This window comes from Oncorhynchus mykiss, chromosome 14 (assembly GCF_057628025.1).
Source record: "Oncorhynchus mykiss isolate SJ-2025 chromosome 14, ASM5762802v1, whole genome shotgun sequence".
Classification (NCBI taxonomy): Eukaryota; Metazoa; Chordata; class Actinopteri; order Salmoniformes; family Salmonidae; genus Oncorhynchus; species Oncorhynchus mykiss.
In genome coordinates this window covers 9,575,066-9,718,743 of record NC_143035.1, presented here as the reverse complement: position 1 = coordinate 9,718,743, position 143,678 = coordinate 9,575,066, and the positions used below count along the sequence as shown (strand labels likewise).

Here is a 143,678-nt window from a genome sequence, read left to right as displayed (position 1 = left end):
AGATAGCTGTTCCTCTATCTGCAGCAGACAATGGTGCCTATAGTGAGGGGTAGACCTCAACATGCTTGGCAATCTGATTAGGAAAGGGGTGGGGGGGTGTAGGGAGAGGGCACCAGTATACCACCAATCTATTACCATGTTACTGCAATCTCATAACTGCAATCTCATATCTAGTAAATGCAGCAAAGAATGCAGCGGGGAAATTGTTCCTAGGTGAAGGTAGAAGTGAGAGTTTTGGTGTATTGTTGTTCACAGTGCCATACATTTATTTTTCATTTTTATGAAAGGATGCAACAGGGCTAAAGAATCACAAGAGCTCATCCAGATGTGTTTACTTCGGTTTGAATGAGGTAAACAAACATACTCATTGTTCTCCTTCAGACGAATAAATCTAAATTGAAAGTACTCTCGCCAGGCCGGTAACATTTATAGACGGGGGAGGGTTTAAGTCTACAAAAAGTAGAAAACTCAAAGTTTAAGTAAAAGTAAAGGCTTTAAAAATATATATATATATATTTCATCTTTATTTAACCAGGTAAGCAAGTTGAGAACAAGTTCTCATTTACAATTGCGACATGGCCAAGATAAAGCAAAGCAGTTCGACACATACAACGACACAGAGTTACACATGGAGTAAAACAAACATACAGTCAATAATACAGTATAAACAAGTCTATATACGATGTGAGCAAATGAGGTGAGATAAGGGAGGTTAAGGCAAAAAAAGGCCATGGTGGCAAAGTAAATACAATATAGCAAGTAAAACACTGAAATGGTAGATTTGCAATGGAAGAATGTGCAAAGTAGAAATAAAAATAATGGGGTGCAAAGGAGCAAAATAAATAACTAAATTAAATATAGTAGGGAAAGAGGTAGTTGTTTGGGCTAAATTATAGGTGGGCTATGTACAGGTGCAGTAATCTGTGAGCTGCTCTGACAGTTGGTGCTTAAAGCTAGTGAGGGAGATAAGTGTTTCCAGTTTCAGAGATTTTTGTAGTTCATTCCAGTCATTGGCAGCAGAGAACTGGAAGGAGAGGCGGCCAAAGAAAGAATTGGTTTTGGGGGTGACTAGAGAGATATACCTGCTGGAGCGTGTGCTACAGGTGGGAGATGCTATGGTGACCAGCGAGCTGAGATAAGGGGGGACTTTACCTAGCAGAGGCTTGTAGATGACATGGAGCCAGTGGATTTGGCGACGAGTATGAAGCGAGAGCCAGCCAACGAGCGCGTACAGGTTGCAATGGTGGGTAGTATATGGGGCTTTGGTGACAAAACGGATTGCACTGTGATAGACTGCATCCAATTTGTTGAGTAGGGTATTGGAGGCTATTTTGTAAATGACATGGCCAAAGTCGAGGATTGGTAGGATGGTCAGTTTTACAAGGGTATGTTTGGCAGCATGAGTGAAGGATGCTTTGTTGCGAAATAGGAAGCCAATTCTAGATTTAACTTTGGATTGGAGATGTTTGATATGGGTCTGGAAGGAGAGTTTACAGTCTAACCAGACACTTAAGTATTTGTAGTTGTCCACGTATTCTAAGTCAGAGCCGTCCAGAGTAGTGATGTTGGACAGGCGGGCAGTTGCGGGCAGCGATCGGTTGAAGAGCATGCATTTAGTTTTGCTTGTATTTAAGAGCAATTGGAGGCCACGGAAGGAGAGTTGTATGGCATTGAAGCTTGCCTGGAGGGTTGTTAACACAGTGTCCAAAGAAGGGCCAGAAGTATACAGAATGGTGTTGTCTGCGTAGAGGTGGATCAGAGACTCACCAGCAACAAGAGCGACCTCATTGATGTATACATAGAAGAGAGTCGGTCCAATAATTGAACCCTATGGCACCCCCATAGAGACTGCCAGAGGTCCGGACAGCAGACCCTCCGATTTGACACACTGAACTCTATCAGAGAAGTAGTTGGTGAACCAGGCGAGGCAATCATTTGAGAAACCAAGGCTGTCGAGTCTGCCGATGAGGATGTGGTGATTGACAGAGTCGAAAGCCTTGGCCAGATCAATGAATACGGCTGCACAGTAATGTTTCTTATCGATGGCGGTTAAGATATCGTTTAGGTCCTTGAGCGTGGCTGAGGTGCACCCATGACCAGCTCTGAAACCAGATTGCATAGCAGAGAAGGTATGGTGAGATTCAAAATGGTCGGTAATCTGTATGTTGACTTGGCTTTCGAAGACCTTAGAAAGGCATGGTAGGATAGATATAGGTCTGTAGCAGTTTGGGTCAAGAGTGTCCCCCCCTTTGAAGAGGGGGATGACCGCAGCTGCTTTCCAATCTTTGGGAATCTCAGACGACACGAAAGAGAGGTTGAACAGGCTAGTAATAGGGGTGGCAACAATTTCGGCAGATAATTTTAGAAAGAAAGGGTCCAGATTGTCTAGCCCGGCTGATTTGTAGGGGTCCAGATTTCAGAACATCAGCTGAACGGATTTGGGAGAAGGAGAAATGGGGAAGGCTTGGGCGAGTTGCTGTGGGGGGTGCAGTGCTGTTGACCGGGGTAGGAGTAGCCAGGTGGAAAGCATGGCCAGCCGTAGAAAAATGCTTATTGAAATTCTCAATTATGGTGGATTTATCAGTGGTGACAGTGTTTCCTATCTTCAGTGCAGTGGGCAGCTGGGAGGAGGTGTTCTTATTCTCCATGGACTTTACAGTGTCCCAGAACTTTTTTGAGTTAGTGTTGCAGGAAGCAAATTTCTGCTTGAAAAAGCTAGCCTTGGCTTTTCTAACTGCCTGTGTATAATGGTTTCTAGCTTCCCTGAACAGCTGCATATCACGGGGGCTGTTCGATGCTAATGCAGAACGCCATAGGATGTTTTTGTGTTGGTTAAGGGCAGTCAGGTCTGGGGAGAACCAAGGGCTATATCTGTTCCAGGTTCTAAATTTCTTGAATGGGGCATGTTTATTTAAGATGGTTAGCACTTTAAGTAGCCTACATCAAAAAACAGAGTTCAAATTTGATTGAGGATGTTTTTTCTTGGTCTAGTTTTTTGGAAAACAGAACAAAGCCAACATTTCATCTTCATTTTATAACATCCTCAAGGTTAGAGTGGTCAAATCCCGGAGCCAACCAGGTGAAAAATATGTCGCTGTGCCCTTGAGCAAGGTACTTAACCCCAATAGCTCCAGAGTCCTGGACAATGGTGACCCTAGCCATAATCCCAATCCCTGCACGTGTTTTAGGGGGAGTTTTTAATCACCTCATTCTTCCTGCTTTTCTTCTTTGCCTTTTCTTCTGATTTTCAGACTCTTTTCAGTCCAGTTATTCAACATAAGTTGCAAATTAGTGTTATAATGTAGGACGGGGCAGAGAAGAAAGGAACAGCCATTAGGCATGGCACAGTATGCTTTCAAATAGTACCACTGAGAAAGGACGTATGAGCTCAGCGGAAAGCTGAAATGGGCAACTCACAGAATAAGTGACACGCTAGAGTAGCTTTAACCCCCTATTAGCCTTCTCCCATATCTGTCTGCACTCTACCTATGCTACTGCAGAAACACAACGCAAACTCAACAGCTCTTAAGTTTTCGTTGCTCTCTTTTTAGTGGCACTGAACAAGGAATATGGCAGTGAGGTTTGAGACCTCTTAGCAGAGTGCTTTTAATTGTATTTGGTCATGTATAGGATGGTCATTGTCACTATTAACCAAACATTCTACATAAATTATCAGCCCCAAATTCTAAAAGAAAAAACGATTCTATTTGTATTATTGAAGATAATCCACTATACCCCCATGTTGAATTCCCCGGGTCACTTGCAGCATTTGGAACTGCCGATCTGTGGTCAAGAACGCAGAGTTCATCTCAGCCTATGTTGCCTTTCATACCCTTTACTTTTTGGCCCTGACGGAAACATGGATCACCCCAGAGAACACTGGTACTCCAGCTGCTCTCTCTTCATCTGACTACGTTTTCTCTCGTAGTCCAAGATCATCTGGTTATCGCGGTGGTGGCACAGGGCTACTAATTTATCCTAACTGGAGATTTTCTCTTTTCTCCCTCTCTCATCTCCTCACTTGAATTCCTTTATGTCACTGTCACTTGTACACTCAAGCTTAACGTTGTTGTCATGTATCACCCACCAGGTGCCCTTGGGCCAATGAGCTTAACACCTTGATAAGCTCATTTCCACTTTTTCCCCGCTCCTTAATCCTCCCCCCCCTCACTCCTCCCTCTCTGCCTTTGTCAACCACTTTGAAAAGAAGGTTGACGACATCCGCTCCTCATTCACTCAGCCTATTGAGTCCACTGGTCCCACTCACACAGAACTACCCTACTCCTTGACCGCTTGACCCCATCCTCTAATCCCTTCTCCAGACCATCTCTGGAGATCTTCTCCCAATCCACATTTCCCCGATCAACTCATCCTTGACCACTGGCTGCGTCCCCTCTTGACTTTAAAATGGCCCGAGTCGCTCCCCTCCTCAAGAAACTAACACTCAACTAACTGACGTCAAAAACTATAAACCTGTATCCTTTCTTTCTTTTCTTTCCAAAACACTTGAGTGTGCTGTCTCTGACCAACTCTCTCGCTATCTCTTTCAGAACGATTTTCTTGACCCTAACCAATCAGGCTTCAAGACATATCACTCAACCGAGACTGCTCTTCTCGGTGTCACGGAGGCTCTCTGCACTGCCAAAGCTGACTCTCTCTCATCCTCCTAGATCTATCCTCTGCCTTTGACACCATGAACCATCAGATCCTCCTCTCCACCCTACAGGGCTGGGTGTCTCAGGCTTCGCACACTCTTTGATTGCATCATACCTGGCAAGCCGCTCCTACCAGGTGACGTGGAGAGGATCAGTGTCTGCACCACGTACCCAAGCTCTTCTCTGTCCTGTCACCCCAATGGTGGAACCAGCTTCCCCCTGAAGCTAGGACAGCAGAGTCCTTGCCCATCTTCCAAAAGCACCTGAAAGAGGTAGGGACCTCTTCAAAGAGTATCTTAAATAATCCCCCTCCTCACCTCGACCCCCCCCCCCCTTTCTAGTTCTGACTTTGCTGTTAGCTACTTTATTGAGGAAAAGTGTACTTACTATGCCTGTGATATGTGGTTGTCCCACCCATCTATCTTAAGATGAATGCATTAACTGTATGTTGTTCTGGATAAGAGCATCTGCTAAATTACTGAAGTGTAAATGTAAATACACATAATGAACATAAAAAAATGAATGCAAAAACATGACCATATTTAGTAGTCTAGTATTTATTTCAGTTTGAAAATGAAATACATTTGGCACCTTTTTCCTCTTCTTATTTTCAGCCACAGGATGGCAGTATTGTCACACTTGTTCTAAATGGCTTGAGGTCTGTTCCTGTGAAAGTAATGTAAACTATGTGCACTTGCCAGGCGAGAGATATCTCAACTGATCCAGTTCATCATGTATTTCCACTTCATTAAAGGTAGACTCAGCGATATGACGTAGATGCAGAAAGTAAACAGCAAGGCTCAACTTCTCCCGTTTTGGTCCTGTGGCTACCACGCTCTAACAGGGTGAAGTGAACCCATGCAGAGATACTGTGTGTGACTGTGTGGGAGCAAAGTCTTGCATCTTGCTCATCTCAAAATATGCGATGCTGCTCGTGGCAATGTAATTTCACTGAGTCTACTTTTAAGATGGAACAGATTAATTTTTTAATGTTTAATCACGAATCACAACTCAATTATTACAGTAAAAGAGGTTTGTGTCAATTCCTACAGATCGTCTACTTGGTATTCTCATCAGAAATCTCTGAATAACAAAAACCTCTTCATAAACATCTTTCATTTTCATGGTTACTTTGGCAATCATTTATTAGGATATCAACTGCATTTCATTAATTTGCTACGTGCAAAAAAATGAAAACAGTTTCTGTTTCCATATCACAACTGCAAATCACATCAAAACCCCCTCCTTTAGAAGTCCACACATCAGAGGAAACAGATATTCCTAAACACCAACATTTCAATAAAATAATCTTAAAAAACATTGTAAATTTTCTCCACAGTCGATACAGGCTACTTTTGACATAACACGGTTTTTCTTACACATGCAAAACACTCCCCTTCTCCCTCTCCCTCCCTCTCTCGCTGTCCTTGTGTATAAAAGTTATTGAGTTGTAGGCAGCATACTGGCGACTAGCAGTGGTTGTCACCTTGGTCTTTGATGTGAATTATGATCCGGTTTGCAAACTGGTTAGTCAGTAAGTGATTTGTTTCTAAGAGGCAGTTCCAGCTGTTGCATTGCGAGGAACTGAAGTCATCCTTTGAAGAGGAACAGAGCGGAGAGTTACCGGCAGTTCCTTCTTCTAGTGGCTGTGGAGGAGGCCTGTCTGATAACCAGAGGAGTGAACACAGCATGCACATGTTGCAGACTCCTCTCTTCCCTGCGCGGTCATGCTTCATTTAATACCAATAGAGTTCCCTTTTCTGCAGACCTATTCCCAAAAGAGGGTAGAATAGGTGTTGACTAACTCAAAAGAGACCTTTGGAAAACCAAGCAAACCACCAAAATAAATTAAGTTTAAAAAAAAAACACTGGAGCATAGATACTATAAAACCTCCCTAATCTTTACAAAATCCAAAGGATATGGAATTACAGAGTTATTTGTCAGTTCACTATCTAATCTATGTGAAAGAAAGAAGTCTCCCTCTCCCTGCACATGCATAGTGATAAAGGATCTGGGTAGAGGCAGCCATACCTGAGTCAGGGTTCATGGGGTCTCTGAAGCCAGGTTGACCCATCCAGCTAGGGAGGAGCTCTGGTTTGGAGCCCGAGGCCACGCCTGCAGCCACCTCTGACCGGTCACTATGGAGGAGATTGAGCAGGGAGTTGGTGTAAGGCTGTCCAGTGACCCCCAGGCCCTCATGGGACATGGAGTGAGGATAGGCCATGGCAGGCAGGCCCAGACCACCATGTTGCCTAGGAGCGAAGGCCAATGGGTTGGTGCTCTCATCTGGGGAGCTGAGAGCCAGGCGGTGGCTGGAAAGAGACTCATTGGTGCTGCTCAGATGAAGTCGACCAGACACAGGGGGAAAATGGTCTTCAGACCAAGATGGGGTTGGAACAACCCACTGGCAAGATGTTGAGTCAGACTCTGAAACAGATGTGGATAGAGAAAAATACATCCACAAAGAGTCTAGAAATGTGTTCATCTTGTACATTTCACATGTCAGTGAACACACGTTTTCTTGTTTGGTGCACACAGCATCATGATGATAGCATACAAAGTTCATTGCAAAAAATGAAATGACTTTTTTAATATATTTTTTGGGGGGATAGACAAGCTGAAATTAGCAGATAAAATCTAAGTCTATAAAATAACATTACCTGCATCATTTCAACATATCAACAATATACAATATATATATATATATATATATAGTGCATTATGTGGTATTGTGTGTAGATTGATGAGGGAAAAAAACAATGTAATCAATTTTACAACAAAATGTGGAAAAAGTCAAAGGGTCTGAATACTTTCCGAATGCACTGTATACTGGCTCTGGCAGCCAAAACAGCCAATTACTCCATCTAAACCTGAATCGATTCTCAATTGCGATATGGTTCTAGAAACATGAAGCCCTTAGCCTTCATATCACATCAAAATCATTGTCAGACTGATAGTACCTGCATTCATAATTCAAGCCTGATTTAGATCAATGTACACTATATGGCCAAAAGTATGTGGACACCTGCTTGTCAAACATCTCATTACAAAATCATGGGCATTAATATGAAGTTGGTTCCACCTTTGCTGCTATAACAGCCTCCACTCTTCTGGGAAGGCTTTCCACTAGACGCTGGAACATTGCTGCGGGGAATTGCTTCCATTCAGCCACAATAATATATATATATATATATATATATTATGTATATGTACATAATTATATATATAAAATGTATATATTATATAAAGTTTATTTCCTAATTGCACTGGACTCCAAGTGTATTGGCCAATCACTCAATCAATCACTCCAATCTTAATTCCAACCTTCATTGCATAGTTAGGTATCAGTCTGCTCACCAGATTTGACAGCCTTGCGGCTCTTTTTGCCCTTCCCGCTGGGGGCCTTGGTCTTACTGGCCTTGCTGAGGGCACGGTTGAAGTGTTGGTCCACCATGCTACCGATGTCACCCTGGAAGTAGGTGAAGATGACTCTATTGGACTGTTCCTCTGTCTTTAGAACTACCTGGGGGCTACCTGAATGTCCTGCCATCGCTGACTCAACTTAGATCCTGTGGGAACATAGTAGAGTACAATGGTTGGAAGGTAGAGAACATTCATATTTTGCCTTACAAGTCCATGCATCATCTGTAGGCTAGGCTACCCATACAGTATGTGATTGCTGAGTTATGGCTTGTGTACGTCCATAATTAAGGGATATGGATATAACATTATAATGCACAGTTCAGACACTGAACTTATGGTGAGTCAAACTGAATAGAAATTAAAAGTCGTCTGGCATGGACGTCTTGCTTGGCATACCGATTGTTTTCATTCAACCGCTCTCAACACTGCAGCAGACTTCCTCGTTGGTTTTGGGTTCAATTCAGGCATAACAGTAGCCGACTAAACAACTCCATGACATTGTTCTTTGTAAACGCGGCTTATTCTTTGGGTGTGGAAATCCATCGATTTTGATTTTAAAAGCTTTATTTTATGTGACGTTCGAACTCCAGTCGCCCACACTAGTCACCGCTCAACTCCATCGTGAATCGTGGAGTTGAGTTTAGTCGGCTGGCATAACAGTGACCTCTCACAGAAGTCCACCTAAGAATCCGAGCCCATGATTGTGCTTCCCGCGGTGGGTGTGGCCAAGCAACCTTTACAATTAACATATTTTAACATACATTACCATTTCTCCCGACAGTGGAAGAACTGCTCTGGCGCGCTGCCTGAAACAGAGGCCTGTTTCACTTGCATAGCACCGAAAGAGGCTGCCGAACTATTGTCAAAAGTTTGATGAGTTGCATTGCGTGGTTTCAGAAGGCACTCTATCCCCACTCTTCCAAAGACAAAGATACGTGTTTTTAAGTTTGATACGGCGATAGAGAGGTTTTTGAACTAGGGCTTACTCTCTCCATTTTTGTTTTATTTACTGACTTGAGTGGCTATTGTAGCATCCATAGGAATTCACAGATCATCTCACCGTGAAGTAGTAAAAGGGTTATAACCTAACATTCATTTGTCATTTTGTTTTCCACTCTGCCGGGATGATAATTCAATAATAATTCAATAAGTATCAAGGTGATCTTATTTGATTCATCGAACACATGTTGAGAAATCGCCTTCATCTGTGCATGTATCAACATAAAATAATGGGCAGGATAAGCTATTCAAAACCTGACTGGAATGTCATCTTTTATTGGTCTTTATCTGTTATTTGCAAACAATGTCTGCTTGTCATTACACAAAGGTTCAAAGTAAATCAATGCTTATTAATGTCAGCACATTACAGGCTGTTCACTACATCCTTTTTATGCAGTTTGGCATTTATTGAGATGACTCATGTACTGGAGGCAGCTCTGCAAAGCGGTCACTGCGCTCTAAAAATGAGGGTTCCTCAAGGGTTCTTTGGGAAGGGTAATGGCTCTATGTGGAACCATAATGGCTCAAAAAACCCTTTGAATTCTTCAATGGCTCTTTACAGTTCACAAAAAGGTTCTTTGCTCTTTTAGTGATAATTAATATGTTGGGGACCGGCTCATTAGAATATTTTGGGGTGTGGTTTGCGCACAGCTCTTTTTGTACAACCGTGAGTGAGAATGTTTATCATTCCAGTTTATCTAATGTGTTGTGTTATGCCATTGCATGTTATTTATGGCCAGTGATGGTGTCTTGTGAATGAGTCATGTATGGCCTGTCAATTGAAAATGGTTGACTAAATCAGTCAGTGGGTCTCAATTCTCTCCTCAGGGACCCCCCAGCTGTTCCAGAGGTAGCTCACTTGATTCAACTTGTCAATTAACTCATTAATAACACCTATAGCATTTTAACAGTATAATGTGGCTGACCAGAATTAAGAACCCTGTATGGTTCTTCAAAAGGATCTACAAAGAACCTTTTAGATTGAAAAATGTTATTTATGGAACCGTTCTCCATAAAGCATCTAGAAAGAAACATTAAAAAGGGTTCTAATAGCCCCAATTAGGGTTGTAACCACAGCTGGAGCCTTTTTTCCCGGTGCTATATAGATCCTTTTTTAACGGTTCTTTATAGAACCATTCTCCATAAAGGTTCTGTAAAGAACCATTAAAAGGGGTCCTATATAAAAGGGGTCCAAATAGGGTTGTAACTACAGCACCAAAAAGGGTTCCGTTATGGTTACAAGTCAAATAACCCTTATCTGGGTCTATTTAGAACCATTATATTTTAGTGTGTCGCTGGAGCAGACACAAAGTCATGAAATCTGATTTTAAACCTAACCTTAAACTTAACCACAGTGCTAACCCTAATGCCTAACCCTAACCTCAATTTAAGACCAAAAAGTTAATGTTTTTACAATATAGACAATGTTGGCCAATCTAGAGGAAACGCTAAGTTTTGCCTCCAGGGCAAGATTCATAACAATAAAGGTCAACCTGCCTTTTGCATCACAACCTTTATCTCTGTATATAAATCGGCCTACCTTTTTTTCAGTTAAATTATGTCAACAACCATGTAATATTGAATAAAAAAGTTCCCAAGTGACATTGGTCAGAAAAAAAGAAATACACCATAAAGTGGGGAATTATAATAATCAGACATGTATCTGCAAATATTGATAAAACTATACATTACGTATGCAGTCTTGTAAGATTATATTACAAAGAAATGCATGCCATGTACTCTCTCTTACCTGAGCAGGTGAGCTCCTCTGATCAAGGACCAAGTCCCAGGTTTGATTGATTGAAGTAACCCTTGATGCTGCCTATATGCAATTGCGCACAATTACTCAAAATAACGTTATTTTGACAACAGCACTGGCATTCCTCAAATGCTGCTGATAAAACACAACCTGTTAAGATTACTGTGCTCTCAAATTTCCAGATTGATGGAGAAAACATCGATCTCTTCGCTTATTGGAGTTTGTTCGTCAGAAACCCGCCTTCGTTCAACACATCCTGCGCTCGAGCTGCCTGCGGTGTGGAGATATCGCGAGGGAGGGTGTGATGCGCTACGACAGTATGATGAGAATGTAACTTAACAACTTCCTCCACACACCGGCAGCACCTTATCAAAACATTCCTTAGTGAACTACACTGTCAAGAACTCGTATTCACGTTTAGAAAATGGCTTATGGGAACACATGCTATATGGAAAGAGTTTAATTATAAAGTGTAATTATAAAGTGTGGAAATATCTACTGTGTGATACTGAAAGGATTCAAATTAATACCATCGTTATAGAATGGCTGTTACGCCGAGATTACACCATTCTCATACTTTTTTTTGTGCACTGTGCAAGTAATAATTATATTGTTAAACTAAGACAAGCTTTGTATGCTTGGTATAGATGTTTTCCTTTAGGCAGAATGCACAGCTGAGCATTTCACACAGTAATGTCAGACAATAATGTATTGCAATAATGTAATAAAAGGTTGTTTTTTTTAATTTTGGGGTGTAATAACATGTTAATATTATATTTGAAATTCTTCTTTTAAATAGCTCTCTTACAAAAACGGGAGCCGTATTCGTGATTGATATTATGATAAATGATGGCAGATTTCAGAAAGTACACTGACAATAACAAAAGTCACCACTGAGGTTTTCCAGTTACACATGCAGAGAACCACAATGATAGTTACAGCCACCAATGGAGATGTGGTGGGACATCTTTTCACTAGTCAATATAAGAACACAATGAGAAACGTGACGTTATGCTATCATGTACTTGACAAATAGCCTTATTGTCAGATGTGTTGAGAATGGACATTTTGAATGGACTACACTGTTGAACATGCTCACAATGTGTCCTCCACAAACTGTGTATACTGTCTGGGAGACACATGAGCCAAACAAATGATATGTATTTTCCAAAATAAGACTCAGCTTTGACTTGGTTTATTCAATGTCATTTAAAGAGAATAAATACTCCCATCATACAACAAAGTGAGCAAAGTGATAACATACCAGAACAGGCACATAAATTGGAGTACACTGTATACCAGGGCAGGGCCTGTATTCATGCAATATAGTAGTGCTGATCTAGGATCCGTTTAGCCTTTTCATAATCATTTATATGGTTACATGGACAGAGGGTACCTGGTCTTAGAACAGCACTCCTACCTGAGCCACTTTAGGAAATGGGACTTATGACTGCAAAGAAGTGCATTAGTCCACATTTCAGCCCTAGGCCTCACCCTGCAGTAATCCTACAAGACCAGGAGTATTAGAGTATTAGACCCCAGAGGTCTGTCACATACAGTATATGAAGCTCTTCTTACAGACAAGATATTGGAAGCACCCCAACTTAATAGTTTTTTTACCCTGTAGTGTAGAACATATACAGTGGGGAGAACAAGTATTTGATACACTGTTGATTTAGCAGGTTTTCCCACTTGCAAAGCATGTAGAGGTCTGTAATTTTTTATCATAGGTACACTTCAACTGTGAGAGACGGAATCTAAAACAAAATCCAGAAAATCACATTGTATGATTTTTAAGTAATTCATTTGAATTTTATTGCATCCCCCCCCAATTTGTTCTCCAACTCATAAAACATTTTAGAAAAAGGCTCAGTGCCGTTATCCTTGCAAGGTGAAGTATTGAAAGGTATTGAAAACAGGGTTGTCAATCATTTTGATCATACCTTTAAAAAAAATAAGTATTACTTGTTAAACAAAATCTCTCCCACTGGGCACAGACGTCAATTAAATGTCTAGTTTGGATTTACATTTGCTTGAGTTGTCAACTAACTTGAATTCAATGTGAAATCAACCAACAATGTCACCCTGGATTTAGGTTAAACGTTGGGTGAAAAAAATACGAACTTTCCCTTACATATATGACTTTTTGCAAATCCAATTTGTTTTCCAAGTTGATTCAACATCATCACATAGATATCTATTTTTTTAATGACGTGGAAACAGCATTGATTCCACCGGTTTTTGCCATGGATTTTCTCTGAGCAATTGTATTAGAATAAAATAGTATAATTTCCCAATTTGTTTGAGCATACAATATAGCACAGTATTTTTATTATTTATTTTATACAGTAATCTTTATCAAGGCTGTCAATAATTTCGGACCCCACTGTATATACAGAATGTTATTGTGACTTAGTAGTCCTATCTTTGTGTCAAAAGGCGAGCGTGGGAAGAGCGCCATTCATACAGTAAGCGGCATTTGAGATGGAGAAATGGAGAAAAGACTGAACATAATATATCTCTACTGCATTATCCCCTATGCTAAACAACCCACATTCATCAACCTTCAAGTCTTTTAGAGATGGCGGTGAACATAATGTGTGTCATGAAATGTCCTGGATTTTTTCTCAGTTAAAATGGTGACAGATCCACAGATCAATGGTAGGCCTACAGTACATTGAATAACAGCAAGGAGGCTTTGTACATTTGTTTGAAAAGATCTGTTCTTTCTATGAAGTCAAACAAAGTCATTAAGTGTCCTTGACTCTTTAAACTTCACTATGTGTATGTTTTATTTATTTAACATCATGAAAAGAAGAACATAAACAGATTTTGAGAAAGAGAAATGTCATTTAACAAAGACAATGCATAAAGTACCAAAATATTGATCATACTCTACAACAATAGTCTGACATGAAGTCAACTTTTTTTTGTCATTCAGCAGATGCTCTTATCCAGATCGACTTACAGTAGCAATTAGGGTTACGTGCCTTGCTCAAAGGTACATAAAACAGATTTTCCACCTGGTTGGCTTGGGGATTCGAACCAGCGACCTTTCGGTTACTGGAACCAAAACGCTTAACCACTAGGCTACTTGCCTCCCTGTCCTATAATAATAGAGCTTATGTCCTTTAAAGCACAGAACAGGCTAATACTTGCACATAGAGTATGAATGAATATCTCCCGAGGATGATGAGACTGCACTGCAGAGAGACATACAGCAGTTCGTGGGAAGGATACTGGTCATTTAGATAGAATCAGCAGAGTGTCTGGACTTTTCAGTGTAATTCAGAATGGACTGAACTTAGGTGTCTGCTATGGTGTCATGAGCTCAAGTGTTTCTCATTGTTCCAGGTGAGTGGTATTATGGCACTATGTTGTGAGCCCGGCTAGGCCCCCTGGTGGAGCCAAGTTAATACCCTTTGTGGAACTAGACTAGGCCCACTGGTGGAGCGACAGTAGACTATGCCCCCTGGTGGAGCTACAGTAGACTATGCCCCCTGGTGGAGCTACAGTAGACTAGGCCCCCTGGTGGAGCTACAGTAGACTAGGCCCACTGGTGGTAGGGTGGGGAAGAGCTACCGCTAGCTGTAGTGGAGTCATCAGAGATCTTCCTAGATGAGGTGTTGACAGACTTGACAGACGGAAAGCGGTGCACCAGATGGTTTTGCTTGGTCCTGCCGCCCATTGTCACGGAGCGGCTCCAATCTAAACAGGGTCAAAGGTAAAAATGAAGCAACCTCAGGAACACTCTCTATGAACCACCTGGGGCTTATGCAATATCAGATAGACTGCTTGGAGGTCCCTCGACTGTACCTGAGTAGTCATTGAGCCTGAATCGGCCACAGCACAGGTGGATCCTCCACTGCTTCCTCACATTATCTTTCATCAGGCAGTGGAACACAAAGATAAAGAACCCTGAAACACAGCCGGAGAGAAGATAATGGGTTCTCTCTCTCTCTCTCTCTCTATTGTACAGTAGACAACGTATATTGGTCCCCTTACCTTGCAGACTGTTGAGGACTGAGAAGAGGTGGAGCATAGGTACCCTGGCCGGTCCCCAGGTAAAAAAGGCTATTGGCCAGGTGAGACCCAATAGGAAGGTGAGACTGGCCACCGCCCTCAGATCATGCATGACACTGCGCTTGATTACTGTAGCTGCAGGATTATTGGTCTGCATGTGTCGGATCTGGATCAGAACCATGATGAACACGACCATGTTAAAGACCAGGACCAGTAGCACGAATGCCACGATGGTGATGTAGAAGAAAACGTTACTCTGCATCCAACAGCTGAGAACAGGAGGAAGAAGGAGGCAGAGAAAGAGTGAAATAGAGAGAGAGAAAGAGAAATGTGATTAATCACATGTATCCGTAACAGTGGTCAACTGGCCATGCTGCATACTCACAATGGCTCAGAGCCCTGTAGAGAGTCAAGGGAGTCCCCAGATAGAACATTGCCATAGGCATCCTTCTCTATGGCCAGGACCAGGCTGACAACCACCAGAGGAATGCCTGTGTGGAGACAGAGATCTTTACTTCTTCATTCTATTCCCTTGGTCAAACAGGATCCGTGTGAAGGATTCAATCGCTGACTACAATATAAAAACACTCAAAAGGAAATTAAATAACTTTAATTTACCTTGATTTGATTGATAGACTGATGTTCAGTTTTTTTTACAATATGATTGACAATATGGGTTGCACCATTCAATTGGTCTATTTCTTCTACATCCATTAATGAGATAGAGTGGTGTTTTTAAGAGCGGATCCCCAAATGGACTGGGGCCGGGTCTTTTTACAAAAACATCTGTAGAGTCCGAATCGTTTGAGATACAAACTATTAAACGATATCTATGAAAAGCTGAGACTCTCATGAACATGCCCAAATTCTGTGACGCTCACAAGCTACACAAGAGTCGTAAGAAGGTAAGGTACATAGAAGATCATAGTAAATCTCAGGACATAGTGTCTATAACACTGCAATAAGCTCACATAGTTGCTGTCACAAACTCCAAACAGTTGTCACTGACTAGTTGGATATTCATTTCCCAATGAGCAAACAATTTCTGTCCTCTATATATATATATATATATATATATATATATATATATATATATATATATATATATATATATACAGTGGGGAGAACAAGTATTTGATACACTGCCGATTTTGCAGGTTTTCCTACTTACAAAGCATGTAGAGGTCTGTAATTTTTATCATAGGTACACTTTATCATAGGTACAACTGTGAGAGACGGAATCTAAAACAATAATCCAGAAAATCACATTGTATGATTTTTAAGTAATTAATTTGCATTTATTGCATGACATAAGTATTTGATACATCAGAAAAGCAGAACTTAATATTTGGTACAGAAACCTTTGTTTGCAATTACAGAGATCATACATTTCCTGTAGTTCTTGACCAGGTTTGCACACACTGTAGCAGGGATTTTGGCCCACTCCTCCATACAGACCTTCTCCAGATCCTTCAGGTTGCGGGGCTGTCGCTGGGCAATACAGACTTTCAGCTCCCTCCAAAGATTTTCTATTAGATTCAGGTCTGGAGACTGGCTAGGCCACTCCAGGACCTAGAGATGCTTCTTACGGAGCCACTCCTTAGTTGCCCTGGCTGTGTGTTTCAGGTCGTTGTCATGCTGGAAGACCCAGCCACAACCCATCTTCAATGCTCTTACTGAGGGAAGGAGGTTGTTGGCCAAGATCTCGCGATACATGGCCCCATCCATCCTCCCCTCAATACGGTGCAGTCGTCCTGTCCCCTTTGCAGAAAAGCATCCCCATAGAATGATATTTCCACCTCCATGCTTCACGGTTGGGATGGTGATCTTGGGGTTGTACTAAACCTTCTTCTTCTTCCAAACACGGCGAGTGGAGTTCAGACCAAAAAGCTCTATTTTTGTCTCATCAGACCACATGACCTTCTCCCATTCCTCCTCTGGATCATCCAGATGATCATTGGTAAACTTCAGACGGGGCCTGGACAATGCGCTGGCTTGAGCAGGGGGACCTTGCGTGCGCTGCAGGATTTTAATCCATGACGGCGTAGTGTGTTACTAATGGTTTTCATTGAGACTGTGGTCCCAGATCTCCTCAGGTCATTGACCAGGTCCTGCCGTGTAGTTCTGGGCTGATCCCTCACCTTCCTCATGATCATTGATGCCCCACGAGGTGAGATCTTGCATGGAGCCCCAGACCGAGGGTGATTGACCGTCATCTTGAACTTCTTCCATTTTCTAATAATTGCGCCAACAGTTGTTGCCTTCTCACCAAGCTGCTTGCCTATTGTCCTGTAGCCCATCCCAGCCTTGTGCAGGTCTACAATTTTATCCCTGATGTCTGGGCTTCTTAAAGAAAAACTAACAGGTCTGTGAGAGCCGGAATTCTTACTGGTTGGTAAATGATCAAATACTTATGTCATGCAATAAAATGCAAATGAATTACTTAAAAATCATACAATGTGATTTTCTGGATTTTTGTTTTAGATTCCGTCTCTCACAGTTGAAGTGTACCTATGATAAAAAATTATAGACCTTTACATGCTTTGTAAGTAGGAAAACCTGCAAAATCGGCAGTGTATCAAATACTTGTTCTCCCCACTGTATACATATTTATAAATATACAGCATACCAACAATGAAGACACAGAGAGGCAGTCAATAGCGATTTAATGTGCAAACATTGCTATTGAGAGGCAGAGTTATTTTTTCAGCAACTATGGCTTTATGGCAGCATAACTATAACGATTGCATCATCACACAAAACTCTGATAGTTTTCCCCAATGCAATGTGTAGATGGCGTCTTGCTTGTGCTACGGCAATATCCCTAACAACAGACAGATAGCCTTTAGAAGTAATTCATAACCCTTGACTTATTACACATTTTGTTGTTACAGCCTGAATTCAAAATGGCAAAATAAACAAAAAAATCTCACCCATCTACACACAATACCCCATAATGACAAAGTGAAAACCTGTTTTTAGAAATGTTTGCAAACTTATTGACAACGAAATACAGAAATATCTTATTTACATATGTTGACTCAGGGTTGTGAATACTTATGTTAGAATCACTTTTGTCAGCGATTACAGCTGCAAATCTTTCTGGGTTAAGAGCTTTGCACACCAGCATTGTACAATATTTGCACATTATTCTTTTTTTAATTCTTCAAGCTCTGTCAAGTTGGTTGTTGATCATTGCTAGACAGCCATTTTCCAGTCTTGCCATAGATTTTCAAGCCAATTTATGTCAAAACTGTAACTCGGCCACTCAGGAACATTCAATGTTGTCTTCGTAAGCAACTTCAGAGTATATTTGGCCTTGTGTTTTAGGTTATTGTTCTGCTGATATGTGAATTTGTCTCCCAATGTCTGTTGGAAAGCAGACTGAACCAGGTTTTCCTTTAGGATTTTGCCTTTGCTTACCTCTATTCCGTTTATTTTTATCCCAAAAAACTCCTTTGTTCTTGCTGATGACAAGCATACCCCTAACACGGGGTATGCTATAAAGAGTGGTACTCAGTGATGTGTTGTGTTGGATTGGCCCCAAACCTAACACGTTTACTTTAGCCTTATTTTAGCCTTATTGCAAACAGGATGCATGTTTTGGAATATTTTTATTCTGTAAAGGCTTCCTACTTTTCACTCTGTCATTTAGGTTAGTATTGTGGAGTAACTACAATGTTGTTCATCCATCTTCAATTTTCTCCTATCACAGCCATTAAACTCTGTAACTGTTTTAAAGTCACCATTGGCCTCATGGTAAAATCCCTGAGCAGTTTCTTTCCTCTCCGGCAACTGAGTTAGGTATGAAGCTTGTATCTTTGTAGTGACTGGGTGTATTGATACACCATCCAAAGTGTAATTAATACCTTCACCATGCTCAAAGGGATATTCAATGTCTGCTTTTTTATTTTTTAGCCATCTACCAATAGATACCCTTATTTACAAGTTACTGGAAAACCTCCCTGGTCTTTGTGGTTGAATCTGTGTTTGAAATCACTGCTCGACTGAGATAATTGAGCAGTGATTCGACCTTACAGATAATTTGTATGTGTGGGGTACAGAGATGAGGAAGTCATAAAAAATCCTGTTAAACACTATTATTGCACACAAGAGTCCATGAACTTATTATGTTAGTTGTTAAGCAAATGGTTTCTCCTAAACTTATTTAGGCTTGCCATAACAAAGGGTTTGAATACTTATTGACTGAAGACATTTCAGCTTTTCATTTTTTATTAATTTGTAACCATTTCTAAAAACATAATTCCACTTTGACATTATGGGGTATTGTGTGTAGGCCAGTGACAAAAAAATATAAATTGAATCCATTTTAAATTCAAGCTGTAACACAACAGAATGCGAAAAAAGTCAAGGGGTATGAATACTTTCTGAAGGTAACGTATATATTTTCGGAACGTTCGTTCAAATCATCACCAAGTTGTTGTTTCAGCTGTTCAGAAATATGAGGCTTCATTATCATGTCGCTCAAATTGGTTGACGGTTCAGAAGAGGCTGAGTAAAGCATAGTGTAAATAGAGAAACTTGAATGTGTGTGTAAAATCCCACATGCGCTGAATGTTATTCGGATCCTTAGTTTTGAGAAAGACGTTTCCAGAGTTGCGGGGGCGAAAACTCTGTGTTCGTAGCCTCAACCATAAAAATATAAACAGCTGATTGGCCAGCTCAGCTAATGAGCCAATGAGACCTCTCAGCCAAAAACATGACGTCATCCTCTATGAGGAAATAGCAAGCATTTTTTAAACGGTTTGAGTTGTTTAAAAACAAAAAAAAATCTCTAATTTATGACTTGGCCACAAATACAAGTATAGGATGAGTCAACGACATTATTTGGGTATAAGTTAACAGCTTTTAAAATATTTTCATTGGACAGTTACTTTAAAGATGTTTTTACAAGTATCCTTATTTTGCCACAGACTGCCTTGGCTTACCCCAGCCGAGGGTGCAGAACTTGAGGATGTAGGAGGGGATGTAAACGTTGAAGACCTTGACCAGAGAGAAGTACATGTGGACAGCCTCCAGGCCCATCCAGGTGAATGAGGCTAACAGGAAGTAGTGCAGCGTGGCTGCCGTGGTGATGCAGAGGCTGTAGAAGCCGAAGGAGGACAGCCAAGAGTCCATCAGGAAAACCAGGTTGAGGCCCAACAGAGCCACAGAGAGGTTGATGAGTATCTTAGACGGATAGTCTCGACGCAGCTTCCTGTGACAGAGTGGAAAGGAGTGTGTGAGAGATAGAGAGAGAGGCACAGGGTGAGAAATTGGGAGATGAGTGGAAAGAGATTGAGAATGAGAGGAATAGTGAGAGTGGCAGATGAAGTACAGGAGGAGATTAGATAATACAGAGAGAAAAGGGGGAGAGATGCCAAAGGATACAGAAAAATAGAGAACAATATTCTATCTGTCTGGATGCTGACTTACTCAAAGACCATGTAGGTGAGCAGGCTGATGCTCAGGAAGATGGAGGACACACCACAGCCCAAGTAGGAGATGACCATCAGTGTCTCCTGGTCAGCCTCACTGATAGGAGTCCTGGACACATCCTGTAGGACACCACAATAGGAGCTTAATATATCAGTCCAGATGCACTGCACTAATGCAGTAGTGTGATTTGAAAAAGGTGACTCACCAGGAGCACGCCAAAATGGGTCAGGTGGTAACAGTGGCAGGTGGTCTGATAAGCGTAGATGCTCGGGAGTGTCTCACAGCCGTTGCTGTCCCACCCACCACTCCCATTGTTCTTCTGGAAGTCCCAATACACACACTCCACCATGTCGTTTTTCTGTTGGGGATGAAAAGGATTTAGCTCGTCATCGCTACGCTCAGTGGTAAGATAAAGCTATTTTTTTATTCCTCACCTCTTTGGGCTTGAGGTGAGTAAGTGTCACCACCACGGGATTCCTGAGGTTGCTGACATTGCTGTTATTGACACTGGCAGACACCACGTAACTATTCAGCGTCCAGTTGGTCTCTGGATCCTGTGAATGATCATAAAACTTTAACACTGAATTACTGTACATTTGCTGGAAGCTTTCATTTGAAATAAGAAAACCATGAAACACCCCGAGTAGCCTTCCTTATTAATGAATAATTGACCCAAAATAATTAGACACCTCATACGTTGTTGATGGCATCACCTTGAAGAGCTCCTGTGTGCCATAGAAGTGGAACTGAACTCGCTTTTTTTTGTTTCCCTCGGGGAAGAAGTTCTGAAGGGCACGGGGCAGAGAGATGGACGCCACTGTGCCGTCGCAAGGCTGACTCAGGAATGTCTGGTTGACAAAGATCTACAACAGAAAGAGGTGTACATATACTTACCAGGTGATGCACACTCACACACACACACCTCATACTCACAAACACACTCACAGACTCACACACACACACACACACACACACAAAGCCAACACTGCTGTCTCATGCTATAGAGACATTGAACCACTGGTCACTTCCTGCTTCACATTGTGTACTTAAATACTGTATCCCCGACGTAGCTCATCATAATATTTCTACTACTGTACATTGTATTTTAGTTACACTATTTATCCACACCACATATGTATATATACACTGTATTCTTGACATAACTTACTCTAATATATCTACTGCTGTACATATCTTTTTAAGCTGATCTTGTGTAAATTCTCCAGGTGTATATACAGTATGTATAGATTACATTTGGCTACTGTTACAGCACTATTTGGATTTTTAATCAGATTTATCACACCGTTCTTGATTTCTTGTCTTTTTTCCCCCTTACATTTGAATTGTCCAACATTTTACCGCATTGTTAAGCGGTAGTAACATAAGCATTTCACTGCACCCACTATAACCTCTGCTAAACTGTCAACTTTGATTTGATGTTTTATTCAAGTCGTCCTATATAACTCCATTCCGTCATGGAATTAAATGTAATAGGTCATTACACCACAGTGACAACACTGGACAAGTGTTGGAATACACACTGTAATTGTAAAGCAATGTTCTTGTTCCTTTAAATCGTTGTAGTTTCATTGACATTCAGTGTTTCGGTGTAGTTTAAATCATGTGCTGTTTTTCCACATTGAAGGTTAACTAGAAATGAATGCTAGAGGCTAGAGTCAGTTCGGAGAAACCTTTAGCTGTTTCACAATAACCTCTGCATGTGTCCTACATTTTCTCTGTTCATTCAAGGGCATGCCCTCATTTGAATGGAGTAAAAACAGTCTAGGGTTTCATGCTATTGATTTTCAGTAAGGAAGGACTCGAGCAAAAAAGGATTGGTCATTTATATTGACAGGACAGGTATTTGACTGCTGGAGCATAGACAGTGTATCTCTGTCAGCTGTGATAGCCACTGCTTGTCAAATCCAGTACGTGCCTGACGAGAAAATAGAGTGCTATTGCTGACTTACCTCTGGAGCAAGGCCAGTTGAAAAGGAGGACACGCCAAACGTGAGGCCCTGGAACTGCTCTGGATCTACGTTGATCATGGAGAGAGCCAGGGAGGGGACGGTCACATTTTGTGACTCCTCAGGGAAATCCATCTGGTCCCCAACGCTGCCTGTGATACCCAGTATGCTGTTGGCAACATGAACGACAGCAGTGAAGGCAAAAAATTAGACGAGGCTAGATTCAAATGTACTCTTGTAATCCAACCATTTTCCCTCTCCCCGTTGACCCTTTCCCTTACTCGTTGGCGACCGCTGATAGGTTAGAACTGGACCCCAGGATGTCAGCGATTATGCTGACAATGTCCTCGCCGAGGGCAGGGGTCACTGTGCTGACCACCAGAACCTCATCCAGCTTCTGGACCACGGTGGCCAGCTGGGAGTCACTCAGGTCCCCCTCGACACCCATGAGGTCCTCAATCATGTCCACCACATCTGCTGAGTTGTCTGGGAGGAAAAGACACAAAGTCCAAAGTTGTGTAATTCATCATTGTAATATTTGAATATACTACTACAGACAAACAAAGGGAAAGAGATAGGGAAGCGCATGCATGCCATTGGTACAGTATAATACATGACAAATTACTGTTATTTCACCAGAACCTAGTCACTGGTATTTAGACTGCACAAGGGACTTACTTGCTGTGACGGTGACATTGTCCAGATCAGAGATGGTGATCATTGGCTTGCATGCCTTCAGGTTTGGCTCAGCCCATTTGGCCTTCTCAGTCACTCCATCCAACTCACTAATGTGAAGAAGGGGACCAAGAGAAAAGGAGATTAAGATGAAATGAGCAGAAGACGAGAGGACCAGTCTTGTCTTGTTCTGATCTGTAGTCATTAAGCAATATGTTGCTATTTTGCATAATTGTACATCTATTTTTACAATGATAAAAAACTATTATTTCAAGGACTGTGGGCTAAGGAGTCATCATGGAGAACATAAGTAACATACAAATGTTGTATTCGGCGAATGTGACAAATACAATTTGATTTGTTATGTTCCTGAATGGCTGAGTTACAGTTTTGACTTAAATCTACTTGAAAATCGATGGCAAGAGCTGAAAATGGTTGTCTAGCAATGATGAACAACCAATTTGACTGAGCTTGAAGAATTTTTCAAATAATGGGAAAATGTTGCACAATCCAGGTGTGGAAAGCTCTTAGATCCTTCCTGTTTGGCCCTGTCCGGGGGTGTCCTCGGAGTGGGCCACAGTGTCTCCTGACCCCTCCTGTCTCAGCCTCCAGTATTTATGCTGCAGTAGTTTATGTGTCGGGGGGCTAGGGTCAGTTTGTTATATCTGGAGTACTTCTCCTGTCCTATTCGGTGTCCTGTGTGAATCTAAGTGTGCGTTCTCTAATTCTCTCCTTCTCTCTTTCTCTCTCTCGGAGGACCTGAGCCCTAGGACCATGCCCCAGGACTACCTGACATGATGACTCCTTGCTGTCCCCAGTCCACCTGGCTGTGCTGCTGCTCCAGTTTCAACTGTTCTGCCTTATTATTATTCGACCATGCTGATCATTTATGAACATTTGAACATCTTGGCCATGTTCTGTTATAATCTCCACCCGGCACAGCCAGAAGAGGACTGGCCATCCCACATATGCTCTCTCTAATTCTCTCTTTCTTTCTCTCTCTCGGAGGACCTGAGCCCTAGGACCATGCCCCAGGAATACCTGACATGATGACTCCTTGCTGTCCCCAGTCCACCTGACTGTGCTGCTGCTCCAGTTTCAACTATTCTGCCTTATTATTATTCGACCATGCTGGTCATTTATGAACATTTGAACATCTTGACCATGTTTTGTTATAATCTCCACCCGGCACAGCCAGAAGAGGACTGGCCACCCCACATAGCCTGGTTCCTCTCTAGGTTTCTTCCTAGGTTTTGGCCTTTCTAGGGAGTTTTTCCTAGCCACCGTGCTTCTTCACCTGCATTGCTTGCTGTTTGGGGTTTTAGGCTGGGTTTCTGTACAGCACTTTGAGATATCAGCTGATGTACGAAGGGCTATATAAAATAAATTTGATTTGATTTGATTTGATTTAGAGACTTACCCAGAAAGACGCACAGCTGTAAACACTGCCAAAGGTGCTTCTACAAAGTATTGCCAGAATACTTATGTAAATTAGATATTTCTGTATTTAATTTTCAATACATTTGCAAACATTTTTAAAGATGTGTTTTCACTTTGTCATTATGGGTTGTTGTATGTAGATTGGTGAGAAAATTCAGACTGTAACACAACAAAATGTAGAATTTGTCAAGACATATGAATCCCTTCTGAAGGCACTGGAGCTACGTTGTTGCTTGCTTGCAATTGGCTGTGGTCTTGGGGTGTGCCACACAGCCTGGGAGACAGGCTGCCTGTCAAGCATATTCAGGTCTTAAATGCCCCATGAGGGCTGAGATGCCCCAAGAGGTCGTAGCTGATGGTAAGGACATTTAGCTTGGTAGTAACATTCTAACTTCTAAACTGAAAATGAGCTCCAAACACAAACGAAGGCATAATATTAGCATGAAATGTACCATCCCTTAGTGCAGTAATCAATAAAAACATATGCGTTGATACAACGTGGGCTCTGCCGCCCCAGCCATACTGTCAATCTATGTGTCCACTCCTATTCATAGAGTTTATCTTGTGATCTCAACAAAACAACTTATGTTATGTCATAATCATGAGAAAATTATATTGTGATCTTGACTAAACAACTTTTGTTATGTCCTGATAATGAGATAAATAAGTTGTGATCTCGACATAATGAGGGCATTTTTTATTTATTCATAATGATGTACCCTCTGGACTTCCATAATGCCCTTAGCTCGTTGTGAAGTCGTCAAGTTCGCGGCCCCCACCCAACGTGTCAGGGTTCAGGTCTAAAAACAGCTGTTTCGAGTAGTCATAGTATTGCTTCGGTACTGCAGTTTAACTGACACCTGGCCCAGAAATACAATTTCCCAAAACGGCCACATACAAAACTCAGATTAGAAAATTCCTAATAAGACACTTTAGTCACCAATTTTGTGCACAAAACATCCATTGAATTATTCAAATAATTGTTGCTGATTTTATTTTCCGTCACTCACAGGAGTGAAGTTGAGGGTGGTGCATCTGCCACACGTGAAAGTCAGACTCTAATGTGATTTTCCAACAGCAAAGCACATATCAACATGGCAGTGTTGTCACTCTTTATAAAACATATATAATGTCGAAGTAAACATGCACTGCTTCCTGTGTGCACTGAGGGCTAGTGTACATGTGATGTTGGTCCGTGTAAACCGGATGCAACCAACATACAGATGGTCCATGAATTGGTGTATGCGAACATGAGTAAATTACCTTGAACACAATGTTCAGACATCTTGGACGCAGTCTCCAGGGGACTCATTTATAAATCGTGTGTCCATACAAAATATACCCCAAAATGTGAATGCGCCAGTTGGCATTTATTTTAAAAAAAGTACAATATGCCCACCTCCTGGCAAACGTTAGACCACGTGTATGCACATCTGCTAGTGGTGGAAATATTGTATTGCAAGCTGGCGAGTAGGCCTAAGTATTTTGTGCAAATGGAGGATATGATGAAAAGCATTTTTATGAATAAAACAACTGGAAAGCATATTAACAAGAATGTAGCCAGTTGCCTTGAGAAAAATAATTTGTTTTATATGATTACTTTATCATCTAAAATAAATAGACATAAAACTTGATAATTTTTATTTTATTTTCACAACCAATGCAGAACAAATTCCTTACCTTGTCTAGCCGTGATGGGTTTATATTCCCGAAGGAGCCATACGACAAATTACCATGTGCGTCTCTGATTTAATTGGACCAATAGCCTAATAAATAAATTCCTATGTACTTGAGCTTCGACTAGTGTGGGCGGCATGAAGCTCCGACAACGTTGTTCGGTGTAATTGGTCACTATTCCTTTAGATGCTGAAATCAGTGGTTGTTTTATAAAAACGTCGTCAATCGTGGAGTTAAGTTTAGCCAGCTAGGGGAAATGCAAAACGTTGTGTGATTCAAACGTTCTGCTGACAGGTCCAGAACAATCTGCCATTAAAACATTCTGCCAACACAGTACAGACTGGTAGCTTATGTAAAACATCTGACAGTATGGGTAACGTTAGGCTACAGTATTGTTGTGTAATAGGAGCACAACATAATTGCCTATTTAATCTCAGAGCCTATACTATGGCAGGACATAGTTACGTGATAATGCCCTCGAAGCCGGTGTTTGGAGGATATGTTGGCACGCACCGCATTATCACTTTTATACAACAGGTTACCAAAATATTCAAATAATGATTGACATATTTTCCTACTTTCAATACTGTATTTTTATTAATTTATTCATACTATTAAATTATTTCACAATATATAGTCCCGACACAAATCTAGGGTTGCTACCCTAGGTCTTTCGATCTGTTGGTTCCAGGAGTATGTCTGTCTGTTAAAAAAAAACTAATTCTGATTTGCTGGGCCTGGCTCCCCAGTTGGTGGGCCTATGCCGTCCCAGGCCCAAACATGGCTCCACCCCTTCCCAGTCATGTGAAATCTGTAGATTAGAGCCTAATGAATTTATTTCAATCGACTGATTTCCTTATATGAACTGTATCTCAGTAAAATCGTTTCAATTGTTGCATGTTGTGTTTATATTTTTGTTCAGTATATTTTTATATTCACAATTGTGTATGAGTTCACTGTGTACAGCCATGAACTGCACATCTAACGTGCTTCCTTGTATCTATCGTCAGAATATACACGAATCAACTGTGTATATAAACTCAGCAAAAAAAGAAACGTCATCTCACTGTCAACTGCGTTTATTTTCAGCAAACTTAACATGTGTAAATATTTGTGTGAACATAACAAGATTCAACATCTGAGACATAAACTGAATAAGTTCCACAGATATGTGACTAACATAAATGGAATAATGTTTCTTTTTTTGATGAGTTTATATGTGCACGTACCTGTTAGATAATTGGGGTCGTCCTGGGATGTGCTTTTATTATGTTATTATGTTATATGTTATTGCTGTAAGAGCGCGTTAGCTAGCATGCTCTAGTTGTAACGGTTGCATTAGCTCCCTGCTAATTCAGCTATTTCCATGCTAATAGACGAATCACTAATCTACAGCCATCAACATACTGTTGTCCTGCACAGCTAATGTGCTTCCTCGAGTCTATTTTCAGGTACTTGCATTTATTGTATTTTCTAAAAAATGTATTGAGTGTCATTGTTAGGATGTTTGATTACAAAATCCCCAGTCTGATATTGACATGCAAGTGACGAATCACGAATCTACATCCATCAACATACTGTTGAACTGCACATCTAACGTGCTTCCTTGTATCTATCGTCAGAATAAACACCAATCAACTGGAATCGCTGGCAGAACAGAGTTTTCTTTAAAAACACAACGCAAGAGAGTTATGAAGTATGATTACATCTGTTTCACTGGTGCCGAGACCAAATCAAATAATGTTATTTGTCACATACACATAGTTAGCAGATGTTAATGCGAGTGTAGCGAAATGCTTGTGTTTCAAGTTCTGACAGTGCAGTAATATCTAACAAGTAATCTAACAAATTCACAACAACTCCCTTAAACACACAAATGTAAAGGGATGGAATAAGAATATGTACATAAAAAAATATATGGATGAGCGATGGCTGTGCGGCATAGGCAAGACCAGTCTTTTTGTTACACTAAATGTCAAAAAATTTGCTAGCAAGCTAACCAACAACTTTAACAATGTTTTTGAGAGACAAGTGCTCATTGTGCAAATGTATTTAAGTTTTCAATGAACATGGGAGACGAAATATAGTTTAAACGTTGTCAACATTTTAAGCCAACTATGTTTGTTTTGTGCTAAAGTTGTGCACGCGTCTGTTTTATTGCTAAACATCTAACCCAAACCATCCCGTATGAAAAAAATGTATTTGCTCCTGCCCCCTAAAAGTTCTTCAATGTTTATTACCTAGAGTAAACCTTCCTGTAGGAGCCTTAACCACTGGGCACAGACGTCAGTTTTGATTTATATTCGTTTGAGTTGTCAACTACTGTGAATTTAACGTGAAACCAAGAAAACATTTCACCATGTCATTGGATTTAAGTTAAAAGTTAGGTGAAAAAAACACGAAGTGTCCTTAAGTTTACTTTTTGCAAACCCAATCAGTTTTCCACGTTGATTCAATGTCATCACATAGTTTATTATATTGTTTTAATGGCGTGGAAACAACGTGGGACAATGTTTCACTGCTTGCATAATAAACATTAGGACAATGTTTTACTGCTTGCATAATAAATATTAGGACAATGTTTCACTCTGACAGCAGAGGCGTTCCGTTCACGGCCCCATAAAACTGATTATCCTCATCATTCAGTTATTGGACTTGTCTGGTTATCTTCATGCAATATTAATACCTGTGTTGTGAGACATTGGTAGCCTAATAATTCAGTTGAAGGAAATTGATTCTTGCTTGATTGCTAGCAGTCAGAGATCCACCAGTGTCACATCTGTGAGTAGGTGATTGTGTGCCCATACGGAAGAGCGCATAGAACAGGATTGTATTGTGTGTTGAAGTTAATTGAAGGAGGGCCTCGCTGAGCCGTCGCTAGGTCAACATGTGTTTTTTTCCCTCTGACCGTTTTCACAACTTTGGCATTGAACAGGTAAAAAACTGAATATTGTCATAATACTAAGAGTACACATTCTCAAAAACACAAATTCTCAGAAAGACATAAAGGGCTAAGAGGACTCGGCCACTGTTTGTTTTGAATAAAGTTTTTTTTTAAATTTTGCCTGGCTTAACAAGGTCTACTGCATTGTGGGATATAATACACATAATTTTACTTTACAGTATCATACATGGTGCTCTCACCATAATCCATACATCCTTGAGAATTTCTGACCACGTGGCCTGACCATACAATGCATTCGGAAAGTATTCAGACCCCTTGACTTTTTCCACATTTTGTTACGTTACAGCCTTATTCTAAAATTGATTACATTTTTTTATTTCCCCCCATCAGTCTACACACAATACCCCATAATGACAAAGCAAAAACAAGTTTTTACACATATCTAAAAAAAACATTGAAATACTGAAATATCACATTTACATAAGTATTCAGACCCTTTACTCAGTACTTTGTTGAAGCCCCTTTGGCAGTGATTACACCCTCGATTCTTCTTGGGTATGACGCTACAAGCTTGGCACACCTGTATTTGGGAAGTTTCTCCCATTCTTCTCTGCAGATCCTCTCAAGCTCTGTCAGGTTGGATGGTGAGCGTCGCTGCACAGCTATTTTCAGGTCTCTCCAGATATGTTCGATCAGGTTCAAGTCCGGGCTCTGAGTGGGACACTCAAGGACATCCAGAGACTTGTTCCCAAGCCACTCCTGCGTTGTCTTGGATGTGTGAGCTGGGTTGATGTCCTGTTTGAAGGTGAACCTTCGCCCCAGGCTGTGGTCCTGAGCGCTCTGGAGCAGGTTTTCATCATGGATCTCTTTGTACTTTTCTCCATTCATCTTTCCCTCGATCCTGACTAGTCCCTGCCGCTGAAAAACATCCACACAGCATGATGCTGCCACCACCATGCTTCGCCGTAGGGATGGTGCCATGTTTCCTACAGATGTGACGTCTAGCATTCAGGCCAAAGGGTTCAATCTTGGTTTCATCAGACCAGAGAATCTTGTTTCTTATGGTCTGAGAGTCGGCAAACTCTAAACAGGCTGTCATGTGCCTTTTACTGGAGTGGTTTCTGTATGGCCACTCTACCATAAAGGCCTGATTGGTGGAATGCTGCAGAGATGGTTGTCCTTCTGTAAGGTTCTAATATCTCCACAGAGGAACTCTGGAGCTCATTCAAAGTGACCATCGGTTCCTTGGTCACCTCCCTGACCAAGGCCCTTCTCCCCGATTGCTCAGTTTGGCCAGGCGGCCAGCTCTAGGAAGAGTCTTGGTGGTTCCAAACCTCTTCCATTTAAGAATGATTGAGGCCACTGTGTTCTTTGGGACCTTCAATGCTGCAGAAATGTTTTGGTATCCTTCCATAGATCTGTGCCTCGACACAATTCTGTCTCAGAGCTCTACGGACAATTCCTTTGACCCCATGGCTTGGTTTTCGCCCTGACATGCACTGTCAACTGTGGAACCTTATGTAGACAGGTATGTGCCTTTCCAAATCATGTCCAATCAATTTAATTTACCACAGGTGGACTCCAATCAAGTTGTCGAAACATCTCAAGGATGATCAATGGAAACAGGATGCACCTGAGCTCAATTTCCATTCTCATAGCAAAAGGTCTGAATACTTATGTAAATGTGATATTTCTGTTTTAAATGTATTTGTAAAAATGGATAAAAACCTGTTTTTGCTTTGTCATTATGGGGTATTATGTGTAGATAGATGTGGAAAACAATTAATTGTATTATTTTATAATGAGGCTGTAATGTAACAAAATGTGGAAAAGGGAAGGGGTTTGAATACTTTGCAAATGCACTGATGGCACATATGTTTACCAATCAACAAGCATTGTTGCAAACGTAATGTTAGCTGGGCCTCTCACCATTTCCTGGAAGCCCTGGCACCACTGTTCTTCTCACAGATCATAGTTTCTGTCTTCTGGGCATCTTTGATTGGCCATATGTACACACCCCTGATACTCTCATGGGTGTCCTCAGGACAGCTCCCTGGATCTGTAGAGGGGGAAAGAAGTCAGGCACTGTCCTTCTTTCCTGAAGTAATCACAGATCTGAGAAAGTATGGGTGACAGCAGTGGACACCATTCATTCACTTATCAAGTCTAATATGCACTGAGTGCACAAAACATTAGGAACAACTGCTCTTTCCATGACATAGACTGACCAGGTTCATCTAGAAGAAAGCTATGATCCCTTATTGATGTCACTTCAATCAGTGTAGGTGAAGAGAATGGTTAAAGAAAGATTTTTAAGCCATGAGACAATTGATACATGGACTGTGTATATGTACCATTGAGAGGTTGAATTGGCAAGACAAAATATTTAAGTGCCTTTGAACGGGGTATGGTAGTAGGTGCCATGCGCACCGGTTTGAGTGTGTCAAGAACTGCAATGCTGCTGGGTTTTTCACGCTGAACAGTTGTGTATCAAGAATGATCCACCACCCAAAGGATATCCAGCCAACTTGACACAACTATGGGAAGCATTAGAGTCAACATGGGCCAGCATCCCTGTGGAATGCTTTCGACACCTTGTAGAGTCCATGCCCCGGGCAAAAGGGGGGTGCAACTCAATATTAGGAAGGTGTTTGTAATGTTTTGTACACTCAGTGTAGATCAGCAAATCTAATACAGATTGAGGAAAGCCGTGCTGTACCTATATGTGAGACGTGAACGTCTCTGCTGTCTACCTGGATCTCTCCACCAAAATGGATCCTGGACAGAAGGTCATTGATGAGTCTCTGAGTGGTCATGACGTTCCGTGCATCAGCATCCTGAACATGGAAGGTACATCTAAACCTATACAGACAACATGGGATGAGTACCCGAAACCATAGGCAGCTGCTAATAGACCAGGATCCATACGTATCAAGCGTCTCAGAATAGGACTGCTGATCTAGGATCAGGTCTTCCGTATCCATGTTATCTTTTTCCTTGTGATCTAAAAGGCAAAACTGATCCTAAATGAACATTGTGAGATGCATGATACATACCTCCCATGATTATCATGATACACACCTCCCATGATTCAGTAAAATATCAAATAATGGTTACTGTAATTTCAACTGCATTCTAAATCAAGATGTAGTTTTCAATATCTATCACGGCGTCTCTGAATGATCAGACATGGTTTGTTTCATCATCACTTACCTTTTCTGATTTCTCAGCTCAGCAGCCTGACAGAGAAGACACCACAAGGAAGTATTTACTGTTCACTATTCATCAAACACACACAATTCATTGCTACCGGGAAACCATTTGTTTACTCATATTGAACGTTATTTGAAGACAAGGCCATAGACTTACAGTGTGGTAATAAAGATTATGGTTATTAATTGTTGCAGTAGTATAACTGGTTCCTTATTGCTGCGATGATGCTTTGTTTACCCAAATTACATTTGACATTTAATCATACCCTAATCAATTTGCATGTTTGATAAAAGCCTAAATGTTTAAAGCATACTCACCATCTCCACTCTTTGAGTCTCTTTTTGATCATTGTCCCTATAAAAAAACACATGGACAAAGGTGTAAAGTAACGAATTACAACTACTCTAGTTACTGTAATTGAGTAGCTTTTCCGATAACTTTTTTGTTGTTGTATTTTTCAGTCAGTAATTTTACTTCTACTGGAGTACAATGTAATGTAAGTAACAGTACTTCTACTTCAGTAGGATATTTCAGAAGCCTACTCTTTCCACCCCTGATTTCAGTTGCTTTGAATGTTACATTTATTTAGAATATGTTCATAGTATAATAGTACTTTTACATACAGATGTTGCAATCATAAAATAAATTAACTTAGTTTCTGTTTATTTCCATTTATTTCCTCTCTTACATTTTCAATTGAATGCATGGAAAAGATCATGTGTAACAACCTTAAGGTAACCTTAGCAAAGTTAGCTCATTATTATCAAGGTCAATGTTTTTATTTTAAAAGTAACTCAATAACTTTTACTCTGAGTACTTTTTAAATGATCTACTTTTTACTTTTACCTGAGTAGCTTTTTTTTACACCAGTAATTTTACTTCATTGAAGTAACTGTACTTCAACTTGAGTAGGATATTTCAGTACTCTTTCCACCCCTGCACATCAAACGCAGTCTTGCTTTTATTATGCTATTTTACATGTAGCCATATACATTCATGTAGGTAGGTGATGCCATTTGTGAATGATGAGGACTTACTTATAAGTCGATTGAAATATTTGGAAATGTAATGCGTTCATCCTGACTTCCCCAAGCTTTCTCTGAACCTGTAACCAATACATAAAGACGCTGTATAAAAAGTTATATCGAAGAGAATGTTATTGTACGTTTATCATCTTCCAGTTTCAGCGCTGTCATTGTTGTGTTTCTTACCCACTTCTGAATGGTCTCCCCTGGGTCGCTGCCAGTTACAGTCATTGTCATGTTCAGCTTCATTTGAACTCTGTAGAAGGTGGATGCAATGCCTAGCAGCATAACAGTGGAAATCATTGTACATTTGAACAGCCTTCATCTCTAACCTTGAATATTGCACCCATGGAGACGGAAAGAACTTCAGAGCCACTGAGATTTTTCTATGAAAATTAAGCATATTTCTTGCGGTAGCAGACTCTAATCAAATGTGTCTTATTGGCTGACCTGTTCCTGTTGAGTTGAGGTCTGAAGGTTCTTTGGTTGTAGACAGGCCAGTGGGACTTACAGGCAATCCAAGGGATGGTTGCTGTGTCTCTGTAGGGGTTACAGGGTCTACAGACAAGAAATTAACCAGCTTCTTTTGAATAGATTTATGAAAATGTAATCGAAGCCAATTTCAGGTCCTCCTTAGTACATAGCAGTTAGCATTTTTATTTTATGAAATAACTTTGTCACCTGATGTATTTGTGCTGGTTGGTGAACCAGGAGTGGTGTTGGTGACAGTGGGAGGAGAGGCTGTCACATTGGGGAAAGCCCCTGTGAAGAAGAGAGATATTACAAATAGGTATGTCTAACAGCTTGAAAAATGTGAATGTGCATTCCATTTGCATCCATGTGTATGCTTTGTGCATGCTATTTGTATGTGTTTGAATATGTACAGTTGAAGTCTGAAGTTTACATACACCTTAGCCAAATACCCCTAAACTCAGTTTTTCACAATTCCTGACATTTAATCCTTGTGAAAATTCCCTGTCTTAGGTCAGTTAGGATCACCACTTTATTCTAAGAATGTGAAATGTCAGAATAATAGTAGAGAGAATTATTTATTTCAGCTTCTATTTCTTTCATCACATTCCTAGTGTGTCAGAAGTTTACATACACTCAATTAGTATTTGGTAGCATTTCCTTTAAATTGTTTAACTTGGGTCAAACATTTCAGGTAGCCTTCCACAAGCTTCCCACAATAAATTGGGTGAATTTTTGACCATTCCTCCTGACAGCGCTGGTGTAACTGAGTCAGGTTTGCAGGCCTGCTTGCTCGCACACGCTTTTTCAGTTCATTGTCCATTTGGAAGACCCATTCGCGGCCAAGCTTTAACTTCCTGACTGATATCTGAGATGTTGCTTCAATATATCCACATACATTTCCATCCTCATGATAACATCTATTTTGTGAAGTGCGCCAGTCCCTCCTGCAGCAAAGCACCCCCACCTAATGATGCTACCACCCCCGTGCTTCACAGTTGGGATGGTGTTCTTCGGCATGCAAGCCTCCCCCTTTTTCCTCCAAACATAATGATGGTCATTATGGCCAAACAGTTCTATTGTTGTTTCATCAGAACAGAGGACATTTCTCAAAAAAGTACAATCTTTGTCCCCATGTGCAGTTGCAAACTGTAGTCTGGCTTTTTTACGGCGGTTTTGGAGCTGTGGCTTCTTCCTTGCTGAGTGGCCTTTCAGGGTAATTCGATATTGGTCTCATTTTACTGTGGATATATATATTGTTGCACCTGTTTCCTCCAGCATCTTCACAAGGTCCTTTGCTGTTGTTCTGGAATTGATTTGCACTTTTCGCACCAAAGTACGTTCATCTCTAGAAGACAAAACACGTCTCCTTCCTGAGCGGTTGTCACATTCTGACCTTAGTTCCTTTGTTTTGTCTTTTTTTTAGAATGGTCAGGGCGTGAGTTGGGTGGGTTGTCTATGTTAGTTTGTCTATGATTTTCTATTTCTGTGTTTGGCCTGGTATGGTTCTCAATCAGAGGCAGCTGTCAATCGTTGTCCCTGATTGAGAACCATAGGGGCGGCAGGGTAGCCTAGTGGTTAGAGCGTTGGACTGGGAACTGAAAGGTTTCATGTTCAAATCCCTGAGCTGACAAGGTACAAATCTGTCATTCTGCCCCTGAACAGGCAGTTAACCCACTGTTCCTAGGCCATCATTGAAAATAAGAATTTGTTCTTAACTGACTTGCCTAGTTAAATAAAGGTAAATCAATTATATTTAGGTAGCCTTTTTTGTGGGTGGTTATTTTCTGTTTAGTGTTGTGTTGCACCTTACAGGACTGTTCTTTGGTTGTTTATTGTTTTCAGTGTTCATTAAAATATTTAAAATATGAACCCTTACCACGCTGCGCATTGGTCCTCCTTTCCTTCCCTAGACGACAGCCGTTACAGCGGTATGATGGCTGCATGGTCCCATGGTGTTTATACTTGCGTACTATTGTTTGTACAGATGGACGTGGTACCTTCAGGCATTTGGAAATTGCTCCGAAGGATGAACCAGGCTTGTGGAGGTCTACAATTTCTTTTGATTTTCCTATGATGTCAAGCAGAGGCACTGAGTTTGAAAGGTAGGCCTTGAAATACATCCACAGATACACCTCCAATGGACTCAAATGATGTCAATTAGCCTCTCAGAAGCTTCTAAAGCCATGACATTGTTTTCTGGAATTTTCCAAGCTGATTAAAGGTACAGTCAACTTAGTGTATGTAAACTTCTGACCCACTGGAATTGTGATACAGTGAATTTCTTGTGTCATGCACAAAGTAGATGTCCTAACCGACTTGCCAAAACTATAGTTTGTGAACAAGAAATTTGTGGAGTGGTTGAAAAAATACTTTTAATGACTCCATCCTAAGTGTATGTAAACTTCCGACTTCAACTGTACATTGAGTGTACAAAACATTAATCACTTGTTTTTTTTCCATTATAGACTGACCAGGTGGATCCAGGGGAAAGCTATGATCCCTTATTGACGTCACTTGATAAATACACTTCAATCAGTGTAGATGAAGGGGAGAACAAAAATCTGCCGATATGCCCTTGAGCAAGGCACTTTACCCTAATTTCTCCTGTAATAATGCTCCTTTAACAATGCCAATTCAATAATGTTTACACATCTTGCATTACTCATCTCATATGTATATACTGTATTTTATACCATCTATTGCATCTTGCCTATGCCGCTGAGTCATTGCTCATCCATATATTTATATGTATATATTCTTATTCCATTCCTTTACTTAGATTTGTGTGTATAAGGTAGTTGTTGTGGAATTGTTAGATTTCTTGTTAGATATTACTGCACTGTCTGAACTGGAAGCACAAGCATTTCGCTACACTCGCATTAACATCTGCTAACCATGTGTATGTGACCAATACCATTTGATTGGATTTGATTTTAAGTCACTCTGAATAAGAGTTTCTGCTAAATGACAAATGTAAATGTATAACTTTTGCCCTTTATTGTACATTCGTTCAATGGGGCCCTTTTAATAGGACTCAAAATAGCACCCACAATAGAATACAGTGGAACTAAATAAGTATGGAAACTAACCACACTGGATGTTGGTGTCATCTTCAGGTAGGCAAATCTGGTAATCCCAGTCGTTGTTGTCCCATCTCACCACGTTCCCATCAATACAGCTATGGGCCCTCAGCTCCTCAGCTGTCCGCTCATGCCCCCACATCCTGAACAGGCTGATGGCCCCCAGGAAGTTCTTTCCATTCTCAAACTCCATCACCCCACCCACTATGTTATGGGACACCCCCAAGGTCAGGGTGCCATTGTGAGTCAGTCGCCGGGACAGGGTGGCGTTAACATGGGCGTCCAGGCAACTGCTCCCATTGATGTAGAGCCGGAGCCTCTCGGAGTGGCTGGACCAGGTGAGGCAGACATTGTGCCAGCATTTCAGGGGCAGATCCTCTGGTACGGGCCACTGATGCCCAAACAGCCATGCCACCAGGAACCCTCCTCGGCCTGCCAGACCCAGCTCTACCTGTCTCTCGCCAGGCGCCTTGTACACGAAGCCTGTCCACTCAGATGTTGCGATCTCCCTGTGTAGGTGCACACACACACTGAGCTCTTCCAGGGGGGGCACTACGCACCCCTTATCCAGCTGCCACACACAGTGACGGCCCATGAACACCACTTTCTTACCCCACAGGCTGGGGCCTGGGGAGCCTGGTACAGACACAGAACCAATATCACACACTGACATTGGACATTATTGGAAAATTTCACAAAACTCCTCCAGTCTTCAGTGAAAGTCATAACGCATTTGATTGATACTACTGTAACACTAATGCTTCATAATTACGTTATTATACAGTGAATTTATGACCATACCAGAGCATGGAAGACAAGTGGCTGCCAGTACTGATAAACACACAGTTATTAAACAGGGTCTCCTGGCAGAATCCATCACGAGTCTAAAGACAAAAGAGGAACAATATCTCTCATGTCAGAAAAAGGGGAACTAGGACTAGGACTATCTGCAAATAGAATTGTTATCAGTACAGTGCCCCCCATAATTATTGGGACAGGGTAGCATTTTCTCTTCTTTTTTCTTCTATTCTCCAAAAGTTTGGATTTGAAATATAACAATGACTATAAGGTTAAAGTGCAGTATGTCAGCTTTAATTTGAGGGGATTTTCATCCATATCAGGTGAAACATTTAGTAATTTGTACATAGTCCCCCCACTTTAGGGGAGTAAAAGTATTGGGAAAAAGTAACTTGTGTGTATTAAAGTAGACAGAAGGCACTGTACATGCAAACAAAACTATGACTTACCTGTGTCATTCCCCAGTCCAAACAGCACTCTCCTTTGCCAGAAAACACAAGCAAATGAGAGTTTAATAAATTGTCTCTTATATGTCTATTATATTCAATGGAAGGTAAAGAGAAAAGCTTGACCTCCTGGGATAATCTTTGTTGAAGGAGGGAGACTTTAGTGTATTTATCTTTAAGAAGACCTCCACGCCCTCTCCTTTAGTACCCTAGGTTACTTATTAATTAGCAATAAAAGTAACTAATGCAACAGAGGGCAGCTGGACCATGCTTCTACAACTTTAGCTCTTCAAAAATGGAAATAAATACAAATTCTACCCAACTTAGATGTACTGTATGTGCCCTATGTACAGTTGAAGTCAGACAGATTGTTTCTATTATAATTCACTGTATCACAATTACAGTGGGTCAGAAGTTTACATACACTAAGTTGACTGTGCCTTCAAACAACTTGGAAAATTTCAGAAAATGATGTCATGGCTTTAGAAGGTCCGGATAGGCTAATTGACATAATTTGTGTCAATTGGAGGTGCACCTGTGGATGTACAGTGGGGCAAAAAAGTATTTAGTCAGCCACCAATTGTGCAAGTTCTCCCACTTAAAAAGATGAGAGAGGCCTGTAATTTTCATCATAGGTACACTTCAACTATGACAGACAGAATGAGAAAAAGAAATCCAGAAAATCACATTGTAGGATTTTTAATTAATTTATTTGCAAATGATGGTGGAAAATAAGTATTGGGTCGCAAATGGGTCTTCCAAATGGACAATGACCCCAAGCATACTTCCGAAGTTGTGGCAAAATGGCTTAAGGACAACAAAGTCAAGGTATTGGAGTGGCCATCACAAAGCCCTGACCTCAAGCCTATAGAAAGTAGGACCTCAGACTTGGACTAAGCATACAGCCAAGACAATGCAAGAGTGGCTTTGGGACAAGTCTCTGAATGTCCTTGAGTGGCCTAGCCAGAGCGCGGACTTGAATCCGATCAAACATATCTGGAGAGACCTGAAAATAGCTGTGCAGTGACACTCCCCATCCAACCTGACAGCGCTTGAGAGGATCTGCAGAGAAGAATGGGAGAAACTCCCCAAATACAGGTGTGTCAAGCTTGTAGCGTCATACCCAAGACCACTTGAGACTGTAATTGCTGCCAAAGTTGATTCAACGAAGTACTGAGTAACGGGTCTGAATACTTATGTAAATATGATATTTCAGTTTTAGATTTTTTTTTAATGAAGTTGCAAACATTTCTAAAAGCCTGTTTTTGCTTTGTCATTACTGGGTATTGTGTGTAGATTGATGAGCGAAAAAAAACAATTGAATACGCTTTAGAAAAAGGCTGTAATGTAACAAAATGTGGAAAAAGTAAAGTGGTCTGAATACTGCTCTGGCAACCCAAACAGCCAAATACTCCCTCTAAACGTGAATCGATTCTAAATTGCGATATGGTTCTAGAAACATAAAGCCCTTTGCCTTCATGTCACATCAGAATTATTTCACAAATGCAAAATATACACTTACTGCATACAGTTTTAACCGGCTGTATCACAGTGGTAGCTGGCAGTAATTTTCAGTAACAACAAGTTTCTGGCGGCCTTCTTCCATTACACACTGACACACTGGTGTTCAGCACTTGCTAGATTAGCTAATCAGCACTGGTGGTCTCTCTGTCTTCCGTCTGTCTTCTGTAAACACCCGCTGTAACATGGAGATACGGCAGTGTGGGAACCCTAAGCCTATAAAGGTGTGTATCAATGTAACCTTTTAATTTTTTGAATCATATTTATTGCTGATATGAAAGATAAGGTCCTTATACTTCCAAAACCGTACCGCAAGCGATGCGTGTTAATGTTCAGGCCAAGAATCGGGGTTCTTGACAAAACAGAAGACACTTTCGTCCAATTACTCTTATGTGTAGTGTAATGTAATTGATGTAGTTCTGTCCTTGAGCTGTTCTGGTCTACTAATGTTCTGTATTATGTCGTGTTTTGTGTGGACCCCAGAAAGAGTAGCTGCTGCTTTCGCAACAGCTAATGACGATCTATAATAAAATACCCTTACCGAACTGTAATGTTGTGCAAATAGTGGCGGCAACGTTCACCTTTAGGTTTTCAGTTCAGATAACAAATGTAATCGTTTTCCTGAGAGTCTGCTGTTTTGATTTAAAGGTCATTACTTTATTCTCTTGAGCCTGCCACCTATTGGGCATTTAGTGTGCTGTAACCTTCAAGGTGCATCACTATTCAGTAGTTGAGTCTTTTTCTTTATATGACTGACTTTTCACACATTTCTCTATACAGTTTCTAATCTGCAATACACTACATGAGGAGTAAGACCCATGGAGGCACACACACAGCCTACATCCACAAGGCTATTACTTTGTATGAAACAGAAGACTGTATTCATCCCCTTTCAAGGCTCACCTGCTCCCCCCTCCCTGCCTTGACCTTATAGAACAGAGCCCAGCCCCTGGAGAGGGCTTCCCAGCCAGGACCAGACCAGGGGAACCTGAGAATGCCAGTCATTACGTAGGCTCCAGGTGGGCATCAGCATCCCCAGTGTTTCCTTGCCTTCTATTTTTTTTTCCCTGCCTTCTATTGGCCTGGGAGGGAATCTCTCCTATGTCACAGAGCAGGAATGCTGGGTGGTGAGAGGGGGATTCCCATGAAGCTTTCCCACCACTGTGAGCCACCCGGTGGAGAGAGAGGGAGGGGCCTGAAGGTTAAATGAGGCAAGCACCCCTCTCGTCCTCTTCTGCTGTGCTGAGTGAGGGTCTGCCATGTAGAGTAGCAGGCAGTTCCGAATACATGTTGGATGAGTTCCACAGTCCCTGGACACCCATAAAGTTTGAGTGAGAACATACTGGGAAGAAGCATTACAGGTATGGTAATTAAGGACTATGTCTATGTAATTTAGCATGATTGTTGCTGTTTTTCTCAATTTTGACTCTTTGGTGTTTTATGGCAGTGTGCAATGTTAAGGTGCATTACTGTCACCTACTGGGCATATGGGCATATTCAAAATTCTGAAACGTAATCAATATTGACAGAATTTTTGTGGCGTTTTGCAAAAATATGACTTGGAACCCCTAGAGGGCAGTCTACTCTTTTTGCGAAATGATGGAGAAATTAATGATTTCTTGACTTCTTCAGTTGATTACTATAATAATACTCTCTCATAACACTTTCATGTCTCCCACATTGAGCAGCCCAGACTGCAGGACCATGGAGGGTCTTTCTATGGAGGCCAGTGTTTCTGCAGCTCTGCTGATGGTAGGTCCTTCTAAAGTAGTATGTATGTTGTGTTGTGGGGGAGTTATGCCAATAAGTGTTTTTTGTGGCTTGTGCTTCTCCACAGGCATCCTGTCTGCTGGCACTGTCTGAGCCCAGCTGTAATCAGACCCAGTTTCTGCACTCTAATGGCAGTTGTGTTGACTGTCCTGTCTGTGGACCTGGGGAGCAGCTAACAGACGTAACACATCTGTCTGTCTGTCTGTCTGTCTGTCTGTCTGTCTGTCTGTCTGTCTGTCTGTCTGTCTGTCTGTCTGTCTGTCTGTCTGTCTGTCTGTCTGTTTGTTTGTTTGTTTGTTTGTTTAACTGCCTCTGGCTCTACACCTGTCTGATTCCTGTCCCAGGACTGTGGTTATGGGGATGGGGGAGAGGGCGGCCGCTGTGTGGCGTGTGCAGAGGGGCAGTTCAGTACTGAGACTGGGTTGGCCCCCTGCTGGCAGTGCACTCGTTGTATTCTGCTAAACCGCCAGGAGAGAGCAGTGTGCTCACCCATCAACAATGCCCAGTGTGGCAACTGCCTCCCAGGGTAAGTCCTATATCTATGGGGTGAGTAAAGTGCAGTGCAGACAAAAGGAAACACGTAACATTTCACTTCAGGGGGTTAAGGTTGGACTTGGCTGGTTTACATTTGTGACATATTACTGATTACAATTCCATTGTATTTTATTCCAATAGCGTTCAAGAGAGGCCAAAAACCGCTGTAGTCTTAGAGAGCATGAAGGAAACTTAGGATCAGTCACCATCCCCATGGGCCATGCTGCGTATGTCATTATGTCTGGTGTTTATGTCTGTACTCAGGTATTATAAGCTCAGAAGTAGGAGTGGGGAGGTGGACCTGTCGTGCATGCCCTGTTACAGCCCAACAGGCAAGATCCGGAAAGAGTGTTTACCTTTGCAGTGGAAACACACCTCCACAGCAGGTAAGGTAAACATGAATTTAACAGCCAGCAAATAAATGAATGCTGTTAGCAAACAATTATAACGTCTCTGTAAGCCTTCCACTGGTAGCGCCCATTGATTTTCAAATTATCTTCCTCAGAGTGAGAATTTCATTGGCAATCACTTTTTCCAGGAGAAGTTTCAAAGGAGTTACAGAGAACAGTGAGTAATAGTACATTGACTCTTAAAACTAGTTGTGTAGATGATGGTTATGTGTGTATTGTTCATCTAGTGACGCTGGATACGGTCCAAGTCTCCATGGCTCTTATTGGTTCAGTGACTTCCGCCTCAATCTTCCTACTGCTTCTGTTGCTTTGGGCCTTACTACTGATCATTGAGAGATTCAGTGAGTTTTGCCTTCCCGTTCAAACCATGGCTAAAAATTGTACTCAATCTCCCATTCGTTTTCTGTATTCACACAAGGTGGGAATGGAATGTGGATTATGTGTTTTTTTGTTTTTTTTGTGGGGTGTTCAGAACAGGTTCCAAAGTATTGTCCTGAAGGTCTACATCTTGAAGTAGGCACAGCCTTCCCACGGAATACACTCCTCTCTAACACCACAGAGACTGGAGCGATACCGTCAATTACCCCACCAGAGAGTCCTGGACCAACCCAGGACGCCCACCACAGGTACCTATCCTCCTGGCCAGAGGTTCTGCTTTGGGGAATAACTGTAATCGGGTCAATTGAACAATCTTCTCTGCATTGCTCCATCTACCGGTCATGTTGGCTGGTTGATGAATAGATGTCAAACAATAGAGCCTCTTTCTTTCCACCAATAAGATGCCTAAGCTCACTGAGCCGTGAGGGTGAAGTGCATCCCACCTCTATTGTCATCAATGTCACCACCAACATCAAGCCATCCCTTCAACATGGAGGTGAAGACAGCCCCTGGGAGGGTCAGAGAGGACACTGTCACACACCAGAGGAGGTATTGCATGTGCTTTGTGTTTTCATTTTCTAATGAATAATGATCTATTATAAATGATGAGACACTAGGAAATTCTTATAACTAGTCTAACTCACTCCACTTTTCATTTGTAGATGGAACAAAAACTGTTGGAAATCTGCACAGTTTCTCAAGGTACAGTAGGCTCTCCCATGTCGAACAAGTGATGTTGAGGGTGAGATTGATCAATTCAATCAATTCATGCTCTTGTATTTTCATATGAATATACAACCAAATGTTTTCAGAAACTGATATCAGGTTGAGTTTTTGTGTTTCCACGGTTTGGGTGTTGACTGACAAGTCTCTATTACAGTGCTTACACCAATATTTATGTAATTGACTGACACTGAACTCCTTGTGCTGGTCCAGGTCAGAGTCTGGAGGAGCTAAACTATGACACAGTCCAGGACCTGTCTCTGCTGCTGGACTCAGGGGGCTGTGGCCGGGGCAGCGGGGTGAGAAGGCTGGGCTATTCCCTGGGTGTCACCCCGGAGGTCCTTTCTAACCTCCATGGCTTCCAGGATCTCTTCCAGTACCTGCGCACCTCCACCTACATCCTACTGCCCCAACTGGCCCAGGCCGCCGCCCTCCTGCCCCGCCCTGACGTTGTTGCTAGGATACACAGTGGTCTGGTGGCCAATCACACAGAGATATCCAGGCCCTAGGGACATGTTGCCAATCCCACCTTGGCCTGTGTGACATACAGTGCATTCGGAAATTATTCAGACCCTTGACTTTTTCCACATTTTGTTACGTTACAACCTTATTCTATAATGGACTCAATTGTTTTTTCCCCCTCATCAATCTAAACACAATACCCCATAATGACAAAGCAAAAACAGGCATTTAGATTTTTTCCCAAAAAAACACTAAATTATAATAACTGAAATACATAAATATTCAGGCCCTTTACTCAGTACTTTGTTGAAGCACCTTTGGCAGCAATTACAGCCTCAAGTCTTCTTGGGTTTGACGCTACAAGCTTGGTACACCTGTATTTGGGGAGTTTCTTCCATTCCTCTCTACAGATCCTCTCAAGGTCTGTCAAGTTGGATTGGGAGCGTCGCTGCACAGCTATTTTCAGGTCTCTCCAGACTTGTTCAATCGGGTTCAAGTCCGGGCTCTGGCTGGGCAATTCAAGGATATTCAGAGACTTGTCCCCAAGCCACTCCTGGATTGTCTTGGCTGTGTGCTTAGGGTTGTTGTCATGTTGGAAGGTGAACCTTTGCCCCAGGTCCTGAGGTCGTGGGGCAAAGGTCATGAGCGCTTACGTCTTAAACGTTTTGGAGCAGGTTTTCATCAAGGATCTCTCTGTACTTTGCTCTGTTCGTCTTTCCCTCGATCCTGATTAGTCTCCCAGTCCCTGCCACTGAGAAACATCCCCACAGCGTGATGCTGTGGTGCTCTGTCATTGTGACCATCACCTCCCTGACCAAGGCCCTTCTCCCCCGATTGATCAGTTTTGCCAGGCAACCAGCTCTAGAAAGAGTCTTGGTGATTCCAAACTTCTTACATTTAAGAATGATGTTGACGGTTTTCTTGGGGACCTTCAATGCTGCAGAAATGTTTTGGTACCCTTCCCCAGATCTGTGCCTCGACACAATCTTGTCTCGCTCTACGGACAATTCCTTCGACCTCATGGCTTGGTTTTTGCTTTGACATGCACTGTCAACTGTGGGACCTTATATAGACAGGTGTGTGCCTTTTCTAAATCACGTCCCATTCAATTGAATTTACCACAGGTGGACTCCAATCAAGTTGTAGAAACATCTCAAGGATGATCAATGGAAACAAGATGCACCTGAGCTCAATTTCGAGTCTCATAGCAAAGGGTCTGAATACTTATTTATTTATTTCTAAAAACCTGTTTTTGCTTTGTCATTATTGGGTATTGTGTGTAGATTGATGAATAAGGCTGCAGCGTAACAAAATGTGGAAAAAGTAAAGGGGTCTGAATAATTTCTGAATGTACTCTAACACCATGACATGAAGTCTCAGCATGGTATGTCACACCATGGTTTGAAATTATACTCTTGGATAATGCACTAGTTCTGCAATTCATTGTTAAAAAGAGGGACTGACGGCTTGTTAAATGGTACCAATTATGTCAATGTTGGTTTAATCAAGCGAAACGGAGCAGAACTTGACAGTTTGAAATTTGATTTATTTTGGGCTATAAACTGCTATTGCTTGTACACATTTGGTTAAATTAACCCATTGAATGTATAGCCATTACATATGTAATACCGCTGAACTCCTTTCTGTTGCATAAGACAGTGTGGTATCATTTGTTTGCATAAGGTGTGAATAGTCAGCATTGTAATGTGACCTAGATAGATGACTTTGTCATCCGAATCACAGGATGCAGAGCACAGAGACGTCATCATTAACCATCAAATAGTATGTAAACGGCAGGCTGTGAACCCATGACAATTATACCATTGTGGGGTTTATAGTATCTCATAGGTATACTGGTCCAAAATCTCACTACCACTTCCATTATTTGTGATGGAGTGTTAAATAACATGGGGCTATTCTGTATCATTCAGGGCAGTGTAACTGAACCCACAGTGTCATGTTTCTCCCTGTTTTCCATGTAAAATGAATGAGGGCCCGCTGGCTAAGGCATGTGAGATGGGGTAGGACAGAAGCATTAGTGTTGGATGGAAATAGGGAGAACATGTTGTTTTCTTTATGGGACGGGTTGGTTCACCACTGCAGCAAATCTCCTCAGACACTCCAGCTTTCTCCATAAGGTAAGTCCCCAAGGAAACTTTGTATTTATGCTATGACAGCAATAGATATAATATTTATACAAAACGATATATATTACATGTAAGCTTTATTTGACTAGGCAAGTCAGTTATGAACCAATTCTTATTTACAATGACGGTCTACTCCAGCCAAACCTGGACGACTCCGGGCGAATTGTGCACTGCCCTATGGAACTCCCAATCACGGCCGGATGTGATACATCCTGGATTCAAACCAGGGACTGTGGTGACGCAGCCTGCACTGCGATGCACAGTGCCTTAGACCGTGGCGCCACTCGGGAGGCCTAATATTACTTACCACCTGTGTTCTAATTAAACTTCCATTGGAATAAAACATGCATACATTATCATTCCATTATCTGTGTTCTGAAACGATTTCACCATCAACATGTCAAAATACACGATAAGCAACAGTTGTCTACTGTCAACCATAAATTCTCACGCTAGGTGACGCTATTGCCTATTATCGGCTCGTTCCCTTGTTTTACTTGGATGTCCACGTACCCGCGGATTATGCGCGTCTCTGGGTAATGTGCCATAAAAAAATAGAGAAGGAAAACTTCATAGAAATGGCGGAGGGTGCAACGTCTCTGAAAGAGTTGCGAGCTCAAATGGGTAAGAAATGCACATAGCATAACTAAATATTGATGTACCAAATGTATTTTATTAAGTCGAAATTGCTCTTGGTTGTTTGCCAAGTGACCCTGCTACCGGTAACCTAGCTAATACTCATTTTGAACATGTTCTGTGGCTAGTAAGCCGTAGCTATCCGTTGACAATGTGCTGGGTTGGTTGTCTGATCCCCTTCGGTGCTAGTTTGATAGCTAACGTTATCTGTCAAAGCTACTACTAGCTAGCGGAATGGCTACATCAAAATGATAGTTTACCGGGTCATTTATTTTGCACTGTAATGTGACTTGGCTAGCAATCATAACCACGCCATTATATTTGGTACAGTGTTCGGCATTTTTCAATTAAAGTTTATTTATTGTGAACTGCAATTTAAACACCTAAACTAACAAGAGTTAACGTAGTAGTAGAACGACAACCAATCGTTGGATCCGAAATTGATTTCGTGACGGTTTGACACATCTGCGCGCTGATGTCTGGCGCCATACATTAACTTTTTTTAATTTGATTTTAATTAGATTTGTTAATAAATATTTTACCTAACTAACTTATTTGGCCATTTAACATAGTTGGCAGATTTGTGTATACACTTAGCTAGCCAGCCTCAAGTGTTTACTTTCTGACTAACGTCATGCCCATCTTTGACTCCCAAGTCCTACCGTTTACTAGTACGCTAACTTTAGATACCTAGCCATTTTGTATGAAAAGTAGCAAACGGTGGTTTCTGGCTGGCTAACTAACTAGTTTACTAGCTAACGTTAGGTAGATATCTCGGCTAATAAGATTGATTCTGGGAAGGCCAGCAAGTGATACTTTTTCAAATTACATTAGCAGGGTAGCTGAGCAAAGAGTTAACGTTAGTTAGCTAACCATATTTATTTGTCTAGGCAGCAGTTTTCCTACTTGGCTGTATGTAACTGTCAGCTAACTTTAGCTAGCTAACGTTACAACATCAATTGTCTTGGCCTGTTAGCTAGCTAGCATTCAAGCAGTGAACATTATCTCAAAGTAAAAAATATCTCAGTCTACTGTACTAACCTTGTTTACATGTGACAGATTCTAAGGTGTTCATCCATAAAATTAGTATTTCATTCAAGTTTTATATGTCCATTCAATAGAGAATTGCAATAATCCAAACCCTATGACTACCATATGGTTCAAAAGTTAGTGCCTTGCGAAAGTATTCGGCCACCTTGAACTTTGCGACCTTTTGCCACATTTCAGGCTTCAAACATAAATATATAAAACTGTATTTTTTTGTGAAGAATCAACAACAAGTGGGACACAATCATGAAGTGGAACGACATTTATTGGATATTTCAAACTTTTTTTAACAAATCAAAAACTGAAAAATTGGGCGTGCAAAATTATTCAGCCCCTTTACTTTCAGTGCAGCAAACTCTCTCCAGAAGTTCAGTGAGGATCTCTGAATGATCCAATGTTGACCTAAATGACTAATGATGATAAATACAATCCACCTGTGTGTAATCAAGTCTCCGTATAAATGCACCTGCACTGTGATAGTCTCAGAGGTCCGTTAAAAGCGCAGAGAGCATCATGAAGAACAAGGAACACACCAGGCAGGTCCGAGATACTGTTGTGAAGAAGTTTAAAGCCGGATTTGGATACAAAAAGATTTCCCAAGCTTTAAACATCCCAAGGAGCACTGTGCAAGCGATAATATTGAAATGGAAGGAGTATCAGACCACTGCAAATCTACCAACACCTGGCCGTCCGTCTAAACTTTCAGCTCATACAAGGAGAAGACTGATCAGAGATGCAGCCAAGAGGCCCATGATCACTCTGGATGAACTGCAGAGATCTACAGCTGAGGTGGGAGACTCTGTCCATAGGACAACAATCAGTCGTATATTGCACAAATCTGGCCTTTATGGAAGAGTGGCAAGAAAGCCATTTCTTAAAGATATCCATAAAAAGTGTTTAAAGTTTGCGACAAGCCACCTGGGAGACACACCAAACATGTGGTAGAAGGTGCTCTGGTCAGATGAAACCAAAATTGAACTTTTTGGCAACAATGCAAAACGTTATGTTTGGCGTAAAAGCGACACAGCTGAACACACCATCCCCACTGTCAAACATGGTGGCAGCATCATGGTTTGGGCCTGCTTTTCTTCAGCAGGGACAGGGAAGATGGTTAAAATTGATGGGAAGATGGATGGAGCCAAATACAGGACCATTCTGGAAGAAAACCTGATGGAGTCTGCAAAAGACCTGAGACTGGGACGGAGATTTGACTTCCAACAAGACAATGATCCAAAACATAAAGCAAAATCTACAATGGAATGGTTCAAAAATAAACATATCCAGGTGTTAGAATGGCCAAGTCAAAGTCCAGACCTGAATCCAATCGAATCTGTGGAAAGAACTGAAAACTGCTGTTCACAAATGCTCTCCATCCAACCTCACTGAGCTCGAGCTGTTTTGCAAGGAGGAATGGGAGAAAATGTCAGTCTCTCGATGTGCAAAACTGATACAGACATACCCCAAGCGACTTACAGCTGTAATTGCAGCAAAAGGTGGCACTACAAAGTATTAACTTAAGGGGGCTGAATAATTTTGCACACCCAATTTTTCAGTTTTTGATTTGTTAAAGTTTGAAATATCCAATAAATGTCGTTCCACTTCATGATTGTGTCCCACTTGTTGTTGATTCTTCACAAAAAAATACAGTTTTATATCTTTGTTTGAAGCCTGAAATGTGGCAAAAGGTCGCAAAGTTCAAGGGGGCCGAATACTTTCGCAAGGCACTGTAGATGAGTGACTCTGAAAGTTTAGCATGATTAAAGTGACTAGACTAGTGTAATCATGTCCATGGTCAAAAATTGTTTTGACAAGGTAGCTAGCTAGCTACATAACTTCTAAAGTGGTTTTGCACCGAGTTCCACACAGGCAATGAACAACAAGCCCACATAGCTGCTGATGGAGGATAAGACTGTCCAGTTACAGCTAGTTTTCATGGATGTAGTCAGTGATAAAGGGTTGTTTCTTGAGTGGTTGAAAATTGCTGTATAAACCAACACCTTTTCTGTCTTTTACTCTATAACGGTAGTAATTTTATATACACACAGTTCCTTTCAATGTCCCTCGTCCATTACTTTTCTCTTTTGCGGGGCCACTTCCTGAGTGGCAGCCAAGTGCTCACTGGGTCTACGTCAAGGTCTGAATGCCCAGTTTGTTTTGACTCAAGCTGTAAGATTTGGCTGAAATGCTAGTGTTCTCTCCCCCCCCCCCCAACATAACATGGATTGGGTGTGCATTTTTCCTTGTGGAGAAGGGGTTTCTGAAAGTAGACCATAACTTTTCCTCATCCAGTTTCCCATTCACTATTTTCACTCTGAAAGTTATATCCACACTGATTTTCGTGGAAGTATGTTCCAGTAAAATGCAATCTAGACTAGAGGGTGATGAGGGGATGTTTGAAAATCCCAACTGCACTGACTTTGTAGAGGTTCCCTCAACATTTGGACATAGGAAGGCTAACAAAATAATGGCTGGAATCTAGTCCAGCCTTAAAATCTCCACAAGAATGTGAGCTTGTGTATCAAACTGGGCATTCAGACCTTGAGTGCAGATCAGATGCCTGGGACTCAAATCCCAGCAAGGATATCTGAATCCTGGGCTGCAGAATCAAAAGCGTGATCAATATTTCTGAATCGCTGTGATTGAATCAAAGGAGGAAATTGACAAGCCTTATTTGGTGCAGTCGCTTGTAGCAGTGAAACGGCTAGGAGTAGATCCTGTCATCTCTGCCTTCTGCAGGAGGTTAACCCTGAGTTGAGGTCATGACCCGCTAGCCAGTGAGATGGCAGAGCCCCAGTCAAGAACACAGTTTGGTTCCTCACCAGGCATTACAGCACAGAGAGAAACGTGCCCCCAGGCAGGTCAACTCTTTTTATAGGGTGAATAAGAACTGATTGTGTTGCAGTTAACGATCATGGATGTGCATACTCATGCAAAAGGCCCTCTCCTTTCGGCACAGTGGAAAGATTTGAGAAGCAAATGTAGACTACATTATTTGAATAAGAGGCCAGTCCATCGCCCAATCATTTTGACGGTATAGAGTAGTAAATGACACACTAAAAAGGAAAGATGGGCCTAGTTCATAGATTTGGCTTTGAATCAGTGGACTGTATAAGCATTGAGCCTACTAGCCTATCCACTCAATTGCACTTGTTGGCCCACCATGAGTGATGTTGATGAAATGTGATGCATGTCCACACCTGGGACAGTCCTTGTGTGCACCCTAAGGATCCAAGCTCTGGTCAGGGCATTCTCTCATTAGCCAGTGAGAATGGTGTACGACCTGCTGACGTATCATCATCCCGGTGGCTCTGGAAATAGCCCAGGCTTAGCTCTTGAGTGAATGTGTCCCCAGTTGTCCTGGACAAGATCTGCTGTCTGTGTGTGCGCACCCTCATCACAGTTGTGCCCGGTGAATGCTGTCATTGTTAGACCGTGTGGACACATTACACTCCAGGCATCTGCAGTACTGCACTTTCTGCCAACCAAGTAACACCCAGCCTGTTACTGCTTCAGCCGGGTCCTGGAGAGAGAGAGCGAGAGGGAGCGCGAGTGTTGGAACAACTTCACTGACCCACTGAACTTACTCTTGTCGTCTGACTGGTATGTGTGTGGTGGGTGGTGCTTTGAACAGGAGGCACCAGTGCAACGGTCAGTCAGCATGGGTCTTCTTTAGCAGTGAACCAATGTTCTCAGTTTATTGTGATGAATACAGGGGTTATGAATAGAGGTCGACCGATTATGATTTTTCAACGCCGATAGCGATTATTGGGAGGACCAAAACAGCCGATACCAATTTAATCGGCCGATTTAAATAAATAAAAATAGTGTATTTGTAATAATGACAATTGCAACAATACTGAATTAACACTTATTTTAACTTAATATAATACATCAATAAAATAAATTTTGCCTCAAGTAAATAATGAAACCTGTTCAATTTGGTTTAAATAGTGTTGGGAGAAGAACGTAAAAGTGCAATATGTGTTAACGTTTCAGTTCCTTGCTCAGAACATGAGAACATATAAAAGCTGGTGGTTCCTTTTATCATGAGTCTTCAATATTCCCAGGTAAGAAGTTTTAGGTTGTAGTTATTATAGGACTATTTCCCTCTATACCATTTGTATTTCTTTAACCTTTGACTATTGGATGTTCTTATAGGCACTTTAGTATTGCCAGTGTAACAGTATAGCTTCCGTCCCTCTCCTCGCTCCTCCCTGGGATCGAACCAGCAACACAACGACAACAGCCACCACATCGAAGCAGCGTTACCCATGCAGAGCAAGGGGAACCACTACTAGAAGGCTCAGAACGAGTGAAGTTTGAAACGCTATTAGCGCGCACTAACTAGCCAGCCATTTCACTTCGGTTACACCAGTCTCATCTCGGGAGTTGATAGGTTTGAAGTCATAAACAGCGCAATGCTTGACGCACAACGAAGAGCTGCTGGCAAAACGCACGAAAGTGCTGTTTGAAAGAATGTTGCCTACCACCGCTCAGTCAGATACTTAGATACTTGTATGCTCAGTCAGATTATATGCAACACAGGACACGCTAGATAATATATAGTAATATCATCAACCATGTGTAGTTAACTAGTGATTATGATTGATTGTTTTTTATAAGAAGTTTAATGCTAACTAACAACTTACCTTGGCTTACTGCATTTGCGTAACAGGCAGTCTCCTTGTGGAGTGCAACGAGAGAGAGGCAGGTTGTTATTGTGTTGGACTACTTAACTGTAAGGTTACAAGATTGGATCCCCCGAGCTGACAAGGTGAAAATCTGTCGTTCTGCCCCTGAACGAGGCAGTTAATACACCGTTCCTAGGCCGTCATTGAAAATAAGAATGTGCTCTTAACTGACTTGCCTAGTTAAATAAAGGTGTTTTAAAAAAAAAAAACGGCAAATCGGTGCCCAAAAATACCAATTTCCGATTATGAAAACTTGAAATCGGCCCTAATTAATCGGCCATTCCGATTTAATCGGTTTACCTCTAGTTATAAAGTCGGGTGGATATATGAGTACCCTTATGCCCCATACTGTTATACAAGTGTGCATTACCCATAGTGCTTTGAAGTTAGGCATTTGCTGGTTGGATACTGGTGGTTTTGGCCATCTGAACATAACTGCAGCTGCATGTTAGTGCAGGCTGGCCTGCTTCCTGTTTATGACCATTGACTGGCCTCTTCCAAGACAGGAGCCCCGTGGAGAGTGGTCTCTTACTGCTGCCCCTAACAGCTCTGCCTGGGGGATGTTTCCTAGCCTAGCTAGCCTAAACCAACAGATGGGTTAGCTGACAATGTCAAATTATGTGCATGCTACAATGGGGAAGAAGTCTATATTGTTGTGATTTTGGATGGACAGATAGCAACAATGACAAAACTGCCATGTGGGGAATTGTAAGTGACTTGTTTAATCTTGTTCTTGATACCATGGCTTTTTTGAGGTATTTTGACAGATTTCATGTCAATGCTATTATGTCAAAAAAAAAGCTTGCTAGCTAACCAACAACGGTCACCTACAATGTATTTTAAAGACAAGTGATCATTGTGCAAATGTGTTTGTCTCCAATGTTTATTGAAAATATAATGGTTTACATGTCAACAATCTAACCCAACCTTGTATGATTTTGCCCAATAGTTGTGCATGTGTCGGTTTTGTTGCTAAACAACCAACCCGTTTATAGCCAGTCTATTTACTATGTTGCGTGTGATTTATAGAGAGCTCTGTTCAAAGCTGTTCCTGTACTATATCCTAACTGCCTAATAGGATAAGTTATGTACTACAGACTAATCGGTTAAGGAGTTTCCCCCTATCGCAGCAATGTGGCGCCTCCGCAGCTAGCAAGCATATGCTATATAAAATGGAATGTCCTCTATGGTCTGATGCAGGACAAAGTAGGTTATGTTTTCAAAGGATAGTGTTTTAGTTGTGGACATAGGCTAGGCAGGCAAATCTGTTGTCTATCCTAATGGTTTTCCATAATACATTCACACAGTCACGATTGACTTCTGGTTTAAAAAACACTACCCACGTTCTTGCCCGGCTTTGTGCTGCGTCAGTCTGTCTGATTTTCTGCAGCCAGCCCATTCAGGTCTAATGTATGCTTATCGATGCAAATCTCCATAGTGATGGAGAGATGGATGCAGGTGCCCTCTTCCTCCCCTTGTCAGCTCTTCTCTGTGTGCACAAGGACACAGGGTTCTATGTTGACCTTTTTACAAGGATGACGTGTGCACCTAAGTTGAAACAGTTAGGTGCACGCAGAAATGTAGAATCCTTCCTTTCTCTAGCCGCACTGGTGCTCCTACATTTTAAAATGGTCGCACTGTAGAGCCCTGGGACACCTGGCTCTTTCAGTTCTACATTACGTTGACATATATGGAGAGAGACCTGGATCAATGCATAGTTTAAGACTATTGGCTTTGAATAATGTATGGTATCAACATTCTCAAGGGGTAGTAGTAGGGTTAATGGGTATGGACTGGAGCATAGGTGGGTGTAACCAGGGACTCAGTCATTAATGTTGGCATGGTGAACTGTTATTTGCGTCCATTGTAATGGAGCGTGCCCAATATTTGCCCACTGCAATCCTTTTTTTGAGTGGATAGAAGGATGGTGACTGACTCGGTCTCCTTTTTCACATTCTGTAATGATATCCTCAGCCTGCTCTTTACTGTGTCTGCTAGGGCAGGCTACACCAAGTCCTAATCACGCTATCACACAAGCAGGTGATCATTAAGGCTGTTTCACTAATACATTACTGAGATATTGCTGCAGCTTTGTTTACCGTGTTAGGTTTGTCCTCTTGACTAGCTCCTATTGAGCTACTCTGTAAAGACCAATGGCTAAAGATGTACATCTATTCCAGTAATATTGGGAGTGGAGGAGCATTATTTTGGGGAAATAGAAAAAGTCCCCATGATTTAACTTCTAAGTGGTCCGTCTGTGAAAGTTAGGAAATCATGTAGGAACGTGTCATAGCTACATAATTCTCGTCTCTGGTGATGGGGTACCACACACATCACATTTTATAACACTTTTAAACAATTACCTGAATTCCAGATCGCCAAATCAGCCAATAGCTGGTATGGGCATAGTTGTCTAGAACACATCCATCCATTTTATATTGTCATGACAAAGTATATATTTAGCTTAGATGTGCTTAATCTAAACAGTGTACCAAATAATTGAACTACGTTTCTCTAAGAACCATGTCGCAAAGCTCTGTCTGTGGGAAACAAAGATGTAACAGAAAGGAGATGGGTAACCCATTGGGCAATATATGGAAAATCGCCCCAACAAACTGACTGTCAACTCATCACATTCACCTAATGCTGTTGCTAAGCTAATTGTCACGCAATCCCTTCTGAAAGTCAGGATATGAGTCTATTTTGCAATGTTGTACTTGTTCATGAAATGCATGCCAAAGTTTGGTTTTTGAGCTAGCACCCAATTGATTCCCATTCACTCCTTGGAGGAGGGCTCTCCTTGTCCCAGAATGCACCGCGCATCCCATTGACGATGCATGGGCAACGTACACAATGGGTGTTAATACAATTCTAATGGAGTTTCCCATCTCCTCAAAAGTAACTCTGTGGGAAAGAAATGTGCTCTAGGCAGAGATGAAATGCAAGTTGAACTCGGTGAGAGACTTTTAAATTGATAGTGCAGTTTAGCTGATTTTTACAGTAGGTAGCTACTTCACATGTTTTGACTTGGGTATTATTGTGTGTAGCTATGTTTTCTAGCTAGCCAGCCCAGAGAGCATTGCATTGTGGGTTTTGTAGTAGACTTGAGCTGCAATAGATTTCCAAAAACGATTTTCACATGTTTCTACCAATCATGCTATAATGCCAAAATGAAACATTTTGTTAACAAAAATTGTTTTCAATATAACACTAACACTGTTAATCATAGGAATTAGTGGTTCGGGGTGAATTATCCCTTAATATTTTTTCAGTTCTCTTTGGCACTGCGCTTGGAATTAGTGTGAATTGAGGATTTGGTCCACAGTGAGCGAGATATAAACCCTTGTCTGGTCTCTCAAGCTCTACTCTGCCTCGCTCAGCAACAGTTGCCATGCGACAGAGCTGCCTAAGCCTTGGCAGGGCGAGAAGGACACCAGATGAATAGTGTCGTAAGAGTCACTTTAAGCCTAAATTCATTTTGTGGATGATTCATAAATATCTGCACAGACTTGGATTATATATTTTCTCCCCTATTTGGTACACCCAAGAGCTGTGTATTTGTTAAGGTTAATCTATAAGCACATCGACTTGGTATTGGTACCCCTGCTATATACTTAATTTATCGTTACTCATTGTGTATCTATTATGACTGTGTTTTTACTTCATATTTGTCTTTTCTCTCTGCATTGTTAGGATGGGCCCATAAGTAAGCATTTCAGTGTTAGTCCAGACTTGTTTCGTAAACAACATGTGGCGGGGGGAATTGAGTTGAGGAGAGGAAAAGTAAACTGACCTCCACTTCCTGTGGGATTAGCAGCAGACATTCATTCATCCATGATGACCTGCATGAAAAATATTGATACTGTTTCAGGGCTCAACAGTAATGCTTGTTCTCTTGTCAGTGTCAAGTAAAAAATATAAAGTTGGACAAGAAGAGTATAGATACAAAGGGATACTTTATCTACTTCTGAGTCAGATGAACTCGTGGATACCATTTTTATGCCTCTGTGTCCAGTATGAAGGAAGTTAGAGGTAGTTTCACGAGCCAATACTAACTAGAGTTAGTGCAATGTATTGGTATCTGCTAGCAAATGGTATCCACAAGTTCATCTGACTCTGGGGAAGTAGATAAAGGGCCTCATTGCCAAAATCCCGAAGTATCCCTTTAAGTTGTCCAAATGGACAAGTTTCAATAAATAACACCGCAATATCAAATAATTAATCTGCTCAGAATTGGATCAGAGAGGCCAACATTGAAAATAATATTCAAATGAATAAAAAAAAGCCTACATGTCAGTGTATGTGATATGCATGTTGACTACAGCCTCGTGTCCAAACTGATGCTGACTCGAGGGATGGGCCAGAAAATGTTGCCAAACAGACTTTAAATTACAGAAATATTGGCTAAATGTCAGTCATGTTTGACAAGTATAATGAATGATAACTAACATTAACGTCTATGGGTTTGATTCTGTCGCCATACTCGGCACAGTTCATTCAGATCAAGTTGTCACAAGATCAGAGAGTGAAGGACAGTGCCTGTTGCACATCGCCAAACCTTGAATCTGAGCGGAGGTGGTCCGCATTTTGAAACTATTTAACCATAAACTTAATTGTTTAAAACCTGGCTGTTTTTGCCATTTTATGAACCATGTCTTACCTTGTTTCAAAGTAGACTAGCCAGAAAACAACCTGGAAATGTTGAGGGAATGCTTTTAGAAACACCTCATGCCTTTGAAACTAGCATTTCTCTTATGTTCTATTTTTCAAATCAACATTATTTTATTGTCCAGTAGCCAAAGGCACAATCCTACTCATATTAGTAACCCATGCTAGTTGCTGCATCTTTAGAGCTCCCCCTTTTTCTTAATTTCTAACTTATATTTTCAGCTCTGTCACATGAAACTGCTCGCTAGTGCGGTGCACTTTTGATAAGTGTTTTTGGCTAATTGCATTTTGGAACCTTCACGTGTAGCCTACAGCCATGTACACATTTCTGAGCTTATAATATGAAGAAATACAACTTCATCAACATTTTAATCTAAACTGTCTGATCTGTTGCATCAGCCTCATCGCTTTTGAAAATGTTTTGATGTGCAGTAGTTGTATACCTTTTGGATCTGTCGTCCCTGTACCTAGCATCGAACATGGTGGCGATACAGTACAGAGGCTCAGAATTCCACCGAATCGCTTGTTTACAGCCTCTTGTAGAGTACTTTTGAAAGTTTTAACCCCACGGTATGTGTCGACAGTTTTGACAGAGGGTATCACGTCTGCTGCAGACGCAGTTGAGCTTATTTTTCGAGTCGGTTGTTTGACTGGAGCTAGGAGTGTTCATGTTTAAAAAAATGTTCTCCAATGCCATTAAAATGGCAGCAGCGGTATGAGAACCAGCACATCTTTGAACATGCAATACGGCTTTCCTTAGTACGAAATCCTCGTCGACTCACTGTGCGGTCAGACTCAGCATGCTCATGGGGCTGACATCGCTGGTCCAAATGTCAGTTGTGAAGCTAATAGCAGTGATACCCATAACAAGTAGCTACACACTACCAAGTATGGTACACACTACCAAGTATGCGTTACAACAATACTATGTAACTCCGGTAGTGCAACATCTGTAAAATAGCGCATACTTGGTAGTGTGTACCGGTGCTCGACAAGTCGGTGCAAGCCAACATCATCCACGACAGGGAGCGGTTGATTTTCAAGGGCAATGAATTCCATTATCTTGGAGTTAATGGATTTCGCCTTTGAGTTGTCTCGCTTAAATGTTCTTACTCTTTCAAATGACTGCTCGACTTGAACATGTTTAGTTGTTGGAAGTGTACGCTTAGTATTTTTCTGCTTTTGTTCTGTGTAGTGCTGTATTTTCCATGGCGCCACTACTTCATCTACCTACGTTATATAGGTTTGCGCGTCAGCTTGGACATCAGTTTTGCACATTGGCGTTAAACTACACATCGGGCCGATGTCTGCTTTTTTTTAAGCTAAATTCCGATGTGCTTACTGATTTTTATATCGTGCATCCCTAGGATTTGGGCCCATCTGGGAGCAAAATTATAGCCTTTGCTTCCGACTCATTAAAGAAAAAAATATTTGAGGTGAGTAATCGCTGTTTTGATATCCAGAAGCTCTTTTCGGTCATAAGAGACATTCGCAACAACATTATGTACAAAATAAGTTACAAGAAATGCGAAAAAGCACACAAAATGGCACAATTGGTTAGGAGCCCATAAAACGGCAGCCATCCCCCTCCGGCGTCATTCTGTTGAATATTTTTTCTTTTTTTGTCCTATTGACTACATCCTATTGCTCTGTGAAGAGCAATGGCTAAAGATACACATCTATTCCAGTAATATTGGGAGTGGAGGAGCATTGAACTTTGAGCTTCATTGTCTGTCACTATTTGAGGTGTTCTCTCCAGAACCACAGTGATATGGGCTAATGAAATGCTAAAGGGATGTAACATAGTCCTCTTCTATAGTCCCCTTTATGTTCCTGATTGAGTTTCCACTCGCTTATAACCTGCCTTTGTTTTGTGTTCATATCCGGCTGAATTGTTTTTTTTTCTCCTGCAGATTCTCTTCCTCCACATGAGATTTTCTGTAATATGCACTCCCGGTCATCCCACTCAGCAGAAAACAACAGTATGAAACAAAGCATTGCAGTGAACACAGTGTACTGTCAGTGTCACTTCTTGTAAGGAGAGCCATTGAGAGCTCCCCTATTGTCACCTAGTGTCTCAATGCAGACAGGTAGGGAGAGCCAGAGGTGCTGTGGGATGTAAGGATCACGGTTCCTTTCTGTTGCACTGACATTATTGTTTGCATGTGACATCATAAAGAGCAGTGAGAGGGGACCGGTTTTGTGTTGACTTTGTTCTCCAACAGCCTGAAAGGGACTCTTTTGCGGTGTCCTTTCCTGTATTCTTCCCTTCACAATCTCTAATCTAACCAGATAGAGCATCACCGAAGCAGCAGTTGAAAATTCCAACCTGTCCTTCCACTTATCAGTGGTGGTCATGAAGGACAGGAGTCAGGAGGCTATTTCAGACTATTGGCTTGAGCATGATCAGCAGCCAGAGTGCTATCACATGACGACCCCTCTGTCAGCAGTCTCACAATGCTCCTGACACAGCGGTGTAATGTACTTAAATACAAGTATTTCAAAGTGCTACTTAATAAGGAGTTTTTTGGGGTATCTGTACTTTACTTCACTACATTCCTAAAGAAAAGAATGTAAAGAATTGACCTAAATCCTTAGCGGGACAGAAAATGGTCCAGTTCTCACACTTATCAAGAGAACATCCCTGGTCATCCCTACTACCGCTGATCTGGCGGACTCACTAAACTCAAACGCTTTGTTTGTAAATGATATCTGAGTTTTGAAGTGTGTCGCTGGCTATCCGTAAATTTAAAAAAGCAAGAAAATGCTATCTGGTTTGCTTGAGTCATTTTCTATTAAGTTATCTTTTTACTTTTATGACAATTGGGTAATTTTTCTTCCACTGACACGCGCGCACACACCTTTTCACGTACTGGGGACGAGGAAAGGGCTGCTACCAGGGCTCAGAGCTGTTGATCACGTTCTTTCCACTCCCCCCTGCCGGCCTAGTGCTTATTATAGAGGCCCCTATAGCAATAGGTTACAACTTTGAATGGAGCCATTTTGGCCATGCTGAGTGGGGCTCTCTGATGTGCCCTATGGAGGTCTAGGCCTCAATGTTTTTTAGTCATTTGCCCAAGTCTGAAACCAACATTTTAACCCTTACCCCTACACTAAAGTGTTCCTCATCTGATCCTTTAAAATCCAGGGATGTCTGCATAGGGTGGTCACTTGAATGCTGGGAACTGGGTGTTTCGAGAGACTGAGAGCCCAGTGGACAGCAGCCTGGCTGACCGTTGATGAGAGGGGGCAGGGGGAGGCTGAATAGCTGGATTGTTCTGTAGCTTTAATTCCTCGATCTCTCTAGAACATGCATTCCTATGGAGGACAAACAAAGCACAGAGAGCCACCTGCTCTAGACTGCTCAGCAGCTCGTTATTTCAAAGGCATTTTCATTTCATCATGCTATTCTAGACAGCGTGACCTGACTTTCTCTCTCTCTCCCTCTGTCGTGTGTCTTTAGCTGCATCTGCGCAGGCGCAGGCAGAGGAGCGGCGCAGCCTAGCAGGGAACAGCCCAGTACCTGCATCCCCTGCAACAGCAAACACACCACCCAACACCACTGCAGCGAAGTCTCCCCGGCCAGGTAACAAAATATCCCCAGCCTGCTGCATCTGCATTGTCACACACACAAACAAACAAACAGGGTACATTCATATGCATATATTATGCATACCTATAGCCTAGGCCTACACAAACGTATACACACCCACCACCAGAACAGCTCGTATGTCTCTCCCATAGCCTCTGCCAGAGTTCCAGTGTGGAGGCTTAGCTAATGTTTGTCATTAACCATGTGGTAAACATGACGATGGCTCAGTAGTCATAAATTAAGCCTACCTTTAATTCGTTGCCAAGTAGCCACAGGCTTTTATTTATACAGTGCCTTGCGAAAGTATTCGGCCCCCTTGAACTTTGCGACCTTTTGCCACATTTCAGGCTTCAAACATAAAGATATAAAACTGAATTATTTTGTGAAGAATCAACAACAAGTGGGACACAATCATGAAGTGGAACGACATTTATTGGATATTTCAAACTTTTTTAACAAATCAAAAACTGAAAAATTGGGCGTGCAAAATTATTCAGCCCCTTTACTTTCAGTGCAGCAAACTCTCTCCAGAAGTTCAGTGAGGATCTCTGAATGATCCAATGTTGACCTAAATGACTAATGATGATAAATACAATCCACTTGTGTGTAATCAAGTCTCCGTATAAATGCACCTGCACTGTGATAGTCTCAGAGGTCCGTTAAAAGCGCAGAGAGCATCATGAAGAACAAGGAACACACCAGGCAGGTCCGAGATACTGTTGTGAAGAAGTTTAAAGCCGGATTTGGATACAAAAAGATTTCCCAAGCTTTAAACATCCCAATGAGCACTGTGCAAGCGGTAATATTGAAATGGAAGGAGTATCAGACCACTGCACATCTACCAAGACCTGGCCGTCCCTCTAAACTTTCAGCTCATACAAGGAGAAGACTGATCAGAGATGCAGCCAATAGGCCCATGATCACTCTGGATGAACTGCAGAGATCTACAGCTGAGGTGGGAGACTCTGTCCATAGGACAACAATCAGTCGTATAATGCACAAATCTGGCCTTTATGGAAGAGTGGCAAGAAGAAAGCCATTTCTTAAAGATATCCATAAAAAGTGTTGTTTAAAGTTTGCCACAAGCCACCTGGGAGACACACCAAACATGTGGAAGAAGGTGCTCTGGTCAGATGAAACCAAAATTGAACTTTTTGGCAACAATGCAAAACGTTATGTTTGGTGTAAAAGCAACACAGCTCATCACACTGAACACACCATCCCCACTGTCAAACATGGTGGTGGCAGCATCATGGTTTGGGCCTGCTTTTCTTCAGCAGGGACAGGGAAGATGGTTAAAATTGATGGGAAGATGGATGGAGCCAAATACAGGACCATTCTGGAAGAAAACCTGATGGAGTCTGCAAAAGACCTGAGACTGGGACGGAGATTTGTCTTCCAACAAGACAATGATCCAAAACATAAAGCAAAATCTACAATGGAATGGTTCAAAAATAAACATATCCAGGTGTTAGAATGGCCAAGTCAAAGTCCAGACCTGAATCCAATCGAGAATCTGTGGAAAGAACTGAAAACTGCTGTTCACAAATGCTCTCCATCCAACCTCACTGAGCTCGAGCTGTTTTGCAAGGAGGAATGGGAAAAAATGTCAGTCTCTCGATGTGCAAAACTGATACAGACATACCCCAAGCGACTTACAGCTGTAATTGCAGCAAAAGGTGGCACTACAAAGTATTAACTTAAGGGGGCTGAATAATTTTGCACGCCCAATTTTTCTGTTTTTAATTTGTTAAAGTTTGAAATATCCAATAAATGTCGTTCCACTTCATGATTGTGTCCCACTAAAAAAATACAGTTTTTTATCTTTGTTTGAAGCCTGAAATGTGGCAAAAGGTCGCAAAGTTCAAGGGGGCCGAATACTTTCGCAAGGCACTGTACATATTCCTTATCTCATACAGGCTTTTTAACTACAAATCTCATTGTCTGTTACCTGGGTTATAATGAGTGACACTTATCACTCACACGTCACACCGCCATGTCGTTGTGGCTTAATGCCGCATAAACAGTGCTGTCAACTGTTGCAGTAATAAGGTGATGACTCAAAGGGTATTATTGTCATTCATGATGAGCACATCTGCCTGTCAGGTGATTAACTCACGGTGACCCTGCAGCACATCATAATCCACCACTGATTTTCTGCCCATGCCCACACTATTTCCACTGCATGTGTGTACACACTTATCTGCATCTCTGTGTGCATGCAGTCATTGATGGTGCTGCACTAAGGATAGACGACCGGCTTCGGGTGGCAAAAGAGAGACGAGAGGAGGCCGATAGGCAGCAAGGTAAGAGCTCAGTCTGAATGGTGGGTCCATTTCTATGGGTTGGTCATAATCCATCAACACGTTCTACTAGCTATTAGCTAAGGTCTCAGGAGTCCAGCCTGTACACCATTCTCTTTAATGGGCCCAGCCTCTGACCCTGACCATTTCATTACTTATCTACTCATTGGATTAGCAACATACACAAGTGTATACATTAAAGTTCCTGTTGAGACAGGAAATACCTTCTATATAGTGGGACTTTACTGGGAGATTTAATTGGGTGATTTTTGACCACTGGGCTGGTCACAAAGTAAACAAACCAATGTGTTTTCCCTTTTTCTCTTCACACTGCGCGTGCATATATGCCACACCTAAACACACACATGCCTATCCAGCTGCGAAGGACTCTCAGATCCTGGAGAGAGAGCGTAAGGCCAAGCTGCAGGTGGAGCGTCAGATGGAGGAGCGCCAGAAGAAGCTGGACGAGCAGCGCAGGAAGGAGGAGCAGAGACGCTCGGCTGTGGAGGAGAAAAGGAAGCAGAAACAGGAGGAAGAGAAGGTGCGGGTCCCGGGGGTCCTCCAACACCAGGGTGGCGCTACAGATACAACTCTTGTTTTGTAGACTATTTGTGTAGTCAATGGCGTAAATGTGTGCACTAAACTGGAGCATGTCGATATCCATAGTAAGCGAAAATAATGTATTTGAATTGGGACGGGTGAACTGCAGTGACTAATCATATGTGCAGCTATCACGAGTTGACTATTTTCACTGCTCAGGTTCATGGGATTTTCTGGTGTAGCCTAATTGGCAGAGTTAATGCTATGTCTCTGTTAGAGCATGAGTGAACAACTTCAGGAAAGGATGCATACTTTGTTAGTGTTACGAATGAAACCATCTCCTGTTTTTGCTACTTTTAATGGGCGTCTGCTGCAGGAAACTCATTCCCTCAGTGTTCTTATTCCAGCTTGATTGGCACTAGTGACCTGTTGCTTTGCACCACTGCTAAGCAGACAAATGCAACTCTACCACCCCAGAACAATGTAGTGTTGGTATAACATATGAAAGACTAAATCGTTTAAAACATATTACAGGGATATTAATCTTTGCTTCAAAGTAGAGCAGACAATTTGGCTTTATCTAACGTTGTCATCACCCCCTCTTGTTTCACTATGATCATATTGTAGTGAACTGTTATTGTCAGACTGAAAACAGCATTTCTCTTTGAGTTACCGACTCACCTCATTCTGGGACGTAGGCTCATATTGTCATCATTATCCCTTTGACCCTGTTTATTTGGGTTTGGGAGACCCAGAGTATTACTTTGTCATGTGAATGACTTTGCATTCCTCCACCCCCCCCCCCCCCCCCCTCCTTTCCCCCTCTCTCCCCTTCTCTCTCTCCCTCTGTGTGCTGCAGGAGCACTATGAGGCGGTGATGCGGCGGACCCTGGAGCGCAGCCAGAGAGTGGAGCAGAGGCAGAAGAGGTGGTCTTGGGGAGGACTCTCAGAATCAGACAACCGATCCGGTAAGGAATCCTCCTCCATACCATTCCACTCTGCTCTATACCATATGGATAGGACTGCTAAGTGTATAGGACTCAAGCATGTGTGTAAGGATTTATGGTTTCCTATTTGTCTGACAGCGGATGCTGAAAAGCACAGGTCGGTTAAAACTTGCTGACTCATCCTCAGTGACTGGCTCGTTATTGGTTTGCTGTCAGCTGTAGTTATGTTGATTAGGCATCGGTATATGTTCTGCGTACGTCCAAGGCTCGCTTAACAACATTTCTCAACATTTTCTATGTTTTTCTTTTGAAGTCTGAATGCCTCTAGTTTAATGACGCATACTCTTAATATGCAGTGAGCGATAGCATAGCTGCTATATAATATCTCAATCTGTTTTTCTTTAATTTATTGTTCATAATCATATAGGGGCTGTATCCCAGACACAGATTAAGCCTAGTCCTGGACATATAGTGTAATCCAAGAGAATCTCCATTTGAAAGCGCTTAGTCGAGGATTTGGCTTAATCTGTGTAAGGGAATCCGGACCATACTTCATAAAAGCAATGTTCATATTATAGGTCAAAAAAAGATGCTTGTTATCAGGTCATTTGACCCATATGTGGTCTTATCATGTGAGCTTGTTTCCTAGCAGCTGTGTTGTGGGCGCTGACTGTCAGAGATGGAAATCTACTGATTGTTGTCAGCCAGCCCTTTTCCTCCTCCTCACTGCCCCTGTGGGCGGTATGTGTCTGCTCCTGTCTCCCCGCTGAGAGACTCTCTCCCCCCCCCACAGGAGACCCTGACGCAGGTGCTGCCTCTCCAGTAGCTATAGTAATCTCACCCGCGTCTCCAGAAAAGCCCCCCAGGACACAACAAAGTGCAGGTTAAACTGGTTGACACCTGTACTGTACCCACAGCAAAGCAGCATGGACTGGCACTGTTATGTTAACCACCAGCCCTTATCTTACTCACTCCCTCACTAATATCTTCCTGGTTCTCCCAGGGATGGGTTGATTTTGCTTATATGCACATGTCTAGGATCAGCTTATCCTGACATTAACCATTAGTGGGGAAAATGCAAGGCTGACCTTAGATCACCATGTATGGGCAACTTCACTGTCACTTCTGTCCCACAAGCCTGTGGACTTCCTCTTTTTCTTTACTCTCTCACTCACTTTGAAGCACTTCCAGATGAGGTGTCACATGTAGGCTCCGCTCTCTGAGCAGCACTGCTGTTGACTGTTTAACACGTGCCAACTAATGTTGATTTCTTGACTGTTCACCTGTGGTATCTATTCTGTGGATTTTTTTTCTGGCTTTTCAACTCTTATCACTAACTGCTGTGCCTGCCTATAAACTGGAATGGCTTTGGTCTGCTACTTGTTCTGTTATCAAAATGTATTATATTCAGTAGTGCCTTAGTTCAATGTTTGTTTTGTACATGGACCCCACCGGTGTAGTATGCCCTAGAATTGAGACTAAATGAGTGTTGAATGTTGGTTGCAGGTCATTAGGACCCTGCAGAACCCTGTCCTCCACCCCCCCCCCCCCCCCCCCCCCTCTATGTCCTTTCCCCTTCTCCCAGTCTCCCATTGGTCAGTCTCCTGTATAACCCCCTCCCTCCCTGTCTGTCTCTCCCTCCACCCCTTAGTTGACAAGCGCTCCACTTCCACCATGAACCTGAAACAGCTGTCTGAGGCTGGCATCAACAAGCGCCTGTCCTCCTCCTCCGCCACCCTCATCAACTCTCCCGACAAAAGTAAGTCCCCTTTCCACCCTCCTGCGTTCCATCCTACCCTCTACCCAGCCACCGTGTCAGCCCACTGTTATTGTCACTGCGTTGACCCTCTCCTTCCCGTGTCCAGGAGCTGAGAGACAAGCCAATCAGCGGAACATTAAGAGACTGGTAAACCAATGCCTTGGCTCGCTGTCTCTGACCTCAACCAATGATCAACCCAGCATGAACTTGATTCCATTGCATCCATTTACTGTTCACTTTCAGTTTTGTAGTGCATTTTGTGACACAGGGAAGTGTCAAAGAATCATAAGGAGTTGCCCCAAAGCATCAGTGACGCATTTGGGATCTCTTCTATCCTCTTCGGTAGTCTTTGTACTGTACCTTCCTAATGCTAATGCAATTCATCCTGGCTTGATTCACAGGGAATTGCATTGTTTCTGACCACCACTGAGAAGAAGAATCATTCTAGGTCCAATCGTTCTCTCTCCACAGCTTCCTTTTCCTCCACCGTCGCCAAGATACTTACAATGTTGTCTGTCCTCTCTCGCTATCTGATATTGTTGATTTCTCTCCTCCTTAACCTGTCTCTGTGTCAAATTCCACTAGCCCGTTTCCTTTTTCACCAGGGTTAGGAACACATTCTGAGAATGTCGGCACATTTTCTTTTGTAATAACGATCCCTGTGACCTTGAGCCTTCCTGTGGTAGGATGATGGGAATTGTAAGACCAACTGCAGCAATATTCCAGTGTGTATGTCCCTCTTAAGTAGAAGGGACAAATTGCTAAGACTAACTACAACAATGTTCCTATGACTGTTATTGTGAAGGAGACAGAAAGAGAAAAGGCTGTGTCACTGTTTCACCCTGGGTGTCTACTCGTTGTCTCTCAGGTGCTCGTGTGAGGAGTTCGTCATTGAACCGGTTGCCTAGAAACGACAAAATTGACCTATACACTCAGCCCAATAAGGAAGGCAGGAAAAAGCTTCAGGTGGAACAGACAGGTGCATATTAAGGCCCTCCTTTACATGCGCTACACAACCTCTAATGGGTCTGAGCCACCATTGCCTGGTGTGGCTCTGAGGCTCCTTACAACCCACTGGGCAAAGACTGCAATTCGGTGTCTATTCCACATTGATTCAACCTGTGCCCACTGGGAAGGCCCTCTTTCAGCACAGTAAACGAGTGCCTGAAGATATTTAAGATAATTGATATAGTCTTTTAGTTTTTTGCATGTTTCTTAGATCTAGATGAATGTTTTCTTGGAACTGATTAGTTGACCGATGCAGGCTAACACCATGCACTACTGTGGTGCTAGACATCATGTAGCTCTCTATCAAGAGAGAGCCAGTAACCAGATTATGACCAGTGCAATGGCTGTGTTCCTTCTGCTCACATGGAACATACAGTGCAATTTAGCCACAGTCGACTAACAATTGATTTGTACTGTAATGAGAACAAAATAATGCTAAATAACATTCATGTTGTTCTTGAGGACTTTTAGGGGAGCTTGACCCGCCCCCTTTGTCCCTGATAGGCTGTAACCCCCCTCTCCTGTCTGTAGGACCCTCCCTGAAGAAGAGAAGCTCCTCCCTTACACGAGCGGGAGGGGGCAAAACGCAAACCCCCTCCAAGCTCGACAAGGGGACTACAGACGACCAAGGTGGCTAGCATGTACCTATTTTATATTCTCGTCGTTGTCTGCATCGCTCGGACCTCCTCTTTTTGTAATAACAAGCACGCATCTCCTCTGACATTTTGTCTTTTAACTCGCTAATGTTCAGCTCCCAGCGTTGATTTGTATGCGCCGGCTGGGGAGGTGTAGCCAGTTGCAGCTACTGTTGTGGTTCGGTGATTGAAGTGCAGCAGCCTAGTGCTTCTAAACTTCCAAACCAGCCTTTTCCTCCACTCTTTGCCCCTCTCTCTCTACACGTGTGCTCTTTTCCAGCCAACACCGCGCACACTTGTCTGTCTGCCTCTCGACAGCCTCTAACCTACTGCCCAACTCCTGTGTCTCCATCTATCCCTGGTCTCTACCGGGGACTCTCTCTGGTCCTCGTGTCGCTAACTCACCTCACTCCTTTATCTTTCTCGAACAGATCCCTCCTATATTGTTGCTCACCGCTGTGTTTTTTTGCTCCCAGATAATCTTGTCTTAACCTCGCTCTCTCTCTTGGAGCTGCTATAAACCAGAAATACCTCCTTTGTGCTCCTGACTAACACAATGTTTTTTTTGTTGGTCACAATGGGTTTGTTGTTTTCCCTGCAGATGACGTATGTAAGCAGAGGATTTGACACGTGTGGTCTCGTGCCCCTGCGGTGTATGTCAGTGCCATCCCACTGTAGCTAGTGTCTAGAGAGCACTAGCATGGCCACTGACTCTCCTTGTTGAAATGCTGTGCTACTACTACTAACTGTGTTGTATTATGGTTGTGTTAACCATATCTCACTCCATCTGTCCATACTGTATATTGATTGTAGTCGTTTTGAAAAGCGACCATCTCATTTGCGTTCATTCTTTTTCCCCAAAGCAGTTTAAGCCAAAACCACGGCCCGTTATTCAGAGGGGCATTCAACAACGCTTTGAGCGCTCCAAGTCCGGAAGTGAATATCGCCGTAGTGCGAAATTTCAGTCACTGATTAATAACGTTTGCCCTTTTATTTTCAAGATTGAAAAATATACTAACATGATGTCGTGGACCGAGCTAGCCGTTTGCATCCCTTAACGCTCAGACCGATTCAATAGCTGTAGCATAGCGTATTCGACTGAATGATTTAGCAAATAAATATTTGAGGAATTATGAATAGTAAGCATATGCTTTCACCTGATATATTATCATAAGTAGTCTAACTTCAAATACCGAGCTAGTAATGTTAATTAGCCTAGGTTAACCTTGCTGACCTTAAATTGAGGGAATTCAGAAGAGTTCTGAGACATTTTTACAACCCATTGAAACTCTGAAAATAAATACATGGGCAAATGTTACCAAACATCATGATGATGATGATGATAATAGGCCTGCATTATGGTGGTTGTTAAATGACACTTTCCATCCTTAACTTGGAAGGTCACTGTCTCTGTGCTGATCGCCTGTGAGTGAGACACCGCTAGCTAGCCAATGGGAGCGTAGTAGAACGCTCCTCTGAATAACGGGACGTGGTTTTGGCTTAACTGCTTTGGGGAGAGAAAAAAATACGCATCTCATTTACAGGGCAAAATTGTTTCTCAGTGCTGGGATGTTTTGTGAGACTTAATGCAGTGTTCAAATATCCTTCAGCCTTTCAGTTTGAGTCAATAAGATCATCTTTGAACGTCTCATACTGAGTTAGAAGAATCCCACAACGAGACATCCATGTCTGTCCTTAAGCTGAATCCCTTCATTAACTAGACAGGGGAAAACTCTCCTGTTCCTAACCATTTTCCCTGGATGACCCTGTCCTATAATCAGTCTGGAGCTCTGTGACTGACAGTTGAAGGGGCTGGCCCACTCTACCTCTAACACATTAGTCTGTCTGAAAAAGACGTCCACTCTGTCAGGGAGCCTGAAGGAGGCCTCGATGGAAGTCCCTTCATCCAAAGTGCCAAAAAGGAAACGGCGCTTATAGCCCATTTTACTTTTACCTTTCTGTTTTTGTTTTTCATCCTTTTGTTACTGGGTTTCCAATGGAACCAAAGGGGAACTGTATTCTGTCATTGCATGAGATCAAGAGCTCTTGGTTTTTACTGTCAGACTCACTGTCTCCCGATAACGTGCATAAGTGATCGGTACACCACTGTCTTTTCAAATGCGGTGGGCAGGGCATAGAATTACTGCCTTAGATAGGCATTTTCCATTTTACTTTAAATTCTTGTTCTTCCCAAAACAAAGCACTGAGTCTGTACAGTAGAAACCTAAGAGTACTTGCGCACTCTTACGTTGAGCCCTTACCTCTATGTTCCCTGCCCTCCCTATCTACCCCATAGCACACACCCTTTCCTGTATGTGGACTAAGCTCACTAACACCCTTTTTATCCTTTCTGCACCAGGGACACACCTTAATTTGACCTCATTGTACCTCACTTGTAGTCCTCTTCAGTTGCTCGACAATCACTCTGGGTCTGTCTCAATACTTTTTCATGGCTTCCTTTCCTGGTCTCTTTGTCCTCATGACCACTGGGTGGAATGGTGATAGGACTAGGTTTCCACAGGGAAGCCATTCAAGACTATTGCGACACGGCTTGGTTTCTTATGTTTATTCTCTCCTTTTATGAGTGGAAATCACATGGTGACCCCCCCCAAAACCCCATTCTGCCCCTTTCTTTGTGTTGACCCCCCCCCCCCCTCCTATCGCCTCCTTCTTTTTCTTGTTTTGGCTCCTTCATTTTTTTGGGGGGGGGGGTTCCGCTCATGCTGGCCGTGTAGCTCGCAAGCCCCTGACGAGCCCCGTGGACGGAGGGTTCCTCAGTCGCCTGCTCACCCCCACCCAGGCCTCACTAGCTAGGAGCAAGAGCGCCGCTGCCCTGTCGGCCGAAGGAGGCGACGCCCCAGGTAACCCCCACAGAGGAGACCCCCTTTAGAGCTTGAGGACTCAGCAATTAACAGGGACCCCCCCAACCTTGCTTCTGGCCTCATCATATCACTAGCTACAGTATACGATAAGAGCCTGAAATCCACACCCCTGCCCCCATTACATCATTACCTAATAGCTATAAAACACCCAGATCTCCACCCACCCCAGGACCATATTATGTCACTAGATATATAGAAATATATCTCTCTAGCCCAGGCCCCTGCTGCTGGCTAGGCAAATCCTTTGAAGCAATCTGTGCCCCCTTGTTGTTTTTGGTGGTGGTTGCTGTACAGTGGTGGCTGAAGGCTATAGTCCTGTGATTTCAATGTTGAGGGGCCCTGCTTGCTTAGTGGTACAGAACTTGCTTTACAGTAAAAGTACACTCGTGATCACAAGGTTGTGTATACATATGTAGATTGGCGCCACACACAAGCACTGCTCACATGCATTTAGCTCAGACACAATTGTCTGAGGATGGGGCCCTGCTGGAGGCTTTGCACTAAGCTGCTTTCTTGTGGGCCCAGTGCTTGTTGCGTGAGAGAGAATGAGTGTTGTGGTGGTTCTGTGCTGGTAACTAGTAATGATCTCAGGGAGCTGGGGACTTGCCTAGAGGAGCTTCTGCTCCAATCCCTGTGCCTGTGGAATACCTGTTGTAGAATGCACAGTTCAGCTGGTCTTACTAATTTGACCTAAAGGTAGTTCAGCCCAGGTCATTGACTTCCGTTGACTTGCAACACCGGTGATTAGAACGCTATTTGTTAATATCTAATGTGCTGTCATGGGAATACGTCACCATGAGGAAGTGCAGAAGCTATGAGATGTCTTCCATACTACTTAGGGGTCATTTGATCCCTATCTTCCTCCGCTTACCTAATGGACATAACCCCCTGATCACACACCCTGGGCTGAACCCATTAACCCTATGCTCTGAGATGGCTAGTTGAACATGGTTGAGTGGCCTGGTTGGCCTGCCATGTGCTGCATAGTGTCGTAACGAGGTGCTGATTTGACAGCTGTGCGGTGCGTTTCGACAACCCATTGAGACACGTTAGCTGGTATGGCTTCCCTCCCCACTAATAATTATAGCCCCCAGAAACATGACACACCAGTGACAGTTTATGGACAGGGAGTGTTCATTTCAACAGCGCATCCTTTATCTCTGCTGCCCATTCAGTAACCTATCAGAATGAGTTACAGAGCATATCTGGGAGTCGGGACTGGCAGGGTGAGCAAGATCCCTGGGCCTCCGGATTACCACTGCTAATCCCCCAATCTGACACAGCAAGCACCCAGCTACAGTAGTAAGAACTCGTGTCCCAAACCACAGACCAGCTTACACTGGCTCTCTATGAAACAGACTGTCACTCAGGTTTTCTCATGAACACCCTTTTTAGAGAGGCTAGCTACTCCATGTGGGTCAGAAATTGACTAGCCAGGTAAGCCAAATATACTGGAGTACTCTAGGGTGTAGCTGACAGTGTGCATACAGAATTCTCCCTGAAGGACTTCTGTCATGTATTCTACTGTTTTGATTTGGATTGAATTCAAGGTGGAAGGAGTAGTGACACTGGTGTACTAGGCTAAGCCCTAAAATACTCTTTAAAACAGGAAATGCTGATACGCCTGAAATGATCCAAATTATTATTAATTTTTTTCAACGAATGGGTACCAACCATTAACGTCATCCTCCAGCATTTGCGGTGCTTCTAGACTAGTGTATGTGAGTGCGGTCAGCTTGTGCTGCGATAAAATTTGATTTGGTGGTGGGTTGTTTGCTGTGGTGGTGTGCTCAGTGCCGTGTTGTGTCAATGTGTTCAGCTTTGTGCAGCACCAGAGCTTTAGAACCAATCAGGGGATGTCAGTCTGTCCCAGTCTGTCTCCCCCCTCCAACCCTGCCACGGCCACCCCAGCCCTGATGCTTCAACAACTAACCTTGTGCTACCAGTGCATAATCTAACAATATGCCATGTTGTTTTGTGCTCTTATCCCCCGAACCATCTTCTTTCTACTTTTATTTTCTCCATCTCTCTCTCTCTCTCTCTCTCTCTCTCCATGCCTCTGCTTTGCTCACCCAACTCGGCTGCTTTTACCCATGCTCCCATTGGCTGGTTTCCCTGCCCTGCGATGACTGTGTCCTTTACCAGAGTGTCACCTGTGTCCTCGCTCAGCCTCGGCCAGCCCCCTGCACCCGGTGCAGCGAGGACCCCTGCGCAGCCGCAGTATCGACCGGCAGAAGAGCGCCACCCTGCCTACCTCCGCCTCGGCAGACCAAGTGGACCCCTCACTGGTGAGACCTCCATAAATGTGGAAGACAGAATTGGCATGAATGGAGGTATGGAAGACATAGAATTAGCACGTATAGAATGTACGTATGGAAGACAGACTTATTATCAGAATGGACATGGGATCTGGTGCATGTGTCGAGCACTAAGAATGGCAAAGCTGAGCACTTTAACACCTGATGGGGTTAGTGTGTGTGTGTTAGCTAGGTTAGCTAGTGTGTTCATGTCCATGGTGGCAAACTGATAATTTTTATTTTAACTAGGCAAATCAGTTAAGAATGTTGGGTCTTCACTGTGTAAATGTATCGCCATAGTAGCCAGTGGAAATACAGTAGCTACATGTCTCTGCATTCTCAGTAAGTACACAGTCCACAGTGGCAGTGTATGCCATGTAAATGTGTGTGGGGTATCTTTCCCAGAAGCCTGTATGACACCAGGATAAAGTTACAGGAACAAGGTGCTTAAAGCCATGATAACACTATCTCTCCGAGCCTGCAATGATACGGTGTCAGGAAAATAAATCCTGTGGACAAATAGTACTGGTTTTATATGCACACATCCTGTATGATTTGCCAGTCAAAGCAGCCCTGTGGGTTATCCATCCATGATATTGATCTGAGAGCGGTGTTCTCTCAGGATCACATTGCTATCCCACGGCTCAGACCGAGTCTGAATTGAATCCTTTTTTTTATTGTCCGTTGGGGTAAAAAGCTTTGTTCACTAGAGGTCGTTGCTCACTCTTGCTGCATTAGAGATGTCTACCAAACAAGTAAATAAGTGCAAACTGCATTCAAGATTTAGTCTCTAAGTAAAGTCATTGGGCATTAGCAGCATCATGTTGGCCTCGAGACGTGTTCCATGAGCCTGTGGGAAGCTCTTTGATTGGTTGTGTCCTCCACTGCCTGGCTCTCTCTCCCTCCCTGCCCTTCCTCCATGGTCCTTCCTGCATATGAAGTAGCGCTATTGTCTCAGAAAAAGACAAAGGAGCCGCAATAGGCCGAGTACAGTAGTGAATTGGAGCGGCTGGGTCAGGCAATGCAAAGCAGGACAGACCGACAGAGCGAGCAGGCCACACCGTGAGCCTTCCCTGGGGCTGCGTCTCAATAGCCTGAGGTGGCTTCCTCTCCTCATCTCCTTTGCTCTTTTCCTCCGACTGACTATGAACAACTGGACAGGTGAAAGCCAATTCCTGGTAGGTAGCCTCTATTGTTTTGACCCAGTCTGTGTTTTTAAGATCAGCAAGGATAAATGAGAGGATAAGGAGATGAAGCTGTGGGTGTCCTATTCAAGGAGAGATGGTTCACAGTACAGCCTACAAAAGAGATTGCAGAGAGAGACAAAGACACTCGTGTAGGTATCTCACCAAAGCTTTGCAGGGGACAGCTCTAAGCTAGGGAGATGGAATGTGAAGAGAAAATTGGTGATATCCAGAATACACGTTAAAGGGAGTCATGCTGCTTCTATGATGCGGGCAGACATGCCAGTGTCTTTGCGTGTGTGCTTGTCCATGCACTCATCCTCTGAGTGATTAGCTAGTGTAAATCTCGAGTGTGTGTGTGGACGGAGGGTACTCTGTGTGGTGAAATGGATAGGTGACGGCGCTTCCTCTTATGAAGCCATCCCTCTCTTTCAGTCTCTTCTCCACACGCATCCTCACAGAATAATTATCATACAGTGCATGAACTTTGCCTTCTCTGCTTTTGGAAAGCTTTGAAAGCTATTTCTATCCCACATAAAACAAATGGTCTAGAACTAAATGCACACTCTGGCTTTTACGGTTTCTTTCTTAAGCAGTTTTCAGACAAACCAAGGATAAGTACACAGGCACGCATGTGACACACACACACCAGGGTTTCCGTTAACTGGCTTTTTTGGCTGAGTAAAAAATAAATAATGATGTAGATATATTAGAAAATAAATGAAATGTACAATTGACTGGGAGGAAAAAAACCACATTGTGAAATAAAGCTATTTAGCCTAATTGATTTAAATACCAGTGGATGTAAATACATTTGACTGGTCATGCTTATCGGTCTATAGGTTACTATGAATATAATTGCAGTGTGTGTACAGTATATTCGTTATGCATCTTTGGCAGTATGCATTTTGAAAACATATACTTAATTGTTTGAAACGAAAACGTTTTACCACATATTATTGGGGCGGCAGGTAGCCTAGTGGTTAAAGCCTTGGGTTGCTGGATAGAATCCCTGAGCTGACAAGGTAAAAATCTCTCCTGCCCCTGAACAAGGCAGTTAACCCACTGTTCCCTGCAGGCCGTCAATGTAAAAAAAGAATTTGTTCTTAACTGACTTGCCTAGTTAAATAAACTAAAATAAATTGAGCTATGTCTTGTGTCAAAGTAGCCTAGCCAAATTCCACCATATCCGTGGACTCGTGGAGGCACTTAGTTTATATAAAATGTATTTCCTTGTCCTGCAGCCAAAGGCATAATCCTAGTCATATTAGCAACCAATGCTAGGTGTTGCATATTAGATCTCGCTTCTCCATTTTCTTCTGTCACATGTCCGGTACCCTTTTGAGGCACTTTTGAGGTGTTTTCCTGCTAATTGTGTTATGGAATGAAAATGTGTGTAGCCTACTAATATTTTATCAACATTTTAAAGCTAAACTTTCTGATTTGTTTTAACATTGCTTTTTAACTGTTATTTTTATGTAGCCTAGGCCAACTGGTTGTATGAATTTGGCATCTATTGTCCCACAACTGTCCCAGAGTCTGTTTCTTTCTCAACAAGCTGACCAATAGAAGAGGCTAACTTGTCTAATAAGTCCGACAGTAGGTTGACATGGGCTAGTGACTTTGCCATTTGTCATCTTGCTGGCTGAGGAAAAGTAAATGTTAGAATAACCGTCCACATCTTCAAAGTGCCTATCAGAATTCAGTAAGAAGAACATCGTTGCATCCTCGAATGTTCTGTTAATATGAATTACTGTAACCTAAATGTGATTTGCATATGGGTCTGGTAAACTTCTCAAATATCCGGTGAATTAAATTGCTGCTGGTCAAATGTCAAGCTCCACATTTTCCCAACAGAAACCCTGATATACTGCTCTGGAAAGAATTTAGAGACCACTGCAAAATGATCACTTTCTCTGGTTTTACTATTTATAGATATGTGTTTGGGTAAGAAACACTTTGTTTTGTTTTATTCTATAAACTACTGACATTTCTCCCAAATTCCAAATAAAAATATTGGTCATTCAGAGCATTTATTTGCAGAAAATGGTCAAAATAACAAAAAAGATGCAGTGTTGTCAGACCTTGAATAATAAAACGAAAATAAGTTTAATATTCATTTTTAAACAAACACAATAATGTTTTAACTTAGGAAGAGTTCAGAAATCAATATTTTGTGGAATAACCCTGATTTTCAATCACAGCTTTCTTGGCGTGCTCTCCACCAGTCTCACATTGATTCCAGCCTTGCTGAAGTACCCCCAGGTCATCACGGATCCTCAACCAAATTTCACTGTGGCTGGTAGGCCTCGTCAGGTATCGCACCCGCTGTGAAATTTGGTGGAGGATCGGTGATGATCTGGGGGTGCTTCAGCAAAGCTGGAATCGGGCAGATTTGTGAAGGACACATGAATCAAGCCACTTACAAGGTTGTCCTGGAAGAAAACGTGCTTCCTTCTGCTCCGACAATATTCCAAAACTCGGAGGATTGTTTTTTCCAGCAGGACAATGCTCCATGCCTTACAGCCAGGTCAATCAAGGTGTGGATGGAGGACCACCAGATCAAGACCCTGTCATGGCCAGCCCAACTCCAGACCTGAACCCCATTGAAAACCTCTGGAATGTGATCAAGAGGAAGATGGATGGTCACAAGCCATCCAACAAAGCCGAGCTGCTTGAATTTTTGCGCCAGCAGTGGCATAAAGTCACCCAACATCAATGTGAAAGACTGGTGGAGAGCATGCCAAGACGCATGAAAGTGGTGATTTGAAAATCAAGGTTATTCCACCAAATATTGATTTAAGTTAAAACATTAGTATTGTGTTTTAAAAATGGAAATTAACTTATTTTTGCATCATTCGAGGTCTGACATCTTTTTTTGTTATTTTGACCAGTTGTCATTTTCTGCAAGTAAATGCAATAAAAGACTATTTGTATTTGGTAGAAATGTTGTCAGTAGTTTATAGAATAAAACAAAAACATTTTCATTTCACCCAAACACGTACCTATAAATAGTAAATCCAGAGAAGCTGATTATTTTAGTGGTCGTACAGTTATTTTTTACAGAGCTGTGTGATATATATATATATATATATATACACACACTCTCTCTGAACAAAAATATAAACACAACATGCACTTTTTAATTTTTTTTTTTTTTACTCAGTTAGTTCATAGAAGGAAATCAGTCAATTTAAATAAATTCATTAGGCCCTAATCTATGGATTTCACATGACTGGGCAGGGGCGCAGCCACTTGGGAGCCAGGTCCACCCACTCGGGAGCCACGCCCAGCCAATCAGAATGAGTTTTCCCCACAGAAGAGCTTTATTACAGACAGAAATACTCCTCAGCATCCCCCGTCAGACAATCCCGCATGTGAAGAAGCCGGATGTAAAGGTCCTGGGCTGCCGTGGTTACACGTGGTTGTGAGGCTGGTTAGACGTACTTACAAACTCTCTAAAATGACATTGGAGGGGGCTCATGGTCGAAATAAATAAACATTACATTCTCTGGCAACCGCTCTGTTGGACATTCCTGCAGTCAGCATGCCAATTGCATGCTCCCTCAAATCAGTGGCAATGTGTTGTGACAACTGCACATTTTATAGTGGCCTTTTTATTGTCCCCAGCACAATGTGCACTGTGTAATGATCATGCTTCATAATGTTACACCTGTCAGGTAGATGGATATCTTGGCAAAGGAGAAATGCTCACTAACAGGGATGTAAACAAATGTGTTCACAATTTGATAGCAAAAAGCTTTTTGTGTGTATGGAAAATGTCTGCTCTTTTACAGTATTTCAGCTCATAGAAAATGGGACCAACACTTTATATGTTGCATTTTATAATTTTGGTTTGTGTGTGCAGTACCAGTCAAATTTTGGACACAAATTTTGGATGAACTTGCTGCGCCATCAGCATGTTTTCAGACCCCCGTCCCGTGGCACGTGGGCTTTTTAAAAATAAATGCATTTGAAACAGACAGGCCCACACGGTAACCTTCACAGTGACTGTCAGTCCATTATTTAAAGGCTGATGTGTGCTGCAGTGGGGATGGGAGGAAGACTGTCCATGACACAGACCACATTGGAGGGAGACTGTCTCATGGATCAGGTGGTATCTGGTCACTCTCCATGTTTATTGACCCACTTGTGTTCCACTGTGTTCTCATGAGGGATTTTAGTGGTGGGGTGCCATTATGCACTTAACGTGGAAACAAAATACATGACAGATTTTTCGGCCATTGAAATGCTTGGGCGGGCTGCCTAAACATTCTGACTAATTCCAGTGTTTTTAATTGTAGAACATTTTTGGGGGGATTAAATAAACACTCCGTGTAAACCGTTATGACTAAAACCAGATGGATTTATGTACCCCCATGCCCCACACACCACCTAAGCCCCTTTTGATCCAGATAAAACCCTGCATGACACGAAATTAATAAAATGTTATAGCCTACATGTAACTTTATATTAGATTAAAAAAATGTAATTTGTTATTTTAGGGATGATAAAATATAACATTTGGAGGATCTGACGTAATGGACTGAATCGTTCCTCTTCTCTCACTATCTCTTTGTGGAACGACAGAAGGAGAAAAGGTTCTCATCGCCCGGAGGGAAACGTCCCGCCTCGCCCTCCAACATCGCGGGACGCCACCGCTCGCCCTCCCCCGCCCCCCTCCCAGCGAGCAAGAGAACCCCCTCCCCCAGTGCAAAGTAAGACACCACATCTCTCCCTGAGAAAACGTTTGAACTATATCCAGTATTTCCTGTGTTTAATTGTGTACTGTTGATATTGCTCAGCTGTTGGATAATTTATAAAAACGTTATTAATCTTGTCTCCCCTCTACAGGCCAAGCCCACGTAACCGTCCCTCGTCACCTGGGGGTATCAAACATCGCCCCTCATCCCCTCAGTTTAGCTCGGCCAAGCCCCCGTCCCCCCAGCCCACCTCGGCCAAACCTCCACCCATCCAGAGACCGGCCCTCACCCCCACCGGCCCCCCAACCCTGCGGAAGAGGGACTCCAAGCCAAAGGACCTGTGTCCCATCCAGCCTGTGGTGCCCCAGTCCCCAGAGGCTCCCCAGACCAGCACAACACCCACCCCTACTCATACCACCTCCAGTAAGACCAAAGACAAGGACGGTGAGTGAAGAGGACCTCCAACCTCACTGAGATCACATTTCTCTCTAGGCTGAGTTAGCCATTTCCTTCTGTCAGTACCACAGTCATGACATAAGGCTAAAATCTCACTTGCATAAGGACCTTGTCGTGCTCTGATCAAGCAGGAAAAAACACCAACAGTCTCATAATCTTGAGACTCACTTTCGTCTGATAATGAGAGCCAGGGCCTGTACTGTGAGTCCCTGAAGCAGTGGGTTGGAAACCCTGTACTATATGTGAACTGAGTAATAAAGAACATCTGTTTGGCTCATAGTAGCCTCTGCTCTGTCCTCCATCCTGATGTATATAAATGATCTATAGCTTAATTCATAAGTTTCACCAGTGTGTTTAGTGTGTTCCTCTCTGTTCATTAGCAAGGGAAACTGACATGGCAGCAGCAGAAAGTTGGTCTGTAGCTAGCTGTAAATTCTCTGTGTACCAGCACAGCCATTAACTCCCTCCCAGCCGTAGTTACATCCTGTTAGCCCTAGAGATGTCTCGTGCCCCCTTCTGGTGAGAGTCCTGTACTACTACTGTAGAACGGAGAGGGTTAATGGATACTGTGTGTGCTGCAGGGACTCGCTGCTATCAATAGGATTGTCTGCAGTAGGACACAGACAGCTCTTTATGAACAGCAGCCACAGAGACTGTCATTTGAAATCCGATCCCAACCTTTGTTTCTCTGTCTTTCTCTCCATCTTTTTCATCGATCTCCCTCTCTCAACCTATAGTTCTCATTCTCCTCTCAATGTGCTCTATAGTAGTAGAGTTCTATATGGAGTGTTTGATGCTATGGCTCCTGTATCTTGTTGGCTATGCTTTGAAACTTGGTTATTAGTGAACCAATATATTAGCTAAGATTGGTCGAACTAAACTCTTGTGTGTCTCCTCTCTGGCTCTTAGACAAGTCCATGGCGGGCACCAACTCGGCTGCAGAGGCTGCCATGATCCTGGCCGAGAACCGTCGTCTGGCGAGGGAGAAGAAGGAGAGGGAGGAGGCACTCCGAGTTCTGAGAGAGGAGGAGGAGAAGTGAGGAACCAGACGAGGCTACTATAATCTCTTTCTCTCTCTGGGGGGAAATTGACCGGCCATATCTCGTTATCTATAGGCTGAGGAAGGAGGAGGACAAACGCTTGGCCGAGGAGGATCGGTTGAAACGCCTGGAGGAGGAGAAGAGGCTGGCGGAGGAGAGGAAGAAGAAAGAGGAGGAGGACGCTCTTATGGCGGAGGCAGACAGAGAAAGACTGGAGGTAGAGGAGGCCGTGAGACAGGCTGAGCTACAGAAAGAGGTACGGACAAATGCTTTTAGTCTTGTGTTGATCTAATTGATTGTCTGCTTGTGTGATTGGCAACATGTTTGTCCAATCGCAGCGTGAAGAGGCGGAGGCACAGGCTGCAATTGAGGCAGAGAAGGTCCGCATTGAGAGAGAGAGGGTCATGGCCCAGAACCAACAGGAACGCATGGAGAGGAAGAAGGTGGGTGGAGAATCACCGTTTCAGCTTGCACACTTTATCATACACACTGTATGCATTCACTATGGTCTCAGTAACATGTTCATTATATACATTAAGTATGCACACTCAGTGAAAATCCCCCCTATATCCACTCACTATATACCAACACTTGAGTTTTAAAGCAGTCCAATCAAATCGACTGTCATTAACTTGTATTACATTACATTGAGTGTCTGCAGGGTGTAATTTGCCAGCGGTTCTTGACATGAACCGTCCTGTCACTCTTACTTACAGCGAATTGAGGAGATCATGAAGAGAACCAGAAAAGGGGACCTAGAAAAAGTGAGTTCACATTTCTCAAGCTCTGATCTCTCCATGGCAACAGGAATTTCTCCAATACTTAAGTCAGTCGCCTTGGATAAGAACACCCAGTAGTCCTTGCACCTACTTGTTGATGGATATTTTGACCAGTACTCTGTTAATGTGTCCTGTTTAGAGAGATTATGATGAGGGAGACGAGGAGGGTGACGAAGAAGAAGCCAAGGGTAACTGTCCACCATCCGTGTGTGTACACTGAATGGCCTGTCTGTTTGCACAGACACCACTCCCTCTGTGTACGTGTGCAAATTGAGTCATCTGCTTGTTTCGTCTCCGCAGACGACGAGTCAGCCCAGACCGGAGATGTCGCCATGGAGACGGACTGCATGGACGAGGGGCGTGGCCTGACCCGCAGTGAGCCAATGGGAGAGCGTAGGGAGCCGCTGGGCAGCGTGAACTGGAAGCCAGAGGCGGACGACAAGGAGAACAACAACGGAACCAGCGCTGAGGAGCCCCTGGCTGTTAAGTATGACACAAACACACACACTGCCAAATACATGAAGCACAATGAAACTGATGTAGGACTATTTTGGCTTTAAGTGTCTCTTTCACTTACTCACTCGACGCCTTCCTTATACTGACTGGCTCTCTCCCTCCCCTTCCAGTCCAGTGCCTAAGGGTCGCCTGGTAGAAGGCTCAGAGTTCCTGAACGAGGACTCTAACAAGCTGGCCCCAGGGCTCAACGGTAAGCCTGGCCCCTGGAGCTTCGAGGAGCTCATTGACCTGGGTGTCAACTCCAAGGGCCGGCCCCTCATCGATGCAGAGGGCCACAACCAGGGCCTCATCGACTGTGACGGGGGTCCTGAGGGGCCCAGGGTGGCCTTCGAGGACAAGGGGATCCCCGTGGCCACCCTCCACCCCTCCAGCCAGCCTATCGAAGCACTGTCAGGTGAGAGAAAAGTGCTTTGGCAACTAATCTGGTTGTATAGTTGATTTTACTGTAACTGTACTGCACGTGTTGTGTAGAAAAGTAAATAGCTTTGTGGATATTCTATAATCAGTTACACATTTTTGTTCCCTCTTTCTCTCTCTGTAGAGATGTGAGGCTGCAGCTCTCCCTTCAGAGGCCTGTTAATATTGCACTCCTGGAGTTCCTGTCCAGCTGACCCCCCCCCCCCCCCCCCCCCTCCCCCACACACACTTACCCACATACACACACCCCGCCCAGCCTTCTTGTCTGGACCACCTCAGCCAGAGGAAGAGCATGGGGGACACATCCAGAACGCTAGCTTTGCACCCCCCAACACACAAAAATAACCCATTAAAAATACAACACAGAAACGATGCTTCAGGGAAAATCTCAATTTTCCTTCAATGTGCTCGCTTTAAGGTCTCATCTTCATCCTCCCATACTTACCATTTCACTTGGTTCTTTTTTTTTTTTTTTTTTCACACTTGATGTTTTGTAGGTGGTGGGGCAGGTGGTGTGACGTAATTTATACATTTGGGCTTCTTTGTAATATGTAATTACTTATCTCATGTCTATTTTTGGGGGGGTTACTCTGGTTTGAGAATATTCCAGGATGCACATGCACTCAGCTATATGATGGTTAAGACTTCACTACTTCTCATGTCAGGAAACTTGAGTCCCCGCTGAGATGTGATCAAACACGTTTTGATTGGTGGGGAGTGGGCTGGGTACTGTAGTCTCAGGGTCTGCCTAAAGGGGGCGTCTCCAGTGAATAGACTGAGGGAGCACTTACACAAACCGGTTAGGACCTACTGTGTGCCCAAGCTGTGAACAGCACTATGTAACTGTAATCCCATCCTACCCAAATTGTACTCTGACCTAGAATTCTGGATTTGTCTGGCAGGCTGCTTTTCCCAGCATCCATAGATCCAGCCTTAACTCTCTAGACCCTATTCTTCTATGGTTTACCCCTCACCCTATGCCCCGAAGGGCTGGTCAGAGCCCCTCCACCTCCCTCGCCTTCTCCCACCTCCCTCACTTCTACTCTTCTTAGGGCCACTAGGGGGCACTTATGTCTACAAATCAAACTGATTGTTTTATGAAATGACTCTTGACTATTGCTTTGTCTTTACAAACTGAAGGCTGTAGGAATTCCCAAAAAAGCTGGTGATTTTGTGAATATTTGTTCAGTGAAGTTTAACTGTTGCTGTTAATTTTCAGTTCCTGGTCTTTAGGTTTATCCTTAAATATTTTGACATGTCGTTACGGTTTTACATGTATATAGACTTAATTGTTAGCTAACTCGTATCAAATTCTAATTTAATTGCACCCTGAGCGCTGAGGTATAACTTGACCCCCAGCAATGACTGCATGAATCTATACTCTTACCATATGAATGACTATAGCCCATAACGGATTAACTTGTGTATGTTAGTTAATTGCAGTCAGACAAGGTCCATCAGCTTCATTTTAGAATTGCTTCAGAGTTTTCTCTGAAGGGGGTGTGTGTGTGTGTGTGTGTACAGTACTAGTCCAGAAACTGAACTTGAAAGATTTGAAGTTCTCACTTACAACGCCCAAAGTATAGGGCTGAAACAACAGTTCTGTCAGGCATCTCAGAGCAGTTTTGAACCGGCAGTAGATGTACGCAGTCTGTGTAGCTAATTCCATTGCTTCTCGACTAAGGCCCTATGATCTCCAAAACACACTAGCTAATGCTTTTATACTTTCTCTCTCCTGGCAAAAAAACAAACATTTCAATTATTTTTATAATGTATAATTTGGCTGTCTGTTTATATGAAAATATATTTCCATATTTAAGTGTTATTGTACCGTGTGTGTGTATATAATCAGTGTTAGGCCGATGTGGGTGGGGTGGTGTAGTGGGAATGGATGTTAATTGTCTCATCTGTTACTGTATTTTAGTTTGGGTTCTGTTTGACTCATGCCCTTTGGCAGGGTAGTCAGTGCTGTTGCCCTACGCACTGTTCCAAGTCAAGCCCTAGTCCCTACCCTCTAGACACTAGATTGGATCGGTGTAAGCAATCTGGAACCAATTCTACAAGGTGACACTATTATATTGCATATACCCATCAAGTACTTACAGATCACCTCAAGTGCAAAGGGATAGGGGCTAAGGGTTTGTGTGGAATCGAGTTAGGTTTGTTTGGGGGGGGAGTTACCCTGGGCGCTAATAGGAAACCCTCTTCTCTAGTACTCTACAAACCCTAGGGGACAACACATGGGATCCCCATACTGTTGAGAGAACATGGGTGTGTATGTTGATTGAGGGCATTTTTTTGTGATGCTCTGAATGGTTCTGCTTTTCATCCCCCAACCACCTCAGACAATTGCATTTGTTCCCAACTGAGGGGTGGACTGAGGAGTGGGAGAATGTTTCAGGGCTTTTTAACATGGTGTGAAAGGTTGCAGGGATGGTGTTTTTGAAGTTTGCAATAGAAAAGTTAACATGGACTCTGACCACTGCGCCCCACACCTCTGTAACAGCAGTGTGACTGAGTCTATCACTGAAGGATGGAGACGGGAACAATGTGATTTGGTCAGTCTTGTGCGTTTATTTTTTTAAAAGCTGTATCGAGAAGCTTTAATTCCCTATGCTTGAATTGTCCAAACAGAGGTTTGGGGACCTTATTTTTTGCCTCATAATAAGCCTGTTGGCTGATTGTTGTGCTAATAAACCAGAAGGTTTCTCTGAAATGGCTTTATATTATACATTATGTCTAGAGTTGGAGGGCAATGAGCTTAGCTTTGACTTATAGGCTTAAAGAATGTAACTTTGACTAAACAAACAAGCCCTTAATCGTTTAACATGCATCTCTGTCAGAGGGGAAAATGTTTTTAGTTTTCATGTGCAAACCTTTTTATTATTCATCACAATATGATACGCTTTGCACTGTGGGAGGTTTTCCACTTTTTAAAAGGGTTGAAAAGCTTTCTGAAATGAATTACATTTGTAGATTGGGGTGACTTCACTGTATAGTCCTGAGGGGGGTTTGGTATTCTCTATCCTCCCCTGTCTCTTCCCGTCCAGGCTTTTTATGAACTTCCCTCCTTGACTTGACAAACCTTCATCTATTCAAAGTGCAGGGTATTGCCGTAGACATATTCAATATGAAACCCATGGTGGTTTGGTGGTCAGCGCTACATGTGCTTAGGTAATGGCAGTCCTGATATATTACTAATAAACAGGACTTGGACACTTATTTTAATCCCTTTCTGCATCGGTGGGCTTGAATACGGAGCTAACTGTTCTTAGTGATCTCATGACGGTAGGCTAGAATGGTGCCTTAGATTGCTATAATAACTAATAAAGCACGTCACATGTCCTTACCTTAGCCATGACAATCATTCTACCTGACCAGGGCTACAGTGAATATGAATTGGTTTCTGGAGGCTTTTCAGACCCTAACCCAAGCCCTGTCCACAAATTATATTTGTAAATATATCTCAAATGTACTGAGGATATGAACTGTTAAATAAAGTTTTGCAAAATAAGAGGGGTTTAATTTCTGTCGAGCAGAGGGAAATAAACACAATTTAGGCGCTTACCTTTATTGAGCAATAATGTGCATTCACATCCTAAACTTCAAAAAGCTGAGTACATGATTTAGACTGAGCATAACACTTTGATACCTACAAAGACCTAGTTTGCCCATACTGATTATTGAAGCACTATACGCAAAACTGTCAACAGCTCTTCAAACACATCACTTCAGAGACACCATGACTGATTATTTAGCTAGTATATGATTCAGGAAGCATGTAACAGCCATTATTAATGTTCCAGTAAGGAACTGAAAAGGGCATTCCCTAATGATTATGCAGTGTTCTGAATTTGACCCAAGCTTGTTAGTATTACATATTGTAGGCCAAGAAAAACAAACCACTTGGTGTGTTAGTATTCAACAATGACAGAAAACAGTGGAACAAGATTCATATTCAACTGCTGTTAGATTTCATTCAGGTGATTAACCTAATACATACTTTCTCTTTTAAACCCTTGATTGGCCACTTAATTGGAGTTAGTTGGCTTATCCTGTTTATGTTCTGCCCCCAACATGAATGAGACAGGGCACTTGTTTTTTCCCCGTTACTGGCTATGCTCACAGCTTCTTAGCACAGTCAGGGCAATAGATGTCCTCTCCGTTGATGACGAAGCGCTTGTTGGCCAGGGAGAGGGAGCATTTCTTGCAATTGAAGCAGTACTCGTGCCAGGAGTGACCCTCGTAGTTCACCACGTTGGTCCCATGGCCAAACCCTGTATTATGGGAGATAGTATGTGCAGCATAGTAATGGGCCAGATATATTCTAACCAGTTTACAGGCATAACATCTTATTAATGCCACTGAATCTCACTAAAAACATTCCATCCTACACAATGAAATCCTTCATTTATTATTAAAAGTGTCCCTACAATAAATGTTCATGTAAAGTGTGGGTGTCTGACCTGTGATGGGATTCTTGCAGCCGTTGCACTGCTTGGCCACGGAGGTCTTGTAGCAGTCCACACAGTAGACATGCTCCTCATGGGAGGTGAAGCGCGTTCCGGCTAGGCCCTTACGGCATGTACGACACACAAAGCACTCTGAGTGCCAGGGCTGGTCCTGGTAGCTTATACCACCTGAAGTGATGGGCTGAGGGGAGAAAAACACCATGTTAGTTGCATTGGAAGACCATGTACTTATTCTGTATGAATAACTGAAAGCATTTCCTTTTAACTTGTACCTTCTGTTGGTATACTTGAGTATAAGAATGCTATAATTAGGCCTACTGTAATTACACTAACATGGCAGGAAATAATGAAACAACATTCACAACAGAATGACAACGATTTTGTTCTGTTTGTGGGTGTGTGAAGGGGCAGGTCTTATGCACCTGCTTGCAGTGGAAGCATTTCTTGGCAAATTTCTTCTCGTGGCACGGGCCGCAGAATATGTCGTCACCCTTGTTCAGGAAACTCTGCGAGCGGATTGGTTGCTTGCACTCGAAGCAGGTGAAGCACTCCTCATGCCACACCTTGTTCTTATACTCAACATTCTGGGTGCCTGGCAGTCAAAGATGTAATAGATTAGAAAACAGACGCTTGTTTCACACAGTGGGTGAGTTCGTAAACTCACTGTCTATCTACTCAGATTTCAGAGTACTCTTGTCTGAGTGTCCCAGAGTGCAGAATAACGGATTCATTTACGAATGCGCAACACCTGTTGAATATGACCGGTATCAGTAAGCGTCGGAAAAAAACATGTAATTCATTTGTTGCCAGCAGCTCAGTTAGTCACCAACGCTCTAGATAACATAAACAGTCTAACCAGCTATGCTAGGGCGAGTAAAGTGGTAAGTGAGATGTTCTCTCATTTGGGTCTGAAAGTAGCTAGCAAGATAGCTTGAGTGTGAGGTCAGAACACTCCGATCAACCCTACTCCTCGGCCAGAGCGTCAAATGTGCGTTCTGAACACTCCGAAACAGAGAACTAAACGCTCTGAATTTACGAACGCCCAGAGCCCACTCTAGCACTTCAGAGTGAATTTACTCACACACATAGTATCGGAATTTGCCCTGGTCTTCACAAGAATAACAAATGTAAACAGCAGCCATGTGCACACTGCTAGGTCACTTAAGAAAGAAGTGTATTATGGGTATGGTTAAGCCCACCTGGCATGACCACCTTGTAGCAGGCCTGGCACCGGTTGCCATCCTCGCGGGAGCCACACGTGCCACACATGATCTTGCCGTCGTCCCTGGCGCCGAAGGGCTCGTTAGCCAGGGGCTTGTAGCACTTGGCACAGCGGAAGCAGTCCTCGTGCCAGTGACGATTCTTATGGTTCAGCTCCTGGACAGAGAGGAGGGAGGGAAAGGCGTGAGATGCATTCATTCACATGGGCTTCCTACACACCTCATCAAACTATTCAGAGGTGTTAGGAAAAAAAGAGAATGTCCGTCTGGAAAGCATTAGTGCAAATTACGTGAATTTGAGTGCAGAATACCATGAAGGGACTGACAGCCAAACCCGGACACCTTGGGGTAGACACTAGTCATGGTGTAACAATGTGAATTGTATAATATTTCAGGGTTCATTAGCAATGATAGTGTCTATAACACAAGTAAGTATCTGTGACTGTTATGTTGTGGAGGCGGCTGCCAAAGGATCAGGATCACCTGTCCATATAATCATATTCGTTATTATCTAAAAGGCTAAATTGATCTCATATCAGCACTCCTACTCTGAAAGGCTTTGTGGATACGGGCACAGATATGTAACACTGGCCTTAATCTGGACAATGAACTGAAGCCAATCAGCTTTATGAACACACATTTAAGGGTACACTCACAAGGACATACACAACACCCACCTTGGCATCAGCCCCAATGGGGCGACGGCATTCGGCGCATGTGTTGGCACAGAGCTTGTCGAAGCACTTTGTACACACGTGCTTCTCATCCTTCATCACATACTTCTTCCCATGCAGGTTGTCACGGCAATAGTAACAGTCAAAGCGTTCAGTCATGGTGGAAGTAGAGTAGCTCCTCGGCCCTGTACAAAAACAAACAACAATCACATTTACCTTGGGGAACAAGTCATGTATACAGTACCAGTCAAAAGTTTGGACACCTACTCATTCCAGGGTTTTTCTTTATTTTTACTTTTTTCTATATTGTAGAATAATAGTGAAGACATCAAAACTATGAAATAACACACATGGAATCATTTAGTAACCAAAAGAAAAGTGTTACTTGTGCACATGTCATTAAAGCTTGTACTTGAAACTTGTTCCTCAGCCATCTACAATGCATGCAGCCAGACCTGAATAATGACTCCGGGCCCGCAACGTCCTCACACTGCCACTAACCAGTGGTGTAAAGTCGTTTTTTTGTGGTATCTACTTTACTTTACTTTACTCTTTATATTTTTGACTACTTTTATTTCACAACATTCCTAGTATTTTACTGGGTGACTTCCACTTTTACTTGAGTCATTTTCTATTAAGGTATGACAATTGGGTACTTTTTCCACCACTGCCATTAACACACACTGTCATGTTGACAAAGCATGGCCCTGTCTAGCAGGCACCCAGACACACAAAACCTATCCATCATCCAAGCTAAGAAAAATACATGTTCAAGCTGGCATCCCAGTACAAGTTCTGTCCTCGAATCAGACCCAACCAGGCAAGGGGCTTAGCACCGGCATGCCAAACGTCTGAGGGAAGTGTGTGGAAAATGGCTGCCTCAAAATGACCCACAGATGTCTGGCTGTGAACAGAGCTTTAGCATGTAATCATCACGCTGTGTCTAACTTGGCCCTGCGGGGGTTGGCTGACTTTATCAGGCTTTGTTGGAAAGTTATATTTTTAGAGTGCCTGGCTCATTCAGTCCATCACATCCCATCCAACCTCTCTGCCGTTTTGTCTTCTTTTTGGCAGCATCATTTCATTGGCTGTGAACAAAACTGTCCTCTGCTCCTCTCATTAACATTCCATTCACAATGGGCAGCACAGGCGGATCATCCGTCAGGATAAGACCAACAGTGCTAGAGAAGGTACTCTGAAAATATAGTTAACCAAGCTACCAATTATTTCACAACAGAAGAAGGTTAAGCTAAACTACAGCTACCCTTAAGAAACATATAGTTTACTTAACTAAAGTTACCTTGAAAAAGTAGTTCACTACATCCAAACTACTTCGTGAAATATCATATGTAGATCTGAAATGTCATAGAATACAAATTGCAAGACCGAGCCCTTTGGGGTCATATGTTTATAGAATGTAAATTGTGGCCCACTTCACCCATATTTTCTCTGCTTTTTGCATTAAAAGTAGTGTGTAGTTCCAGTAGTAAGCAATTAACTAGTGAAAACACTACCTAGATTTTATTTAGTTCAACTACCACCAAGCTACTGCAGAAATGAGTTAAATTACTAGTTGAACTACATGTAGTTCACTACTCCACAACACTGCCCTTAGGAAAAATATTGCAGTCAGAGTGCAGTATAACTGCAGTACACTGCAATATAACTGTAGTTATAAACTTGGTGTTTCAAGCCCTGAATACTGATTGGCTGACAGCCATGGTATATCAGACTGTATACCACGGGTATGACAAAACATGTATTTTTACTGCTCTAATTACTTTGGTAACCAGTTTATAATAGCAATAAGGCACCTCGGGGGTTGCGCCGTGCCTAAGAACATCCCTTAGCCGTGTTTTTTTGGCCATATACCACACCCCCTCGTGCCTTATTACTTCATTAGAGTGCAGTATGCTGCAAATACTGCATCCAAAATAACACTTTTTTACTGCAGTAATTTTGTAGTATAAATGCAATTAGAGGGCAGTATAACTGCAGTACACTGCAGTTATTCTGCAATTACTGCATCCAAAATAGCAGTCAACTAGCGAGGCTATATACCGGGGGTACCGGTACATAGTCAATGTGCGGGGGCACTGGTTAGTCGAGGTAATTGAGGTAATATGTACATGTAGGTAGAGTTATTAAAGAAGCCTCTTGGACCCAAACTTGGCGCTCCGGTACCGCTTGCCGTGCGGTAGCAGAGAGAACAGTCTATGACTAGGATGGCTGGAGTCTTTGACCATTTTTAGGGCCTTCCTCTGACACTGCCTGGTATAGAAGTCATGGATGGCAGGAAGCTTGGCCCCAGTACTGGGCCGTACGCACTACCCTCTGTAGTGCCTTGTGGTCGGAGGCTGCGCAGTTGCCATACCAGGCAGTGATGCAACCCGGCAGGATGCTCTTGATGGTGCAGCTGTATAACCTTTTTTGAGGATCTGAGGACCCATGCCAAATATTTTCAGTCTCCTGAAGGGGAATAGGTTTTGTCGTGCCCTCTTCACGGCTGTCTTGCTGTGCTTGGACCATGTTAGTTTATTAGTGATGAAGACGCCAAGGAATTAGAAGCTCTCAACCTGCTCCAATGCAGCCCCATAGATGAGAATGGGGGCGTGCTCGGTCCTCCTTTTCCTGTAGTTCCCGATCATCTCCTTATTTGAGAGAAGTGATGATTGTGCAAATGTATTTATATTTTCAATAAACATTGGAGGCAAAATACAGTTTACATGTTGTCAACAATCTAAGCCAACTCTGTCTGTTTTGCCCCATAGTTGTGCATGTGTTGGTTTTGTTGCTAAACAACCAACCCGTCTTCACGAAAATATCTCTGATTAATGAGACAACAGATGTGATATTATTGTGAGCACTCAAGTATCTTAAACCTTTTTAATACAATGAGAGCAATGGGGGGAAATACTAATGATGGAATGACAATATATCCTGGTAGCCGTGGGAACACTGCAATTATTGATGAGTGCCAATTGGTGCTCTTCGAGTGGCCTGGGGATGTGGTCAACAGTGAGTGTGGTGAACTGAACGGGATGAGTTAGAGCCGCTGTGATATGTGGATAGATTCGGATAGATTTGTACAAGAGGGGAAAGAGAGGCCCGTCTTCACTGTGCCAGAGGGATAAAGGAGGCAGCCTGGCTTGAGCCCCTATATACAGAGCCACCGGTGAGTCATCCCCATTCTTATCTCAGTGGTACAAGCCAGTCGGGATCAGGTCAATAGAATCCAATTGGCAGGACCGGATCAATGGCTAGATTAGAGGCAGTAGGGTATCAAGGTATCACAGTCTCAGAAGCCCAAATCCAACACTAACCATACATTCCATTCTGAGTGTGTAAGCACTGTGCCCGTATGTCAGGGACACCTAGGCCCACAAAGTCAGATGATTGACTTTTGAGGACACTGTGCATGCCACTGTGTCACCGTGACCATTGTGGGTCTAGATGTGCCTAATAAAAGAGCACTGTGATTAAACGCTAAGCCTTTCAGCTACTGCCAATCACACAGCTGCTTCCACAGAAACAGCCATGATATGCACCAGCACTCTTTGTAGGAGGGGTTGGAGTACACCACTTTGGTCCCTGGGGAGGGAGAAACACTTTACAGTGGAAAGGTCAGAGTAAGAGCACGGTGAGTGGTGAACCAGGATGCCAGGGATAGCCTCACAGAGCCTGGCTCTCATTAGCATTGATCACGGATGGCTTACTGATGGCAGATCAAAGCCAAACGGACCCCAGAGAGGGGGTTATGGAGGTAAGATCAACTGCTACAGTGCCTTCAGAAAGTATGCACACCCCTTGACCTTTTTTCCACATTTTGTTGCGGCAGCCTGGATATAAAATGTATTAAATTTATCTAAACATAATACCCCATAATGTCAAAGTGGAATTTTGAAATTTGTACAAATTAAATAAACAAATGAAAAGCAGAAATATATTGAGTCAATAAGTATTCATCCCCTTTGTTATGACAAGCCTAAATAAGTTCAGGAGTAAACATTTGCTTAACAAATCTCACAAGTGTGCAATAATAGTGGTTAGCATGATTTTTGAATGACTAGCCCATCTCTGTACCCCACACATACAATTATCTGTAAGGTCCCTCAGTTGAGTAGCAAATTTCATGCACAGATTCAAACGGATTCAATGCCTCAGAAAGAAGGGCACCAAATGATTGATTCGTTAAAAATAAAATGAGCATGGACGGTGAAGTTATTAAATGGGCATTGGATGTTGTATCAATACACACAGACAATACAAAGATACAGGCGTCCTTCCTAATGCAGTTGCTGTAGAGGAAGAAAAAATGCTCAGGGATTTCACCATGAGGCCAATGATTTTAAAACGATTGCAGAGAATTATGGCCGTGATAGGAGAAAACTGAGGACGGATCGATAACATTGTAGTTACTCCACAATACTAACCTGCATGACAGAGTGAAAATAAGGAAGCCTGTACAGAATACAAAATATTCCAAAACATGCATCCTGTTTGCAACAAGGTACTAAAGTAATAATGCAACAAAAAAAAATGAGGCAAAGGAATTCACTTTTTGTTCTGAATACAGTGTTTGGGGCAAATGCAACCCAACACATCACTGGGTACCACTCTACAAACAATCAAGCATGGAGGTGGCTGCATTGTTATTTTGTAAATGTTATTTAACTAGGTTCTTATTTACAATGACGGCCAAACCCTAACCTGGACGACGCTGGGTCAATTGTGCGCCGCCCTAAGGGACTCCCAATCACGCCCGGTTATGATACAGCCTGGAATCAAACCAGGGTCTGTAGAGACACCTCTAGCACTGAGATGCAGTGCCTTGACCAATGCGCCACTTGGGAGTTATGAGTATGCTTGTCATCAGAAAGAAATGCTGAACTGAATCTAGCTTAGAACAAGTCAAATCCTAGAGGAAAACCTGGTTCAGTCTGATTTCCTACAGACTCTGAGATTAATTCACTTTTAAGCAGGACAATAACCCTAAAACACAAGGTCAAGTCTACACTACAGTTTCTTACCAAGACAACCTTGAATGTTCCTGGGTGGCCTTGTTTTGACTTAAATCAGCTTGAAAATCTCTGGCAAGACTTGAAAATGGCTGTCTAGCAATGATCAACAACCAACTTGACAGAGCTTAAAAATAATAAATGGGCAAATATTGCACAATCCTAGGTGTGTAAAGCGCTTAGAGACGTACCCCCAAAAGACTCACAGCTGTAATCGCTGCTAAAGGTGATTCTAACATGTATTGACTTAGGGGGGTGAATTCTTATCTAATCAAGATATATTAGTTACATTTTTTTCTTCCACTTTGACGTTCTAAAGTATTTTATGCAGATTGTTGCAAAAAAAATGACAATTAAATACATTTTAATACTACTTTGTAGCACAACAAAATGTGGGAAAAGTCAAGAGGTCTGAGTACTTTCTGAAGGCACTGAATGTATAGTATCTACCATGTGATATCTCTGTCTGACCTGAAATGTACCCAATAAAAAAATATTGAGTGAATCATATTTGATCCACTACTTACAGCCTAAATGATGCTGTCCCAAGGACTTCATTTCCACGATACAGATGCATCAATCCAGCTGTAAATAGCATTGCCTTGAAAAAGCTCAAACCATCACTTTTCTCCAGATTTTTTTTCCAACTTACTCGATGGACCTCTGCTCCCTCTGTGGTGTCATAAGGCCTAAGCTTCCTTTCCACCAAAAATGCAATAATTAGAAAATGAACTCCAGAGTAGTGGTTCCTCACAAAATGTCCTTTCTGACGCACCAAACAAACCCATATTTTTAGCCAAGGCCCAAGAGGAACTTTCCACAACCTACGAGCCAGTGTCTTTGACCAAACTTAAGAAAATCTCCCCAAACCAAACCACCACCACTAGTTCAGCACCAGGTATCAGTAATGGATTGAACCCATATGAACAAGACAAGCATCCATCACAATGCAAACCCACACTACATCAGCCTATTTCTTTAGCTACCTGAAAGTCTGTAAGCCATGTTTAGGTCCAGGTAAGGAGAGGAGAAAGACAAATAAAAGAACCGGAGGAGAGAGTAGCATCCACGCAGGGAGAAAGGAGAAGACCACACACCCCACCAAGGTATGGGTTATATATACACCCCCTCTGACCCACAGCCTGACGTCCAGAGCCACCCCCTAACCCCACACCCAAACCCAACCATGAACTATCCATTCCATTTTAGGATTTGTATCAGAAGAATATAGTGTTGGGGGGGAGATGGACAGAGAAAGCCAATACCATGGATGGGACATCAGAGGCAACAGATACCCCCACTGCCCCCTATGTTATTTTTTATATATAATATATACATTATATTAACATTGAGACAGTGGCTGAGAGAGTGCAACACTGCAACCGACCAGCAAGCTGATATCATTACTCAGTGAAAGTGCTGAAAGACATTGTGCAGTGTATTAATCAAGCCATAATTTATGGTTAGTTTGTTTAGTAACGCTGTTTATATTACCATCAACACTTAGAGTGTGTGTGTGTGTCTGTCTGTGCGTGCGTGCATGTTGCGTCTGCGTGTGTGTCTCTGCGTGCATTTGTGTGTGTCTGTATTTACATAACCCGATTATGTGTTCTAGAAACTATGCTCTGAAGTGCTCCCAGACAACGTTCTTCAAGGCACAAACACAAGATGCATTTAAGATCCAAAGGAGAAAAAAAGAGAGAGACATTTTCAAACACTTTTTTTCCAATGTTGAATACCTCTCTGTGACCTTGGTGTCTCAGTGAAAATATTTCCTTGAAAGGAGCGAAGCTGTTCACAGTAAGAGGGATTTATTTTGTAACTCAAAAGGAACTATACACCATAGAGCTGGGATGGGACACAAAAAATATGAACTCATCATGAGGGACCGCAGTGGCTTGCGGGTCTGCGTACCCACATCCATACCCACACATGCAGACAACGGATTTGTGCAATCAATATATTTGTGCAGTTAAACTACTTAACTCTCTTAACTAAATGCATTATACCAGTAGCCAGGGCTTGTCCTAGCCTTCTGGGGGCCTTAAGGGAGATTTGGTTGGGGCACCTCGCGGGCAAAACCTTTTCCTGGCCCGTCTTCACGGTGGAGAAAAAAAATCAAAGTTTAAAAATACATTTTGTAACAAATTTCATTAAATTCTACTCATTTTGCCATTGGGAAGAGAGAAAAGAAAATCAGTTTAACAGCTAATTTCCTGCAATTCTATCCACTTTGTCATGGGGTGGAGAGAGATTGTTGCAGCTTAAAAGCGAATTTCCTGCAATTCTACATATTTTGCCACGACTTTTGCCATGTTAATATTAGGGCTGCGAATTGCCAGGGACCTCATAATGCCTCACATAAGTGTGGTTCTAGACACACACACACACACACACACACACACACACACACACACACACACACACACACACACACACACACACACACACACACACACACACACACACACACACACACACACACACACACACACACACACACACACACACACACACACACACACACACACACACACACACACACACACACACACACACACACACACACACGAAATGAACAGGAAAGTATGGGAGGTAATGACGGGAACGGGATTAAATAATCAAGACATCATCAAGTCAATGACCCGAGTAAAGACCCATGATCCCCATTGTTTACTTGCCCTAATGAGTCTACCATGTCTCAGCCCTTCTCCCTGTGTTTCTCCCAAATGGCATCCTATCTCCTGCGCAGTGCACTACACTTGACTAGAGCCCTATGGACAATGGTCAAAAGCAGTGCACTATATAGGGAATATAGGGTGCCATTTGGGATGAAATCCATGTCAACCAGGAGAATAAGCCAGAGGACAACCGATCCTGTGGAGAGAGTACAAAGTAGTGGAGGCTTGTGTGTTCTCCCATTACTGAGGTTTGAACTTATTATTTGTTCTTTTGTTGCCTGTCGGATTAAATCACCTGTCCCTCAGTTAAACTAAACCCACAGAGTAACATGTATGATCAGGTAGGTATCATGGACACCACAACACACCACTTAATGGGGCCATCTGTAGATCAGTGAGTCCCTGCAACTGTTTTAATAAAAAGCTACTGGATGGGTTTGGAAAAATGTAACCACTCAAATTCATATACCGAGCTATGGACGCAAGAGCTGACCATGCATGAAATCAAAATATTTTGATTTCACTGAATAGCCATATTTGAAGTCTATTCAGTGTTTTTTTACATTGACATTGTTTACAAACAGAGAAAGCTTATATTTTGGGTTTTGATGGGGTAGGACAGGTGAGGTAAGCTCATGAGGCATGTATAAATCATATATAATACATTTGAAAATCCACAAATTGATGTGGCAATCACAGATGGCCCTTTTAAGTCCCCTGAGTAAGAGCCCTGTCTCCTGTTCTCTGTTTAGTACACTCATCCCCCCCATTATTGTCACCCCTGTCCTTTTCTCCCTTGTACGGCCTCCCTCAGTTGTTCTTTTTCTTTATCCTTTCTCAATATCTCTCTCTTCTCTCCCTCCATCTCCCCCTCCCTCTGTAACAGGCAGTTGTTGTGTTGACAATATAAATCTGTGTGTTTGTGCATGTGTCCGTGCATGTCCCTGTACACATGCGTGTTTGGAATGCTGACAGCGGTGTGACAGGCTCATTTGCGGGTACTGCTATTGAGACTGTGTCTCTTCTCCTAGTAGACAATGGCAGAGGAATGCATGCCCGCCTGCCAGTCCCTTAGGTACTGCCTTTAAACAGGACGGAAATAGCACCACACACTCACCCTGGCTCCATCAGCAACAACAAACCACACAAGAACCACACATACCTTTTCCAATCTAAAGATGGAAACTGATAGGAGTTAGTTAGCCAATAGCCATACACACCGAAGTGTTCAAATGTTGACAATACATGTGCCATACTGTAGGAGAATAGGTTGACTACATTCAGTTCTCTGTCTTTCTAATCTACTGTGTCCATGTCACAGTGTATCTACCTATCCAACTGGGACACAGATATCGGGACTCTACACTCTCTGCACCGCAGATTTCCTGTCCTTCAATGCTTCCTAGCACTCCACTGCATGAAACGCTATTGTTCTCAGTCTTTATGCTCCCTGGCAGAGATTAAAAGAACTGTTCAGAGGATAACCTGGCAGCCGTTCAGTAGTAGTGGTGGTGGTAGTAGATCATGACATCATTTGAAAACCTCTGTGCATAAACATCATATATCTAACCAGACAGAGTCGTATTGCACATGTTACCAGTGGGATTAGAGAGGTAGGAAAACATAGGAAGTCTGGAGTGGACTTCCTGACCAGATGCAGGAGTAGGTCCTGATTGGGTCATTAGAACATGCCGACCCCCCTTCTACTGTACAGCCTAGTGTACAGTGTGTACAGACACAACCTAAGATCACCATAGCCCTGTGAGACAGCTATATCACTGGTACAATGTCTGTGGTTTTATCACAGTTCATAGATCTGTCGATAACCTACCCTACAGCACAAATGGTCCCCCATGTGTTACAGAAACACTGACATCCACTGGCAACATGCATTATTCATCTTGTGTGACTGTGTTTAAGTTGTCATTATAAATTGGGTGGTTCGAGCCCTGAATGCTGATTGGCTGACAGCCGTGGTATATCAGACTGTATACCACGGGTATGACAAAACATGTATTTTTACTGCTCTAATTACTTTGGTAACCAGTTTATAATAGCAATAAGGCACCTCTGTGTTTGTGGTATATGGCCAATATACCACGGTTAAGGGCTGTATCCAGGCACTCCATGTTGTGTGGTGCCTAAGAACAGCCCTGGGCCGTGGTATGTTGGCCATATAACACACCCCATCGGGCCTTATTGCTTAAATAACACATTCTCAATGACCACCTCTCTGGAAAAAAATGTCAGCCTCTAATCGTGATAAATTAGTTAATGGACGGTTGAAATAGCACCGACAGAAACAAAAGGACAGCCTATCCAACGGGTAATTTCTCAGAATGTTCCCTCTGTCTGTCTCTCTGAGTTCTGTTGTGACTCTGTCACCATCCGTTCCTGGTCCTGGTCAGTGGTAAGGGCGGTGATAAGGCCGTCTAATCTCAGGGGCGAACTATTGTATTACTGACTCACCACCACACACAGACACAGTGACACAGACACAGAACTATATCAACACATGTTCCCTAGCAACAACAGAGGTGAAGGTGGAGACAGACCTGGGTCAAATATGTGTGATTTCTGAGTGGACACAAGGAGCCATTTTGTCAACAAGTCTGACGTGATCATATGCCCACATCCTCATCTCGCAACCGGACATGACACTGACATGATATCCCCGTCACACTTGCATACAAAGGTTACTACCCCTTAGACAACCACACATGTATTCTCGGTCCTATGTGTCAATCGAGGGCAGCAGTGTTTCCAAACAAGAGGGGGTGTGGGGGGATATGTGTTTTTCCATTCACCACCCCTCAACCCCCCTCCCTTCCATGACATTGAGCTACACACACACACACACACACACACACACACACACACACACACACACACACACACACACACACACACACACACACACACACACACACACACACACACACACACACACACACACACACACACACACACACACACACACACACACACACACACACACACACACACACACACACACACACACACTGATAAGGATTTCACAGTGGGCCGGCCAACACTTCGAGCTCCCATTTCTTCTGCATGACTCACAGCTCTCTGAATCTCTCCAAAAGTAAACTGCACCAATAGCCCAGTCTGCTCTGTTTATAAAGATAGATTGAGGAGTCTATCCCCAGTATATGTCAAGTAGGACGATGGAAAGAGCTCTTAAAAGAAAGACACACTCACTTCATCCCTCCCTATAAGCCCGCCAACCGCCCTTAAAAAGTGGTGAGCCCCAAGTTGCAAAATATGGTTACATTCATAGTCATTTGGAGAGTCACACAGTACTTCTGCCAATTGGAAAGATGGTCTGGGAGAGGGTTATGAGCTCTCTCTCTCTTTCTCTGTAACAACAACACAAGGAGGTGTGGATGTGGAGATGGGTGGTAGGTACCCTAGCAGTTAAGAGCGTTGGGCCAGTAACTGAAAGGTCGCTGATTTGAATCCCCAAAATCTGGTTCGAAATCTGTCGATGTGCCCTTGAGCAAAGCACTTACCCCCAATTGCTCTTGTAAGTCGCTCTGGATAAATGACCAAAATGTAAAATGTGTCAGGCAGGGAGGTACAGTTCTGCCTCCACTGGAGACAATGTTGCTTCCCTCACAGCCAGCCGGTCAGTCAGACACACTACATTGCCTAATTAGGATCTACCCAGCAGTCAGCTGAAAAGCTAGTGAGCGTGCTGTATCATTATTTCATATGCTCCACTCATCTACACACACTTCAAATCAAATGTTATTTGTCACGTGTGCTGAATACAACAGTGAAATGCTTACTTAAAAGCCCCTTAACCAACAAGTACACACAGGCGCAAGCCTACACACACACGCAGTGAGAGTAAACAGAGGACACTGATGCTCCAGAGGCTGTCTTCTTGGGCAGAAGGCCAGGTGTCCCTGGGACTGATGTGGACCATACAGGAAACACAAGGCCCTCCAGTAGCTGAGCCCTCTGATCTAACATAATCAATGTCACAATGTGTTCCAATGGGCATTATGTCTGCAAACATTGGGTCCTGCTGCTGTTGCTGGTGAGCCAGGCTGATATTTCACTATATGACTGGTTGATCAGATTAAACTTTGCATGAACACATTCTTCACGATGCACAAATGCTCACATGGACTGAAACAGGACTGAATCAATCAGTCTGGTTAGAGACAAGGAGTGTGCTGTAAAGTACCATATAATGCATGTACCATATTATGAAAAGCTATGGGCACTGAACCCAATCCAAACAAAAAATAGTTTGGGCTTTTATTGCCTAAAATGGTGATGTCATTGGCACAATGAGAGCCAGTCACACTAGAGGAGGAGGGGCCTCCCCAGGTGTTCAGAAGCTGCTGCTGGGAGAAAATGACATCATACATTTGGCTTGGCAGCTGGCTTAACTAGTAAAGTGTAGCAGGGCTAAGGGCAACCTATTGTACTGTGTGTTTTGTAAAGGGTTTTTGGGCTGACCTTGAATAACCCACTGGCGGGAGGTAGGCTACTGTTATTATGGTATTGTTGAGCACTGTTGATGTAGACATGGGGCCAGGGCCCTATTCAGTTAATACTGGATACCACATTTTGACTATTGGATATGTCCAAAACAACATTATATTCAGTACAGTTTTTTTGTGAGTCCCATTGTACACAATATTTTGCTTGAGGAAGACAAATGCTGCTTTTGACTTATGCCAGAAGGCCGGTTTCAGGGTTTGATTGAATAGATGACATCATCAGTGTACAGAACACAAAATGTAAATAAAATGGTTTTCAGTTAGTTATTTTTGCATATGTCAGTAAACTATAAAACTTGAAATTATAAGCACTAGTACATGTACCAAACTGCTCATTTTAAACCATTAAAACTGGCTTCACTCACAGATCTTTGGTTTTATCTGAAAATCTATACATTTTCAGTCCACAAAATGTACTGCAACAGCTTCTTAAAAAAATATACTTGAGATGAATAATTGCCAATAGGCTAAAATGCACTAAGAATAAAAACATCACAAGCCTCCAGGGATGGGACTTTACTTCATATCACTGACTATTAAAATTCCAGCCTTCCTTATCAGACCTCTTTAAAGCTACTGGTGCCAACTACGTGGAATTGAATTATGTACACCAGCATTCAATGTGCCCAAATGCACATGCACCTTGTGTCCATTTTTTGTTGTTGCTCGGACCCAAAGTAAGAATTGAACAAAAACACAACAAATGTGATTTAAACATTTACTCAAGTCATAGACATAAAGGGGAGTAAAGAAATATATAACAAAAAAGTTGAACTTTTTCGCATAAACAGTCTGGTCCGCTGGAATTTTCCCAGTCAAAGATAAACTTTATCGCAAAACTAAAAACGAATATTACTAGGTTTGGAGTTGTTTTTTAATTCTCAAAAATGTAATTTCACTCACCTATCTCCAAGCGTAAAATATGCACCCTCCTCTCTCCACAGTGATGCGTCCAACAGTACGTTTTTAGCCGAGGTACCAGACGCGCCGTTGACGCTCCTTTAAAAGCAAGTGGAGCTCAAACGAGAAAAAAAAAACACAGCAGGATATGATCCAAACCTCTATGTTAATATCAACAATGACCTCATCCAGGAATTTATAAGATGTAGCTGTTAGGATCTCAACTTCTCACTGGTTAGTACTGGAGGTAATGGAAGCAATACTGTAGAATTCAAAAGCATCAAGAAAGAGCTTCTGCTTAACAACAGGCTGCTCCTTGAGATCAGGCATATGAATCAAGCAATCGCAATATAAGTTTGCAATGTTTTAGTGTGGTGTGCAACTCTTAGCGTAGCCTAAGCTATTTTCATTACATATCTCGATTTAATTGCATTCAGAAGAGGATGTCTTGTGCTGTCCAGAAAATGTATTTAGGATGGAGATGTTTGACGTGACATTTATATGTCATCTATATTATCCATATGTATGCTAAGTATTCCCCAGTGCATGCTCACCTCCTTCTTTGGTAATGAATATCGTTTGCTGAGAGAGATTGCAACAAGATGAGTCACACTAAGCCAAAAGTAAATACAGTACTTGTATCCTTACTCACCCTCCTTAAGCCTGCAACTGTTACTACAAAGGAATAACACAGGTAAATAATTTTGCTGATACATTAGAACCACAGACGTTGTATCTTATCAAACTGTGAGGTGCCAATGACATAAGGATAACCATATTTTATATTATTTTATATCAAAAGCTCAATTCTAGCAACAAAGATCGAAATGGCTTGGCTTTACTATTGGCATCACTAACAGTACATGGATGGAATTCCCTGGGAGCAGACACCCCTCTCCCAGTGGTCCTATTTAGGGTGACCACATGTCACATTTTGCGGACAGTCCCGCATTTTGTCCCAAACAAACATGTCCCACATTATATCAACAAATTCAAACACCACTCATTTAGAAAAAAAGGTCGATTTGTCCCATATTTCAGTCAGACAACCAACCTGTCTCTTGCGGTCAAGTTTCGCGAATGAAAACATATATATCATAAGGATGTGGTAGTTTCTCATTCAACATCTTTGCTGCTACTTCACTCAAACTCAATCGTGTTTGAAAAGTCTCCCTTCCTAACTATTTTACATTCCCTGAGACCAAGCAGAAATGTTTCCTAGGCCAAATATTCCCAGATTTTCATAAAACGGCCAAACCTGTGGTCCCTCGTTTCTGCATCACCAAGGCAACAATAGTATAGGCTAATTGCGCTTCAATTGCTTGTTCGGTGCAGCAGGTGTAAGCTAGTGCTGCACCTCTCACAATGGTGCTTGTTGAGGAAAGTTAGATCCAAGCTAAATCAGTGTCTTGGAAGATCACATAATGATTCATTAGTATTCCACAAAACATAACCAAATATTAGCATAATATAACGTTGCTGTAACATCAATAACACCACCTAATTTCTTCTGAGATTTTAGGATGGGAAACTGAATAGTCCCAAAAAAATCTCACGCTGCCAAAAATCAAAACAGAGCGCAACTAAGCAGAATGTGCTTTGATTGAAACAAAATGCAGGAAGGCTCTACCGTTTTATAATACCGTCTGCTCTAATTTGCTCACGAAACAGTAATTCAAGAAGATCTAAATGCATATTCCCATGAAAGTGATCGAGATCAAATGTTTACCAATCACTGTGTGATAATTGCACCATGATATAGAGGCCTAAAGGCCAGAGACAATAAGACACAGTGGCAGAATAAATTCAACCACACCTTTCTTTTAACACAAAACAGGATAGCAACCTCTGTCCAGTGAAGTCCACAAAGGATATTGCACATACAGTTGAAGTCGGAAGTGTACATACACCTTAGCCAAATACATTTAAACTCTCTCTTTTTTTTAAACAATTCCTGACATTTAATCCTAGTAATAGTCCCCTGTTTTAGATCAGTTAGGATCACCACTTTATTTTAAGAATGTGAAATGTCAGAATGATTTATTTCAGCTTTTATTTCTTTCATCACATTCCCAGTGGGACAGAAGTTTACATGCACTCAATTAGTATTTGGTAGCATTGCTTTTAAATTGTTTAACTTGGGTCAAACATTTCGGGTAGTCTTCCACAAGCTTCCCACAATAAATTGGGTGAATTTTGTCCCAATCCTCCTGACAGAGCTGGTGTAACTGAGTCAGGTTTGTAGGCCTCCTTGCTCGCACACGCTTTTTCAGTTCTGCCCACAAATTTTCTGTGGGATTGAGGCCAGGGCTTTGGGATGGCCACTCCAATACCTTGACTTTGTTGTCCTTAAGCCATTTTGCCACAACTTTGGAAGTATGCTTGGGGTCATTGTGCATTTGGAAGACCCATTTGCGACCAAGCTTTAACTTCCTGACTGATGTCTTGAGATGTTGCTTCAATACATCCACATCATTTTCCATCCTCAGGATGCCATCTATTTTGTGAAGTGCACCAGTCCCTCCTGCAAAGCACCCCTACAAAATTATGCTGCCAACCCCAGTACTTCATGGTTGGGATGGTGTTCTTCGTCTTGCAAACCTCCCCTTTTATCCTTCAAACAGATGGTCATTATGGCCAAACAGTTTTATTTTTGTTTCATCAGACCAGAGGACATTTCTCCAAAAAGTACGATCTTTGTCCCCATGTGCAGTTGCAAACCGTAGTCTGGATTTTTTTATGGCGGTTTTTGAGCAGTGGCTTCTTCCTTGCTGAGAGTCCTTCCAGGTTATGTCGATATAGGACTCGTTTTGCTGTGGATATAGATACTTTTGTACCTGTTTCCTCCAGCATCTTCACAAGGTCCTTTGCTGTTGTTCTGGGATTGATTTGAACTTTTCACACCAAAGTACATTCATCTCTAGGAGACAGAACGCGTCTCCTTCCTGAGCGGTATGACGGCTGCGTTGTCCCATGGTGTTTATACTTGCGTACTATTGTTTGTACAGATGAACGTGGTACCTTCAGGCGTTTGGAAATTGCTCCCAAGGATGAACCAGACTTGTGGAGGTCTACAATTTTTTTTCCTGAGGTCTTGGCTGATTACTTTTGATTTTCCCATGATGTCAAGCAAAGAGGCACTGAGTTTGAAGGTAGGCCTTGAAATACATCCACAGGTACACCTCCAATTGACTCAAATGGTGTCAATTATCCTCTCAGAAGCTTCTAAAGCCATGACATCATTTTCTGGAATTTTCCAAGCTGTTTAAAGGCACAGTCAACTTAGTGCATGTTAACTTTTGACCCACTGGAATTGTGATACAGGGAATTATCAGTGAAATAATGTAAATGTCAAAAACTATAGTTTGTTAACAAGAAATGTGTGGAGTGGTTGAAAAACAAGTTTTAATGACTCCAACCTAAGTGTATGTAAACTCCCGACTTCAACTGTATAGTAACAGACAGTTATATGACCTAGAGCATGGTCAAGCAAATGTATGTTTCCAACATTTTCAGACCACTAAACAGCTATTGATTTAGAACCACAGTAGATATGGGAGTTTATTAAAATTGGGTTTGTGGATCTGTGTAATCTGAGGGAAATATGTCTCTAATAGTCATACATTTGGAAGCTCAGTTTCCACCTCATTTTATAGGCAGTGTGCGCATAGCCTGTTAGCTGAGCTTCTCAGTCATTTTTTGTTCGCCTCACAAAAGTCAACGAATTCTGTTTTTTTGAATATCCATTGCGAATGATAGTTCCTCAGCGTTTAAAAAATCTTTCCAACACTCCTGGCCTCGATAATCACCAAGCCTCGGTGTGAAGGAGAAACATATCACGATCTGATGATCCTACATATCCAGTGGAAACGTCATAATAAAACAGTTGTCTGTCCTGAGCTCACTGGCCCAGGAAACTCTGAGGGTCCGAAATAGGCTAGTTGATACAACGATGCAAGTTCGCCAGCTACAGCTTCAGGCCGGACCCAGTGATGATTTAATACAATGTTGCACTTCACTAGCAATAGCTCAAGTCAAAACAGATAGAAAGAGAGGAAGACAGGCGAGATTGTGCAACTAGAATTTTTATCAGGATATTTTCTACTGTTTTTATTTGTCAGCTTTAGGTCTATGTATTTTACTTAGTTGATGATGGAAGTTATAGGCCTACTGTTGCATTGGCCAATAGGCTATCTCTGAGTTCTATGCCCTCATTTCTTTAGCCGCCAATGGGTCACAGATTGTTAATGTGTCCATATGGCAGAGGGTAGTGCTCTTGCCATAGTTGATTTTTAACTTTTAGACCTGTATCATTTTACTTCCGACTTGTATGATTAACCACATGACAATGATTTTGAGAAACTAAAACGTAATTATTGAAATGAAACTGTTCCACGGAAATGCGTATATCAAAATAATCATAAACTGGCACACAGATCGGTAGAAATGGTAAATTGCAAGCTTCCCCAAACTTGAAACTCACGAGCAGCCTATGGTCTTTGCTATTACACCCATAAAAACAAATCTAAATGCAAGCAAGTGCACACATAGGAGGTCCAGTGCAAAAACGTGCCCCGCCTATGGAAATCAAAGGCCCGGCCAGCTGATTCGTTCTGCCGCCGGCCCTGGAACCTCGTAGTCACAAGCACTCGTTGTGTGTGTGTGTGTGTGTGTGTGTGTGTGTGTGTGTGTGTGTGTGTGTGTGTGTGTGTGTGTGTGTGTGTGTGTGTGTGTGTGTGTGTGTGTGTGTGTGTGTGTGTGTGTGTGTGTGTGTGTGTGTGTGTGTGTGTGTGTGTGTGTGTGTGTGTGTGTGAGAGAGATATGGTCTACTTGAGTCTGTAATGTTTTATAGGTGACTGGGTCTTTCAAACCTCAGGCCAGAAGTATGTGAGCTGAGCTTATGCTGAGCTGGTGTTCATTTCTACTGAAGGGGAGGGTGAAGGCTGATCTGGTTACTGTCGTCTCACACACTCTCTCTTTCTTCCTGTCTCTCTCGTAAGCAGACACATTAAACACACTATATAACGGAGAGAATGCTTCTGTCCTCTACCCTTAGAGAGAATAACATCTGAATGAATTAGTTCTAAACCAGCACCTACAGTAGCAACACAGTACATGAGAGTAAATACATATCTCCCACTTGGCAATGCTAACAAGAAACCATGACACGTTCCTTTCATAAACGGATGATGATGAGACCCATTCATTTAGCCTCCTCTGTATGCTAATGAGGATGATGAAGGTGAGGGTATTGTCTTCCTGTATACCAAGGGCATCTGTATTGAGATTCTATAACCTTTATAGCCCAAAGCATGACAGCTGTTCCTGCCATACTGCCAATTAATCCCACAAATCTAGATGCAGGAGAATCGTAGACAGGTGTGCTATGTCTTCCATTCAGGATGACACATTTAAAATACCCAAATGCAGGACAAAGGGACGATTTGGCGGGACATTCGGCGGGATAGTTTTTTGGGGCAGTACCGCGTCAGTTTAATCACCTTATATATACTTTCAGTCTAATAAGGCTATTTATTTACTTTTGTAGCTCTTCGTCAGAAGCATGTTTTTTTTTAACTGTCCTCCAAATTTAGCTGGAATTTTGTGATTGGTATGACATTGGCCTACATCTCGCCTTGCACTCCACAGAATATCAGATTTCAACAACCATTGGAGAAGTGATTAACATCATCAGTGGCACATTCTTATGATATATATCTTGTCAAAAGAGCAACGAGACTGTAAACAGAGATCTGTATATAATGACGAGATGCTCATGTCTCCGTCCTAACAATGGGTAGACGTCGTCCCAAAGGTGGGGAGGCAGGCGAAAAGCTTAGGTCCAAAAGAAGCCCATAGAAACGCATTGGGCTTATTTTGGACAAATTTGCCTCTTCCTCTCCGCTGAATGCCTAACAAATACGGAACAAATCTACCTTTTTTGTAAATTAGTGGTGTCAGAATTTTTTGATAAAATGCGGACATGATTTTTTGGGTTGCGGGACGTGGGACAAAAGGCTCACTTTGAACACACACACACACACACACACACACACCAAATATAGGAGATACGTTTCTGTTAGAGGTGTATGTTTTTTAAGAATTCTTACATTTTATTTCACCTTTATTTAACCTGCCAAGATAAAGCAAAACAGTGCGACAAAAAACACAGAGTTACACATGGGATAAACAAAAGTACAGTAATAACACAATAGAAACATCTATATATAGTGTGTGCAAATGGAGTAAGGAGGTAGGGCAATAAATAGGCCATAGTAACGAAGTAATTACAATTTAGCAAATTAACACAGGAGCGATAGATGTGCAGATGATGATGTGCAAGTAGAAATACTAGTGTGCAAAAGAGCAAAAAAAAGTAAATAAAAACAATATAGAGATGAGGTAGGTAGTTGGATGGGCTATTTGCAGCGATCGGTAAGCTGCTCAGATCAAATCACATTTTATTTGATTAGATGACCTGGAGCCAGTGGGTCTGGCGACAAGAGCATACAGGTTGCAGGGGTGGGTGGTATTTGGTGACAAAACGGATGGCACTGTGATAGACTGCATCGAGTTTGCTGAGTAGAGTGTGGGAGGCTATTTTGTGAATGACATCACCGAAGTCAAGGATCGGTAGGATAGTCAGTTTTATGAGGGTATGTTTGGCAGAGTGAGTGAAGGAGGCTTTGTTGCAAAATAGGAAGCCAATTCTAGATTTAATTTTGGATTAGTGATGCTTAATATGAGTCTGGAAGGAGAGTTTACAGTCTAGCCAGACACCCAGGTATTTGGAGTTGTCCACATATTCAGAACTGTTCAAAGTAGTGATGCTAGTCGGGTGGGCGGGTGCGGGCAGCGATCAGTTGAAGAGCATGCATTTAGTTTTACTAGCACTTAAGAACAGTTGGAGGCCACGGAAGGAGTGTTATATGGCATTGAAGCTTGTTTGATTTGTTAACAAAGTGTCCAAAGATGGGCCAGATGTATACAGAATGGTGTCGTCTGCGTAGAGGTGGATCAAGGAATCACCCGCAGCAAGAGTGACATCATTGATATATACAGAGAAAAGAGTCGGCCTGAGAATTGAACCCTGTGGTACCCCCATAGAGACTGCCAGAGGTCCGGACAACAGGCCCTCTGATTTGACACACCGAACTCTATCTGGTGAACCAGGCGAGGCAGTCATTTGAGAAACCAAGGCTGTTGAGTCTGCCGATAAGAATATGGTGATTGATAGAGTCGAAAGACTTGGCCAGGTCGATGAAGACAGCTGCACAGTACTGTCTTTTATCGATGGCGGTTATGGTATTGTTTAATACCTTGAGCGTGGTTGAGGTGCACCCGTGACCAGCTTGGAAACCGGATTGCACAGCGGATAAGGTACGGTGGGATTCGAAATAGTCAGTTTGTTCACTTGGCTTTCGAAGACTTTAGAAAGGCAGGGCAGGATGGATATAGGTCTATATCAGTTTGGGTCTAGAGTGTCACCCGCTTTGAAGAGGGGGATGACCGCGGCAGCTTTCCAATCTTTAGGAATCTCAGACGATACGAAAGAGAGGTTGAACAGACTAGTAATAGGGGTTGCAACAATGGCGGCGGATAATTTTAGAAAGAGATGGTCCAGATTGTCTACCCCAGCTGATTTGTACAGGTCCAGATTTTGCAGCTCTTTCAGAACATCTGCTATCTGGATTTGGGTGAAGAAGAAGCTGGGGAGGCTTGGGCAAGCAGCTGCGGGGGGTGCGGAGCTGTTGGCCGGGGTTGGTGTAGCTAGGAGGAATGCATTGCCAGCCGTAGAGAAATGCTTATTGAAATTATCGTGCATTTATCGGTAATGACAGTGTTTCCTAGCCTCAGTGCAGTGGGCAGCTGGGAGGAGGTGCTCTTATTCTCCATGGACTTTTTGGAGTGAGAGCTACAGGATGCAATTTCTGTTTGAAAAAGCTAGCCTTTGCTTTCCTAACTGACTGTGTATATTGGTTCACTGACTTCCCTGAAAAGTTGCATATCGCAGGGACTATTCGATGCTAGTGCAGTACGCCACAGGATGTTCTTGTGCTGGTCGAGGGCAGTCAGGTCTGGCGTGAACCAAGGGCTATATCTGTTCTTAGTAATACATTTTTTTGAAAAGGGCATGCTTATTTAAGATGGTGAGGAAATTACTTTTAAAAAACAACCAGGCATCCTCTACTGACGATATAAGGTCAATATCCTTCTAGGATACCTGGGCCAGGTCGATTAGAAAGGCCTGCTCGCAGATGTGTTTTAAGGAGCGTTTGACAGTGATCAGGGGTGGTCGTTTGACCGCGGACCCATAACGGATGCAGGCAATGAGGCAGTGATCGCTGAGATCCTGATTTAAAAACAGCAGAGGTGTATTTGGAGGGCAAGTTGGTCAGAATAATATCTATGAGGGTGCCCATGTTTACGGATTTAGGGTTGTACATGGTGGGTTCCTTGATAATTTCTGTGAGATTGAGGGCATCTAGTTTAGATTGTAAGACAGGTCACCTAACAGAAGATGGGGGGCAATCAATTCACATATGGTGTCCATGGAACAGTTGGGAGGGTCTATAACAGGCAGCAACAGTGAGAGACATTTCTGGAGAGATTAGAAGCTCCAAATCTATGCCCAAACAGTTTGAAAGGTGTGTGTGTGTGTGAGAGAGAGAGAGCACAAGAAATTGTGAATGACCCTTGGGAGATCCTCATGTTGTCCCCGTTGCCCTTTAAAAAGTTGATATTTACACCAAACAATCATTTTTTTAGGAGAGTTGTGACCATATTAGGAACATCCTCTTACCAGATCTACACTGAGGAAATGTGCTGGAGGGAGAATGCCTAACACTCTGGCGGTAAAGAGAGTTGCCTCCCATCTGAAAACATCTCCTGCCTGGAAAGGTGAATGGGAAATGTCCATCCCTAGTCAAATGCTTAAAGTGTTTCCTAACGATGTGACCTAGGCAGAAAAATAATAAATAGGACTCTAGTTTTTAAATCAGGGACAACTCCTAAACCTATAGCCAGAGGAGGAGTACTGAACACCTCCCTATACCTACATCTGCCCAGGGAGGAAACCTTACCCCACCTCAGTCTGTGTGGCAGTCCAGGTGAAGGATGGACCAGTCTCTGATGAGAGGATCTGGAGAGAAGTAGGTTTGAGATTCAGGCTGTCCATCCTAGAGGGTATTGTGATACAGTACTAAAGGGGATGAAGGCCAAGGCTGGTCGATAAATGACTGGCATGATTTAAGAGGTTTTTTGTTCTGTTCTTATTCCAGCCAAATCTTAGGGGAAGGTCTGGACTGGAGAAGTCTGCATCAGAGACTTGATCTGGTTAGCTATTAGCTGACGTTACATTCTCAGAGGCCAACTAGATTGTGTCTACATCATAACGTTGATGTGAAATCAGCAAGTCAATAAGGATACGATTACAGAGGGGTTCAATCCAAAGCACAGGATTCTGTTTATTGAATATTTTGCACGCAACTTGGAACAGGTGAGGAATATTTACAGAGATGTAAACAGTCAGTACCTGCAACACTGGGGGAGCACAGTGTGGCACACACACACGCATTACAGCAGACACACACACACGCATAGGTGTAGACAACATGCGCACACACACACACAGCGAAGTAGCAGTATAAACACAGAGTGGACAGTCTGAAAACACAGAGCACAACAAGCCCCTTTGGTCAGCTACTTCAGACTAGTGTCAACAAGTTAATTACAAGTTACCATTGACAGTTCAACTAAAAAATGGAACACATACTGTAAGAACAGTACTGGCAAATTTAAGTTGACCTACAAGGGGCTTTTTTGACCTACAACATTAGATCTGTCAGTGGTAGACTGGTACACACTCCTGATTTTTGACCTTTTTGTTGTTGTGAAGACAGTCAATGGCATGGAATAGGAATGAGGCCAATCTTGTTTCTCTTGGTAACATAGACCATAATAACCTGTACATAAATGGATCACATTTTCCTGGATTCATGTGAATTCCTTTTCATTTCATTATAAACCCAACGTGTAATTCAAAGCCAGTTAAAAGCAGCTCAAAAGTAGGACAAATGTCACATGCAAGACAATCGAAGCAAAATGAAACAAACGATTCTCAAAAGACAAGTGCAAATGCTGCAACATCCTCAATGCTTTCGCCTTATTTCCCTTCTTAATCAAGAATAAAAAATATATAGAGGGAAAACAAACAGAAAATAAAGGGGGGAAAAAAATAATTAACTGCACATTGTGGTGTCAAGAGGCATGCCTGATAAAAACGAAGAGAGAAGACACGTGCCGTCAGAGGTTCCTGCACAGCAGGAGGTAACACTGAGGGAAAGACCAAGCCATGTCTAGGAAAAAATGTACACTATTCATCTCTACCTCCCTTTCCTCAGCTCCTACCCTGCCTCATTCGCTCTCCTACTCCCTCCCTCATCTGTAGTGTTGTCTGGCACAGTGCCTGATTCCATCCACATCAACAGTGCGTTGCCAGGCAGGTGTCCTGTCAACAGTTCCTGCTGCACTACACTAACAGCCACCACTGATCCCAGAACAGTCAAACAGGTAGAGCACATGAATCCAAGCAGCTCAGAGGAGCTACTCACTCTGATCGTAGACCAGTCACAGGGCAGAGCCCATATAGACAAGAAGCTTAGAAGAGCTACTCAGAGGCCAGGCATCAGCTATAAATCAGGCCAAACCCCATACAGCGAGGCATATAGGATACATTAGACTAGTGTAAGTCTAATACAAACCTAGTGTATAATTATTTTACACAAATAAAGATTAGCACAAATTCCTTTTGCACAACCATTCCGTTTTCTTCTCAAAATATCTATTCTGAATCATTTAATTCGAAATGTTACCCCAACTTGCCTATTCAAGTTGTGAGGGATTTCTACATACTATGCGAGACATCACAACATCATACAGTATCAGGGACCATGTAGCCAATAGACCAGTAACTCAGGGCAGTTAACAGTTGAACTGCGGTCCAGTATATACAGTGCAGCCCCTCAATCTTTTGACACGGACATACCTCAGGCCATTCCCATAAATAATCCCAAATGAAGCAAATTCAATTTGAAATAGAATTGGATAAGAAATGAGGAATAGATTAAACATTGTTGATCCACAAAATGTAAATTCCAGACAAATTTGACAAAAACAAAGCAAATTTGATCCTTGATCAAGAGCTACTGTAGCATGTTCCCTGTATACTACTTCAACGCAGTGAGTAACCAGATAGATCTTAGCCAGTAGGAAGCAAGAGCTTAGTACAGATAGAAAGTCCACAGTAGGTTTGATAAGATAACATTGCAGTCCCTAATATCAAATATTCACCATGTTACACATACAGTATCGTATAATTACAGTGACAATGAGTTATGTAGCTAAAGTACTTATAGTATGTTGCAAAATACATACAAAGTATCTTATCTCTTTTCATAAAATGTCAATGCAGGAGAAAATGGCACTAGCTTTCACCGTACGGGAGATTTGGATCTGGTATTCAAAACGACAGCCCTTCTTTCTGCATCTGTGGTGAGTGACATCAGCTTCTAAAGTAAGGTGTCAAACCCTCCCAAAGTCACAGTCTAAGGTCGTTGTGGGAAGTCCAAGACAGTGTGCCAGGCTACACTGTTAGCCTGGTTAAACCACTGTCCTTCCATTGTCATTCAACCAGGCTTCTAACATTGTAACAGTCCACAGCCCAACGGCTCAAACGCAGACAGCCCGTCACCCATAGAAAACGTCGCCACCATGTGGACGGAGGAGTGTATTACTTCTAAAAAGGGAAAATAAAACTACAGTGGTCACTGAGGCACTTGATTGTAACCGTATTCACATAACAACAAAATGCAACGCAGAGCCATTAAATCAAGTCAGCATGCCTTGGATCACACAGAGAAGGCAGTAACATTCAGGATCAGACCCAAAAACAAGGCTACACACTCAAAATCAGCCTCTCAACCTTCTCACTCCCCACGCATAGAAAAAGGATGCACAATTTAGCATGCACAGTTAGCATGTCACCGTTATTACACACCGTGTGATACAGAGACAAACTAGCTGTTGTACTGTGACCTCCACACATAGACTAATGCATGCGCATAGACTCGTATTGAGTCCTCTACAACGCTACTGTGACAAGATTGCCACGTGATCCTATTAGAAGACAAACTGAGAAAAGCTATCGGTTTAACCAAATCAAAAGAAAACATGAATAAATACTTGATATTACAGTGATGGCAACAGGAGTACAAATGAGCAAACAAGAATGAGGTAGAGACATGGATTAGCCACTTGAGAAACTCAAAGAGGAACGAGAGTGAGAAAGAGGTGATGAGCGGTATGAGAGAAAAGGAAAGAGAGAGAGAAAGACAGTCAGAGAAAGACAGACAGGCACAGTCAGAGAGACAAACAGACAGACAGAGAGAGACCAGTCTCTTGCTGATCTTAGTTGATCTCATTCCTGCAGATTAAGGTGAGCAGGACGGAGAGTGAATTGGTCATCTGGCCTCTCTTTCGCCTCACATCCGCATACGGTGTCGGGGGTCCGCGAGGGGGGGCTCGGAGTCGTCCATGGGCAGGACCAGGCGGGTGCCCCTCATCACCAGCTCGTGGTCACCGTACGTCAGCTCGCGGTCCAGGTCATCGGCGGAGATGACGGCGGAGGTGGTGCCTGCGGGCCCGGCGCTGATGTGGGCGCCGCTGGCGTCCGTGCTCACCGTGATGTCACCGTAGGTCAGGCTGATGTCCCCGTCCGTCAGGATGAGGTCCGAATCATCGTCCTTCAGCTGGCACTCGTTCTGGTTGCAGGAAAGTGAGAAAGGAACATTTAAGAAAAGGTCACAACTAGCTCTAACGGATCAAACACTCCTGTTATAACTGAACTAATTCTTTAGCTTTTATGAAACAGGCAACTCTTCATTTGAGTACATTCATCGGTACGTGATCCATTGTGATACCCATTAAGACAAAGAAGAAAACACTACATGTCATCGCTATTACCATAACCACCCTAACAGGGTCACCGGGTTAATAGGAACACATGGTTTGTGGGGACTGACCTCGTAGGCCTGTGGGCTGGTGAGGCATCTGGCCAGTGGTCCACAGCAGGCAGGCATGGTGACGGTGAGAGGAGGGCCGCTGTGGGTCAGGATGGGCTTCAGGTAGCTGGAGAGGGGTTACAGTCAAGGCCTCAACTGTGTCACAGAGAATCAAAACAAACTGCTCAAATACGGAATGGAGATTTAGTATAGGTGTACCATACTCCTCTTCCTCAATACACCAGCCTCCACTGCTATAGGCTAGTATGTTATTGCAGAAATTAAGCCCACATACTGTATACAGTGCATTTGGAAAGTATTCAGACTCCTTTACTTTTCCCACATTGTTACATTACAGCACTACTCTAAAATGTATTAAATTGTTTCCCCCCCTAATCAATCCACAAATAATACCCCATACCAGTCAAAAGTTGACACACCTAATCACTCAAGAGTTTTTAATTTGACTATTTTCTACATTGTAGAATAATAGTGAATACATCACAACAACAACAAATATATATATATATATATAGTGTTAAACAAATCAAAATAGATTTTATATTTGAGATTCTTCAAAGTAGCCACCCTTTGCATCGATGACAGCTTTGCACACTCTTGGCATTCTCTCAACCAGCTTCATGAGGTAGTCACCTGGAATGCATTTCAATTAACAGGTGTGCCTTGTGATGTGACAAGGTAGGGGTGGTATACAGAAGATAGGGCTATTTGGTAAAAGACAAAGTCCATATTATGGCAAGAACAGCTAAAATAACCAAAGAGAAACGACAGTCCATCATTACTTTAAGACATGAAGGTCAGTCAATCAGGGAAAATCATGGTTTTATACTCATAGAGAACAACTGGATAGAGAACAAAAAATGCTTTGAAATGAATGTCACTGGAGTGCCATCTGCTGTGTGCTGATGGGAGTGACACCAAAGGATACTTGTGGTCAAAGTTGTACCAGATCCTGAAGAGCCAGGCACTCTCGTGTTTGGTGCTCCGCCGCTCTGATCCCTCTGTCATGCTCATCTGAGGAGACAAGAGTCAAAGAAAAGACAGATACAGAGATCCACTCAAAACAACAGCACTACATTAAATCAGATGGATTACAGCAGGCGAGTCAAATAACTCAATATTCATAGGCTTAATACTCACTGAGTTATCTGCATCCGAATCTACACCCACACTGTTAGAAATGCAGAAACACAAATGAGTCTACCAGATCAGTGTTCACAGACGATCATACTGAAACTGGACAGACAACTCTACGTGCTGTGTATATCCTAAATTAGAATAAACATCAAAACAACAAAAGGTTCATTTTGAAGGCAAAAAAAAGACATACACCAACAACCCCAAACTTGGACTTTCGACCCCCATGGTGGACCTACCGTATGTGCTGGCAGGAAAGCATCTGGGTGGTTCCGCCTCCACAGACCCATACAGTGAAGAAGACGATGAGGAGGGTGGTTGTGAACATCATCTGACGGGCGTAGGTAGCCGTGTCCCGGATGGAGAGGGCAAAAGTCATCGCCCCACGCAACCCTAGGGAGGACAAGGAGGGGTTATTCAAGCAATAAGGCACGAGAGGGTGTGGTAGATGGCCAATATACCACGGCTATGGGCTGTTCTTAAGCGCGATGCAACGCGGAGTGCCTGGACACAGTCTTTAGCCGTGGTATATTGGCATATACCACAAATCCCAGAGGTTCCTTATTGCTATTATAAACTGGTTACCAATGTAATTAGAACGGTAAGAAGGAATGTTTTGTCATACCCGTGTTATACGGTCCGATATACCACGGCTGTCAGCTGAAGGGTATGGATTTCTGAACTTTAAATGTTATTAATCATTAGAGAGACCTGAGGGGTGTCATAGCTGTGGGGCTACACCAAAGGTTAATGGTTATCTGTAGGGGGAAGGTATATGGTGGGTGCAATTATGCTTGCAATGTACTGAGTATGGAAAACGATCACATGGCAGACATTGATAAGGGGAGAGAGCCATGGATTTGTGATGAAGGGGGTCGAGATCAGGTCACGTTAAGGGAGAAGGAAAAAAGTTTATTGCCCGTATCACTTAGTTTGCCAGGCAATAAAGATAATGTTTAGTGAGGAGGAGACTCTGCCCAAAGTGGGGTACAAATACCACCACTATTGTAAACATGTTTTTGTCGTTTCAGTTGTTCGATCTTTTGGGAAGAATAAAACTTGGTTTAAGCTTTCAGTGTCCGTCGAGTTCTTACTCTAATAATTAGAACAGTTGGCGTTGTCGGCAGGATTCACCACGATTTACAGTCAAACCAGAGAGTTGGGATCAGTGGAGCAGGAGCTGGCAACAAACTAGGTAGGCACAGTTCCTAAACCTGTTTCAACTCATTTTGACATCTTGGGGAGATGAGAATTGTAGGCCGAACAATTATAGGATACAGACCTAGAAAGCCTGAGTTTATTCAGTAGGCCCATTGTGTAACGACCGGTAGTAAATATATGGTGTAGGATAGGTTCCATAGGGATAGGTCCCGAGTAGGGGGGATCCTCTGTGAGATCCATGAGTGTCATGATGGTGTAGGGTAGGTTCCATAGGGATAGGTCCCGAGTAGGGGTGATCCTCTGTGAGATCCATGAGTGTCATGATGGTGTAGGGTAGGTTCCTTTAACCTCTTGAAACTAGGAGGCACTATTTATATTTTTGGAAAAATAACATTCCCAAAGTAAACCGCCTATTTCTCATGACCAGATGCTAGAATATGCATATAATTGACAGCTTAGGATAGAAAACTCTAAAGTTTCCAAACTGTCAAAATATTGTCTGTGAGTATAACAGAACTGATATTGCAGGCGAAACCTTGAGGAAAATCCAATCAGGAAGTGCCTCTTATTTTGAAACCGTTGTGTTCCTATGCACCCCTATTGGCCATTGAAAGGGATATCATCCAGATTTGACGTAGTTTCACGCCTTCATGTTGAAGAATGAGCGTAAACGACTACATTGCGTAAGTGGCCAGCTGAGGGCTCTCAGAGTGATTCTTGCGTAAAAAATAGAGGTAGTCATTTTTCCTTTCGCTCCTACTGAAAAGCCAATTATCCCAGTTGTTATATTATCGAATAGATATTTTAAAACACCTTGAGGATTGATTATAAAAAATGTTGTTTCTGTCGATATTATGGATATAATTTGGAATGTTTTTCGCCGTTGTCGTGACCGCTATTTCCGGTGGATTTCTCAACATAACGTGACCAACAAACTGAGGTATTTTGGGTATAAAAATAATCTTTATGGAACAAAAGGAACATTTGCTGTCTAACTGGGAGTCTCGTCAGTGAAAACATCCGAAGATCAAAAGGTAAACAGTTAATTTGATCGCTTTTCGTGACCAAGCTTCCTGCTGCTAGCTGGACATAATGCTATGCTAGGCTATCGATAAACTTACACAAACGCTTGTCTTGCGTTTGGCTGTAAAGCATAATTTCAAAATCTGAGATGACAGGGTGATTAACAAAAGGCTAAGCTGTGTTTCACTATATTTCACTTGTGATTTCATGAATATGAATATTTTCTAGTAATCTTTTTTGACCGATGTGCTATGCTAATTAGTTTAGTTGATGACAATTCTCCCAGATCCGGGATGGGTAGTTCCAATAGGTTAAGGATTGGTCCCGAGTGGAGGTTTTGCTCTGTGAGATCTAGGTAAATATATGGTGTAGGGTTGGTTCTTTAACTTCTTTGGGGTAGGGGGCAGTATTGGGAATTTTGGATGAAAAGTGTGCCCAAATTAAGCTGCCTGCTACTCAGCCATAAAAGCTAGAATGTGCATATAATTAGTAGATTTGGATAGAAAACACTCTGAAGTTTCCAAAACTGTTTGAATGATGTCTGAGTATAACAGAACTCATATGACAGGCAAAAACCTGAGAAAAAATCCAACCAGAAAGTGGGAAATCTGAGGTTTGTAGTTTTTCAACTGAGCCCCTATCAAATACACAGTGGGATATTGGTCACGTTGCACTTCCTACGGCTTCCACTAGATGTCAACAGTATTTAGAAACTGGTTTGAGGGTTCCACTATAGAAAGAGGGGCTCATAAGAGCTCTTTGAGTGAGTGGTCTGGCAGAGTGCCACAGCATCAGTCTCGCACGCTCACGTGAAAGGTAGCTAAGTTCCACTTCATTTCTGAAGACAAAGGAATTGTCCGGTTGGAATATTATTGAAGATTTATGTTAAAAACATCCTAAAGATTGATTCTAAACATCGTTTTGACATGTTTCTACAAACTGTAACGGAACTTTTTTAAACTTTTCATCTGCTCCTAGTGAAAGCGCGTTATGAATGTGGATTACTGGACTGAACGCGCAAACAAAAGGAGCTATTTTGACATGAATTATGGACATTATTGAACAAAACAAGCATTTATTGTGGAACTGGGATTCCTGGGAGTGCATTCTGATGAAGATCAAAGGTAAGTTAATATTTATAATGCTATTCTGACATCGGTTGACTCCAACATGGCGGATATCTGTTTGGCTTGATTTGGACTCTGAGCGCCATACTCAGATTATTGCTTTTTCGGTAGTTTAAAAATAATCTGACACAGCGGTTGCATTAAGGAGAACTGTATCTATAAATCCATGCATAATACTTGTATTTTCATCAACATTTTATGAGAATTTCTGTAAATTGACGTGGCTCTCTGCAAAATCACTGGATGTTTTGGAACTACTGAACGCAGCGAGCCAATGTAAACAGATTTTTTTACCGAACAAAACATACGTTACACAATACATGAAGTCCTATGAGTGTCATCTGATGAAGATCAAAGGTTAGTGATGAATTTTCTCTATTTCTGCTTTTTGTGACTCCTCTCTTTGGCTGGAAAAATGGCTGTGTTTTTCTGTGACTAGGCGCTGACCTAACATAATCGCATGGTATGCTTTCGTCGTAAAGCCTTTTTGAAATCGGACACTGTGGTGGGATTAACAACAAGTTTAATCTTTAAAATGGTGTATAATACTTGTATGTTTGAGGAATTTTAATTATGAGATTTCTGTTTGAATTTGGCGCCCTGCACTTTCACTGGCTGTCATATCGATCCCATTAACGTTATTTGAGCCGTAAGAAGTTAAGCACAAATTCTTATTTTCAATGACGGCCTAGGAACCGTGGGTTAACTGCCTTGTTCAGTGACAGAACAACATATTTTTACCTCGTCGGCTCAGTGATTCAATCTTGCAACCTTTCGGCTACTAGTCCAACGCTCTAACCACTAGGCTACCTGCCGCCCCGCTAAGATGTAGCATTGTGAATGCTAACAAAATGTACACTTTCTTTTTCAGAAGAGGAGGGGGTTTCATTGTCTCTCGTTGGAATGTTCCCTTAGACTGTGGTCTTGGAGAAAGCAGTTAACTTCTTGAGTGTAGTGGGCAGTATTTTCGTTTTTGGCTAAAAAACATACCCATTTGAAACTGCCTATTTCTCAGGCCCAGAAACTAGAATACGCATATAATTGTCGGATTAGGATAGAAAACTCTAAAGTTTCCAAAACTGTCAAAATATTGTTTGAGTATAACAGAACTGATATTGCAGGCGGAAACCTGAGGAAAATCCAACAAGGAAGTGCTGTTTTTCCTGAAAGCTCTCTGTTCCATTGGATGCCTTGCTTCCATTTAAAGGGATATCAACCAGATTCCTTTTCCTATGGCTTCCTCAAGCTGTGAACAGTCTTTAGACATAGTTTCAGGCTTTTATTTTGAAAAATGAGCGAGAAAGAACCCATCGCGTCAGTGGATGGCTGGGTGCCAACAGAGTTTTTCATGAGCAACAGCCATTTTCACTCTCTCTCGCCTATGGAAGAAGCTACATTCCGGTTGACATATTATCGATTATATATTGTAAAAACAACCTGAGGATTGATTATAAAAAACATTTGACATCTTTCTACCCACTTTACTATTTGGAAGTTGTCTGCGATGTCGTGACCGCTCGAGCCTGTGGATTTCTGAACATACCGCACCAAACAAATGGAGGTATTTTGGATATAAAAATCATCGTTATGGAACAAAAGGAACATTTATTATGTAACTGGGAGTCTCGTGAGTGCAAACATCCGAAGATCAAAAGGTAAGCAATTTAATTTATTGCTTTTCTGACTTTCGTGACCAATCTACTTGGCTGCTAGCGGTTTGTAATATTTTGTCTACCGAGAGAGATGTTCTTAAATAAACGCTTGTTATGCTTTCGCCGAAAAGCTTTATTGAAATCTGACACGCCAGGTGGATTAACAACAAGCTAAGCTGTGTTTTGCTATATTGCACTTGTGATTTCATGAAAATTAAATATTTTTAGTAATTTAATTTGAATTTGGCGCTCTGCAATTCAGCTGATGTTGATGAAAATGATCCCGCTAACGGGATGGGTGCGTCAAGAAGTATAAAAGTATCTGGAATAGGCCATAAACGGAGTTCCCAGATAAGGCCTGTTCATGTGCGTTTTTGACCTACGGTTTACCACACACACACAATTTACTGGTTATGAATATGCGTTATTGGTGTTGAGACTGTGGGATTTATTTTGTGTGGGGTCTTTTAAATTGGGTTTTAAATTGGGTATGCAGAATGATGGAAATGTTTGACATGTTTTAAAGGGTTTCTGAAGGACAGGGAAAGAAAGGGGAGAGGAAATATTTAATGGTGTTGGATGCCCTGTACCCTGACTTTCTGGTGAGGCCTGATCAATCTCTCTAGAAAGGATCAAAACAGGTGGGATTTAATTATAAAATGAATGAGAAACACCAGTCTCTATTCTATTTTACCATTACTTCATGAGATATCATTATTTCCTTATGGAGTTATCAAGAGTTGTAATTCTAAGTTGATGGGTTATTCAAATGTGTTTATTTTAGATTTAACACGACTTTGAATCCCAATGTGAATCATGTGTTCAAAGGGGAAACTACCAGCTGATTTCATGAAATGGATTGTGATATGGGAATTGCTGATTTAATTTCTTGACATTGTTTCGAAACAACATTTCACAAGATTGGGTCTGCTGGATTTTTGGGATTCTCCCATGGGTTAGGGTGCTAACTCCCTGACCTGGTAACTCTTCCGAGAGGTCGCCAGTAAAATAAGGGAGTATGAACTAATTTTGAAAATGGTTTCAACCGTAACAGTATGTTGTTATGCTCTTTGACATTGGTCGTAGAGATAATGTTAATAAGGAAATTGGGAATGTAATAGTTGTGATAGTCAATGCTTGTCTGGATTTCCTGAATCAGAAAGGAATTGAACTAAACTGTTGTTCTGATCTGTCCTCTCGGGGTTATCATGGAAGGTGACGTCAGATTGTGTCTTAATGCATGGTAGGAATAATTTGACCACAAACAGTGTGTGTGAACCTCAAAACCATCCCTAACCGGCCGAAGAAAGAGCAAAAAAGGCGTCCAATGCGAGAGTGACTTTAAAACACTCCAATCTGGGTCCGAGCCATTAACCTGGGTACGGGCGGCAGGAGTGCGCCATGAGTCCTGAGACCGCGCATGTGGAGTGAGATAACATACAAACTTCTCTTATGCTCCTGGTGTACTGTTGGGAGAAATGGACCAGACAGAATGGTGGTAGTGGCTCAGGTGAGAGAATTGTGTACGTGGGAAAAACTGATTACTTTATATTGAAAAAATCAGGACAGTACCAAGGTCCATCAAATCTGACAGGCAAGAGTTACATACAGTTGAAGTCGGAAGTTTACATACAAATAAATTTAAACTCAGCTTTTCACAATTCCTTGTCTTAGGTCAGCTAGGATCACCACTTTCTTTTAAGAATGTGAAATGTCAGAATAATAGAGAGAATGATTTATTTCATCTTTTATTTCTTTCATCACATTCCAAGTGGGTCAGAAGTTTACATACACTCAATTAGTATTTGGTAGCATTGCCTTTAAATTGTTTAACTTGGGTCAAACGTTTCGGGTAGTCTTCCACAAGCTTCCCACAATAAATTGGATGAATTTTGTCCCAATCCTCCTGACAGAGCTGGTGTAACTGAGTCAGGTTTGTAGGCCTCCTTGCTCGCACACGCTTTTTCAGTTCTGCCCACAAATTGTCTAGAGGATTGAGGTCAGGGCTTTGTGATGGCCACTTCAATACCTTGACTTTGTTGTCCTTAAGCCATTTTTGCAACAACTTTGGAAGTACGCTTGGGGTCATTGCGCATTTGGAAGACCCATTTGCGACCAAGCTTTAACTTCCTGACTGATGTCTTGAGATGTTGCGTCAAAACATCCACATGATTTTCCATCCTCAGGATGTCATCTTTTTTGTGAAGTGCACCAGTCCCTCCTGCAAAGCACCCTTACAACATGATGCTGCCAACCCCAGTGCTTCACGGTTGGGATGGTGTTCTTCGTCCTGCAAACGTCCCCCCTTTATCCTCCAAACATAACAATAGTCATTATGGCCAAACAATTCTATTTTTGTTTCATCAGACCAGAGGACATTTCTCCAAAAAGTACAATCTTTGTCCCCATGTGCAGTTGCAACCTGTAGTCTGGCTTTTTTAATGGCAGTTTTGGAGCAGTGGCTTCTTCCTTGCCGAGCGGCCTTTCAGGTTATGTCGATATAGAACTCGTTTTACTGTGGATATAGATACTTTTGTACCTGTTTCCTCCAGCATCTTCACAAGGTCCTTTGTCGTTGTTCTGGGATTGATTTGCATTTTTCGCACCAAAGTACATTCATCTCTAGGAGACAGAACGCGTCTCCTTCCTGAGCGGTATGACGGCTGCGTTGTCCCATGGTGTTTATACTTGCGTACTATTGTTTGTACAGATGAACGTGGTGCCTTCAGGCGTTTGGAAATTGCTCCCAAAGATAAACCAGACTTGTGGAGGTCTACAATTTTTTCTCTGAGGTCTTGGCTGATTTATTTTGATTTTCCCATGATGTCAAGCAAAGAGGCACTGAGTTTGAAGGTAGGCCTTGAAATACATCCCCAGGTACACCTCCAATTGACTCAAATGGTGTCAATTATCCTCTCAGAAGCTTCTAAAGCCATGACATTTTCTGGAATTTTCCAAGCTGTTTAAAGGCACAGTCAACTAAGTGTATGTAAACTTCTGACTGACTGGAATTGTGATACAGTGAATTATAAGTTAAATAATCAGTCTGTAAACAATTGTTGGAAAAATTACTTGTGTCATGCACAGAGTAGATGTCCTAACCGACTTGCCAAAACTATAGTTTGTTAACAAGAAATGTGTGGAGTGGTTGAAAAACAAGTTTTAATGACTCCAACCTAAGGGTATGTAAACTTCCGCCTTCAACTGTATGTGCCATTGGGAAGGAGGAAGTGCCGGGAGGAGGGGTTGGTAATTGAGGAAGGTCTACACACTGCGAACAATCTAGACTAAGAATGCATTGAGATACCAATCTTTCATTACCATGCCAATCGCAACAGGAAAACAGGGGGGGGGGGGGGGGGGGTTGTAATGAGAAGAGTTATTACCGGCAATAAAAGGTCCCGCTTTTAAATGTACATTCTAACCGTGATGTGTGCTAGGTTGAGAAGCTTGAATTCGAGTGATAAGACTCTAAGTAAAGCACTAAGGACAGTGATTCTAAATTAGGGTGGATAATTTATCAAATGTTTTAGTTATAATTCGGATACAGCGGGAGAGAGTTGTTCTCAAACTGTGAGGGGTGGGTGCACTGCTCAAATGTATTATGCCTAGGGAGCCTCTAGAAACCTTATCTTTAAGTGTCCTCCGACAGGGAGGTTATTAGAAAACTCACTGGATGATAGCTTGGTTCAAACAAAGTTTTTTTTAACCATGTTGATCAGAATTAGTATGTTAAATCGCATGAACACATATAGATTGCTGGATGATACGGTACAATTAATTGCATACAAGGTTCATAATGCAAGACCCAGACTAACACCCAAGGATGAAAATGAAGGAGGCGGGCATGGAGACCAGCATCACATGGGCTTGGAACGTAACGGATGGATGGTTGGTTCTTTCCCCAGTTTTAGTCGCATCAAGGGTGGTGTGAAATTATTGAACACTTACTTTTTCCTCTTTCCTTTTCAAGCTAATACGTTTTTAGGTTTCGTGCAACATAAGTGTGATCATTGTTCCAGGAGGGACTGATGTACATTGACTAATTGATTTAAGAATGTTTTAGTATGTTTATAACTGTAGAAGTGCATTAGGGGTAGTGACAAGTGTGTTATGGTTTAGATGGAATGATATGTGTGCAAATGTATCTGTAGCAGGATGTGAGGTACACATGAGATCTGTGTTTGAGACATAATGTTTACATAAGGCTGTTAAGTGAGATGGAATGTGACTGGGGTGGAGATCTGTGGGGATCATAAGAGACTATGTATATTGTTACAGGAGAGAGCTGTCCTCACTCTCCTGCGAGCTAACTGTGCACGATATAGGGACTACTATGAAGTTAAACTGAACGTTACACATACCCAGATCATGGTGTCAGTAGTAGCCGGGGTTATTTTAGTAGCATTGTTGGGATAGAATTTTATGAGGACTCATGCCACATGGCTTGGTAACTGGGAGACCGATGGGAGTACCGGGGGCTGTTATACATGTCACAGATTAGTGATCTGGGCTAAGGGGAGTCTGTGTTGTCAGGAAATGACCAATGCATTGCATTGTGTATATTCCCAGGTGGAAGCAGCACATGAGGCGCAGCAGATAACCGAGGGCACGGGCTGAATTCTGGAGATTGAGTGTACATCAATATACACCAGGCTGGGGTGTTGGGACAGCGTTGGTCTGGTCTACACACAGTACTCCTTACAGCACCTGCAGCGGTAAAGATCGTCATGTCTCTCCTCGGTGGGTTCACGGTTCTCACGTGAAGTGAGGTCCAGCCGCATGATGGGCGAGCTTGAAGACGCCATGACAGAGGAAGCGGAGCTAATGAGAGAGAGAAAGACTAGATTCCACTGTAGACATACAGATGGTTTGGGTCTGGGAGCTACTTCAACCACCATAGTTGGGTTGAGTTGCCTTTTTGGTTAATGCATCATATGAAAGGATATATGTTGGGGTTATTGTACTCTGGACAACATTCTGGAGGCATTGGTGTGAAAGCACATACAGTGCTGAGTTACCTCAAGAGTAGCGTTGATCAGGGCTATGCACTTGCCCATCAGGTGGCAAAGGAGGAGACGGGGAACAAAGTGAAAATGACATGGCTTGGGAACACCTCTCGGAGCCTGTGGCAGGAAAGGGGAAGTCTGGGTGAAAACATGAGGTGGTTCTCTAGGGCCTTCATGTTTGTGGAATCCAGCAGAAAAGTATCCTGGAGGCATAGAGTCAGGCGAAGAGAGAGTGGGAATTGTCATGTTATCAGACTTTGGGTTTTCATGCATATATCATTATGCATAGCTTACCACACTGTGAATACAGTTATGTTTTGTGTTTATTTTTGCTTTTCAAGTCTTGTGCTGTCACTCTCTTAGGAACCAGAAGGAGAAAGTTGAAATGGAAGAAGTCAACAGCTCCAGCGGACACGTTTTCATCAGTGTTCTATGAGAAATGGAAATGAGCGTGTGCTTTCGTGTGATCATAGAACACAGGCCATAAGTCTCGGAGTTTGTAAACCTCACGGTGAATGTTATCCATGTTTATTTTTTTGTTTGTTCGTGTTTTATTGTCATTGTTGGTCCATTTATAAGTAATTTCCAAGTTTATGTGATGTTGAACAGTATGATGTCAAATGTTCAAAAAAAAGGGGGGGACTGATGGGTTTGGATTTCTGAATTTGAAATGTTATTATTCATTAGTTATAATAGAGACCTGAGGGGTGCCACAGCCGAGGGGCTACACCAGAGGTTAATGGTTATCTGTAGGGGGAAGGTATATGGTGGGTGCAATTAGCGTGGAATGTATTGAGTATGGAAACAATCACGTGGCAGGCATTGATAAGGGAAGAGAACCATAGATTAGAGAGGAAGGGGGTCGAGGTCACGTTAAGGGAGAAGGAAAGGTTTCCTGCCTAGCAATAAAGATACAATGTTTAGTAAGGAGGAGACTCCGCCCAAAGTGGGGTACAAACACCACCACTATTGTAAACATGTTTTTGTCAATTCAGCTGTTCGATCCTTTGGGAAGAATAAACTTGGTTTAAGCTTTCACAGTGTCCTTCGGGTTCTTACTCTAATATTTAGAACCTAACACAGCCAATCAGCATTCAGGGCTCGAACCACCCGAACGTATGTGTGTGCACAAGCGACAAGCATTGTGTGTCTCTCCACAAGTCATATCACTTAAAATAGATTTTTGTTAGATAACGTGGCTGGTGTTGGTACTTTGTAAACAGCTTCAATAATCGTCATCACATGGCAATCAGTTAGTACAGTTACATAGCGGTCAATTCAACAACACGTTCTGGTATGACTTGTTTTTTATATATTTATAATAATAATAATAATATTATAGAATCAAACGGAACTATCCTGGCATTGCAAGCACTTCTCTATCAACTGAGCTTCAGAAGACTAAAGGATGTAATGGCAGAAGTGACTCCTAAAAAAAAAAAAAATCACTGGACACAATAATTCACACTCATAAATCAACATAGTTCAAAAAGCGGCAGGATATCCCAGCATCTGCACTTTTTAAAAAATGTCCCTAAAAATGTTTTAAACTAATAATAAATACAAAAATTGGGGCAGATATTTCATCAATTGAAACCCAGAAACTGGACAGAAAGCGATATATCATCATCACCTTTTCTCTTCAAGTAAATACAATGTTATTTCATCTAGTGATTAAAAAAGGAAAATGAAAAATGATCTCCGCCTGGCCACATTCCAATCTTAGTCTTTTGACAAATTACAACAGCTCTTTCGACAATAATTGGGCAAATGATCAGAATTGGGCTGCCTGTGTAAATGCAATACCTGCAAACATCATCATGTGTTGGAAGTTGGAGCTGATCTTGTTCCTGCGTCCAAGGTTGAGCAGGAAGGACAGGGGGTAGATGTTGGCTGCTCTGCCCAGGAACACTGCCAGCTGGGAGTGATTGTTGTCAAGGAGAGGTCCATAGAGGGTAAAGAAACTAGCAATCTCCCGAGAAAAACTTTTCAGTCTAGTGCCTTCCCAGCATTACAAACCAAATTCTGTACTTAGATGCCCAGTAATGCTACTTACTCTATTATGACTACAGTGTTTAAATAACAGTTACATAATGCCCAGTTTGTCATTGCTTATGCCATTCCCACCCAGTCTTACAGTTTAACCCCTATACACTACTCTACTCTTAGACTAGGGTTGCCTGCTGTACTCCCATCATCTCATTGCATTATGGGTGAGGATACAAAAGCACCCACGATGAAGGTGGGGTTGAAGATGTGGTTCTGGAAGGTGAACAGGGCCAGACCCATGTAGGAGAAGATGAAATTCTCTGCCAGGAAGTTCAGCAGCTCAAACAACTACAGGACAACACAAAAACAACCTTTCAGGGACCATGATGGAATGTCAATATTTAGCAGATGACGTTGCTGTCCAGGGTAGCTTGCAGTAAATAAATGCAATGGTAAACGTGGTCCTCACCTGTTTGGTCCTGTCCTGTGATTCAGGGGACAGGTTGTTGAAGGTGTAATGAGCCTGAGTGATCCCGCAGAAAAGCACTGCCACCACACCTGCAGACACAAAACAACCAGACACACCATAATAAAGTGGGTCATGAAAAAAATAACCTTTGGGGGGGGGGGGGGGGGGGCTATCACCGGTTCAGTAAGATGATTGGTTACCTGTGAAGCCACAGGCCTCTGCCATTAAGAAGGTGCTCCAGGACATGAGGAAGAAGAGAGCAGTCTCCAGTAGCTGGAAGTCCCTCAGCTTAGTGAACTTAGTGACGTGAGGATAACGGTCAAGGAGAAAATGCGCCATGAAAACGACCACACTACACAACTCACCAAACAATGAAAGAACAGCTTAGACTCCAGAGCATTGAGGTCAATATATAGCAACTAGCAAATTGACAATACCAAAAGCACTTTTACATTTTAGCCATTTAGCAGACGCCCTTATCCGGAACAACTTACAAGAGCAACTAGTGCCAAGCTCAAGGGCACGTCGATAAGATGATTTCCCTCGTCGGCTCGGAGATTCAAACAAGCGACCTTTCGGTTACTGGCCCAACAACCTCAACCGCCTGGCTAAGAATCTACTTCATCCATCCTAATACAAGAACAAAAGCATTTGCATCTGTTTGTAACCTTGCTGTTACTGTAATATCAATATTTGCATTTCTAGACCTTCAAATCACACAAAGGAAGTACATAATTGACTAAAGGATATGAGCGCCGTCATGACCCCGGTGGCCACTCCCAGGGCGAATGATCCACTGAAGACACCCAGGAACATCCCAAAGGACTTCAACATGGCCATCACCTCAAAGGTGTGACTGTTGTCCCCCTCCGGCTGGTACGACACGATGGACCTGGTACACACACACACACACACACACACAGTCAATCCCAGAAAAGGTGGAAAATAACAGAGTAGCTCAAGCGGCCTATGTGGATGGATGAAGTGTTACAAGGGTGGAAAGGGAAATTAAATCCCAGTTTTTACTGCTTCATTTCTGGGCATGAGAAATGAATGCGAACCATAGACCATTAGTACGTTTTGACCTAGAGAGTTGGTTAACAAAATGTGCTTCCATCCTGAGCAGGTTGAACGTCTTGAAAAGTCCCCAATGATATCAGAACTAAGGTATGGTGCACCAGGTGTATCCCTATAGACCAGGGGAGGCCTTTATACAAATGACTCTGATGAGGCTAATGACCCATGAGCACTGAATAGTACTAGTACTAACATTTGCATGCCCGGTCTGTTTGAAGTGCAGATGACTCTCTTATGCAAATATATAGTGGCTCGCTGGGTCAATATCTACAATGACTATTGTAGTTTCACATGGGAAACCCATTAAGAAATTATGAGATTATACTACATTATGTGCACATCAGTGGGGGCTGGTGGGAGCAGCTATAGGAGGATGGGCTCATTGTAACGGATGGACTGGAATACGGTTTCCATGTCGGATACCGTGCCATTTATTCCATTCCAGCCATTACAATGAGCCTGTCCTCCTACAGCTCCCCCTACCAGCCTCCACTGGTGCACATACTCGTGTATAGACATCTGCTAGTAAGTACGGTCCTGTATATGAAGTGATACCATTCTCTTAGCAGCAATGTTCTACACGGGAGGGTTCTATGGGACTACTAGCTACCCAGTCTTAAGGTATCTCTCAGTACTGACTGTAGCAGAAATAGTTCCAACAGCTTTCCATTCAAGCCAGACCAGAGGGAGAATTAGGCATGGGTTTTTCAACTCATAGATACTGGGAACCACTCGTGAAAGATTAGCTGAAGCTTGGAATTAGTGATTCTAGATAACATGGTTAAATCCAACCTCGTTATACAATTCTGGCTCATGCGGCAGCAAAAGAAATCCGTGTTAAACTTATCAAATAAGGGGGTTATCACTATTCCCTTAAAAATGTAACAATTCTCTTACATAACATCATTACCAGGGCATACGTACATGGCTGAGAGAAAAGCAGTGAGTGAGAGAGCGGTTTGACCGAGAAGACAGAGAGAGGAAGGGAAAAGGGGTTAGAGCCGAGCAGCAGGACCATGCAAATTGGGGACGTAATAAACGCCTGCCTCCCAAACAGCAAATCACCAGGATTCTACACCACGAGAACTGGCTTACATTTTGAATTGAGGACTCAAGAGTTGACCTAATGCATACCTCAAGATCCACAAAGCAGATGCCATGAAATATAGGCTCAGCACTCTAGCTTTTATGTTACGCAAACATCTGACACACTTTTGATGTCGGCGTGAACTACCCGTTTAAGGGTTGTACTTGTATAGCTGCTATCTGGGGTGTAACGGCTGGTCATTTGCCGTGCATGTTCTCAAGATGCAAAAAGAAGCCACCGCAAAAGCACTCTGAGCTAGCACACCCGTTCAGGGGAGTGTCTCGCGTCGCCGCCACGCCCTCTACCCACTGATTGGCTGATTGATTGGCTCCAGGAGCGTGCTGCACCCCCACGCTGAGCCGACCATAAACCATTAGAATTCTGAAAATAATCAGAGTTCCAAGCAGAGGGAAGTTACTGGTTAGGGTTACCAAAGGGTCAATCTCACACATTCCACAGCATTAGTAATAGTTATTGGTTTAGTACAACCAGGTCACACACTGGATAATCAATACCAAAGAACATTTGGTTGAGGGTGTGCATGTCCGTGTCCATGTGTGTGTGTGTGTTTGTGTGCGAGACTAGGACAAACCTCCCCTTTAATCCAGCCCAAAATATCTAAAACAGTTCCAAAGCACAGCTGTTTGAAGATGAGGTTTGTCAGCCAAAGCTTCACAACAATGGATCACAAAGACAAATACCAAACTTCACAATGTGGCTGTGTCAAGGACAGACAGACAGACGGTAGACAGGTGTGTCAGGTTAAGACGGAGGACTCACGAGGACAGCACCACGGCCACGGCGTCATTGAGAACGCTCTCTCCAAACAGCAGAGCATACAGATCCACGTCCACCTGCAGCTCGTTGAAGATGGCCAGCACCGTCACTGCAGGACAGGAGACACAGTAAAGTAAAGGCTTCCACATGCTTCAGTTCGGCTGCATACTCCCTTAACAGACCTTCGCTTGAAAAACTAGAAGAAAAAAAAGCAGCGATAGTACTGTTTGTTCATTTAGAGACACCGTAGCCTCAAATAGTTTTTGCAGCTTGTGAATCAGGAAAACCCCCTTCGGATAACAATATATGACTAGGCATATTACTGCTGAAGCACGCGGTTCAACCATTACCGCGTGGTCCATTATTGAGTGTCTGAAAGAGGTGACTGAGATGAACAGAGACTGTACCTGGGTCAGTTGCAGAGACAATGGCTCCAAACAACAGACAGTCTGTGAAGAAAAAGTCCCCGTTAAGCTGTCCCACCTGCTTCATCAGCGTGACACAGCCGTACATCAGCAACCTGCACAGAGGTAGAGATCATATTACCTCAGTTCAGCATTTCTCTGACAGGTCACACAAAGGACTAAAGGTGTATGAACACACAAAGATGTAACGCATACATAATACAGTATAGCTGGGTGTAAACTTGCAGGTTGGCATTTGTTGTCATGAATCTTGCCCTGGAGGCAGGTCAGCAGAGTGGTCACTAGCTGGCACAGCCACAAAGTCATAATATCAGATTTTAAACCTAACTAACCTTAACCATACTGCTAACCCTAATGCCTAACCGTAATTTAAGATCAATTTAATTACGGTTATTAATTAATTTTGACTTTGCAACTGGCCCATCTAGCAGAAATCGTTCAGTTCAGCCTCCATGGCAAGATTCATGACAATAAAAGTCCAGCTGCTATGAAACTCACCCAATGATGAAACATGATATGACTGTTCCCAGAAAGGCGTAGGCCAGGATGGACCCCATGTTCCTGAAGAAGTGTCTCTGAGAGATAGAGTTATGTGAAGGACTAGGCCTAAATATTACCGACAAACAAATCAGCACTGTGATATATAACTATTGATTCAACTTTTAAACAACTAACCACATGCCTTACCCTCTTCAGACTGTAGCCGGCATGGAAGATGATAGGGGGCAGGAGTATGTTGAAGAACACCTCAGGGTCAAAGGTCACCTGAGAAAAGAAGAAAAACTCAGAAGGGTTGTATTACATCACTGTACAGTACAGTGTCCCACTGACTATAATAAAATGTGCTTTTTGTTGTTGTTGTTAAAACCCAATTAGAAATGCATGTGACAATAACTAACTAGGGTCCAAAGTCCATTTTCCATCATTGTTGTTACCTTAAGAAAACTCATGAGACCATAGGCCTACTGGTAAAATCCACATAAGGGGGTACTCCGAGCAGCGCAAAAAAAATATATTGGTGGTACAGTAACCAAAAAAGGTTGGGAACCACTGCCACATAGCCACATGATGTAGGGATGCTGAGGGTCCTGCAGCACCCTCTGAAAAATCCTAAGATTGATATTATTTGTTTACATTTTCACAAAAGTAGTTGCATTGAATAACAGTGCTCTGTAGGCTACCTCATGTTATGCTCCGAGTTAGACACAGTGTGCATGTGTCTGTGTGTTAGACAGTGAGTACGTGTGGAAAATGCCTAGGGAACGATAGAAAGGAAATATGTAAAGAAAGGCAACCAATTTGTCTGAGTTGTACAAAGCCTCCCAAACAGCAGTTTAGATTTGAAAAAAAAAAACATGTTTAGACAATAACCTCGACTTATGTGGAAGCAGCCACTTTTCTGGTCAGTCAAGCCATCACTTCCTGTTTCAAAATGAGTAATGACCACGTGTTTGGGACTCTACCTTGCGAAGCATCTCGTTGTCTTGTACATCACTGATCTCAGAGGCGCTGATCTCGCCCTTCAGCGTGTACTCGTAGAACTTGCCGCTGACGTTGACGAGCAGTGTGGGTGGGCTGGCGTTGACATGGCAACTGAGGGTGACATTACTAATGTCACGGGGTACGTGGATACCATAGCGCAGGACCACCCCAACCAGCACGCCTGGAGGGAGAGTGAGGGAACAGAGTGAATGAACTTGGGTTAACAAATACCGAATTGCATCTATCAGTTGCCCTCTCTGCCCTTTATGCCGGAACAGCACCATGCGCAATGTAAATAAATAACCTGGGACTTCAGGAAGTGCATGAAGTGTTCAGAGCAACTAAAGAAAAATACTGCTAAGTAAGTTGGACCTTGCTGGGTGTGTGACATTGAACGGTATGGGTTTAGTACCTGCACACAGTAGCATAACTGATAAGATATAAATATTATTCCAAACACCAACAACAGAGATCTAATATAGAGATATGGCCATTGTTGGCCTAATTTTTGCCAGAACCTTGTGTTGTCTCGACAGCATCCCTATTTGAATGGCAACAATGTTACCAGATTTACAGTAAATGTCAATAAACATACTGTGCGTGACCAGTAGCTACATAAACAGTATGACGTTTATGTAGTATGACTTTTGCTATTGTGTTGGACTAGTCAGAGACTAGACTAGTCTCTTGGTTGCATCGAAGCTAAGTATGACGATAAGTAATGACGACATCATGCAGTCTCCTGACATGGAGGCCTCTCACCCATACTCACCATAGATCATAGCCAGTCCCGTTTCATGCAAAAACCTGAAACGACGGTGCTTGAATAACCATATGGTTAAAATCGTGAGGGTTAGGAGCATGATGAAAATCAGCAGGTCGGCACTGTCTTGTCTGTGGTTATCCTCAACCTTCCTCTCTGTTACCATGTTCTCCATGGCACTATCCTCTGCCCTGCAAACACAGATGCAGAACGACAAACAGGCTAGAACAGTCAGAGCTAACGTCTTCGACATCTTCCGAGTAGCGTTGACTCGGAATTTATTGTAACCCATTTTGACGATTCAATCTTCAAGAAAGTACGTCGTCGTTTTTCGAGGTTTCTAGAAAGATATTTCATGCAAGCTAGCTAAGCGGAGACAGCAACAGTAGACGGATGATTCCGGAAGGAAAAGTGATTGTTTTTATTTCAAAGTAAAAGTCCTTTTGGATATTGGTACGATACAAATGTGTTACCGTATTAACGACTAGTGTGCCAAACTATATATAGATTTAGGAACGAACTCAATATGCTTTAAAACAACTAAAACCAAATCTAACGTAAACACGGCAAAAGACAACTCAGAACTCGGACATTTCCGACTTGGAAACTCCTTGTAGAAAGGTGTGCGGCGTTAAGGTCCTGACGGAAACGCGGCAATTTGGACTTGCTTACTCGTTATAGAAATAAACTAATTTAAAAAAAGTCCCTTTTTCAGGACCCTGTTTTCAAATATAATTCGTAAAAATCCAAATAACTGCACAGATCTTCATTGTAAAGGGTTTAAACACTGTTTCCCATGCTTGTTCAATGAACCATAAACAATTCATGAACATGCACCTGTGGAACGTTGTTAAGACACTAACAGCTTACAGACAGTAGGCAATTACGATCACAGTTATGAAAAGTTAGGACACTAAAGAGGCGTTTCTACTGACTCTGAAAAACACAAAAAAAAAGATGCCCAGGGTCCCTGCTCATCTGCGTGAACGTGCCTTAGGCATGCTGCAAGGAGGCATGAGGACTGCAGATGTGACCAGGGCAATAAATTGCAATGTCCGTACTGTGAGACGCCTATGACAGCGCTACAGGGAGACGGACAACTGATCGTCCTCACAGTGGCAGACCACGTGTAACAACACCTGTACAGGATCGGTACATCCGAACATCACACCTGCAGAATGGCAACAACTGCCAGAGTTACACCAGGAACGCACAATCCCTCCATCAGTGCTCAGACAGTCCACAATAGGCTGAGAGGCTGGACTGAGGGCTTGTAGGCCTGTTGTAAGGCAGGTCCTCACCAGACATCAACGGCAACAACGTCATCTATGGGTACAAACCCACCGTCGCTGGACCAGACAGGACTGGCAAAAAAGTGCTCTTAACTGACGTGTCACGGTTTTGTCTCACCAGAGGTTATGGTCGGATTCGCGTTTATTGTTGAAGGAATGAGCATTACACCGAGGTCTGTACTCTGGAGCGGGATCGATTTGGAGGTGGAGGGTCCATCATGGTCTGGGGCGGTGTGTCATAGCATCATCGGACTGAGCTTGTTGTCATTGCATGCAATCTCAACGCTGTGCCTTACAGGGAAGACATCCTCCTCCCTCATGTGGTACCCTTCCTACAGGCTCATCCTGACATGACCCTCCAGCATGACAATACCCCCAGCCATACTGCTCGTTCTGTGTGTGATTTCCTGCAAGACAGAAATATCAGTGTTCTGCCATGGCCAGCGAAGAGCCCGGATCTCAATCCCATTGAGCACATCTGGGACCTGTTGGGTAGGAAGGTTAGGGCTAGGGCCATTCCCCCCAGAAATGTCCAGAAACTTGCAGGTGCATTGGTGGAAGTATCAAAAAGAACAGGCAAATCTGGTGCAGTCCATGAGGAGAGGATGCACTGCAGTACTTAATGCAGCTGGTGGCCACACCAGATACTGACTGTTACTTTTGATCCCCCTTTTGTTCAGGGACACATTATTAAATGTCTGTTAGTCACATGTCTGTGTAACTTGTTCAGTTTATGTCTCAGTTGTTGAATCTTATGTTCATACAAATATTTACACATGTTAAGTGCTGAAAATAAATGCAGTTGACAGTGAGAGGACATATCTTTTTTTGCTGAGTTTGATACCCGACTTTCCCACTTGTGCCAGAATCAACCAATCGGAAGATCTCCCAATAGGAAGATCTACGCAAATACGTTCATTTGAATTCGTATGCCCCGAGTTCCCGACATTACGTAAACGCGGCATTCAGCTCAGCCTTTCCCACTTGGAAAGTATCAGAATCAACCAATAGGACGCTCTACGCAAATTTTAACTCGAAGGTTCCAGGTTTCCAAGTTGTCTTGAACGCACCATGGAAGCTTCGTTCCAGCACAATAAACTGCACCTATCTTTTCCTTCCTTTGCAAAAAATAAATACATTACATTTTACAGTCTACCCATGTGTCCACATGTTAGGTGATGGTTATTGCTTTTATCATATGATTTCGTGAGGATTCTATCACCTATATATTTCTGATTCACTAAAGTACGTAAGAAAGGGGCTAGGGGTCGGTTTGGGATGTTCAGCCGTCCTGCTCCCATTCCGGCCAGTAGGTGGCGGAATGTGCCGTTTGAATTTTAGGTAAGACCTAATTAAATAAGACTTTTCCGGTTTGCTGTGTGCATCAGTCTATGTGTGAATCGATAAGGCTCTTTATTTTTCATTTCAAAGTAGTCACCATGCAGAACAAAAATACAAACAATGTACCTCCAAAATAAAATGTACTTTTGTTAACATGGAATATTAGAAGTTTGTCTTCGGTGAAGCTAAATGAAATCAGTTAAAGTTACTAGAAATTGTCAGACAGCTCCAGTAACTAGCCAGTTAACTACACTGAAAAATATATTAATTATATTGTATATTAATTATATATTAATTTCAAAGATTTTACTTAGTTACAGTTCATATAAGGACACCAGTCAAATGAAATAAATTCATTTGGCCCTAATCTATGGATTTCACAACTGGGCAGGGGCACAGCCATTGGTGGGGAGCCAGGCCCAGCCAAACAGTATGAGTTTTTCCCCACAAAGGGGCTTTATAACAGACACATCTGTGGCTTTGTGTTGTTGGACAAAACGGCACATATTAGTGGCCTTTTCTGGTCCCTAGCATAAGGTGCATCTGTGTTCTCGAGACGCCACACCTGTTAGGTGGATGGAATATTTAGGCAAAGGAGAAAAACTCACTAACTGGGATGTAAACAAATTTGTGCACAAAATTTGAGAGCAATAAGCTTTGTGCATATGAAACATTTCTGGGAGATTTTATTTCAGTCCATGAAACTGACAATGTACATGTTGCGTTTATATGTTTGTTAATTATAGATAGCTACCATTAAAGATTAATATTATTCTGTTATTATGCACTAATTTGCAGTGGGGAAGGTCAGTTAAAAAAAAAACACACGATGAAGCATAACATGAGCTGGAGAGTCAATTTGTCCTGCGACTGCCCACAATAAGGATGGAGTACAGCAGTGATTCCCAACCTTGGTCTTCATGTTCCCCCAACAGTACACATTTTTTTTGTAGTTTTGGACAAACACACCTGATTCCATTTATCGCCTAATCATCAGGCCCTCAATGAGTTGAACCAGGCATGTTTGACCTGGGCTACAACGAAAATGTGTGCAGTTGGGAGTACTCGAGGACAGGAATGACTTTTCATAAGAGGTTAGGAGAGCATTTACGCAAACTCTTTTCCTAACCTTAACCTAATTCTCCTAACCTGTGTCATGGCTAGAAGGGATCTAGCCCTTGATCATGAAGGCGTCTTCTGCGGGAGGGGAGTTTTGTTAATAAGATCCCTGATCCTCAGTCTGAACATTAACATGCATCACTTGCGTTACGGACCATAGCTTTCATATCAGCGAGAAATCATGAAAAAAAAAAAAAGGTTAAATTAATACACACCTTGATAGAGTTAGTGTTCCCACAGGGCCATATCTCCATGTTACAGCTCCTGTTTATGGAAAACAGACTGTAGACAAGAGGCAACCACCTGTGATAATTATCTGTATAGCATGCTCCAAACAGCGTAAGCGTAACTCGGGAAGTGTAGTTTTGTCAGATGAAGGCACCCCTACCTGTATAATCTATACAAAACTGCTACAATAAGTGTACACTATATGTACAAAAGTATGTGGACACCCCTTCAAATGAGTGGATTTTACTATTTTAGCCACACCTGTTGCTGACAGGTGTATAAAATTGAGCACACAGTCAGGCAATCTCCATAGACTAACATTGGCAGTAGAATTGCCTTACTGAAGTGCTCAGTGACGTTCAATGTGGCACTGTCCACAGGAGGCTGCTGAGGGGAGAACGGCGCAAATAGAATGGCATCAAACACCTGGAAACCTTGTGTTTGATGTATTTGTTACAATTAAGGTGCCACCAACCTCCTGTAGTACCGTCATAGCATGCCACCTTTCCAACAAGTCAGTTAATCAAATTTCTGCACCGCTAAAGCTTTCTCTGGAGTGATGAATCACGCTTCACCATCTGGCTGTCCGACGGACTAATCTGGGTTTGGCGGATGCCAGAAGAACGCTTCCTTGCCCCAATGCATAGTGCCAACTGTAAAGTTTGGTGGATGAGGAATAATGGTCTGGGGCTGTTTTCCATGCCCCTTAGTTCCAGTGAAGGAAAATATTTGCGCTGGCTACAGCATACAATGACATTCTAGATGATTAAACACTTACAACTTTGTGGGAACAGTTTGGGGAAGGCCCTTTCCTGTTTCAGCATGACAATGTCCCTGTGCACAAATCAAAGTCCATACAGAAATGCCTTATAGAGATTGGTGTGGAAGACCATGACTGGCCTGCACAGAAACCTGACTTCAACCCCATGGAACACCTTTGTGACGAATTGGTGCTGACTGTAAACCAAGCCTAATCTCCCAACCTCACCAATGCTATTGTGGCTGAATGGAAGCAAGTCTCCGCAGCAATGTTCCAACATATGGTGAAAAGCCTTCCCATAAGATTGGAGGCAGTTATAGCAGCAAAGGGGGGAACAACTCCATATTAATGCACATGATTTTCGACGAGCAGGTGTCCAAATACTTTTGGTCATGTAGTGTATATTTTTTTTATTTGAACGACTCTTTATCGCTGAAGAAAGATAAAGCCCATATGTTTCTTAATCATAGCGCAAGTGATGATTATTATAGATTCTAAATGTCAAAACGCAGCGCCGGGATTGTAGTTGACATAAGCCAGTCATGGGCGAAGCTAATGGCTGAGAACTGTAAAGGCGTAATGCCGCCTAGAGGTTGAGAGCTAGGCGGGATCTAGTTTTTGTCAAATTAACGTCAACATTTTTTGCATTTTCGCTAACCTAAACCCTTTATCTAACCTAACCCTTACCATGCCAGGAACCAAGTCGGCAATGGATGTCTTTCTAATTTGCATTATCTCTGACAAAAGAATATGCCTCAACGATAAAACGGATTACCCAATCTAGCAGCATGAACCTCAAAGACAGACTCGCCATTGAACGGCATGGTAGGTCAAGCTCTATTCAACTCATTTATGGTCTAATATGTATTGAGCCGTCATGTGTTGCTAGTTCAAGTGTACCTTGTTGTCCTAACTGTTCACTCACACCATTACCACACTTTAATGTAGAAAGTTAGGCTTTGTAATTTGCATAATTCAAATCAAGGATACTGTAAAGTGGCCTCATTAATCATGCTGATTAAGCCATTTGAAAGTAAAGTAGGAAGAACCTTGTTTAACCCTAAAGCCTATTTCAACATTTTGGTCCATGTGAGGTTATTCAATTAAATCTCCCAGCATCACATCAGAGAATGTCCATTCCTTACCGGGCATGTAGGACATATAGCATATGCATCTATAGTACCATATCAATAGGCATAGGCTTATGACATAAGTGTGAAATGACATGCTGCTCCCTCTCCAGTTAATGGTCACCATGGCATCGTGAGAAGGGACCGCATCCCCTACTGGTGGATCTGTCCTGCATCCTGGAGTCTCTGAAAACGGTCCTTCTAGAAGACTGCTGACATCTGTCAGGTTGGACAGGAAAGATGCGCTCATAGAAGTGAGTAGGATTGTGTATAGACCAGTTGTCAACAGCGGCAGTGTCTGCTCTATGACTCAGGCCGCCTTGTTCTATTCTGTATTGATAATGACCTCGCATATTATCGTTTTTGTGCTGACTTTTCGAGCATTCTAAAAAGGTAGATTTTTCATTGCTCTTTGGTCTATAATGAACTGGTATTCATTGACCCTGTTCTGTGTGCTGGAGTGTTGCTGGTGTGCACTTTGGACAGAGACCTCTACCCTCCCCCGGAGGAGCCCACTGGTACTGTAGACCCCAAGAAGAAGAAGGTCAAAGACAAGGTCAAGAGCTTTGTGTGGAACCATGGCAGTAAGTAGAACTATATCCCCTCTGTATTGAAATTTGCTGAGTGTAGCACTTTGTAGCCCGGCTGCCGAGACTTAACCTCAAGCCTCAGCAGGCCTAGAAGTTTGCTTTTTGTTTGAGCTGTGAACTTTAAATCATAATGTTTTGGTCTCCCACCTGTCCTCTGAAGAACACAAGGAAGAGAATTTTCAAGAAGATATTAAAAAAAAAAGAGAGAGCTACTGACATTCGTTTCCTCTTAAGCGCTCTTTCCCTTCTTCTCGTGAATATTTTCTCAAGATGATGCCGAGATCTCGTCGCAGGCCCTTTATTCAAACGACATAAAAATAGCAACAGCAGCGGAAGTAAACTACGATTTACATATATACTGAACAAAAATATAAACACAACATGCAACATTTTTAAAGATTTGACTGAGTTACAGTTCATATAAGGAAATCAGTCAAATTAAATAAATGGATTTCACATGACTGGGAATACAGATATGCATCTGTTGGTCACAGGTACCTTAAAAAAAAAAGAAGTAGGGCCGTGGATCGGAAAACCAGTCAGTATCTGGCGTGACCACCATTTGCCTCATGCAGCATGACACATCTCCTTCACGTAGTGTTGATCAGGCTGTCTGTGGAATGTTGTCCCACTCTTCTTCAATGGTGAAGTTGATGGATATTGGTGGGAACCGGAACACGCTGTCGATCCAGAGCATCCCAAACATGTTCAATGGGTGACATGTCTGAGTATGAAGACCATGGAAAAACTGGAACATTTTCAGCGTCTAGGAATTGTGTACAAATCCTTACGACATGGGGTTGTGCATTATCATGCTGAAACGTGAGGTGATGGCAGCAGATGAATGGCACAACAATGGGCCTCAGGATCTCGATACAGTATCTCTGTGCATTCAAATTGCCATCGATAAAATGCAATTGTATTTATTATCCATAGCTTATGCCTGCCCATATCATAACCCCACTGCCACCATGGGGCACTGTGTTCACAACGTTGACAAAAGCAACCCACTTTCCCACATGACGCCATACACGTGGTCTGCGGTTGTGAGGCTGGTTGGACGTACTGCCAAATAGTCTTGGAGGTGGCTTATGGTAGAGAAATTAACATTAAATTCTCTGGCAACAGGTCTGGTGGACATTCCTACAGTCAGCATGCCAATTGCACGTTCCCTCAACTTGAGACATCTGTGGCATTGTGTTGTGACAACTGCACATTTGAGTGGCCTTTTATTGCCCCACGCACAAGGTGTAATGATCCTGCTGTTTAATCAGCTTCTTGATATGCCATACTTGTCGGATGGATGGATTATCTTTGCAAAGGAGAAATGCTCACTAACAGGGATGTTAAGATTTGTGTACAACATTTGAGAGAAATAGGCTTTTTGTGCGTATGAAACATTTCTGGGATCTTTTACTTCAGTTCATGAAACATGGGACCAACACTCTACATGTTGAGTTTATATTCTTCTGCAGTGTAAATAAAGGCCTATCTTCATTTGCCCCAAAGATATGCATAAAAGCAATCTAACTACGCTTTGATCCGAGCGAATGAGAGAAAGGATTCCTACTTTGTCTTTTGAATAAATCATCTTTAAGGTGCAGGGCCATATCGATTTGGCTCCCTGTTTTATTCAAAATGTGTTTGCTGGCACATGGCCAGATGTTCGCTCTGAGGGCAGTGTGTGTGTGTGTGGTGTGTGTGTGTGCGTGCGTGCAGTAGTGTTGTGTGCCGAGGCGGTGTGCAGTAGTCTGGAGGCCAGAAGTAAATGTAATCTGATTTTCTCTGCAGTACATCGAGTCTCCCGACGTGGAGAAGGTAAAGAGATTGCTAAGCACTGACGCAGAGGCCGTTAGTGTCCGTGTCCTTTTATCTCACACACTGGGGCAAACACGCACATTATATATATACATATACACACTCACTCTCTCTAATGCTGTATCAACCCATCTCTTGGATCAGGGCTGTCAAACTCATTCCATGGAGGGTGTAGTGTCTCCGGGTTTTTGTTTTTTTCTTTCAATTAAGACCTAGACAACCAGGTGAGGGGAGTTCTTTACTAATTAGTGACCTTAATTCATCAATCAAGTACAGGGCTGGAGCAAAAACCCACAGACACTCGGCCCGCCGTAGAATGAGTTTGACACGTGCCTAAGGCGTACACCGTAAGTGAAACACAACAGCCTGTAGCTGTTGAGGAGAGGCCAGCGGGAGCCTACTCTCTGCTCTGCTGGGCCTCACCCGAACTGACTCCTGCTAATGTCTTAATGTCACCTGCACCAACACCTTCTCGTGTTAGCACTGTAATGAAACAATAAAGCAGCAGGACAGAATAAGAGCACAGAACAGGGTACCGAAGGGGTAGGAAACCCTGTTCCTGGCATGCCGCAGGATTTTGTTCCAACTAGGCACCACACCTGACCAACTGAGCTAATTGATCAGTTCATTGGTCATCTAAATTGAAGACACCTGGTCTTCAAGGTTGGTTAAATCAAAGACATGAAGTGCCTGCGGCACTCCAGGACCAGTGTTGCCTACCCCAGGGGTACAGCATCAACAGCTCCCTGAGTGTTGATTTAAGTGGACTCTGGAACTTTAATATATCATTGTTGGCCCATATTGAAGCCAGTATGTTTGTAATAGTTGGAACATCACATAACTTAATGAAAGCAGTGAGGTAGTGTTTGGTGTACAATGTTTCCCTAGCCTGGTGTTCAGGCTGGGAGGTGATAGCTGAGGATGAGACCAAGGAGGCAGACAACAAAGGCTGTCTGGTCAACCTGGACTCAGCAGATGGGGCATGGCTCCTCTGGTAAGCACCATGGAAGTGGGCACAACAAGCTCCTCTCACATAATACTTTGATATTGTCATATAGCAGATACTTTGGTTCCATACAGAGTGGCTCACAATTAACGTAATACATGTATTCAATATGTGGCTGATGTTTGAAATGAGAGCCATAACACGTTCCACTCTCCCACCACCTGAGAGCCACCCCACTGTTGAGGAAAACTCGTTCCAAGGATCAGGCAGAGCTCATTATCCAGTTAATAAGAGTTTATTCAAGCAATTGCAAGGGAGATCACACAGGATAAACCCGGAGAGGAACTCAAAGGTTACGGATTCACAGTCATTATATACCTCTGCACAAAGAGCTGCTTGCCTCACCTAACGGGAGGCAAGGTTACACGAGAGATAGCGGGACTTGGCTCCACTTCTTTAAAGCATTGTCAAACAAGACCAGGTTCTAATCAGTTCTCGCGGCCTAAGTTAAACAAGTGTTTTTCCACTCCAGTACGTACAGTAAGTATAGTACTTAAGCATTTATAAAGACTTAGACTGTAACATAACCGTTTTCCCCAAACAACACCCATACAGAAGTTGGAACAGACGGTATGTCACATAGC

The 143,678-nt window shown here is 42.6% G+C and overlaps 7 protein-coding genes across 28 annotated transcripts; 3 read left to right on the top strand and 4 right to left on the bottom strand.

Moving 5' to 3' along the window:
• Positions 1–5,196: 5,196 nt before the first annotated feature.
• On the bottom strand, positions 5,197–11,177 carry LOC110488744 (uncharacterized). The gene is made up of 4 exons (XM_021561081.3): positions 10,829–11,177; positions 8,014–8,225; positions 6,688–7,083; positions 5,197–6,423 (listed from the first exon to the last, which is right to left on the bottom strand). The coding sequence occupies exons 2-4, from the start codon at positions 8,204–8,206 to the stop codon at positions 6,392–6,394; spliced, it is 621 nt and encodes a 206-aa protein (XP_021416756.3). The 5' UTR covers positions 8,207–8,225; positions 10,829–11,177; the 3' UTR covers positions 5,197–6,391.
• Positions 11,178–12,017: 840 nt separating this feature from the next.
• Positions 12,018–38,152, bottom strand: LOC110488743 (adhesion G protein-coupled receptor G4). 2 transcript variants are annotated; one of them, XR_016486267.1, is made up of 23 exons: positions 38,003–38,150; positions 37,557–37,639; positions 36,765–37,391; positions 33,883–33,963; positions 33,652–33,759; positions 33,388–33,479; positions 33,214–33,281; positions 32,494–32,530; positions 32,177–32,202; positions 31,683–31,825; positions 30,893–31,022; positions 22,945–23,051; positions 22,548–22,752; positions 22,270–22,435; positions 20,996–21,162; positions 20,734–20,853; positions 20,505–20,657; positions 20,297–20,418; positions 19,810–20,078; positions 15,246–15,351; positions 14,843–15,129; positions 14,654–14,755; positions 12,018–14,545 (listed from the first exon to the last, which is right to left on the bottom strand). XR_016486267.1 is itself a non-coding variant. In XM_021561080.3 (23 exons), the coding sequence occupies exons 2-23, from the start codon at positions 37,630–37,632 to the stop codon at positions 14,385–14,387; spliced, it is 3,336 nt and encodes a 1,111-aa protein (XP_021416755.3). In that variant the 5' UTR covers positions 37,633–37,639; positions 38,003–38,152; the 3' UTR covers positions 12,018–14,384. The 2 variants fall into 2 exon arrangements, 1 of the variants encoding a protein (XP_021416755.3); XM_021561080.3 differs by having other exon boundaries at positions 21,013–21,162; positions 38,003–38,152.
• A 3,059-nt stretch (positions 38,153–41,211) lies between these two features.
• On the top strand, positions 41,212–46,287 carry LOC110489464 (tumor necrosis factor receptor superfamily member EDAR-like). The gene is made up of 9 exons (XM_090198038.1): positions 41,212–41,272; positions 41,358–41,471; positions 41,635–41,816; positions 42,089–42,242; positions 42,341–42,575; positions 42,707–42,860; positions 43,014–43,161; positions 43,275–43,314; positions 43,549–46,287. The coding sequence occupies exons 1-9, from the start codon at positions 41,225–41,227 to the stop codon at positions 43,842–43,844; spliced, it is 1,371 nt and encodes a 456-aa protein (XP_090054164.1). The 5' UTR covers positions 41,212–41,224; the 3' UTR covers positions 43,845–46,287.
• Positions 46,288–46,431: 144 nt separating this feature from the next.
• On the top strand, positions 46,432–85,558 carry LOC110488741 (ensconsin). Of its 19 annotated transcripts, none has more exons than XM_090198310.1 (21): positions 46,440–46,568; positions 60,450–60,572; positions 62,804–62,884; positions 63,259–63,422; positions 64,281–64,389; positions 65,162–65,251; positions 66,020–66,127; positions 66,996–67,106; positions 67,667–67,765; positions 70,506–70,631; positions 72,822–72,940; positions 78,724–78,851; positions 78,988–79,280; positions 80,202–80,328; positions 80,408–80,588; positions 80,671–80,775; positions 81,049–81,096; positions 81,251–81,299; positions 81,412–81,598; positions 81,738–82,021; positions 82,169–85,558. In XM_090198310.1, the coding sequence occupies exons 1-21, from the start codon at positions 46,484–46,486 to the stop codon at positions 82,174–82,176; spliced, it is 2,625 nt and encodes an 874-aa protein (XP_090054436.1). In that variant the 5' UTR covers positions 46,440–46,483; the 3' UTR covers positions 82,177–85,558. The 19 variants fall into 19 exon arrangements, with proteins under 19 accessions (XP_090054438.1, XP_090054437.1, XP_090054446.1 ...); XM_090198309.1 differs by having other exon boundaries at positions 72,798–72,940; XM_090198312.1 differs by lacking the exon at positions 65,162–65,251 and having other exon boundaries at positions 46,432–46,568.
• Positions 85,559–85,599: 41 nt separating this feature from the next.
• LOC110488739 (four and a half LIM domains protein 1) lies at positions 85,600–101,644 on the bottom strand. Of its 2 annotated transcripts, none has more exons than XM_021561076.3 (6): positions 101,554–101,644; positions 88,414–88,595; positions 87,716–87,893; positions 86,939–87,108; positions 86,511–86,697; positions 85,600–86,321 (listed from the first exon to the last, which is right to left on the bottom strand). In XM_021561076.3, the coding sequence occupies exons 2-6, from the start codon at positions 88,567–88,569 to the stop codon at positions 86,167–86,169; spliced, it is 846 nt and encodes a 281-aa protein (XP_021416751.2). In that variant the 5' UTR covers positions 88,570–88,595; positions 101,554–101,644; the 3' UTR covers positions 85,600–86,166. The 2 variants fall into 2 exon arrangements, with proteins under 2 accessions (XP_021416751.2, XP_021416750.2); XM_021561075.3 differs by lacking the exon at positions 101,554–101,644 and adding an exon at positions 94,415–94,526.
• A 9,348-nt stretch (positions 101,645–110,992) lies between these two features.
• LOC110488738 (sodium/hydrogen exchanger 6) lies at positions 110,993–134,454 on the bottom strand. 2 transcript variants are annotated; one of them, XM_090198308.1, is made up of 17 exons: positions 133,820–134,454; positions 133,029–133,228; positions 132,253–132,330; positions 132,064–132,140; positions 131,548–131,660; positions 131,144–131,249; positions 130,628–130,744; positions 128,950–129,091; positions 128,400–128,505; positions 128,200–128,288; positions 127,965–128,078; positions 127,548–127,659; positions 116,009–116,162; positions 115,773–115,803; positions 115,561–115,646; positions 114,633–114,738; positions 110,993–114,371 (listed from the first exon to the last, which is right to left on the bottom strand). In XM_090198308.1, exons 1-17 carry the CDS (start codon positions 134,100–134,102, stop codon positions 114,093–114,095), a joined length of 2,193 nt encoding a protein of 730 aa, XP_090054434.1. In that variant the 5' UTR covers positions 134,103–134,454; the 3' UTR covers positions 110,993–114,092. The 2 variants fall into 2 exon arrangements, with proteins under 2 accessions (XP_090054434.1, XP_036798780.1); XM_036942885.2 differs by lacking the exon at positions 130,628–130,744 and having other exon boundaries at positions 133,820–134,110.
• Positions 134,455–135,630: 1,176 nt separating this feature from the next.
• Positions 135,631–143,380, top strand: LOC110487726 (transcription initiation factor TFIID subunit 7). The gene is given in 10 exon segments (XM_090198037.1): positions 135,631–135,648; positions 137,242–137,321; positions 139,296–139,375; positions 139,794–139,832; positions 139,835–139,877; positions 139,879–139,905; positions 140,143–140,264; positions 140,414–140,478; positions 142,062–142,131; positions 142,989–143,380. Coding segments are annotated over 10 exon segments (642 nt in total). The 3' UTR covers positions 143,087–143,380.
• The last annotated feature ends 298 nt before the right edge of the window (positions 143,381–143,678 follow it).

What these genes read in the sequence shown, in the direction of transcription:
- LOC110488741 (XM_090198309.1), top strand. Translation starts at nt 46,484, where the DNA reads ATGTGCCATAAAAAAATAGAGAAGGAAAACTTCATAGAAATGGCGGAG. An exon ending in ACCCCCTCCCCCAGTGCAAA is followed by an intron (nt 78,852 to 78,987) that starts GTAAGACACCAC and finishes TCCCCTCTACAG; the next exon opens with GCCAAGCCCACGTAACCGTC. An exon ending in AACGCATGGAGAGGAAGAAG is followed by an intron (nt 80,776 to 81,048) that starts GTGGGTGGAGAA and finishes TCTTACTTACAG; the next exon opens with CGAATTGAGGAGATCATGAA.
- LOC110488743 (XM_021561080.3), bottom strand. Translation starts at nt 37,632, where the DNA reads ATGGATTCTGCCAGGAGACCCTGTTTAATAACTGTGTGTTTATCAGTA. An exon ending in GAGCTGAGAAATCAGAAAAG is followed by an intron (nt 31,826 to 32,176) that starts GTAAGTGATGAT and finishes TTGTCTGTATAG; the next exon opens with GTTTAGATGTACCTTCCATG. An exon ending in CCCATTTTGGCGTGCTCCTG is followed by an intron (nt 20,419 to 20,504) that starts GTGAGTCACCTT and finishes GGTGTCCTACAG; the next exon opens with GATGTGTCCAGGACTCCTAT.
- LOC110488739 (XM_021561075.3), bottom strand. An exon ending in CTACAAGGTGGTCATGCCAG is followed by an intron (nt 87,109 to 87,715) that starts GTGGGCTTAACC and finishes TTTGACTGCCAG; the next exon opens with GCACCCAGAATGTTGAGTAT. An exon ending in AATGCTTCCACTGCAAGCAG is followed by an intron (nt 86,698 to 86,938) that starts GTGCATAAGACC and finishes TTCTCCCCTCAG; the next exon opens with CCCATCACTTCAGGTGGTAT.
- LOC110488744 (XM_021561081.3), bottom strand. Translation starts at nt 8,206, where the DNA reads ATGGCAGGACATTCAGGTAGCCCCCAGGTAGTTCTAAAGACAGAGGAA. An exon ending in CCGCAAGGCTGTCAAATCTG is followed by an intron (nt 7,084 to 8,013) that starts GTGAGCAGACTG and finishes CATCTGTTTCAG; the next exon opens with AGTCTGACTCAACATCTTGC. An exon ending in CCCCATGAACCCTGACTCAG is followed by an intron (nt 6,424 to 6,687) that starts GTATGGCTGCCT and finishes TTTTGGGAATAG; the next exon opens with GTCTGCAGAAAAGGGAACTC.
- LOC110489464 (XM_090198038.1), top strand. Translation starts at nt 41,225, where the DNA reads ATGGAGGGTCTTTCTATGGAGGCCAGTGTTTCTGCAGCTCTGCTGATG. An exon ending in TGAATTTAACAGCCAGCAAA is followed by an intron (nt 42,243 to 42,340) that starts TAAATGAATGCT and finishes GAGTGAGAATTT; the next exon opens with CATTGGCAATCACTTTTTCC. An exon ending in AATCTGCACAGTTTCTCAAG is followed by an intron (nt 43,315 to 43,548) that starts GTACAGTAGGCT and finishes GTGCTGGTCCAG; the next exon opens with GTCAGAGTCTGGAGGAGCTA.
- LOC110488738 (XM_090198308.1), bottom strand. Translation starts at nt 134,102, where the DNA reads ATGGGTTACAATAAATTCCGAGTCAACGCTACTCGGAAGATGTCGAAG. An exon ending in GGGACTGGCTATGATCTATG is followed by an intron (nt 133,229 to 133,819) that starts GTGAGTATGGGT and finishes CTCTCCCTCCAG; the next exon opens with GCGTGCTGGTTGGGGTGGTC. An exon ending in GTGGCCGTGGTGCTGTCCTC is followed by an intron (nt 130,745 to 131,143) that starts GTGAGTCCTCCG and finishes GATTATTTTCAG; the next exon opens with AATTCTAATGGTTTATGGTC.